This window comes from Lupinus angustifolius, chromosome LG15, assembly GCF_001865875.1.
Source record: "Lupinus angustifolius cultivar Tanjil chromosome LG15, LupAngTanjil_v1.0, whole genome shotgun sequence".
Classification (NCBI taxonomy): domain Eukaryota; kingdom Viridiplantae; phylum Streptophyta; class Magnoliopsida; order Fabales; family Fabaceae; genus Lupinus; species Lupinus angustifolius.
This window is the reverse complement of record NC_032023.1, coordinates 666,968-781,906: the sequence shown is the minus strand read 5'-3', so window position 1 is coordinate 781,906 and position 114,939 is coordinate 666,968. Positions and strand designations below refer to the sequence as shown.

The 114,939-nt window shown below is 31.1% G+C and overlaps 17 protein-coding genes and 2 long non-coding RNA genes across 24 annotated transcripts in view; 9 read left to right on the top strand and 10 right to left on the bottom strand.

Annotated features, from left to right (window-relative positions):
• On the top strand, positions 9,131 to 20,089 carry LOC109328046 (clathrin heavy chain 1). The gene is made up of 30 exons (XM_019561295.1): positions 9,131 to 9,362; positions 9,591 to 9,795; positions 10,329 to 10,417; positions 10,507 to 10,585; positions 10,717 to 10,844; positions 11,127 to 11,225; positions 11,340 to 11,448; positions 12,239 to 12,318; positions 12,391 to 12,618; positions 12,705 to 12,770; positions 13,088 to 13,204; positions 13,391 to 13,588; positions 13,717 to 13,833; positions 13,992 to 14,051; positions 14,269 to 14,355; positions 14,536 to 14,619; positions 14,710 to 14,844; positions 14,936 to 14,998; positions 15,090 to 15,194; positions 15,275 to 15,387; positions 15,500 to 15,752; positions 15,851 to 15,987; positions 16,072 to 16,350; positions 16,430 to 17,432; positions 17,716 to 18,201; positions 18,294 to 18,464; positions 18,549 to 18,734; positions 19,167 to 19,289; positions 19,404 to 19,514; positions 19,650 to 20,089. The coding sequence occupies exons 1-30, from the start codon at positions 9,318 to 9,320 to the stop codon at positions 19,800 to 19,802; spliced, it is 5,109 nt and encodes a 1,702-aa protein (XP_019416840.1). The 5' UTR covers positions 9,131 to 9,317; the 3' UTR covers positions 19,803 to 20,089.
• On the top strand, positions 21,138 to 23,465 carry LOC109328617. Of its 2 annotated transcripts, none has more exons than XM_019562167.1 (2): positions 21,138 to 21,283; positions 22,569 to 23,465. In XM_019562167.1, the coding sequence occupies exons 1-2, from the start codon at positions 21,239 to 21,241 to the stop codon at positions 23,271 to 23,273; spliced, it is 750 nt and encodes a 249-aa protein (XP_019417712.1). In that variant the 5' UTR covers positions 21,138 to 21,238; the 3' UTR covers positions 23,274 to 23,465. The 2 variants fall into 2 exon arrangements, with proteins under 2 accessions (XP_019417712.1, XP_019417713.1); XM_019562168.1 differs by having other exon boundaries at positions 21,149 to 21,283; positions 22,572 to 23,465.
• Positions 29,944 to 31,074, top strand: LOC109327838 (transcription factor bHLH51-like). The gene is made up of 2 exons (XM_019561010.1): positions 29,944 to 30,278; positions 30,532 to 31,074. Exons 1-2 carry the CDS (start codon positions 30,042 to 30,044, stop codon positions 31,012 to 31,014), a joined length of 720 nt encoding a protein of 239 aa, XP_019416555.1. The 5' UTR covers positions 29,944 to 30,041; the 3' UTR covers positions 31,015 to 31,074.
• LOC109327823 lies at positions 33,533 to 33,976 on the bottom strand. The gene is made up of 2 exons (XR_002105351.1): positions 33,845 to 33,976; positions 33,533 to 33,752 (listed from the first exon to the last, which is right to left on the bottom strand). It is a non-coding gene; the product is annotated as an uncharacterized LOC109327823 (long non-coding RNA).
• LOC109327509 (RING-H2 finger protein ATL66-like) lies at positions 37,021 to 37,828 on the bottom strand. Its single transcript, XM_019560684.1, has one exon. The coding sequence runs from the start codon at positions 37,622 to 37,624 to the stop codon at positions 37,088 to 37,090; it is 537 nt and encodes a 178-aa protein (XP_019416229.1). The 5' UTR covers positions 37,625 to 37,828; the 3' UTR covers positions 37,021 to 37,087.
• Positions 46,343 to 48,406, top strand: LOC109327627 (probable pectate lyase 4). Its single transcript, XM_019560802.1, has 4 exons — positions 46,343 to 46,911; positions 47,208 to 47,563; positions 47,825 to 47,960; positions 48,185 to 48,406. The coding sequence occupies exons 1-4, from the start codon at positions 46,438 to 46,440 to the stop codon at positions 48,404 to 48,406; spliced, it is 1,188 nt and encodes a 395-aa protein (XP_019416347.1). The 5' UTR covers positions 46,343 to 46,437.
• LOC109327626 (GDSL esterase/lipase At2g40250-like) lies at positions 49,583 to 51,447 on the top strand. Its single transcript, XM_019560801.1, has 2 exons — positions 49,583 to 50,197; positions 51,124 to 51,447. The coding sequence occupies exons 1-2, from the start codon at positions 49,586 to 49,588 to the stop codon at positions 51,445 to 51,447; spliced, it is 936 nt and encodes a 311-aa protein (XP_019416346.1). The 5' UTR covers positions 49,583 to 49,585.
• Positions 52,193 to 53,302, top strand: LOC109328514 (GDSL esterase/lipase At2g40250-like). The gene is made up of 2 exons (XM_019562013.1): positions 52,193 to 52,473; positions 52,947 to 53,302. The coding sequence occupies exons 1-2, from the start codon at positions 52,230 to 52,232 to the stop codon at positions 53,138 to 53,140; spliced, it is 438 nt and encodes a 145-aa protein (XP_019417558.1). The 5' UTR covers positions 52,193 to 52,229; the 3' UTR covers positions 53,141 to 53,302.
• Positions 53,402 to 58,309, bottom strand: LOC109328512 (sorting and assembly machinery component 50 homolog). Of its 3 annotated transcripts, none has more exons than XM_019562011.1 (5): positions 58,179 to 58,306; positions 57,735 to 58,148; positions 56,004 to 56,489; positions 54,648 to 55,160; positions 53,402 to 53,853 (listed from the first exon to the last, which is right to left on the bottom strand). In XM_019562011.1, the coding sequence occupies exons 1-5, from the start codon at positions 58,248 to 58,250 to the stop codon at positions 53,770 to 53,772; spliced, it is 1,569 nt and encodes a 522-aa protein (XP_019417556.1). In that variant the 5' UTR covers positions 58,251 to 58,306; the 3' UTR covers positions 53,402 to 53,769. The 3 variants fall into 3 exon arrangements, with proteins under 3 accessions (XP_019417556.1, XP_019417557.1, XP_019417555.1); XM_019562012.1 differs by having other exon boundaries at positions 57,735 to 58,145; XM_019562010.1 differs by having other exon boundaries at positions 57,735 to 58,309.
• Positions 58,964 to 59,683, bottom strand: LOC109327848 (non-classical arabinogalactan protein 30-like). Its single transcript, XM_019561023.1, has one exon. It carries the CDS (start codon positions 59,638 to 59,640, stop codon positions 59,122 to 59,124), a length of 519 nt encoding a protein of 172 aa, XP_019416568.1. The 5' UTR covers positions 59,641 to 59,683; the 3' UTR covers positions 58,964 to 59,121.
• Positions 60,874 to 61,264, bottom strand: LOC109327885. The gene is made up of 2 exons (XR_002105360.1): positions 61,093 to 61,264; positions 60,874 to 61,013 (listed from the first exon to the last, which is right to left on the bottom strand). It is a non-coding gene; the product is annotated as an uncharacterized LOC109327885 (long non-coding RNA).
• On the bottom strand, positions 64,175 to 64,933 carry LOC109327625 (uncharacterized protein At5g39865-like). Its single transcript, XM_019560800.1, has one exon. The coding sequence runs from the start codon at positions 64,931 to 64,933 to the stop codon at positions 64,175 to 64,177; it is 759 nt and encodes a 252-aa protein (XP_019416345.1).
• Positions 71,413 to 92,395, bottom strand: LOC109328033 (eukaryotic translation initiation factor 2 subunit alpha homolog). 3 transcript variants are annotated; one of them, XM_019561276.1, is made up of 7 exons: positions 92,371 to 92,395; positions 73,799 to 74,247; positions 73,334 to 73,420; positions 73,100 to 73,246; positions 72,831 to 72,935; positions 71,862 to 71,960; positions 71,413 to 71,781 (listed from the first exon to the last, which is right to left on the bottom strand). In XM_019561276.1, the coding sequence occupies exons 2-7, from the start codon at positions 74,228 to 74,230 to the stop codon at positions 71,629 to 71,631; spliced, it is 1,023 nt and encodes a 340-aa protein (XP_019416821.1). In that variant the 5' UTR covers positions 74,231 to 74,247; positions 92,371 to 92,395; the 3' UTR covers positions 71,413 to 71,628. The 3 variants fall into 3 exon arrangements, with proteins under 3 accessions (XP_019416821.1, XP_019416822.1, XP_019416823.1); XM_019561277.1 differs by lacking the exon at positions 92,371 to 92,395 and adding an exon at positions 91,019 to 91,024; XM_019561278.1 differs by lacking the exon at positions 92,371 to 92,395 and adding an exon at positions 75,764 to 75,768.
• On the bottom strand, positions 75,953 to 82,133 carry LOC109328031 (multiple inositol polyphosphate phosphatase 1-like). The gene is made up of 11 exons (XM_019561274.1): positions 81,934 to 82,133; positions 81,697 to 81,784; positions 80,531 to 80,824; positions 80,140 to 80,298; positions 79,504 to 79,644; positions 79,319 to 79,375; positions 78,290 to 78,428; positions 77,163 to 77,267; positions 76,864 to 77,060; positions 76,462 to 76,503; positions 75,953 to 76,389 (listed from the first exon to the last, which is right to left on the bottom strand). The coding sequence occupies exons 1-11, from the start codon at positions 82,059 to 82,061 to the stop codon at positions 76,237 to 76,239; spliced, it is 1,503 nt and encodes a 500-aa protein (XP_019416819.1). The 5' UTR covers positions 82,062 to 82,133; the 3' UTR covers positions 75,953 to 76,236.
• LOC109328034 (LOB domain-containing protein 12-like) lies at positions 84,923 to 86,199 on the bottom strand. The gene is made up of 2 exons (XM_019561279.1): positions 85,953 to 86,199; positions 84,923 to 85,225 (listed from the first exon to the last, which is right to left on the bottom strand). The coding sequence occupies exons 1-2, from the start codon at positions 86,106 to 86,108 to the stop codon at positions 84,923 to 84,925; spliced, it is 459 nt and encodes a 152-aa protein (XP_019416824.1). The 5' UTR covers positions 86,109 to 86,199.
• LOC109328030 (cytosolic endo-beta-N-acetylglucosaminidase 1-like) lies at positions 92,613 to 99,766 on the bottom strand. The gene is made up of 11 exons (XM_019561273.1): positions 99,247 to 99,766; positions 97,576 to 97,713; positions 96,952 to 97,061; positions 96,753 to 96,864; positions 96,553 to 96,660; positions 95,593 to 95,705; positions 95,269 to 95,350; positions 94,952 to 95,032; positions 94,131 to 94,180; positions 93,610 to 93,745; positions 92,613 to 93,385 (listed from the first exon to the last, which is right to left on the bottom strand). Exons 1-11 carry the CDS (start codon positions 99,745 to 99,747, stop codon positions 92,684 to 92,686), a joined length of 2,133 nt encoding a protein of 710 aa, XP_019416818.1. The 5' UTR covers positions 99,748 to 99,766; the 3' UTR covers positions 92,613 to 92,683.
• On the top strand, positions 101,878 to 105,416 carry LOC109328032 (protein trichome birefringence-like 33). Its single transcript, XM_019561275.1, has 6 exons — positions 101,878 to 102,098; positions 102,730 to 102,949; positions 103,129 to 103,300; positions 103,478 to 103,677; positions 104,146 to 104,304; positions 105,045 to 105,416. Exons 1-6 carry the CDS (start codon positions 101,912 to 101,914, stop codon positions 105,382 to 105,384), a joined length of 1,278 nt encoding a protein of 425 aa, XP_019416820.1. The 5' UTR covers positions 101,878 to 101,911; the 3' UTR covers positions 105,385 to 105,416.
• On the top strand, positions 106,854 to 110,554 carry LOC109327624 (cation/H(+) antiporter 15-like). The gene is made up of 3 exons (XM_019560799.1): positions 106,854 to 106,994; positions 107,736 to 108,182; positions 109,325 to 110,554. Exons 1-3 carry the CDS (start codon positions 106,854 to 106,856, stop codon positions 110,552 to 110,554), a joined length of 1,818 nt encoding a protein of 605 aa, XP_019416344.1.
• LOC109327623 (cation/H(+) antiporter 15-like) overlaps positions 114,299 to 114,939 on the top strand; it is a 4,195-nt gene continuing 3,554 nt past the window's right edge. The window contains exon 1 of the mRNA XM_019560798.1: positions 114,299 to 114,523. Within this exon, the coding sequence (XP_019416343.1) occupies positions 114,299 to 114,523 (225 nt within the window). The remainder of the gene's footprint in view (positions 114,524 to 114,939) is intronic.

The following is a 114,939-nucleotide window of genomic DNA, read 5'->3' as shown; positions in this document are numbered from 1 at the left end:
TGCTATAATGAATATATGTATTTATATGTGAATATAAATAAATATATTTTTGATTAAGGTTATATTGAATCAAACTCAACTAAATGGTTTTTCTTTTAGAAAATAAAATTGTTTGACATTTTAAGTGAATCTATTAAATATGAAGCTGCCAAAGTGACATCTTTTCTATAAATTGTTCATAATAAATGTCAAATGCTAATGCGTATATGTATCTATGCGAGTATTAATCGGCCTAAAGGAAGATTAATATTTAGCCGAATTATATACACACATGTGATGGTAAACATGTGATTATTATAAAGTTGCATATGTGAATGATAATTCAGTCCAAAGAAAAGTTTATTATTTGACATGCATTATGATCAATGTATGACCATTACAAACAATAGTATCATTAGTGATTGATATGAAATATCAAGCCAATTATATGTTTGTGTTTTATGCGAATAGTGGTCGACCCAAAGGAAGGTTACTATTTGGCCCAAATTACAAACATACTTGTAGTAATAAATATGTTATAATCATATGGCTTTTTATGTGAATAATAAGTCGGTCCAAAGAAATGCTTATTGTTTGACATGACTAATTGTCAATGTTTGATTACTACATTGAGTATACCACTTATAGGTTAATAGTTTTGTCCAAACACTACATATTAATGTTGTGCTAAGTAACTCGTGATGTGCCCCATCATCATTTGAATTGAAGTATTAAAGTTGAATGTGAGTTTAATTGCAATAAAGATTGCAATTTATTTTGTTATTTTACTAGTGCTGCAAATATTTCTGCTCAAATTAAGAACATATCATTGTTGAATGGAACAAACTTTAAGGTCTATAAGGAAGCCATAGAAATTATTCTCGGCTATATGGATTTAGATCTGACACTTCAGGTGGAGAAATCCTTTTCTACTCCAGAAATCCTGGATGGAGTTAAAATTGAGAAGTGGCAATGTTCTAACTGAATGTGTCTGATGATCACGAAATGCTCTATTTTAGATGTGTTTTGAGACTTTATTTCTGATAGTCAAAGTGCAAGGAAGTTCCTTGAAGAAATATAACAATTCTTTGCCAAAAAAATGAAAAGTCAGAGACGAGTAGCCTTTTGGCTAAACTCATATCCATGAAGTTTAAAGGCAAATGGAACATGATGGAGTACATTATGGAAATGTATAATCTCGCATCAAAACTCGAGCCACTTAAGTTAGAACTTGGTGATGACTTGCTCGTGCACTTGGTTTTGATCTCGCTTCCTGCATACTTTGGACAATTGAAAGTGAGTTATAACACTCAGATGGACTATGTGCAAGAGGAAGAGAGATTGCAGAGAAATAAGAATGAAAGTGCTTACTTAGCTATGACCTCTCAGAATAAGATAAAAAAGAACAATAAGAATGTTGTGAAAGGGTCACTTGTGTTTTTTCTCAGAGAATGTGAAATTGTTCTGTAATACACTATGTCAAGCAAACCTAGCAGGAATAGTGTTGTTGAGCGATTAAACCGAACTCTTAAGGATATGGTGAAAAGTATGATTAGTCATTCTTCCTTGCCAAAGTCTCTTTGGTAGGAAGTTTTAAAGACCACAACTTTCATCCTTAATAGGGTGTCAAGTAAAGCAGTTAACAAAACTCATACGAGCTTTGGAGTAATAAAAAAACCAAGCTTAAAATACTTGCACATTTGGGGTTATCGAGCTAAAGCGCGACCTTATAGACTGCATGAAAGAAAACTAGACTCAAGAACAGTTAGTTGTTATTTTGTTGGCTATGTTAAACGTTCTCGGGGCTATAAATTTTATGATCCCACTTAAAGACTCTTTTTTTAGACGAGAAATGCAAGATTTCTTGAGGAAGTTGATTTTGGGGAAGGAATAGAACATAAGAAATGTTATCTTTGAGGAAGAATGTGTCACTAATAGTGAACAAGTTCTTGTGCCTATTACCTAGGGCTGGCAATAAACCGAACCAACTCGGTATTTGTTCAAAATTCGATTCGTTATTTAGCTCGATAAACTTGGCTCATGAACCAAATGAGTTGAACTTGAGCTAGAAATTGAGCTCGTTAAATAAACGAGCTGAACTTGAGCTGAACGTAGTTCGACTCGTTTGGTTCGATATATATATATATATATAAATATATCAAACTTTTTTGTAGTATTTTTTTCAAAATTTAATTAATTATTTGAGTTATCCAAATGAACTATTCAAACTGAACCGAATAGTTCGCGAACTTTAACCGAGCTGAATTCGAGCTAAAATAATAATTCGAATCGAACTCGAGTCGAGTTTCGAGCCGAATGAATCCTTATCGAGCTGAACCGAGCTAAGCTCTAGTTCGACTCGTTTCCAGCCCTACTATTACCATTCAAGGAATAAATTCGGTAATAGAAGACAATGTTCAGAATATTGTCCGTGACAATATTTCATAACAAGATAACAATTAGGTTCTCCCTCAAGTACCTATGAAACAAATTCAACAACCTCAAAAAGTAGAAGTGTCATTAAGGAGATCCACTAGAGAGAGGAGAAGTGTAATTCCTAGTGCTTGTATTGTATTTCTTCAAGAACATGAGGATGACATCAGGTTAACAGAAGATGATCCATTGAAATTCTATCAAGTCACGAAAAGTTCTAACTCTCAAAAGTGGATCGATGTCATGAAGGATGGGATGAAGTCTATGCATGATAATGACGTTTGAGACCGTGTTGAATTACCTGAAGGTGCGAAACCTATTGATTGAAAATGGTTATTTAAAACCAAGAGAGATTTACAAGGTAATATTGACAGATATAAAGCTCGTTTATTTGCTAAAAGCTTCACTCAAAAAGAATACATTGATTATAAAGAAAACTTCTCTTCAGTATCTTCGAATGATTCTTCTAGAATAATATTGACACTAGTAACTCATTTTGATTTGGAGCTACAACAGATGGATGTTAAGACTGTGTTTCTAAATGGTGATATTAAAGAAACGATCTATATGGCGCAACCAGAAAACTTTGTGTCAATTGGCTCAAAGTCTATGATATGCAAATTAAAGAAATTCATCTATGGCCTTAAACAAACTTCCCATCAATGGAATCGCAAATTTCATCAAGCTATTACCTTGTATTGTTTTGAGGCAAATAAAGTTGATGATTGCATGTACCATAGGTTCAGTGGGAGTAAATTTATATTCCTGGTATTATATATCGATGATATACTACTTGCTAGCAGTGATATGTGACTATTGCATGAGACCAAGAGATTTATATCGAATAATTTCGAAATGAAAGATCTTGCGAAAGCTTCTTTTGTATTAGGTATTCATATACTAAGAGATCGCTCTCAAGGTATCCTAAGGTTGTCACAAGAGAGCAATATAGATAAAGTCCTAGATAGATTTGGCATGAAAGACAGTAAACCATGGGATACCTCTATAGCAAAGGGAGACAAGTTTAATATTGAACAGTGTCCCAAAAACGACCTTGAAAAATCCGAGATGCAAAAGAATTCTTATGCATCTGTAGTAGGAAATATAATGTATGCTCAAGTTTGTATATGTCCCGACATAGCATTTGTTGAGGGAGTTTTGAAAAGGTATTTGAGCAATTTTGTAACGCATCACTGGAAGACAATCAAACATGTTATGTGTTACTTAAAAAGAACAAATGATTACATGTTCACTTATCGGATGTCTGAGAATTTAGAGATCATTTGGTACTCTGATTCCGATTTTCGGTGTCTAGACAACAAACTCCGCTTTTGGATATGTGTTTATCTTGGCTGAATGTGCTATATCTTGGACTAAACAGATGCTCATAGCTCCTTCATTCATGGTTGCAGATTTTATGGTTTGTTTTGAAACATCAGACCACTGCATATGGTTGCGGAAATTTTGTCACTAGTTTACGTGTGGTTGATGGTACTAAAAGACCACCGAGAATTTATTATGATAGTAAGTCCATAGTTTTTTTTAGTTCTATAAAGTCAAAATTTATTGACATCAAGTTTCTGGGTATTAAAGAAAGTGTTCAAAATAGACAAATTTCTATAGAACATATAAGACAAATTTTACGCTAGTTGATTCACTAACTAATGGTTTGATACCTAAAGTCTTTAATGAGCATATTTCTCGTATGAGTATTGCTCCTTAGGATACCTTAGTTCAATGGGAGTCTATATGTTTGGACGTCATATATAATTTTATGCATTATAAAGTTGATGGTTTATTGTTCTATTTTGAACGTGTGTATTGTAACTATTGTGTTGCAATTAAAGATTTGGATTGATCTCACTAAAAAATAAAGAATGAGCACTTGGAAATAGACATGTTTGAGATCACATTGCATGAAATTTTCATGTCACTCATCCATATTTAATCTCTGTCATTTAGTATATTGGTATGGTAATCATCGTGGTCAAGTCACGTTTGAATGTGATGAAGGTCGCGGTGGTTCCACTGTTGATATATGAGATGGACCAGATTGTATTAAAGAGAAGTCTAAATATAAATAACATACGGATGCGCGTATAAAGAATATGAGATATAATTGTTTCAGGAAAAATATGAAGCTCAAATGGGAGATTGTTAGAAATTCATGATTTCTAATTAAGGTGAGCATCAAATATTTAATACAATTATATCGACTATTTATTTTGGGTTACAAAACAAGTGATCTAATTATTGATAACCTATAAGACTTCTGAAACTGATAACGAATATGGGCTTAATGAGTGGATACTCAAACGGTTGACCTATAGGGGATAATGGGAACCCTATAAGCTAACACATAAGGAACGATTATGTTCCCCAAGACACCAAATCATCACAAATAATTTTCACCTCTCCCTATCAGAGAGAAAATGAAGGTCCCAAAAGGAATTAAGGATTTGGTTGAGGAAGACCATTATACCAAAACTCTCTCAAAAGGTATATCAAAGGAGTAGCTCAGAGAACATGAATTCAGGGATTCAGGTATGACTTTGTATCCTTGTTTTGTATTATGTGTAATAATCATGAGATTCAAGATTCTATGATTGATATTTCACCAATCATCAGGAAATATCTAACACACAGAACTAACCAACCTTGTGATGAATTTAGGAAAGAGAGAAAAGAGAAATAATGTATAAAGATGAAAAAACTTCATCTCTCATCTTTAGTTGACAAGAGAGAAAGAAAAAATAGTAAATAATATATATATATATAATTTATAAAAAATGAGATAATATTATGTAGTGTTAGTCTAAATTTTTTTATACAGACAATATATAATTTACCATCTATTAACATTAGTTATATTAAAAGTTAATAATAATTAAATATAAATTATGGATCAACCTTAAAAAAATTCTTACACGTATATGCATTTTTTCCTTTAAAAAGAACTAGCGTGTCGACAAACACTTCGTGTCTGCCAACCCGTATTCTTATTTTATGATAATAAGTATTAAATTTTTATTTTTTATTTTAGAGAATTAGAATGTTTTTTATTGTACTCCATATTATATTTTTTGTACTTATTATAATATCCAACTTAAAGTGAGATGTATATAGTAATCTAGGATTATATGGTTTTACTTTAGAAATAAAAAATATTAATGGCAAAATAGGAAAATAGAATCATGGTAGTAGTTATTTCCAATTTTGGCTTTATAAATTGTATAGATATAGATATAGATGAAGTTGAGAAATTAGTGGGGCACTTGCACCCACACTCAACCATGTGGCTCAGTACTGGACTGGCAATACACTCACACTACTCTTTTTCTCGAATGAAAAAGAAATATAAGTATAAATTTCCATACTAAAATAAGAAAATTCATTACAACTTCTAACTACAAATTTCAAACTTCTTCTTAAAGTATTGACTATATCTATATCACTTAATAATAAAGGGAAAACACAAAAAAACTTTCATGACGTAGTTTATGTTTCCCTATTTCATATTTTATAACTTCTAATTTTATTTCATATCTTCTAACTTCATCTTTATATATACTTATATACTAATTAACATTAAATAACTATCCATTAAATATTTTATATAAATTTCTACACTAATACTAATAGAAATTAGAAAAACATAAAATAACTACTCATGAAATATTTTATGTTTCCATACTTTATCTTTTATCATTTATATCTTCTTTTATACTAATGGATAAAGAGAAAACATAAAATAACTACAAATGAAGTATTTTATGTTTCTCTATTTTATAACTTCTAATTTCATGTTTATCTATACTAATACTAATAAACATATGTGTATTTTGTGTTAATTTAATATGTGTATTTTATGTTAATTTAGTTTCCACCAACATTTGGGTATAGATAAAAATAATAAAATTTAATTTGTTCATAAAATTAACTTTTTTGCTTTATGATTTGTACTTACATTCGCCAACTTTGCTATACCTATTATTTCATATCCTTATGTTAATTTAACACCCCTTTTTCAAGATAATATTTATACTCAATTGTATGAAGTTGTTTCTAAGCCATGTTGTATCTCAATTTAAACAATATCCATACTCTGACAAAAATTCTATCTTTTAGGTGTTATTCAACAACAATATGTACATTCGAAAATTTAGACTATAATGTCTTATTTTATAGTGTTAATAAATGTATATTATATTAATTTAAAAAAAAGTTGGAGGTTAAGTTGTACATAATGTTTAGTCAAAAAATAAGTAACTGTCCACCAACATAAAATCATAACAATTGCCACTCACTTTCCCAACATTTCCCAATTCTATTAACTTACACTAAAACCTATAGAAAACTAACAAATTTCTCACTTGGTATGTGAAATTCTTTTCCCCTAACTCACATCATTTTCAATGATGAAAAGTAACTGTTTACTTAAGTACTTAACCATGACCTCTTGGTTTTTGTGTATTTTAATTTATCCAAAATCTTTTATATAATCTTTGTAATAGTATTTTAATTTATCATTGTTACTCTAGATGATGTTGTGACAAGGAGGACATTCTAAAACAAAGCAAATGTTATGGGTTTTGCTTTTTGTTTTCATAAAGTATTGGACTTTATTATTTATTGAATTATTTTGTTTTATTTCTTCTTCCACTAATTAATCACATAGAATATATGTCCTTTAGCTAACCTTTTATATATAAAATATTGATATCGTATGTAATTATTCTTTTAAGTGTTTCATGTATTATAAGAAGATTTTCATGTGTTGATTTTTATATGTCCCGATTATCTGTTTTTACCTATAAAACTAATTGCAAGTTATTGAGTTATTTGAATGGACATTTTTTACATTTTATAAGCATACCAATTAGTCAATTTTATTATATTCAATTACAAATATAGTAGTGAAGATTTATAAGATGCAATGGAAAATAAAAAAATAGGAATGCATGAAAATCTATTGCATTTGTCACAATGTATGCAATCGAGTAAAGAGTATTGAATATTTGACATTTAAAATATGTAGACTACACGTTACAAATAATAGGAAAGCGGGTTGATAGACATGGTAGTGTTTGTCAACACACTAGAAAATAAAATTAAGTGAAGATATGAAGACTCTATTATTGATGAACACAATTGTATATGCATCACTTCTTTAAGATTGAACAATAACCTCAATCGAATATATATTCAACTGCAAATTACAATATATAATACAACTTAATATGTAGTATACACATTACAAACGATAAGAAAGCGGGTTGATAGACACAGCTAAGCCGCTTGTGTCAACACACTAGTATAAAATAAAATAAATAGTATGATTAACAACTTTACCTTTATCCTTTGTAGATGTAAAAGCATTTCCCAAATGTGAAAATTGCAATTACACAACTACATTATGTTATATATATAAATAAACAGATATTAAACTTTTTTCAAATAAAAAAAGAAAGTAAGTAGTTAAGTAACCAAAATAAGAAGAGTCATTAATACTCCCATCGTCTTAAATTTTTTATCACCATCTTAAGTCGTATTTATAATAATAGCATTATCATTCCCTCATGTTTTAACTCGTGACATGAATCTAATCCCCATCTAGAATTTGGTAATAACAACTTTGCTATCCATATCAAACTGTTCAAGGAAAAAAAATATATAATGTCGCCTATGTAACATTTATTATTCATATATAATTTTAATTAACTCTTAAAAAATTCAAATAAATAATGAATTATTTAATAATTATATATAAATCTTTACTTGACAATGCATCGATATTATACTTTTATTTTATTTATAAATTTACAACAAAATAATTAATAATTAATGATGGAATATAAAATAAATAAAAAAATATTATATGTTGTTACAAAATAACCTATTGTGATTATAGCATAAAATTTTACATTGTAAACTCATAATTATATTATCTTATATTCATCTATTAATTATTATTGTTTCTTCAATAAAAATAATACACATCTAACATATATATTTAATCGTTCTTAAATTTTAAATAAAAAATAAAAGTAATGAACCTATTTTTTTCCTAGGTATCTTCGCACTGGAGGCAATCATGTTCAAACCGGGAACATCCACAGATACGTGGGGCTAACTCTCCCAGCAAATATTTTTTTCATCCACAAGACTCGAACCCGAGACCTTGCTTAAGAGGAATCAAACATGTGGTGAATCTATTTATATTAGGGGGAAGTTATAATACATAATGTATGAATTTTAAACACTATTATTGATGTTTTCCAATTCATATTGAAAAAAAATATATATACTAACACTATAAGAATTTTTTACACTTTTACTATATATTATACTAAAATGACAGATATACTGATTGTATATATATTTTTACACTGTCAGATCATAAATTTATCGTAAATTTATAACACTCATTCGTATTACTCATCAAGTAAAGTAATGCATCTTTGTATTGAATTATATAAGAGAAAAAATATGTATACACCGACACTGTAAGAGTTTTTTACATTGTCAATGCATCATACATCATTCATCGTTAATAATTATTGACTTTTAAAAAATAATATAAATAAATGGTGTATAATGCATTGATTTTGTGCCCTACTATCAATGTAGAGATATTACACTAATTTTATAAACATTATTACATCATATATTAAACAATTTTGTTTTAACTAAGATGAGTGTATTTAGCGTGTAAAATAAGATGAGAAGCGAGATCTATGCTTTTCTGTCATTGAATTTCGTTAGACAACTCACTTTCCTTTTTTCTTCTCTCTTCCTTTTTGCTTTTGAAGAGGGTCCAAGTTTCTTCCAGATCTCTTCTTAATTTGGATCCTCACACTTTTCACTCTTCATTCAACCGCCACCGTTCCTCCCTCTCCGCCACCATGGCCGCCGCCAACGCTCCCATCTCCATGCGCGAAACTCTCACCGTAACTACTTTCTTCTTCTTCTTCTTCTTCTTCTTCTTCTTCTTCTTCTTACTTCAATTCTTAACTCAACAAACATCACTTAATTTCAATTTATAACTATCATTTGCTTAATTCTGATGTTATATACCTTAACGTAGTAGCTTACTTTACTCAGATCTGATTGATCTGAACTGTAGTGTGAGAATTTGAATTGCGAAATTGAGTGATAGTGATTTTTTGTTGTTGCAGTTACCAAGCGTTGGGATAAATCCACAGTTTATGACATTCACGCACGTGACGATGGAATCGGATAAGTATATATGCGTTCGTGAAACTTCTCCGCAGAATAGCGTTGTGATTATAGATATGAGCATGCCGATGCAACCATTGAGGAGGCCTATTACTGCAGATTCTGCTCTTATGAATCCTAATTCTAGAATCCTTGCTTTGAAAGGTTGCTAGTTAAACTTGTGATTTGTGTTTTGTAGCTATTAGTGTTGTTGTGGATAGTTAACTACTTAAATAGATAACAATTCGGTGTTGATATGAAATTGAACTCGTGATGATTTATCTAGATTTGGTAAGTTTTTTGCCAACTTTTTTTGTATTTTTATTATTGATGCAACTTATATTGAGTCTGAAGCTTTGTTTGAATTTGGTTGACTAGGATCTTATTAACATATATACATATATCCACTTCCTGCATTCCGAATTTCATTTAAGGCCTATTAAATGTTATCATGATATATATTATTCATTACCATAGTTTGACAAGCTTGACCGTGGTTTTATTGTAAGAGGATAAATTCCCCTAGCAAAAAGAGAATCGTGAGTATTAAAATGGCTGCTATTCATATTGTTGACTCCAAACCTTGAGAGAAAATTCAATGTTTTAGTCGATTATGCTATGTGCTTATGTTTTTGCTGCACCTTATTATTTCTTCTTTTGGATTATATTCACTTATAAACTATGTCCACTTCTTGAAGCCCAACTCCAAGGAACAACACAAGATCACCTACAAATATTTAATATTGAGATGAAAGCAAAGGTGAAATCATATCAGATGCCTGAGCAGGTAACTTTTATCTACAAGTATACATGTCTGTGAATGGATGATAAGACAACTGTTTTAATCCTTGTGGAATGCCCTTATTTCATGTGCAGGTAGTCTTTTGGAAGTGGATTAGTCCTAAATTGTTGGGTCTTGTGACACAGACCTCTGTATACCATTGGTCAATTGAAGGTAAGCTAAGGATATTTTGTAATGTTAATATCAGTCTGGTTTTTTGTGTTATGTTTTCCGGTTTATGCATTCTTTTTCAGTGTGCTTGTAGCGTATCTTCAAATTATTAACGTCATACATGTGACTTGTAGGTGAATCTGAACCTGTAAAGGTGTTTGAGAGAACAGCAAATTTGGCAAACAATCAAATAATTAACTATCGATGTGACCCTACGGAGAAGTGGTTGGTCTTAATTGGTATTGCTCCTGGTTCCCCCGAGGTATATCCCTGGTTCCTGTAGTAAGTAGGCCATCACAGTGAAATACATTTTTACTATTCTTTGGCATTCCATTTAGCTCATATTCTTTGAACTTTATTTATATAAGTTTTTATGTGCATAATCGTATGACAATTGTTAGGTATAAAACCCGAACAACTTAAGCTATTTGGATTTGGGATAGTTGGTTTTGACATTGTATCATAGCCTCTTGGCTAAGTAGTCAGCAGTTCAATCCTTGACTAAGTTATCCTTCACTCATTTCTTTACACCGTTGTGTTATAGAGGCCACAATTGGTTAAAGGAAACATGCAACTCTTCTCCGTGGATCAACAGCGCAGTCAGGCTCTTGAAGCACATGCTGCAGCATTTGCACAATTTAAGGCATGTGTCTTTACAACTGTGTTTATTCTCCTTTATTTCATTGTTCAATAATGCTTACATGGATAATTTTATGCACTATATCATGTTACTATGCTGAGCTGTTTTTTTTTACAGGTTCCTGGAAATGAGAATCCTTCCGTTTTGATTTCTTTTGCCACAAAGACACTTAATGCTGGTCAAATTATATCCAAGTTGCATGTTATTGAGCTGGGTGCACAACCAGGTCTGCATGCTTATATATCACATTTACTTCTTCTGTAGCAATCTAGATGCAATATGGCTGTAACAAGACAGGTTTATCAGAAATTTAAATTTAATTTGGTCATAACTTGTATCGATATCCATTTATGATGCCTCTATTTATAGATAGTGGCGGGGAGGATGTTCATCCTAAAATGGCACCTTTCTCATGCAATCTAGAATTCGTTAACACATGTAACTATTTCATAAATATCAAATTGTAGATGGATGAATTAAACATAGCAGTATGGAGAAGGTTACCCATCACTTTTAAATGTTAATTGTGTCACTTAAAGAAATATATTACTAATCACCTTTTCATGTTTGACCATGCTCCCAGGATTTCTTTGCGTTTTAATTATTGAAAATGTTGAATAATGTGATAGTAACAAACATCTAGTTAGGTTTTCAATTTAGTGATAGACTTTTTAGGGTCCGTTTGCGAGTTGAGCTTTGGAGGGGAAGGAGAAGAAATAGGAGGCTTTAGAGACATCTCATAAGTGTATGTAATGGCTCTCAAGCCTTCCCTTTCCCTTCTTTCCCCTCCAAAATTCAACTCGCAAACAGAGCCTTAAGGTGCAGTCAATATATAGGCTAGGTCTGAGTGGTGTTTGGTAGTTAATTTGACAAAGGCAGGAAGCATTATATTGGATTGATCAGGGAATTTGAAGATGAATAAGGATATTGTATTATAATTAAATCATTTGTATAATTTTATCACCTATGATTCAGTTGATCATCCTCCTATTTAATTTTCAATTTTTTTTGTGCAGGGAAGCCATCATTTACAAAGAAACAAGCAGATCTTTTCTTTCCCCCAGATTTTGCTGATGACTTTCCAGTTGCCATGCAGGTAAATTGTTGGCATTTGTTGCTTATTTTATAAACTGTGCATATATTTGATTCATTGTTTGGTTTTTGGCAGATATCCCACAAATACAGTTTGATATATGTGATTACCAAACTTGGTCTCCTATTCGTCTATGATTTGGAGACAGCTACAGCAGTATATAGGAATAGAATTAGTCCAGATCCTATATTTTTGACATCAGAAGCTACATCTGCAGGGGGCTTTTATGCAATCAACAGGAGAGGCCAGGTGTTATTGGCTACTGTTAATGAACAAACCATCGTGAATTTTGTCAGTGGTCAAGTATGTTTCTGATCTTGTTATCACTTTTATGATGTAAAGTGGGAAACAAAGTGGCATTTTCTCAATATTCATTTGGTTATTCACAGTTAAACAATTTGGAGCTAGCTGTTAATCTTGCCAAGAGAGGAAATCTTCCTGGTGCTGAGCAGCTGGTATGTAACCTTTTATTTAGAACTTAAATGCTTCTTCATTAGGATGTGGTCTGGAAGGTCTCAAGAAGTTGGACGTTGCATCTATCAATTTCGTGGGGTTTCCATTAATTGATAAATACTAACTTGTGTGAAGCTTGATTTATTTACCTTTTTCTTGTAATGAAATCAACATGATTCGATAATTTTTTTTGGTATTCTTTCAAATTTGTGGAATTTATTTCTTGTTTCGAATTTGTGTTGGCCTTTTTAAAATGGTTTCTACTGTAATTGCATTTTTATTTTATTTATAGAGATTAACCATCTTGTTGGCATTACAGGTAGTGGAACGTTTCCATGAACTGTTTGCCCAAACGAAGTATAAAGAAGCAGCAGAGCTTGCTGCTGAGTCTCCACAGGGAATCCTTCGTACGCCCGATACAGTTGCCAAATTCCAGGTTTATTAATAAGATGTAGCTATTGAAGATTTTGTTCATTCTCTTTCCGCAAAAAAATTTACTTACAGGGTCATCTTTGCTTGTTTTGAGGGATAAAGGCAATTGAAATGCTTTTAGGTCTGTCCTTTGGTTTTGGGTCAATTAGGTTGTAATGTTTAACGTGTCATATCCTGTTGTATATGGCAGAGCGTTCCTGTGCAAGCTGGGCAAACTCCTCCACTGTTGCAGTACTTTGGAACACTTTTAACAAGAGGAAAGCTGAATGCCTTTGAGTCATTGGAATTGTCACGACTGGTTGTGAACCAGAACAAGAAAAATCTTTTGGAGAATTGGTTGGCAGAGGACAAGCTTGAATGCAGTGAGGAGCTAGGAGATCTTGTAAAGGTTGGGTTGCAGTTGGGAGCTATGTTTTTTTTTTGCTTTTGTTTCTTTCTAATTAATTTCCTAATGTATACTAATTTTTAGTTAAATGGATTGGTTGTGTTAATTTTTATTGGTGTGCTCCTTTGTAGACTGTGGACAATGATCTTGCTTTAAAAATATATATCAAAGCCAGAGCTACCCCAAAAGTTGTTGCTGCTTTTGCAGAGAGAAGGGAATTTGACAAAATCCTGATATACTCTAAGCAGGTACAGGGCTTGTATTTTAATCATAGAATATTGAAGTATGACTCAAGATTCTTTTGTTCTTGTTAAACTCTTCAATGCTACATTGCATATATTTCCTTTTCATTTTACTTGAACTAGTTGGGCCGCTGAACATTTTCATTACTCATTTGTTGCTATAGGTTGGGTACACACCCGACTATCTCTTCCTTTTGCAAACAATTCTTCGGGCAGATCCTCAGGTATGTGAGAAACATCTGTATTTATGCAGTTTATATTGAGTAATTATTTAAATTGAGCCATTTCTTGATATTTCCCCATTGTCTGTCACCTTTTTGGATGCATGGTAACCAATTATTTTCAAACAAAGACCATACAAGTTTAATTTTAGAATTTTGGTTTACAGAAATTAATACATGTATAAATTAACTCAAAATCTACTTTCATTTTGATTTGCAGGGTGCTGTTAATTTTGCCTTAATGATGTCTCAAATGGAGGGAGGTTGCCCAATTGACTACAACACCATAACTGATCTGTTTCTTCAGGTTTGATTATCTACTGTAATTAAGCCATTATGATTAGTAATTTAATATTCTTTCTTTAGGTGGAATTATCTTGATTACAATATATAAGCACCTTCCATGTCATTTCCCTTTCCTGTTTTAGCAATGTATTGCTGGACAGTCCATTAATTAACATCTGGTTAATGTTTTTGTCATGCTCAGAGAAACTTGATCCGTGAGGCTACTGCCTTTCTCCTAGATGTTTTGAAGCCAAACCTTCCTGAACATGGGTTCCTACAAACAAAGGTTTCAGTTTACTTTCTCATTTTGTTATAGGCATTTTACTCCTGTAGTTACTTTCTTTGAAGTGATTCAATCTTGTGAATTGTTGTTCAGGTGTTGGAGATAAATCTGGTGACTTTCCCCAATGTTGCTGACGCAATTTTAGCTAATGGAATGTTCAGCCATTATGACCGTCCACGTATTGCCCAACTTTGTGAAAAAGCTGGTCTTTATGTCCGAGCTTTACAAGTAATTACACGCCAAATATTTTTTTTCCTTACCCTTTTATAGTTCAAGATGAATGTCATCCCTTTTGTTGATTGCATTATTCTTGGTGCAGCATTACACAGAGTTGCCAGATATAAAGCGTGTGATTGTAAATACCCATGCAATTGAACCACAGGTTTATATGCCCCATTTTTTTTATAATTATGATTTATTTATTTTAACTTTATATTAATTTAAATTACTTACTCATTATGTGATTTTTGCAGTCACTTGTAGAGTTTTTTGGTACTCTGTCTCGGGAATGGGCATTAGAGTGCATGAAAGACTTATTGTTGGTCAATCTTCGAGGAAACCTACAGATAATTGTACAAGTATGGAAGTATCATTGTTTTCTGTTACTCAGAGTTAACACTAATTAATTGATAACTGAAGCTTACTTATGTTTTTCCAGGTTGCTAAAGAATATGTTGAACAATTGGGTGTTGATGGTTGCATAAAGCTTTTTGAGCAGTTCAGGTCATATGAAGGACTGTATTTTTTCCTTGGGTCATATTTGAGCTCCAGGTAATTTTTCCATTTGGAAAATACTGTTTTGACTAAAATGGTCCCACTTTTATAGGAGATATCATCCAATGTGTATCTTCTAATATACGTTTCTCTAAATAATACGGAACAGTGAGGATCCTGACATTCACTTTAAGTACATTGAGGCAGCAGCAAAGACTGGCCAAATCAAAGAGGTCGAGCGTGTGACTAGAGAATCAAGTTTCTATGATCCCGAGAAAACAAAGAACTTTCTAATGGAAGCTAAGCTTCCAGATGCGCGGCCTCTGATTAATGTTTGTGACCGTTTTGGATATGTTCCAGATCTAACACACTATCTATACACAAGCAACATGCTTCGCTACATTGAAGGTTATGTCCAGAAGGTATCATAGTTTGCATTTCTATTGTTCCCTTATTTCAGACGGTATCACAGTGTTCTCTTAGCACCTCTCCCTACTTGTTGTGCATTGCTGCTTTATAGGTGAACCCAGGGAATGCTCCTTTAGTTGTTGGGCAGCTGCTAGATGATGAGTGTCCAGAAGATTTTATCAAAGGCTTGATTCTTTCTGTTCGTTCATTACTGCCAGTGGAGCCCCTTGTGGAGGAATGTGAGAAGAGGTGGTATCTGTTCTCTAATACTACATATTACTATTTTGCGTTCTTATTTCTGACTTTCTTTGTGGTTCTATTTTTGGTATTCAGGAATCGCCTTCGCTTGCTCACGCAGTTCTTGGAACATCTTGTATCTGAGGGAAGCCAGGATGTACATGTTCACAATGCGCTGGGTAAAATCATCATTGATAGCAACAATAACCCAGAGCATTTTCTGACTACCAACCCATACTATGATTCTCGAGTTGTGGGCAAATATTGTGAGAAACGTGATCCGACCTTGGCAGTTGTAGCTTATAGGCGAGGGCAATGTGATGATGAGCTTATCAATGTCACAAACAAAAATTCTTTGTTCAAACTACAAGCAAGGTTTGTAGTGTATATGAATCTCTCTTTCAGTATAATTGTCCCTGACTTCAGTGCTTACATGCATATATTGTGATTACAGATATGTTGTCGAGAGGATGGATGGTGATCTTTGGGAGAAAGTTCTTATCCCTGATAATGTCTACAGAAGGCAACTTATTGATCAGGTTGTATCAACTGCTCTTCCGGAAAGCAAGAGCCCTGAACAAGTTTCTGCAGCTGTTAAGGCTTTCATGACTGCTGATCTACCTCATGAATTGATTGAGCTTCTTGAGAAGATTGTGCTTCAGAATTCTGCATTCAGTGGGAACTTTAATTTGCAGAATCTGCTTATTTTGACTGCGATAAAGGCTGATCCATCCAGAGTTATGGATTATATTAATAGACTGGAAAATTTTGATGGACCTGCAGTTGGAGACATGGCTGTTGAAGCTCAGTTATATGAGGAAGCATTTGCAATATTCAAGAAGTTCAACTTAAATGTTCAAGCAGTCAATGTCTTGCTAGATAATATTCACAGCATTGATAGAGCTGTGGAGTTTGCTTTCCGAGTTGAAGAAGATGCTGTTTGGAGTCAGGTGGCCAAGGCTCAACTCAGGGACGGGCTAGTAAGTGATGCAATTGAGTCATTTATACGAGCAGATGATGCCACCCAATTCTTGGATGTTATCCGTGCTGCTGAAGGTGCCGATGTTTACCATGACTTGGTGAGATACTTGCTGATGGTAAGGCAGAAGTCCAAAGAACCCAAGGTGGACAGTGAGCTTATTTATGCATATGCAAAGATTGACAGGCTTAGTGACATTGAGGAGTTTATTCTTATGCCGAATGTGGCCAATCTGCAAAATGTTGGTGACCGACTGTATGATGAAGAACTATATGAGGCTGCAAAAATTATATATGCTTTTATTTCTAACTGGGCCAAGTTAGCAGTCACACTTGTGAAGTTGAAACAGTTCCAAGGTGCCGTTGATGCGGCAAGGAAAGCTAACAGTGCAAAAACATGGAAGGAAGTTTGCTTTGCATGTGTTGATGCAGAGGAGTTCCGGTTGGCCCAAATATGTGGACTCAACATTATTGTTCAGGTAATTTTTTTATTTTTTATTAAAATTTTAAAACTATAGTTTGCAATAAGATATAATGTTTTTCTTTCTTCAGCTTTCATCTGCTTTAAATTTTTATAGTTTGATTAATTTTGGCTTTCAGAATATGTAATGGAGAAACAATATTCATAATAGTTTAATGTGAGCTTGTGAAGATTGGAAAGTTTTGTGCTTGTTATATATGAGCATTAGTTGGTTTGCAGTTATCGAGAACATTATTGTCTTTCCAATGCTTAATTTATCAACCTTTATTGCTTATTTGTAGGTGGACGACTTGGAAGAGGTCAGTGAATATTACCAAAATAGAGGTTGCTTCAATGAGCTAATATCGCTCATGGAGAGTGGTTTAGGATTAGAACGAGCACATATGGGCATCTTCACCGAGTTGGGAGTTCTGTATGCTAGATACCGTCCTGAGAAGCTTATGGAGCATATCAAACTATTTGCCACCCGACTCAATATTCCGAAACTCATAAGAGCTTGTGATGAACAACAGCATTGGAGGGAACTGACCTATTTGTATATCCAATATGACGAATTTGATAATGCTGCAACAACCATCATGAACCATTCACCTGAAGCATGGGATCACATGCAATTCAAAGATGTTATTGCCAAAGTTGCTAATGTGGAGTTGTATTACAAGGCCGTTCACTTCTATTTGCAAGAGCATCCAGATCTTATCAATGATGTTCTGAATGTCCTTGCCCTTCGTGTTGATCATGCACGTGTTGTTGACATCATGCGAAAGGTAGCATTAGTACTGGAAATTCTTCATTAAATCTTAGTTTATGACCTGTTTTGTGTATCGCTCATGAATGTTTTCCCTGTGATGCACTGTAGGCTGGTCACCTTCGCCTGGTCAAGCCATACATGGTCGCAGTTCAAAGCAACAATGTGTCTGCTGTTAATGAAGCCTTGAATGAGATATATGTTGAGGAGGAAGACTATGATAGATTGCGTGAGTCAATTGATTTGCATGATAACTTTGATCAAATTGGCCTTGCACAGAAGGTGAGATGCGTTTATTCTTTATAATGACTTGTTTCAATTCAATTGTAGAAACCAGATAGATTATTCATATTATCTGTAATGCAGATTGAAAAGCATGAGCTTCTTGAGATGAGGCGTGTTGCTGCTTATATTTACAAGAAGGCTGGTAGATGGAAGCAGTCCATTGCCTTGTCAAAGAAGGATAATCTTTACAAAGATGCCATGGAGACAGCATCTCAATCTGGTGAACGGGAACTTGCGGAGGAGTTGCTCGTTTATTTTATTGATCAGGTACCGTTCTAACTGTGTATAATTCTTTTTTTGTTTTTATTTTTGCAATATGGACCCAGACTATTTGATTTGGTGTTGATTCTTTTTGTTGTTTAACACATTTTATTTAAAGACTGTATATGATGCTGAATCATCTTGTTATGTTATGATGCATATTGTTGCTTGTGGTATCATTCAAAGCGTGTGTAGTTCTATGTCAGGCAGAGAAATCATTGGCAAATAGCATTATTAGCATTTTATTTGTGAAAAGTCAAGACTACAGTGACAATTTATTCTACTGGTTTTGTGTCAAGAGTCTTACTGTCAACACTACTGCTTGATGGATTGTAATTTAATTTTGTTACCTTACAATTCAAAGTTTTTACCATTGGGATGCTGATATTTTTTTATTAATTTGACACATTCTTATATTTCTTTCGCATGCTAATGCAGGGAAAGAAGGAATGCTTTGCCTCATGTCTCTTTGTTTGCTATGATCTGATCCGGGCAGATGTTGTTCTTGAACTGTCTTGGACGCACAATATGATTGACTTTGCTGTCCCATATCTCTTACAGGTTTGTTTTTCTTCTATGATGCTTACTTGTTTCACATAAATACATAAATATTAGTTTTGCATGCATCCCTTTTTCATCATCTTATGTAGTACTATCTTCTCCTTGCTGTTGTAGTTTATCCGTGAGTATACTGGCAAAATTGATGAACTGGTGAAGGACAAAATTGAAGCACGGATCGAAGAGAAGGCTAAAGAAAAAGAAGAAAAGGATGTAATTGCACAACAGGTAATTTAGTTTGGCCATTTCACGGTATCCGATAATTTGATAATTTCTATCTCCCTCTCATGTCTCACCCATCATCCTTTAACAGATTGGGCATTTATAAAATACTGATTGAATGAAATGTGTGTTGTGTTGCAGAATATGTATGCTCAATTGTTGCCTCTTGCATTGCCTGCACCACCAATGCCTGGAATGGGAGGAGGTTATGCCCCTCCCCCGCCAATGGGTGGTGGATTTGGGATGCCACCAATGCCTCCTTATGGCATGCCACCCATGGGAAGCGGCTACTGAGATGCGAGCAACGGTGCTATGTTCAGCGTAGCAGCGTCGGAGTTTTCTTCTATTTTCTTGTGGGATTTAATGCAGTATTCTTTCCTTGCTTCTGATGGAGGTAAAGGTTCAAGTTAAGATAATTTTGTCATCAGCATATTGTTTTGATTTCCAATGGTACCTTTTAACGATGTAAAATATTATAACGGTGTAATCGAGTGGTCCTACCCGTACATTTGTCATGTTGTTTGTTGTGTACATCTTGTTTTAAGTACATGGTTTATTGTGAATTAGTTTCATGTTTAATAATTTTTTGTTGTGAATTTTGCACATTTCTGACACTGAAGAAGCGATTGCTTTGCCATTATTGCTTTGATTTCGAGATTTTAGGCTGCATGATTTAGATCTTGACTCTAGCTGAATCTGACATATGTGGTGAACTCACTAATATGAGTTTAATTGATTAACTAAATGTAAGAATAAATACACATTGAGCTGTATAATTGATGATAATCACAATCCAAGTGCTTTGCGTTTGTAAAAAACAAAAAGGAGAAGAAAAAAAATATATGCACGGATTGTATGAGTTTTATATACTATCATTGTATCATTCATTCATATTTAATGATCATTGACTCTTCAAAAAATTAATTTAAATGAATGGTGGATTGTGTATAAATTTATACTGACAGTGTATAAATAGTACACTTTTTTATTTTAGTTATTTGTCTGTTACTATTTTTCTAATATGATTTTCCTCACAAAGTATCCTCCCTCTGGATGAGTTTTTTTAATATTTTTTCTTCAAATATGTGATTTGAAGATAATAACTATGACCAAATGTTAAAGGGATTTACCCTATCCAATTCATCAACTTACATTCATCTTTTTATAAATTATTATTGTGTCCCTTAGATTAAACAATTTGGATACTCTCCATTCATCTTCTATCTATGACCACTCAAATTCTTTTATCCTAGCAAGTGTAACTTTTAATTACTTTACTAAATTGATAGTGTGTGATTAATATTTGGATAGAGACATAAGGGGAAATGTTGGAGAAGATCTGAATCCACAATCACTTAATTACTCCATGTGGCACTTTGATTCACCCTTGTAAGACATTCTGAGTCTACTTTTGTGACAACATAATTTCTTCCAAAAAAATATCTTCATGAGTTAATTACCCATATTTTGGTATAATTCTCATTAACATTTTCATAATAAAATAGTGAAATTGACAAACATTAAAAATATAAATGACCATTTAATATCTTATTTTATTATTAGATGATGAAATTAAAACCTATAAAAAAAGTAGAAATGGAAAAGGAGCAATACGTGTGGTCACGCGCGCTTAAAAGCAAATCCAGTATATAGTGGGAAGTGGAAGACCACTCTTTGTTTCTATCATAATCCATGGACATGGTTGGGTCTTGAAACTCAAAAACACAACTATGGCTTCTTCATTAAGCTCTCTCATCTACAACTTCACCTCTTTTGTATGTACTTTTTCACCATTCTTTCTTTTATGTTTCTCCCTCTCTCTACTCTTCATCTAAAACTCACTTTCACTTTCACTTTCATTGCACTGTTCCTTCTTTTCTCCACACATATTTGTCACAACTTTTTTTTACTATGATACCAAAGGTTAAGTATAAGTAGAAGAATTCAGAGAGATAATCTATAAAGTGATTGTGGTTAGGGGGAGGATATAAAGATAATAAGTTTGTGGTATTAAGTGATTGTAATAAGATTGTGTTTATGGTTTGGAGATTGATTGGAAAACATGGCTGTTATAGGTTCATGAAAAATCTGAAATTTATGTATTGGTTGCTACAGATTCTAGTTTTCAGGCACTAAAACCATACTATTGCTATAGTTAACTGTTTTGTCAACATGCATCAAACCAATGCTTCTGTCAGATTTATTCTAGTATGTAATACTATGAAGACTTATTTGTCAATTTTAGCTCTGTAGTTATGTTATGATCTGTTCTTATTTCATATTTTGGTTGAGAGAGGTTTTTGAGATTAAAAATGAGGGGTTAGCTATTTATAAGAATCCTTTATATGTTCTTGATTTTAGATTATTCTGAGAAGACAAAGCACCAATTTATATGCAATGAATTATCAATTAATTTATTCTCTTTATTTTTAATCACTTGAATGTGATTCAACTATATTATTATTGAGTTGGACCCAAATTCCTAATTTGAAGATTGTGATAAATAGTCTCTTATTTATTAGAAAACTTGTATTTTGAATTGTAATTGACAATATGATGAGGAAGAGATAGGTGGAGTTTTATTGCTAATAGGAAACTTGTAATGTCTTATTGATAAAGATAGATAGTATGGGTTGTTGATTGTCATGTAAGTAGTTATGGTTATAAATATTTGTGTTGGACCATACTGCAATCGAGTAGCCTCCAACCACCGGGGAGTTCCATTGTTACCGGGGTATGGGAAGAGTGAAGAGCCACAAGTGAGACACCACATCTTGAACCAAAACCTTAAGGCATTAGTTCCATGGAATACGTATAGGAAGCTGTGGGATAGAGGAGATTAAAAGTGCTCCCACACACTGTCCAGCAATCCCATTTTGATTGTAGATTTGATTATTCTCGTGTGTCGATATTGGTGTGGTTATAGACATGTTAGGTTAAACCATGTTAAATTATGCATGTTTTGTTTCCAATGCTTCCCCTAATTGCTTGAGGTATTCCCCATCAACTATTGGCTGTCATTTTCCGGTTACTTACACTAAAGTTTTGATTCTCCATTAGAAGTTGCAAGCGAAGTATTTGAACGCATCGGGTTATTCTGTTGGAACCTCTTTACCGAAGACCACTCAGTTTACGCCCTTCTTGGTTACATCTGGATCAAGTGTGCTTGCCAAGCAAAAAAGATTCAGCCCTTGCTTTTCAGTCGCGGATAGTGATCAGCTTTCAGCAGACTCAAGTGGCAAGGATTTTGACAGTGCTGAAATTTCACTAGTCAATGATCAGTTAGCATCCATCGGTCCGAATGAAAATTCTCAACTAGAAACTAAAGTTAATACCGAGTCAGGATCTCAGACATTAAAGAGTTCCAATGGGTCAATTGACCAAAAGCGAGAGTCTGTAGCATCTCCGAACTCACAATCTACAATCAAACGATCTTCCCTGACAGTAAGAGAGAGGGTAAGGGCGGCACGAGCCCTCAACCGGTACACAGAACCAAGATCATCAAAACCAGACATCGGCAAGAAAGTGTTGGATGCTTTAAAAGCAAGCGATCAAGGGAAGAAAAGATCTAGACTTCCAGAAGCCCCTACTAACTTGTTTGATGACAGCAAGCGAGGGATGCCAAAGAAGGGCTTGACTTTCGATTTTCCCGGGGGTGCTGATCTGTTTTTCATTGCCTTTTCATTTGTTTTTATCAGTACAGTGATGTTTGCAACAACTTACCTTGTATGGAAAGTTGGTGCAATCCATTTTAATGAGAACTGAGATAGGAGTTAAGAATTCATGAGAGAGATATAGATAGTTGATTTATATATATATTTGGACTAGTTTCAGCTTCTTCAAACTTCATCAAGTGATGTTAAAGATCAGTAGATCACATTTTAGGAGCTCATATTCTGTTTTTATGTATTCACAACATTCTTGTTATTATTATTTTCAATGTGCCCTTATTCTGATATGATCATAAATGTTCATGCATTATTCTGCTTTAGTGCAGCTAATTCAGAATTCATATTATAGAGAATAATTGTGTGTACAATATGTTCTGTATTGATCTGAGATAGTAAAATTATTACATATGGGGGTGGTTATTAAATAGGAAGAGAAGCACAAATTCTGTTACAACAGAAACACTAAGGTTGCAGATAGATTACATGTAATATTTGAAAATGTTAAGGAAGTGTTATGTGTTAGAAATATGAATGATTATTTTAAGAATTTTGGAGAAAATCATAGATTGGTTTTGGAAACATCTCTTAGTTCTTCACCTTATGTTAGCTCCTCTTGTGATAGATTTAGAGAGAGCATGGTACTAAGCAATAAGCACCCACTTTAGTATTTCTTTCATCTTATTTGAGAATAAAATATTTCCTCATTTTAGAAGACAAGTTACTTTCTTCCGCTACTAAAATTATGACATGTTATTTTTTTCACTTTTTAAAAATATTTTTATAAAAAATGATTAAATAAGATATATATCATGATTTTAGTATCTAAATGAGATAACTTCTCTTTTAGTATGAGAAAATACTTTATTCTCTAAATAATATCATTACTTTCAACACTATAACTTATTGAGTGATTCAATTCCTTTACATGCAGGGAAGATGGTGTTTCAATTTGCAACATATATCTAGGACATAATGTCATCAACTGTGTAACACCCTAATCCTCACATGCGATTTCCATACTTTTAAATATAATAAATGTGTTACCTACAATTTTAAATATATCCTAGAGTATCTTATTCCTCTAGGGAACCTCCCATGCGATCGAACTTATGATCTCGTGTGCTCAGAAAATTGTGAAATCTATATATTTCATTATTTAACTTGTAATAAACTTTTTATTATAATTATATACTATATAGCAAGTTAGCAACAGTGGAAAATAAAATTATTACATTTGTTTAAATAGTGTAACTAAATTATAATTCCTTATCAATACCAATTCCTCTTAATTGTGATTCCTTATTATCTGAGGTTATAATTCGAACTTCTAATATTTTGTTACAATAATGATTTTGGAGAATTTGGATGAATTAGTAATTAATGCATCATTTAATGAATTTCTCATAGCAGCAAAATGATAAAGCCTAGTCGATTTTGCATGAAGAATGGTAGTAGAGATGTAGTTGATATTATACTAAAAAAGATTATTGATCTCAATAACAATCAAATAATCTTAAAAGTGAAATTATTATAATTGGAATGTATATGATTGTTATGATAATCACAACCACAATATTGTGACTATATTATATAATACGGTCCATAATTTAAAACAATGGTATATTAAAGGAGGGACTGGGTTTTAAAATATAGAAAGAAAGGTGATGGGATCAATTATACTGTTTGTTCATTAGATTTGAAGCTTATAATCCACAATATAAATTTGGATGCAATTATGGTTACGATCATTTATTGAAATTGTAATAATAATAATCATAATACAAATACACAAAAGATATTAACAATAACGTGGTCACAATTTTATTTGTGTACTAAATTCGTTCAATTAATCAAGGAAAAAGGGATAACTATGATTGACATAAAAATAAAAGTTAATGCAGTGTCGGTGAGAAATTTAAAATATAAAAAAAATATTTCCTTTCTTTTCACTCACATTTTTTATGTAAGAGATAAAAGGGGAAGCTAGTTTTTCTTCCTTCCTCATAGAAAATTGAAGAAAAAATGAATATTAACATTTGACCATTACTCTTTTTTCCAGTTTAGCTAGTTTGTTTTTTCCCTTAATTTTGTAACGAAAATTATTTCTATTTTGTAATAGCTAAAATATTAGTTCTAAATTAACCCTTCGCCAAAAAATGAAAAATCACAAGCAACTTAACTATCTTTTTTTTTAGTTTCCTACATGTATCCTCGTACCAGATATAACCTTGTCTGAGTTGAGAACATCTACATGTATGTGAGGCTAACTCTCCCAACGAATATTTTTTCCATTCACAAGACTTGAATCCAAGACCTTACTTAAGGGGAATCAAACATATATCACTTGAACCAATAAATTCATCATAGAAACATCATAACCCTAATTGACAAATTATTATTTGACTATTTAAACTTTATTAGGATTATGATCACAAATTATTCTAATGAAATCACAACCCTAATTGCTTGATGGTGGATTACCACAATAATAATGACAATAACATACATCATAGAAACAATAACCTTTACCATCAGGATGCAATCTTTTACAAAATACATCACATTCTATCTTAAATTGATTGCAAAGTCCCAAAGAAACTGAACATTCTGGGTATGGTTGATTAATTGATGCTCCCAACACTATTGATACCATACTCCCAACTACAATTAAAAATGAAGAAATAATCATAAGAATGAAAATATTTTTTATCATAAGACAAAGTCTTAGAATCAATGTGTTAAGCAACAAGATACATATAATATATATATATATACCTGCTACAAGTAGAACTAAGATGACAAACAAAGGACAATGGTTAAACACAACTTTAGCCATTTGGACAATGTTGGAGACAGAAAAAGGAAAGTTCAATAAGGATATATGTTTATGTATTTCTTATATCTTAGAGAATAAAAATTTCTCCATATATAGGCCAACATCTTAACAAAATGTCACAATTAATGCTTAAAATTGCATTTAAGGAACTGCATTTATGGTGACCATTTATAATATATTGCCCTAAGGATTTGTTTGAGAGCTGATTTTCAGAGGAAACTAAAAAAAGTAGGTGTTGTATCTCGATTTCGATTGAACATCGATTATACGACTTATTGGAATTGTCATTACATTTTTTGTAGTCAAAATATAGAAAACTCTTTTTTTTTGCTCATTTTTGGAATGCATTGATCTATGATTTAGAAATATAGGCTCAAGAGTTGATTATGAACCTAAGAAAGTATTATCATTATATCCTCTCGTATTAGACGATATCCACATTAATTGTATGAACTAATTTAAGGCTCAGAGTTATTTGATTATTTATTTATAGAGGAAAAGTTTATATTTTATATATTTATGTCTAACTAAATCTTACTCCTACGTATCTACATTATGAACATGTAATCTAGATTACATAGTAGAAAATTATTTTTTGTTGGTTGTATTTAATTTTACGAAACAGGCATAGCGCCACCATTTAGATAACAAGTAAAGAAAAAGAAGTGAATTCTCACAACATTTCCTTCATCCTCAATGTGATTATAACTTTTTATTTTATTTTTTTGAAGAAAAAATATTCATATTTACTTTATTTTGTACTCATTATTTATTAAACAAAAGAAATATTTACTCCTCTATTTATAGAAACAAGTTTCAAAAAGTTGTCATTATCTATTTATGCAAAAAAAAATATATGTTATTGTCACTTATAAAAATTATTTATTAATTATATAATAACAAAACCAAAAATTTTTATTATTATAAACAAAATTATAATAAATAATTCAAATAAATGAAAATAGAATATGAGAGAAAGTGTATAAGTGCAGGACTGAATGGTCTATTTATCAAGACCTGAAAGTTTTAATGATAAAGAATATACTATTCTGATAAACTTGTTCTCAGAAAAAATATTTTATCTGATTACTCACTTATCTCTAATAATTATCTTTAGATTTTTATTTTTCAAATAGATAAATATGAATAATATTTTTAGCCAACAATGTCATTACCTAAAACAATTTTATTTTATTATTATAATTATTAATTTTCTTTTTTGATTTTTTAATGTAACAAACATGTAGCTTTTCTGTCACTAAATCAAAAGAGGTTATCCCATCAATTATTTATTACAGCTTTTATTTATTAATCTAAAAAGTTATTTTGAAAAAAATATATATTTTGGAATTTTTTTGAGTTTGTTGGGCCGGATAAAATTAGGTGATCATAGAAGGTTTCAGAGTCATCTCTTACTTCCTCTTTAAAACTTAATTCGCAGCCTGAGTTTGATGATTTTAGAATAAAAGTTAGTTTGATTGTTTAACAAGTTAATTAAAAAAATTATAATAAGCATCTTAACTTCAAATGTTAAAATGTCATATTTCATGTATGTACTAGTAATGGTGTTTTGTACTAGTATCCATGCAACATAGCTTAAGGGAAGTGTTTAAACGGATGGGGATCACCTGTTCCAACTTGGTGTCCCCATTCCTGTCTCATTCCATTCATATATTGACATATGGAATTAACACATTATTTTAATAAAATAAATATAAATTGAGATGTTATTTTAGACTTGTTGGCAAACACTGATTGGTGTGGGACATGAGACATGAGACAGGAGCTTTTCTGGGACAGTGGATCGTGTTTAAACAAGCCTTAAAGAGTTGTGCATGTTCTCTATCGAGATATTGCTACATAATTGTTTGGTTTCATGTTACTTTGGATAAAATTCTTAACACCTCTTTCATTCTTGATGTTTACTATTACGCTTCATTAATTTATAGAAAGTTAAGAGACTCAAATTAATGAAATAATATTAGAACATAACATGATTTGAGTATCTCAACTTTCTCTAATTAAAGATACAAGGAAAGGGACATTAACATCCAACCTTAACTACTCAAATACTTCATTTCATGTTGTCTATGGTTACTTCTATCCTTTTGTTTTACCACATTTTTATCATGACATTTCTTTTGCCGAAGATGTGAATAATATATGAAATATATATTATTATTATAGATATGTTCTTAGATTGTAGGACCCAAAAAGCCTTTGGTGAGACACATAAAAATGATGTAAAAGAAATGGAAGAAGAAAATATGGAAACATAAGAAACCACACAATTTGTAAAGATAGATAGAAGCCTACAAAGTGAGTAATTGCATTATGAAGGGATTATATATGTTGTCTTGTATTATGTATGAATCATTTTAAATTGCATTATATAACATTGTAGTTTCGAGAGTCTTTATATATCGTGATCGTAATTATATCAGTCACATTTTTCTACAATTTTTTGTAATTGTAATAAATGTAAGATAATTGTGATTTAAAACATTGATAATAAGAACACTTAATTCTATATTCTAATTCATCAATAAACATGAATTCTCATTTTTAGTTGTTAAATATTTCAATTTAATTGATTGATCAAAATGTATGAAGATGATTTTGACATGCATTTAAACTTGTAGAGAGACCTCTTTTTAGTAAGTGTCATGTTTTGAACTTTCACCTTTCAATCAAGATAGATGAATGATGGAAACCAAACTTCTTTTTGTAATGATACACAATTGGACCGGTCCACTTTACTTGCAGAGAGAAATATCTTCAACAAATATTCTTATATTACATAAGAACAAATATTCTTTACACTTATAAGCTGAAGGGTTTAAATAATAAAATAATAAGTAGGTTCATGATTCGAATTTCATCCATTATAAATATTAATATTTGTTATAAATAGTTGTGAATAGTGAAATGGATGAAGAGTATGAGAAGTGATTGTTTTATATAATTGCCCCTTCTCACATGGCATTAGAAAATCTTGCCGTTTTTCTTGACTTTGTATGTATGTTTTACTTTGATAGGAAAATATATATATTGATGGTGTAATTATCATTACTCTTCAAAAAATAAAGGATGAATGATATATTCATCATGTATAAATATTTATGCACACATATACAAATATTACACTCTTATAATTTTGTTTTTAGTCTTTTGTAATTGTTTTACCCATATAAAATATATGAGCCGATTCATATTTTACTTACAATCTTTTTCAACAATCATGATATTAGACTAAATTTTGGAGGGAATATAAATATACATGCAACAACAAATGGAATTTTGGTGTTGACTATTGAGCTTAAGAAAATAAGAGCTATAATTTTTAGTATGGTGGTAAGTGTTTGATGGAAAAATATAAACTATATTTTGTATTTTTTTTACTATACAGTTTCATTGCTACATTACTTGAAAAGCAATGAAACTAAAATTATAGTCCATGATGCAAAAATTCAAGAATAAATAAAATGATTCAAAGAGTTCTGATAAGGATATGGACTTATACCAAGAGAGAAACTACTTGTAATTACTTCATAATAGATAACATGGTTACACAAGACACATCCACTAAATTCATTATCATGAGATTACAGGTTCAAATCCTAAAAATAGCATCTTCATTTATAGAAGTAAGCTTGTGTACATCTACTCGAAATATCTCGTGTGTTGAAGTACAATAAATGTATCATGTGCGGATGTGAGAAAGGTGTCAAATCTAGTTGTACAGTTGTTTTACTCTTCCATTTTCTCCAAAACTTTAGATACATTAATAAGTCTAAGTTCATTAGATTGATTGGAGGGAAAAAGACTTTGTTGGTGAAGTGACAGAAAGGTACAGCCAAAATCAATTTCCATCTAGACCAACCAAAGTTCATTGCACATTACTCCAATCACAATCAATATAGAGGAAAAGATCACTGATTAATTATTAGTGCAGCAAATAGTAGTTGCCAATAAAAAGCTCAGAAAGCATGGAAAAAAGTTTAGTATAGTTTCCATTTTCTGACTATGGAAAACTACTATGATTCTGGCTTCCATATAGGGACTAACTTAGATGAATGCAGTGATCATTCTCCATTTTTAGTCCCTACACAAATACTACCTCATGTCTCTAACTATGAAGGTGCTGCAAAAAATAAAATTACAAGTGCATCAAAGAGCCATAGTCAAGCAGAAAAAAGGCGAAGAGACCGGATTAATACACAGCTTGCAAGTCTCAGAAAATTGATTCCTAAGTCTGATAAGGTGAAAATTTTCAATGAATCTTTTCTTGGGTAGCATAGTTAATATTCCAAAAAGTAATTTTTTCATCTGATTAGGACAACTTTTCACAACAGCTTATAGTTTTGCATACAACATTGTGTAGTAGTATTATATGTAGAATGAATCACAACAACTTCTTTAGTACTTTGTGCTATAAAAATTGAAGTTGTCTGAAAGTTAGAGATAGATTTCCATGGAACAATTTCCTATAACAATTGTTTGAATAACATTTCAGATGGACAAAGCAGCTTTACTAGGAAGTGTTATAGACCATGTCAAAGATCTAAAGCGAAAAGCAAATGATATTGTAAGTAGTAGAGACTATATAGTTCCAACTGAATTTGATGAAATAACAATTGACTATGACCATGTTCAAGATGAAAAATCCACCACTAAAGTAAACAAATTCAAGGACAACTTCAACATAAAAGCTTCGGTTTGCTGCGATGATCGACCGGAACTGTTCGCCGAACTCATTCAAGTCCTCAAAGGCTGGAGACTCACAGCAGTTAAAGCTGATATAGTTAGTGTTGGTGGAAGAATTAAAAGCATACTAGTGCTTTGTTCTAAGGATAGTGAAGAGAGTGTTTGCATTAGTACTCTAAAACAGTCTCTTAAATCAGCACTCACCAAAATTGTATCAAACTTTTCCATGGCATCAAATTATAGCACTAGAAGTAAGAGGCAAAGGTCTTTCTTTCCTTCTCATTGCCTATAGTAAAATTTTACTGGAATGAAAATCATTTTCTCTTCCCATTTTTTCTTAGGAAGGTCATGTTAGTGGACGGGGATCACCTGTCCTAAATGGTGTCTCGTTCCTTGTCTCAAGTCAATCATATATTAATACGTGGATAAAATAAAAAACTTAAAAGCAAAACGTAATAAAATTGAACACTCTGATTGGCTTGGGACATGTGGGACACCGTTTGAGACAAGTGATCTCCATCCTATGTCAGTGGGTGCAATAATTTGCTTTAGTTTTCATATATGTGTTTTGTCCACAACCTGAAATGTTGGTTTTGTAGTACCAATTAAGGCAAATTTAAAGGGTAGGAAATTAAAAGGAAGTAAAAAAGGTAAATAAAGAAATCATGTCTGACAAAATTGATGCTTCCAAAATAGAGATCCTGGATCCTATATAAAGGGTGAGATTTTATGGGTATAACAAATGTTAGAGATAAGTATGGGTCAGGTTAGATCAAGTAAGGCTTGTCCTTTCCCTGACCTTAAATGCTGGTAGGAGTCATTTTTTTTAATTTGGACTCGACTCTAAACGTGATAAGTAAGTGACTATAGGTCAGGTTGGGTCATGTTTGTCCCTTACCCGGTCCTAAATATTGTATAAATCTAATTTTTGAACTTGAAAATGATTCTGTATTTGATGAGACCTGACTCTATCTAGGTCCAATCATGATCGGGCCTATGGCTAGCAATGAATCGAATCAATTAGGTATTTGTTCGAAACTCGACTATTTATTTAGTTCGACAAACTTGATTCATGAACCAAATGAACCGAACTTAAGTTGTAAATTGAGCTCATTAAACAAACGAGTCGAACTTGAGCTTGATAAAATTTAACTTATTAGATTCATGAATTGACTCTGTATATATATTACTAATGCATTATTTTGTACGTTTATTGTTTTATACCATGACTTATACATTTATATGTATACAACATTTTGTAGTATTTAAAAATGAATTAATTATTTAAGTTATCTAAATTAAACTGAGTCAAACTTCTTTCAAAGTATATGATTACATCTCCTAACCAATATAGCTCGTAGAAAACAAATCTTTAACTTTTTTATCCATCTAGAGATTCAATTAAACTTTACAAAAACAGACCAACATAATTGACAAAACTACCTTGTCATCAAGATCCACTAATTCTGATCACTTTGGATACATTTTTACTTTACAGATTATAAATACTTTAATAGTTTGCATACATGAGTTACATTATTGCCACTCACAATGTTTATTCATACTCCTGAATAAACAATTATAAAATTTAAAAAAAAAATATGACTAGTTTAGTTAGTAGAGAGTGCGTGTACGCTATTTCAAGCATCAGTAGGTCCTCCGTGAATGCATATATAAAGGATAAATAGTGAAGAAACTAATAATATGATAAATCTTGAGAGTTCAAGAATCTAATACGGTTAAGAAATAAAATGAAAATTAATAATAATAATATCTCCAAAACGGTTTTGCATATACTAACACAATAAAGTTTATTCATATACATTGCGAATGTTTTGCTTAAAAATTGTTACAGTTGTGGGCTTTACCATGATCATGGTAAGTCTCATAACCAGTAATTACAAAGGTACTTATAAAATACATTTCCTTACAAATGAGAACAATTTTCTTTTGCATTATCTAATTTGGGGACAAAACCATTTAATGTATGCATTAAAACCACAGGCTATTATGAACATTTACACCAATACCACAAATATTACAGTAAATTATTATATGATTGGTAAGATATAAAAAGGTTGACACTACCTCAAATCATATAAACAATAAACTTCATACGAGATAAAAGTGATTTTGAGGGGAGGTAGTTAACCCTTAGGTTACTCAATGATACCTTAACAATTTCACGTCATCGATTAAATCATTACAAGTCTTTTCATACAAATCTTTTTTTCTATTTGATATTCTACATGACTAGGAAGTAAAATTGCTAGAACATGTTATCAATGTTCATTAATCAAAGCCTAGAGCATTATGAGATTTCAGTTTGTTAGAAAACAGAAATTTTTTAGCATCAATTCCTATTTAGATAATCTCTTAACATTCAAGAGATTGGCACACAGTTTAACACACAAAAACGTGTAAACTGAAATTTCAAAATATAACTGTAAAACAATGCTACTAACACAAAATCAGTGATATGTCATTTCATATCTAATTGTTAAATTTAGATCATTATCCACTTCATTTAGCCATTTTTAAACATTGCAACAGCATCAGCATCAGCATCAGCTACAATGCTCTATCACAATCAAAATACATGCACCTAACCACAATAACAATTTGTATATAACAGAATTCCATATCAACACTAGATTACTACCTCATTTATAGTTATACAATTCTAGAACATTAGAATTCAGGATCATGTGACCTAAAAGTAATTAAGCATGCAGTAGGTTTGATACATAACCTCAAAAAATAATAAATTATAATAAACAAAATTAAAAAATACTCAGATATTAACGAAATTTAATCTGGAGCAGAAACAACATTTATAACTTTAGGCAAGTTCCAAAAGATACAAATAAAATGTATCATAACATCAAACATAAAAAAACAACGCAATACGAAAAAACAAAACTAGGATAGATTGTTATTGTTGGTAAGGAAAACACACAAAAACTACTTGGATCTCTGTCTCATCTTTCGGCGCTTCCTCTTAAGCCTCCTCATACGCTTCTTCTTCCACTGTAAATACAAAACCACACTCTCAATCACAGAAACAACGAAACAAAATCGAAAACGGAAAATAGAAAACGATATAGAAGGAGAATTATTACCTTGGCCCTCATGATTCTCTAGCACGAAACTGAATCTCAGAACGAACCCTAGTTGTTGTAGTAACAATCAAAAGAAGGGTTTCAGCGTTTTATATAGCGAACAGGGAAGTAACCCTAACATGCTTCGGGCTTCAATTTTGAATTAGTGGGCCTGGCCCGTTGGGTTTTTCTTCTTAGCCCAATATTTGGTTGTGGTGGTTTTTTTTATTGTCTACAATTTTTTTTGTTTTTTTACATTTTGAGATTTTTTAAATATAATTAAGAGTATCTTTCACCTTATTGGTAATGAATTAATCTTTCTTAGATATGTAACTGTCACAATAATTAACATTTAACATAATACATGATCATTGATTTTAATTTGAAATAAATTTATCCTATTTATTTGTGAGTATTTGAATAATATATTTTCAATATGATATATATATATATATATATTTTCCTTTATTCAAGACTCAAATTCAAGTATTGCCTATGAAGAAAATCTTTATTGACAGAATTAGTCATACTATATTGTAGATGTTCTTTAATCAAATAAAATCGCTTCCAAGAAAACATTTGATTAGAGCAAAAAAAAAAATAGATTTCAAAACTATACATACATGATGCATGAGACATAAATTGAATTTAGATAGATTAATCAATCATTCATTTCGATGGGATTTTGACTACTATGTTGATAATAAAAAAATTGATTAATTATTTTGTTTTATCTAAAATTTTATTATCATGATTTATCTTCGGAATATTAAAATTTATAAAATATTTATTTGTTTCAGTTAAGAGTGGGCCTATATAACATATAGGAATACGTGCATAACTCGTTAATCTATTTAAAGATTTATTATACTATATAATCTTAAAATGAGTCATTATATATACATTTAAACAGGCTAATAGATTGGTAAGAAATTTGTTGTTCATAATTTTTCCACATGAATAGAATATGGTTGCCTCTATGCTAGGCTTAGGACGTAGTTTTTGTTTAAAGTTTAAACCATAGAGACAATCATGTTTGAACCAGTATCACTATAGATCGTAAAACTCTCCTACGATATGTAATTGGATTTAAGAGAGAGAAAAATACCTATCATTGTTTTATTAAAAGGGAAAAAGGGAGAAAAGAAAGAAAGAAACTACTTATCCTTTGGATTTTGGCCCCCTTATCCTCGAACACAATTCACACAGCATACACTTGATTTTCACATTGAATGCAATTGATGCTGATCGAAGAAAGAACATACCAAGTCGGCAAGTTCATTTTAGAGCAGAACATTATCCATATATACATGGCTACGTTCAATTGCTTCTCAACAATTGTAAGAAAGCAACTTCAAACTTAGCATATAAGAAAGCATAACTCCAATATTCGTAATATCTCCATCACTATAATAGATGCGCAAAAGTTCAAAATAATAAAGGATTTAACATGTGTTTCGGCACATCATAATTGTCATTATTATTGGTAATTTGGGCCATACTTATGGGCCACCTGCCTGCAAATTTCCGACTGGCGGGGTATGAAAAATATGTTCATCCGTCCTAAAATGTTCGTCCAATATTCTTTTTTGCACATAGGCATTTTAAATGGGTGGGCAAGGCAGCCCACGTGTGTCAATGAATAATACAATAAGAAATTTGATATGTCAAGTTTAACAAGAGTAATTCATGTTCTCACTACTTGAATACAACATAGCAATTTTGCGAAATAAATATCTTAGCAATTAACTGCATGTCCGATTTATGCAAAAGAATATGTTATGTTTTGTGTTTTGAATCTCAGTGTCACACTGTGCATCCATGTAATCCATGTAATATCAAGTACGATAACATAAATATTGCAATGTCTTAATAGTAAAAATAAAAAATAATAGACAATGTATAATGTCTTGCAATGTTTCATGTAAGAGATAATTTTTAGTTTTTATTTTTAATAGAGCACTCTGCAAGCTCGCCTTGCCCATATTTAGGGCGGGCGGAGCATGAAATATCATACCCTATTTAAAAACAGACATGTCCATGTTCGCCCTAATTTTGGTCGGCATTGTGAGGGCATAAGCAAAACGCCTTAATGGCTAATACTAATTATCATTGACCTTTTAATAAAAGTAACATTAATATATGATGTGTACTATTCATTGTGCAAAAAAAATATTAAACTCATGAAAAATATTATTTTCACACGCCAATTTGACACTCAATGAAGGGGATAAAAATGTGAAACAAAATTTTTAGAGCAACTTAATTAGGAAGCTAGTTATAAAACATGTAGGTCCTTAAAAAAGAACATCATAGCAACATCTTAATTCAATTTTCAATTTTGAATAACATAAGAAGCAGGACCACGTATCCTATAGTAGGGTAGCCATAGGTGACTCGGAAGAGCAATATCTTGAAGACTTTTATTAATAAATAATTGGTATTGCAAGAAAATTATATGACCTTTTTGTACCCTAGTCTTCCATCATCCAACGTTGGAACTCAACTAAAACCTATTTTTATCAAAGTGATTGAAACATTACTTTATTTTGACAACTAAATATTGTGAAACATCCACTTTCTTGCCCCTATGTCCCATGTGCAATTGTCTAACTAACGTTTATATTTTCAAAACACTTCAAAAAAGACAAAGTGATCAGAAAATTGTAAATAACTTCGGTTTGTTTAACAGATAAAAACAGATTAAGTTTATCGAGATTCACATTACCAATTAATTTAATCCTTAATATTATAAAAATATCAATTTGACACTATCTATTAATTTTTTTCATTACTTTTAATGATATTTTTTACTTTATGGATAATGAACTAATTTCTTTCAGAATGATTGTCCCTCCCGATAAATGTCACTCACATAAATCGAATTCTTAACATTATCTAACGAATTACACCACTAAACTAACGTCTTGTTGATCATTATCTATTAATTTTGTTTCACAAAATTGATGTCAATTGAGTTATAAAAATAAAAATGAAGAACTAAATTAGAATTTATATCATAATATTAAATAGGATTGACAATGAAAGGAATTAAATTGACATTTGTTCAAATTCTATTTGTTATTTAAAGTTTATGAATAACATGAGTTGAAGTTGAACTATAAATTGAACTTTCTTTAAATATTACAGTCCAATTTCATTTTATAGAGTTATATGTACATGACACTAAATAAATGATGAAAAGTGATGATTTTATTGATATTTATAAGATAAAATTCATAGCCCATAACAAAAATGAAGGGCTTAGAATTGGATATGAATTCTAATTGGTGGTTCTTGAATCAAAATGTTAGGAAAAGAAGATTCAACCTTAAGAGAAGATCTACACAATGGACAACTTGAATGATGAATAAGCCATTCATCAACACATTCACAATGAAAACAGTGTTCACACTTTGGCAAAACCTTAACTTTCTCCCCTTCTCTAAACTCTCCCAAACATATACAACACTCGCTTTCCTCCCACGCGCCGCCGTCATCATCCAACGCCGCCTGGTACAACATGATGGGCAGTTTTTTAATCAACTTCGGGTCAAGTCCCTGTGGCGGAGGTGGAGGCGGCGCGTGGCTGGATTGGGCGGCGCGTGTGGTGGAGAAGGTGAGTGGGAGGTGGCCGTAGTAGCGGCAGACCCAGCGCGTGTAGAAGAAGAGAACGGTGATGAAAAGGGAAATGGAGAAGATGAGGATTATGAAGAAAAGGGATTTTCCTCTAATTTGATGATCAATGTCATCTAACTCTGTGTAGTGCCAGTTTAGTAAACGATAATTGTGGCTTGACATGGTGGTTAGAAAAAGGTTGTGATTTAATATTTGCGGCGGTGACGGTGGTTAATGGCGGAGGAAGAGAGATACAACCGCGGTGGTGCATCAGAAAAAGCTAAACTATTTGAGTGGATAATGGAACGAATAAGTGAGAAGTGGATAATCGGGGGCAACTTATTTATAGAAATTTGGGGGTTAGGTCTACTCGCGAATTCGGCGCGTGATTATAAAATAGATTCTTTTTTCCTTTTCATATTTGTTTTAGATTTTAGAAGAAAAAAGCTCAAAAAAAGTGATTGTTAATCTGTTAATTGTAGACAGTAGATCAGCTTTTTTATTTATTATTAATCACCACTTTCCCACTACTATTTAGATTAGATCACAAGAGATTAAAAATCAGAGAAGACACAGACACTATGCAATGGAGAACCGGAGATTAGAGTTTTAGGAATTTTGGAGAAATTAGGGATTGAAGTGTTAGAGATAATGAGAATATTTGTTTTATGACAATTTTACCTATGAATATCGATGAGTTTGAGTTTTTTTGTCATCCCTGATCTATACAAAACTTTCTATTTCGAACAATTTAGTATGATAGTAAAACAATTAGTGAGATAAAATATTAACTTTTAGAGGAATTTTTTAATAAGAGTTTATGCATTTATTTATATATACGAATTACATCTGTTGTCTCACTTTTTATACTACTCTATGTATCATCAACTCTTATTGATTGAAAAAAATTATTTAAATTAAATTGTAATTATTAAAGATTTTTTTGGCCAATTACACCTCTTGATATATAGAGTAGCACAAAGCTGTGGGACAACAGATATACTGAGTTATATATATTATATTGTGGTTTAATTTGAGAGTGCCATTATTTAATATGATTATGGAGCATAGAATATATGCTTGATTATATTTTTGGACCTTCATTTTTTTATAATTGTATGACTTTCATCTATTAGTTAAAATACAAACTTACTTATGTGGTTAATAATATGTTCATTAGCATAATAGCATCCAAGTAACTTGTTGACAAAACTCCTAATATTAGTGTTGAGTACTAACTAGTGCAAAATTTCTCTCCGTCCATTATTTTCAAGAATTCATCAACTTATTGTTATTGACCCTATTAGTTTATTACTTTAATACTTCCTTGATATTAGTTATAAGCACACAAAAATTACCAACATTTTTTCTCAAAAATATAAGAAGATTTAATTATCTTTACAACTCTTGAAAGTAATTTGTGGATTTATTTAAATGTGAAGTCTTATATTAAATACAAGGGATGAATAGAAGAACTTATAAGTAGAAAATGGTCATAAAACTTATGACTTAAGGTTTTACTTCAAATTATGATATCTCTTACTTATGATTCTTCAGTCTTCTCATATTGAGTAACAAGTAACAATAGAACTTCCAGATTGTTAGAGACTCATCGGTCATGGTATGGTCCAACGGGGTTAGGATCCTCTTCAGTACCAGAATGTGAGGCCCAGATTTGATGTCTCTTACTTATTACTTTTCACCCTTCTTATATTCGGTAACAATATAACTCCTCGATCGTTGGAGACTCATCGGTCATGGTATGGTCCAACAGGATTAGAATCCTCTTCAATACTAGAATGTGAGGCTCAGATTTGATTTCACCATTTATAATAATATTTTCTCTAAAAATATTTTAAAATCTATAAAATCACATGTCACAATATTATATGGTACTGGATCCTCCAATAATTAACCGGATCTATTTTCTTCCAACAGATATATTAGACATATATTAGACAGCAGATTTAGCTTGGATGCATAAATGCATTGTACACAAGCAGTTCAATATAATGAAAGAACTGTTTGGTTATGACTATTATATTTTGCATAAATTATGTGAATGATAACACGCAATAAATTCTATTTACCAAATCATTCATAATGGGTCAATATTGTTACATATAGAAAATTATTTTATTTAGAATTTAGTTAGTGGTATTTTATTTTGAGTTTATCTATAGTTTATATTTATATTGTTACTAGAGTTTATCTTTAATTTAAGTTTATAGTTAGTTGTTTCTTACGTTTATCTATATACCCTCTTATTTATTATGGGAGCATATTTAGTGTTCTATTTTTATATCATTTCATGTACCATTAATTCTAATAAGTTGAGAACAAATTATTTAAGTTAAAATGATATTATTAAAATATTTTTCTGGTCAATCATACCTCCTGGCCATGGAGTGACACAAAATAGTGAGACAACATACGTATTTTCATTTACTATTGGAGTTTAACATCATATCGTCTATAGTAATTTCTGATTATGTAATAAATTATTTGGACTAAGTCATACTTGAGTTTGACCAGTTCTTACCATACTAAACTTTATACATGGTATTAGAGCGGTTTCATCATTCGTGCCTGTTTGGTCACTATTCTACTGTCCATATGCCAGAAATTTGGAACTCTGATTAGTCATCTCCGTTTGTTTCGTCACCTTATTGTTAGTATTAATTTTTTCTTCAACCTAATAATTCCAAATTTCATGCAAAAGTCATCCAAATAAACAAATACCAACATGCTCCATACAAAAATATATTTTCTTCGTTTTATATATAGTGGTTTCTTGTCCAACTGATGATCATTTAGATAATATTTTATCTCCAAATTATAAATAATATGAGCACTAACTTCTTTTCTCATCGACAGTCATTTCAATCCTGATTATTTTACCAAGTTCTCTTTCCATCAATGACCATTTCGGTGATATTCTTTCTCTCATTGACGAATTATGTTAATGATGATTTCATTTTTCATCGACAATTATTCTAATGGTGATTATTGTAGTGATTTCTCTTTCCATTAACAATCATTTTAGTGCTTCACTTTTTCTCAACGATAAATTTTGTCACCAATAAATTCTTTTCTCATTGGTGACCATCATTCCATGATAGGTATACGAATAGATTTCGCAATTACAATACATCTCGTCCATATATAATTAGTTTGATATTTTCATTTTGAAAGGAATTCTTATGACAAGCTTACTAATTTTTAACTTAATGGGTATGTTAGATATATTTGAATTGATACAGCATGAACTTATTTCTCAAATACAAGAGATAATTCTTTTATTAGGTTATCTACAATCATAAATGCTTACATTGACCTAAGAGTGACAAATGAGTGGATTTGGATGCTAATGGATGAATTTGGATTTGGATGTTAATGGATGGATGAAAAATTATCCATCAATCCATATAAATTTATTTAAACTATATTTTAAGTAATCTAATTCGTCCATATCCAAATTTAATGGATAAATTCCAATTCATCTATGACTTCATGTTCATGAATTCGATGAATGAATATTCAATCCATTTGATTGTTTTTATTTGAATTAAAAACACTATTAAAGAAAATCATTATTATAAAAACTAATGTCTCAATAAAACATTTTTAAAATTAGTTTTAATAAAAAATGTGACTTTTTGAATTTTAAAAAGTTAATATTGTGCCAACATGCAATGTCTAAGGTTCTATCGGTAAAGTGTTTAATAAATACTTATAAAGTGTAATATTTATGCATTGTTATTGTAAAAATTTATATATAATCATTACACCATCTACTATTCATTTAGATTATTTTTTGAAAGAGTCAATGATAAATAAGTATAAATGGATGTATCAAACTCATACGCTATTAGTTCAAATATTGTTTCTCATACTTATATATGTTTTTTATTTCATAATAAACTTTTAATATTAACTATATTCACATATTCTATAATTAATATCATTTTAATAAAATATTAAAAGCAATAGTGAAAATGATTGATGAATTTGTTTGAATTTAATTTTTCATTGGAATGCATCTATTTAAATTCATTAACTCTAATAAATGAATTCAAATAATTTTTCTTTTTTAGATAAATTATAGATTGTGAATATTTTTATCACCTCTACTTTGACATTGTTAATGTCTTGTACTATATATAAGAATAAATTCTTAGAGTTAATGATGTAAACCTATGAAACAAATGTGAAAGCATTATGGGGTCAGAGACTAAGACACTATTGGCATGAAGCTTCATGCCTCTTAGGTTTGTCCCATTCTCCAACTCCAAGATATGGGTATAGATATGAATAATAGTCAAAGCGTTTTCCTTTTTGGCTGGTTTCTTATTTTTAGTGTAAGGATTTAATTTTAAACCCCACAATACACATTTTGAACCTCAAATTTTATTCATAACTTTGTTTATATATATTTTTTTGATAAGGAATCAATTCATTTCGTGTTATGTATCTGTCTTTCATCTCAATAAGTATCGTTCACATGAATTAAACATTTGACTTAGTATGATATTTGTGGATCCATTAAACCTTATACAACTAGATTTATACATCAATCCTAATATTTTATAGGTCTAATGTGAGAAGAAATTTGTGTATGTAATTTAAATATATGAAATTTGAATATCAAAGTTCAAATATATTGGGGACTCAAAAAACAAATTGTGATAACAAAAAGTAAAAATGAATACTCATTTGTATATCAAATAATTTAATTATGTAATATTTTTAAGATAAGATATATCAAATGATGAGAACATAATATACTCTTTCTTTTCAGGTTCGACTATTGTTACTTATTAGGGATTTGAGTCCAATATATTTTTTATAGGACAATATTCTTGATGAATATTAAATAATCTCATACTTTTCTCACTCGAGAAAAATCAAAATATCAAAGGTTCGATTCATGACAGTGACATTTGTTGAGAGATGCAACCATACATCCTGAATGAGATTAATTCATTACCCATAAAGTAATGAGATACCTATTGTAGTACTAAAAACATCAACTATATAATAATATAAAACAAAGATCATTTTAATAAATAAAATATTGAACAAATTTATGAATATAATAATAATTGATAGCATAATACATCTTAAATAAAAATAATAAAAATAATAATATACTTATCATACGAAAGATAAAATTAGTTATATATGTAAAATATTTGGTGCCCAACGCATTTGCTACACACTCACACTGACTAACATAATGTTGATTTAGTAGCGTAAGATTTTACTAGATCCCCAAGATAATAAAAAAAGTTGAATTCCTGACACGGTACTTGTTGGGATGGACAACACGCATCCCGAAAGAAATAATTCTTTATCAAAAAAGGTGAGAGAATACTCGGACTATCCACCCTTGCCTAATTGGTTATGCATGGGTAAGGTTATATAGTTACATATGTTTTTTTAAATAACATAGACATAATTATAGCAAGGTTACGTATATGTTATGAGGTTCAAAATGTATGTTGTCGGATTAAAAAGGAAGCTCCCTCTCATAGAAGTTGAAGGGTGGCAAAGGAACCACCGCGTGTCTAACTTTCCAACACAGAAATGGGTCCAATTTCATGACAAGATACTCTGTCCCAAACAAACTCTATTTTCGTGTCCCTAACCAAACATATTTCTTAAAATAATATAAAATATTAATTTATGTTTTTTATAAAAACAAATTTCAATAAAATAATTTATTTTGATTGGTTTGGTACACCATTGGAGACATCAATAGATACATATCCTCTTCCCCAATTTCAATGAAAGTTAGGCTTAATTACCTTTCCTCCTAAAACTAGATAGGGACATAGATATTAAAAAATGGTCATATATACAACTGACTTTGGAGAAACGTTACTATTAATTGTACATATGGCACTGACTCAAAAGTAAGTAACTTATTACCCAAAAGAAATACTACACCAAAATATGCTAAGGCCCACAATATCCACTATAGATTTTGGCATGAATACTTTCTTCTTTCTTTCTCATGGGTACAAAGAGAGAATACTTAAAATACAATAATATTTTATTTATATATATATATAATATATATATATATATATATATATGAGAAAAATGTATGCACATATCGTGTATGAGTTTTATATATTATCATTATATTATCTATTATTTATGTTTAAATATCATTTACTCTTCAAAAAATAATACAAATGAATGATGAATTATATATTGGCCGTGTATACATCTTTACACTGAAAATACATTCTTTATATATTTCATCAGAAAAAGATGTATATACCGATAGTGTAATTGTTTTTTACACTGTCACTACATCATCCAACGTTCATTTCTAATTATCACTGACTATTAAATAAAAATAATACAAATATATGATGAGTAATACATTAACTATATAATTATATTTACCATTTCAATATATAGATATTACATTCACATTCGGTCTATATACACCACCAAGATACAATTATGTTTATATTGAGTGGTGTTCTATACAACCGTTATTGATCTTACTATAAGAAGGAATTAGGTCCTTTGAGCAATTTTTTTAATTTAAGTATCAGTTTTATGAGAAAATTAAATTCTGGAATAACTTTGCCACTTTGATTTTCTTAACTTGACTTTTGATTTAGTTGAAATTAAATGTGAATACTTAGGACCCAGACCAAAAATAGGTGTCCCATTAATTCGAGATCATATTTCATTAGGCACGGCTCCTCACAAAAGTGATATTATCTTTTATCAAATTCTCGTTACTTTATTGTGAGCTTGATATAACAAGAGAACCAATTACTTAGCTGAATTTTCTTTGGCCTATTAATACTCATATATATTTACTACTGATACTGACGTTGGTTCAAGTGGTACATGTTTGATTCTCCTTAAGCAAGAACCCGAATTCGAGTCTTGTGGATAAAAAATGTTCGTTGGGAAAGTTAGCCCCACATACTGTGGATGTTCCTGTCCTCGGACATGATTGCTTCCAGTGCGATGATACATGTGGAAAACAAAAAAAATACTCATATATATTTAATATATATTTAAAGCATTAATACTTTTAATTAACAACGTCAAAATTTGTTTGTGATATTTATTATACTAAGAGCAGTTTTTATTTAGAAAAAATACAAATTTTCTAAGAACTACATGGATAAACATACAAAAATATATGAGCCATTAGTAATTTTAGTCTTTCGATATTTGGAGAACATGACATGACTGTATTTCACTTGAATATGAATATTTTGTATAATAATATCCACTTTATTGAATATTGCACTTTAGAAAATATATACAACAAAAAATAATACGACCCAACAAATAACCAATGGTGTACCACTTAAAAGCATATAATCGAAGAATCAATGACCTCGATTTATTCAAACCATCATTAATTTTGAATATAGTTTGATGCTTTGATCAATAATTTTGGATATGTTTAAATCCAATGGTATGACACTATGCAATAGTTTATCGGTGAGTGAGTATTTTAAACTTTTTATGTAGATGTGGTGGGTCATAGTTAGAATGGTTGAATATTAATTTAAAGATTATTAAGCATGCAATATAATAAAGTTGGGTGTTAAAGTACACAAGATTAATGAACATGTCTCTTTGGAATATAATCCACATTTTTCCTTGGATCACGGATGCTCCATACCTCAATGTGTCAGGTTACGATTACGAAGTTATCACTAAAATCGATAATTTGCAATGGATGAGACCCTCACCAATGTTATTTGTTATCTTTTTTGCATAACCCTTAGAGCATGTATCACGTTGTGACCAATATTTCCTACCTTCAAGATCTGATTTCCACTACTTATCAATTACTTTCACTTTTAAGCCAATTATTTAGGATTTTTTGGCAGAAGTGTAGTTTAATGTGTAGAATTCAAATTGCAAAGAAGATAGATAAGACATAAAATGTTTGTTAGTGTATATTGGAGAATTATTAGAACTATAAGGAAGTGTGTCTTTTAAGTTGTATCCCACAATCGTAATTATAATATTATTATGATTTAGAAAGTGTGTGTATTTTAACTATAATATTATTATATATTGTAATTACAATATTCCAACTATATTGACAATATTTTCCCTAAATTACAGTAAATACATTATAATTACAAGTGTTAGTGCAATTTAAAACATTCAAGAGATTGTATACATTATAATATTTGTGAAGCTTTCGCCATGCAAGTGTGACATGCAAGAGAGGAGTTATGAATATAAATAGGATGGTTTAACTTGTACCTAAATTTTTTAATAAATATAGAGGTTTTGCTAGTTTAGAATATTAACCTCAAGCTGTGGTATTTGTTAAGTTTGTGCAATAACTATTGAAGAGAAAGAGGTAAAGAAAATGTTTTTGTGAATGGGCATATCCATTAAATTTATTTTTAAAGAATATCTTTATATATCATTTATAATTTATTTAATCTTTGGTTCAATTAATATATTAATATTATTAAATATTATTTTCAATCCCATGCAAAGCACATGTAGTTTACACTATTTAATATCTAAAAAATGATATTGTTTATCGTGTTAATAAGAAGTATTAATATTGCATATTCTCTAAATTATATATATATATGATAAATCTTGTCCTTACAAATATAAAAAGAATTGTTATTGCTCAAACAAACCTTTATCTCTTTGCCTTTTTCTCTTGAACAATTATTGCTCAAATTTAGTAATTGTTCATAGCTTGATGTGGTTAAGATTCTAAACTACCCAAACCTCCCTAATTAACTTTTTAGGTACAAGCTAAACCATTTTATTTCTATTCATAACTTGTCTCTTGAATGGCACAATTTCTTGGCCATAGCTTCACAAAACAACTTAAACAAACTCCAAGGATATCTTAACCACTTCACCCTATATAACCACTTCCTTGAGCTTCTACTTCTCCATTATACACTAGCAAACATTTTGTTAACTATCTTTCTTCTCTCTAATTAATTTGAACTCATTTAAGAATGGTATCATACATCATGGCTTCTAAACATAACAATTCCATCCTTGGACGCATTGTTTTGGCTATTCTTATTGCAAGCTTTTTCACTCCAAACTTAACATATGCCGAAAAATCCAAGATAATGGGCTTTGAAATGAATGCAATTGATAAATGTTGGAGATCAGATCCAGAATGGAGGAAAAATCGGCCACAACTTGCTACATGCTCTGTGGGTTATGCCGGAAAGATGACAAATAACATTGGTGAAGGCCTCATTCATTATAAAGTTATTGATCCTAGCGATGACGCTATAAACCCTAAACCTGGCACCTTGAGGTATGGAGCATCTGTGATTCAAGGGAAAGTCTGGATTACATTCGAAAGAGACATGCTAATTCAGCTGGTGAAACCACTTCTCATTAGTAGTTTCACAACCATTGATGGTAGAGGATTTGACGTCCAAATTGCTAATAATGCATGCTTAATGATCTTTAAGGTAATAATCATCAATTCTTAATATTGCAAATCAAGCATTAAATATTTTCTACAAGTACTAAAATCAAAATGACCATATTTTATATGGATTAAAAATTTAGTATAGTTATTTTTTAACCTTCTTTATATACACGTATGTAAATAAATATCTAATGAATTATGTCCTCGTCTCGATATAAAAAAACAAAAATCACCCATCTAGCTACAACTTAACTTGCATGATTTGCATTATAAATTATGTTTTTTTCCTACATTAATTACCACTTTACAAATCACAATTAATATCTTTGCTTATAGGCTACGAACATAATAATCCATAGCATTGGGATTCATCATTGTAAATCTCAAGCTCCTGGGATAGTGATTGGTCCTAATGGAAAGGTTATGCCCTTGGGTCAAGTAGATGGGGATGCGATTCGTTTGGTTAGTGCTTCAAAGATTTGGATTGATCATAACACACTTTCTAATTGCGAAGATGGTCTTCTTGATGTCACACGGGGTTCCACTGATGTAACTATCTCTAATAACTGGTTCAAATTTCAAGACAAGGTTATGCTTCTTGGACATGATGATGGATATGTTAGAGACCAAAACATGAAGGTTACTGTTCTATACAACCATTTTGGACCTAATTGCAACCAACGTATGCCAAGGTAATTCATTGTTTAATTGAGAAACTAAAAATTCATATGAAAATTTAGTGATTTAAGTTACACCTCACAATTGCAATTAATTAATCATAAATAAAATAATTTGGTTTTGGAAGTCTCGATAACAATATTGTGATTACAATTATGACTATATTTCCCACAATTACAATGTAACCATAACAACGACCACAATCATAATTTAAAATATTGCATAAATGTATCATATGATATTAATTTGAACTAATTAAATTAAAAAACTTGTAGGATTCGTCATGGATATGCACATGTAGCAAATAATTTTTACTTGGGATGGTTGCAATATGCCATTGGTGGAAGCACAGAACCTAGCCTCAAAAGTGAAGCAAACCTATTTGTAGCACCAACATCAGGGAGAAAGGAGGTAATCCATTTTAGTAATTCGAGTTCAACTAGTTAATGAGTAGTGTAAATGTGCAAAAGCCACAATTGTGGTTGATGTTGTTGCAATTTTGGTCATGATATGATTGCGGAAACTCCAAAACTGTAATATTAAAGTCACAATTGTGATTGCGAAGTATAATTTAAAATATATGTGTATATATAAAATGATTAACTATTATTTTCCTAATAATATAATGTATGTAGATCACATGGAGAAAAGACAATAATCAAAATAGGAATGGAGGGGAATTTCATTCAATAAATGATATTTTCGAGAATGGAGCATCTTTCATAGCTACAAAAGGTGGAAAGGTGCGAAAGCCGAATTATACCAAAGAACAAGTTTTTATAGTTGCTGATGCCAAATCTGTGAGATCATTGACACGAGCATCAGGTGTATTACGATGTGGAAAAACTATATGCTAAATTTATATATAGATTAGTGATCGATCTTGAAGCAAAATTGGCATCATCAATATATGATTTTAAGACACTAAATGATGAGGACTTTTCCTCCTGATGTATTGTATCTCCATTGAATTCTAAATTAAATTTGATTTACAATCCTTGTATCATGAAAAATATAAGTTTTTGTTTGTTATGATTTTCAATTTTTCATAGTGTTTCTATGTTTTGTGGTACACAATACATCATTATAGCTAAGATTTCTAACGTCCTATTGAGGGTGCATATGGTGTGAAGGATTGAGTTAAGGGTTTGTTAAGAATTGTGACTATACCCCATCTATAATATACTTTTTTGCTCTCATGTATTTATCATTCTCTGTAAATATTCAGTAATTACTATGGTTTTATTTCTGTGATATTTAGTTATATAGCTTCCATTATTACAACATGTTTTGTTGAAAGATTCATGAAGTTGTGAGCACGCATGTTTAAACTCTGGAAGCAACACATTTTTCCTACTCCTCTCATCAATTGTTTTATTTTGGTTAGGGATCAAATGTGAATTAGTTAAATTCACACATGAAACTAAATGAGTAAAGTGAGAAACATATCTAACACCCCCACCCAGATCGGACCTCGGGCCCATGAATATATTGAGCATGTTATTGGTAACACCACAATCTTGATATGCGACCTTTACGACCGATGAATACATTGAGTGTGTCATCTACCAACTTAAATATCTTATACAATATTTTATTCCCCACAAAGAAAAGTCTCACACGACTTGAACTCATGACCTTAGGGGTAAATAATCACTTTAGAAATGAATCACTAACTTTAAGTTTGAAATGGTAAAGACATAAATTGATAATGTATCAAATGTAATGCATGAGAAAATGTGATAATATCATGAAGATAAATTTATCTATTTTCCTATTGTTTCTTCCTTTTCCATTCTATATCATAGATGATGTGTATGTCTTCTCTTTCTTATACTTATTGCTTCTCATCTTAAAAATGTGTGTAAATAAATTACTATCAGTGATAGAGACAAAAATATACACATCGAATATATGAGTTTTATACATTATCCTATATCATTAAGCGTTTATATTTAAAGCATGCATATCCTTTTCTAACTATATATATAAAGCACAAAAGTATACCATTCATGCAAAAACTACACCACATAGCAATGTCTTCCATGACAACCATCTCCATCATCTCTTTCACTTTCTTCCTTTCTCTTCCACCATTAACTTACTCCTCTTACAACATCACCGCTCTCTTCGCCTTCGGCGATTCCACCATGGACGCCGGTAACAACAACCACTTCAACACACCCTTACGTAGTGACCACCTACCCTACGGTCGTGACCTACCACAACATGTCCCAAAAGGGAGATTCTCAAATGGAAAGTTATCAACTGATTATCTTGTCAACATTCTAGGTCTTAAGGAACTATTGCCTGCTTTTCTAAACCCTAATGTCACTGACAATGATTTACTCACCGGTGTTACTTTTGGTTCCGGTGGTTCTGGCTTGGACAACCTCACTACGGCGGTGACCGGAGTTTTGGACTTGGCTAAACAATTTGAGTTGTTTGAAGAAGTTTTGAAGAGGTTAAGGAAAGTAATGGGGAAAGAGAAAGCAGAAAATGTGATCAATAATGCATTGTTTGTGATTAGTAGTGGAACTAATGATATGATGTATAATGCATATGGTTTACCAACTAGGGTTCTTCAGTTTGGTAGTGTTCAACGTTACCAAGATTTTCTGCTCCAAAATCTCTTGTCTTTCATTCAGGTTTGTGTTATGTATTATTACATATAATGGGGATGGACTAAGATTTTCTGCTCCAAATCTTTTCTCCAACTCAACATATGAACCTTGGCTACTAGAATCGGGATCACATGTCTCAAATGGTGCCTTACTCTATGTCCCAAACCAATTAGAATGCTTATTTTATTACTTTTTGCTTTTAAATTTTTTATTTTATCCACGTGTTAATATATGATTGACTTGAAAAGGGAATGAAACATGTTGAAGACAGATGGCCCTATCCGATTATTTAAGTCATATATGGTTTCAATTATCTTTACTGAGACACATTTCCATATTCATCAACTCAAATTTCTATTATTTGGGATTAAGTATACAATCTTTACATATATCGATGAAAAATATGTGTAACATAACGTCACTTACAAATTCTATATGAATGTAATATAACTTCTCTATTGGTATAAATAAATTGTTATGAATAAATTTAGAATATAAAAATTATATCTATTTAATTATTTGAATATCTTTTAAATATGTTTTATTTTTATATATAATAGTATATGAGAAAATTTGGAATATAGAAATTATATTTGTTCATGTGAATGCCCTTTAAACATATGTTTTGCTCTTTGTATAGTAATATGGATTAAAAAATAAACTAACCAATATGAATGACATATTACAATGATTAGATAAATGATAGTATTTTATTGGTTAGTATAATGATTAAACTAACACATAGAACATTAATTTTTTATTCTAATTTGGAATTTATAATTTTTATATATTGGCTTTTAATCATATGATATCCAATTTGTAGAATTTGTAGTTTGCATGTTACCAAGTTGGTATGCATGGTTTCTAGATTCCAACTGAATTGATCAAAATATTAGTGACAAACTCATTTTAAACATGACATGTGATTGTTGTAGAAGTTTGGATTGCAGAAACTCTACGGTGGCGGAGCACGGCGGATTATGGTGGCAGGTCTTCCTCCTATAGGTTGCCTGCCACTGCTTGTAACAGTAAATAGCATCTTACCTAGCCAACATTGGTTCCAACGTGTGTGTAATGTCCAACAAAACAAAGATTCTCAAGACTATAACATGAAGCTTCAATCTCATATTCACTCACTAAATCACAATCTCAAGGATGCCAAGGTTGGCTATTTTGACAATTATACACCCATTTTGGATATGGCCCAAAATCCACACAAATATGGTAATCAAATTTTACTGAATCTTAAGTACATAACAAAATATATGCATTGACAGTATACTAATTTTATACACTTTCACGCCATTCACCATTCATTTTAAAGGGAATGAAACATGTTGAAGACAGATGGCCCTATCCGATTATTTAAGTCATATATGGTTTCAATTATCTTTACTGAGACACATTTCCATATTCATCAACTCAAATTTCTATTATTTGGGATTAAGTATACAATCTTTACATATATCGATGAAAAATATGTGTAACATAACGTCACTTACAAATTCTATATGAATGTAATATAACTTCTCTATTGGTATAAATAAATTGTTATGAATAAATTTAGAATATAAAAATTATATCTATTTAATTATTTGAATATCTTTTAAATATGTTTTATTTTTATATATAATAGTATATGAGAAAATTTGGAATATAGAAATTATATTTGTTCATGTGAATGCCCTTTAAACATATGTTTTGCTCTTTGTATAGTAATATGGATTAAAAAATAAACTAACCAATATGAATGACATATTACAATGATTAGATAAATGATAGTATTTTATTGGTTAGTATAATGATTAAACTAACACATAGAACATTAATTTTTTATTCTAATTTGGAATTTATAATTTTTATATATTGGCTTTTAATCATATGATATCCAATTTGTAGAATTTGTAGTTTGCATGTTACCAAGTTGGTATGCATGGTTTCTAGATTCCAACTGAATTGATCAAAATATTAGTGACAAACTCATTTTAAACATGACATGTGATTGTTGTAGAAGTTTGGATTGCAGAAACTCTACGGTGGCGGAGCACGGCGGATTATGGTGGCAGGTCTTCCTCCTATAGGTTGCCTGCCACTGCTTGTAACAGTAAATAGCATCTTACCTAGCCAACATTGGTTCCAACGTGTGTGTAATGTCCAACAAAACAAAGATTCTCAAGACTATAACATGAAGCTTCAATCTCATATTCACTCACTAAATCACAATCTCAAGGATGCCAAGGTTGGCTATTTTGACAATTATACACCCATTTTGGATATGGCCCAAAATCCACACAAATATGGTAATCAAATTTTACTGAATCTTAAGTACATAACAAAATATATGCATTGACAGTATACTAATTTTATACACTTTCACGCCATTCACCATTCATTTTCAATCTTCACTGACTCTTCAAAAAAGTAGTACAAATAAACGATGAATGATATATTGATTGTGTATAAATCTTACCACTAATACTGCATAAATATTACATTTTTTAAAGAATCAAATTATGCCATGAAAGATATAGTGATCAATTTCATATCATAGAGATTCCACAAATTTTTAAATTGGTTGTCGATTGCCTAATACAACATTCACCTTTTATCCAAAGGATTTGAAAACACTAAAAAAACATATCTACTTAAAATATCAATTGTCAATTGTACTACATAATATTTAGGTTATTATCTCATTTCACAAATATTTTTTTTTATACTTTCCTTCATAATAATATAACAATTTACTGATTTTGATTATAAATTTATGAAGGTTTTAAAGAAACACTTAAAGGATGCTGTGGGACAGGGCTGTTGGAGATTGGTCCTGGGTGCAATAAGCTTGACATAACTTGTGTGGATGCATCTAAGTATCTGTTTTGGGATGCAGTGCACCCTACTCAATCAGGATATTGCTTTCTTGCCCATAATGCTCGCCAAACTGTGCTTCCATATGTCACAACTTAAATCATTATCATACTACATCACTAATAATAAATGTTTCCCTAATGTCAATAAGCTAAATAACTAGCAGATTCAGTTATATATGTTGTCACTTGTCACCATTTTTCTTTTTGCTTTGAAGTTTTCTGGCCATCATAGATCTAAGACCCTTGTGAAATGCATTTGTCGTTCATAGATCTAAGGAACCACACATCAAAGTTACAAGTGCAAAATCACAATTCACAAAGTCAATTAGTTGTTTTACCATATGGAAGATAATAGGAGGAAATATAAGGGAGTTATTTGTAATTTAAACTGAACAAACAATGTTTCAAAATTCTCTATGCCAATCAAGGCCATCTCTATAGTAGCAGTACACTAGTGCATGAATTTCAAGTTTCATGCACCTTGACCATGCAATGAGCATTGGTTTATCTATTATGACTCCCAAGGAGTAATGTCTAACCAGAAAATTGATCCCGAAAACTTTCCCAATGCAGAAAGCCAAAAGAGTGTCCTCTCGTGATTCAGATTGGATTTAAAACCACAAGGAAGTGAAAATACATACTGTCCATCCAATGATTGATGGTAAAAATGTTTAATGCTTGAGAACTACATAAAAAGAAAAGGAATCTCGGTTGTGAAGTTGGTCTCTACGAAGGAGCTGAGAAGCTGAACCTAAATCCAGTTTTCCCACGATCATGTTCATCTTGCTTGAGTATGTAGTAGAAGTTACCCTGAAACAATGAGAAGTGTGTCAATGAAGAAATCATACAAAGTCTTGATACATAACAAGTAAACACCAAATTAGGACTCAGGAGGGAGATTGGGGGAGAGGCACATCAGAAACAAGGTTAATACTTCATGTTCCATCCCTAAATTGCATTGCTACATACTTCAAAAAGATATATATACAAAGATCGGGAGGTTGCATTACATACAAAGGCGAGGATGTTGCACAAGACAAGATACCATTGAGAATTAAAGCATAAGAAAGAAAGTCGGGCTAACATCTATTTTGGAAATGATGGTAGAATCTCACCTTAGGTGGTTTGGCCATGTGAGGAAAAAACTACTAGAAGTCACCATAAGAATTAAGAAGAGTAGAAGAGGTTGAAGATTAGCCCAATGGTTAGAGGTAGAGAAAGACTAGGAAAAACTATAGGTGGAACCATTAAAAAATTTAGATTTACATGTCATCTAGACATGGTTTATGATAGAAGACAATTGCATCAATGGTTAGAGGTAGAGAAAGACCAGGAAAAACTATAGGTGGAACCATTAAAAAACTTAAATTTACATGTCATTTCCACAGACATGGTTTATGATAGAAGACAATGGCATCATTTTATCAATTTAGCTGATCCGGTCTATGTATCCTTTCCTTTATTTCATACTATGACTAGTTAATATCCGACTAGACTACCCCAAACTACATGATTCATCTAACTTCATTTAACCCCACCTTGAAGTTTGGGCTAGTTTGACCTACTGCTTAATTACGTAAAAAGAAATTGAGTCAGAAGCTAACCTCAAGGCGGAGAAGTCTAGTAGGAATAACAAATCCACATCCCACTGATGTTCGAAAGGAATCTAAGAACTTCCGAGGAGAGAAGTGCTTGTATTCATTCTGAGTTAATTTAGCAGTATTTCCAGCGCCAGCAAAAACATGCCCATGGATTCCATGTTCTCTCAACCACCTAATTGGAAGATCAAAAGAGAGGTCGGCAAAAGCAGTCACAGCAAGATCTCCTCCAACATAGTCCCGTCTAGAGGAATCATCTTGCTCATCTAAAGTTCCATCTCTGCTTTGCCTTCGTGGTTCAGTAGGACCTAATCCCCTAGTTTTAAATCCCCACAATGTCATCGGTCCTCCTAGGGTGCAAACTGGAGAGAAATCGCCACCTAAATAAAACCTTTCGGGAAGGGGAGATGTTTTGTCCATAAAACCATGCCCCCATGGAAAAACAGCACCAGCAGAAATCCCAAGGTTCAGTGCTGTATTAAAAAACCCAAATGGGACAGCATAGCGAATATCAAACTCCTGCATTCAAAGAGTTAAAAGAGTTGGTCGAGAGAAAATATATTTAAAAAGATCAAAGAGTATAAAAGAAATATTAAGATGCATAAGGGTTTGTAACAGTAACAATTAGTTATACATATATGTTACTGAACATACCTTGAAGGCAGCATGGCCCCATCCCCAACCTTTACTTTAATCTATATAAAGCCCCCATCCCAACCGTTAGAAGGAAAAAAAACATTTACAGACCAAGTTGTGACAGAACTTTTTATTTGATAAAAAAAGAATCAAGTTCATAAAATATGAATTATTAATTACCCAAGATAAATGCATTAAAGAAGTATCAGGCCATAAGCAACATATCATGTTTTAGTGCCAAGGATTTTTGGACAGTTAGAATCGCCAAATAGATGGTTCAACACATGAGAATCCTCCTAGGCCAAAGAAATGGTGCCTTTTCATAACATAGAATGGCCACAGCCCTTTCAAAACAAGTGCATCCTACTCCTTGTACGACTGAAAAAATTAAAACTGAGTGATGACAGCATGCACAGAAAAAGAAGAGTATTACTACAGATTCTCATCTATGGAACTAATTTCTGAACATTTTATCTCAATCCAAGGACATGGACTTTGCCTGTGCACAAAAATATGATGTTCTAACTTCTAACCTAAATTTCTTATCCTTACTTAACTAGTTCAATATTATCTTTCCAGTTTCAATGAATTTGGAAATTATAGACAATTATTTCAATAACTTTTACAATGGTATCACTTAACAGAAGAGTTATTATATTTTACTAATGACATAGAACTGCTTTGCTTAAGATAACTCAAAAGGATGATAAAAACATGACATTGCACCTGCCGCAGAAACCGCAAGCTCCGGTGATCTGGTGTAAGGCCGCCAAATTGAGTGGTAGAAAGAAAAGCGTATCCTTTTGTAGGCCTAATTGGTGAGTTTCTCCTGTCAACTTTATATGTATACTTCAAAGACGACAGCAAACCATGCCCAAGCTGCCTCCTAATAGACATAGATGACATTTGTGATGGATCTGTTAAGGTACGCCATCCAAGAGTGTAAGCTAAGTCATGGTGCTTTGTTGAGATTAAGCCAAGAGACAAGCCCAACATTCGCTCTTTGTATGAAGAAAACTCTTGCCAGTCTTGGGAAAGCATGGATAGTCTTGCCACAAGAGGAGTTAAAGATCCCTTAAGTCGAGGGGCATACACCCCTACACTCAACTCTGTCGCTTGGTTGGCACCATAGGCTACAGAAGCATCCCATAGATCACCATAACCTAAAAAGTTTTTGTACTTAAGAGTACCTTCAGCAGTCCAAGAACTAGTCTACAAAACCATTGCGAAATTTCCAAAATGAAAAAAATAGATATTAGCATATTGCGAGCAATAAATACTAAGCATATAAATGCACACTTCCAACGAAAAAGGAAATAAAAATTTAGTAACATGCCACAAGGAAAAGTTTAGAGCCGCTGAAAATTCATATCTTATTGTAAAATACAGTTAAGCAAATCATCATTTTAATCCCTAAAGTTATAGGCAGTGAATATTAGTCCCTGACTTTAGGAAATTAACATATTAGTCCCTAAAAATGTCATGTCCGTCAAATTGGTCCCCGCAACAACAGGAGACATGGTAATTAATATGACTGATGCTCACAACTTTGAGGTCTAATATGATAATTTCCAAAAGTCGGGAACTAATTAAACCAATGCTTACAATTGCAAGGACAGATATGAGTGTCCGCTCAATACAGTCACGCATATGATATCGTATCATAGCTTATCATTTGATCAATGGGCAACAAGTCACATCTTGTCTCAAAGTAACAACAGGTTTCACTTTAATTAATGATTACAGATTTTCTCATTTGATGTTTGCACCACGATGAGCAGCACCAAATGAAAAGCTCATGCCTAACAAGAATTCTCATATAAAGTATTACCAAGTGCAAGTAGAATGTTTTAAATTACGATCATGGTCACTTATTACTGGAAGATATTTGCAGAAAAATGGTTGATGTGACCACAATTACGGTTGAGATACAGTTATAAACACTAATAAAACCACATCATTGCAGCCCCAATTGCACTTACGGAGCACAATTTTAACCCCCATAACAACAATGCAACAAGTTCAAACATTGCATAAATATCATTATATTCATCCTTAAAATATCTGCAACATCACTGATTTTTTTTACAATATCTCATGAATTAACACTAACATCTCTACCTCTAAACAAATCTAAGATCCATTCTGATTCTGAATACACATATGAATAAGAATTATAACAAGTAGAACAATTTTCAGAAAATGAAACGGATAATCCAGAGACTACTAAAACCACAATATTACATCCGCAATTATAGTCGAGTATCCTAATTTCAAACCATGCTAAGTAACAACAACATTACAACAAGTTCTAACATTGCATACATATAATTTCACTCATCCCTAAAACATGTACAGCATAAATGATTTTCTTTACAATGCCTCAAACAACACAAAAACCTCTTACTCCTAACAAAACCTAGAATATCATAATAAGAATATCGAACAAGATTTTACCCCGGGTTTCGTGAAAACGCCGAATTCACCAGAGACACTGTTCAAAGCCTCGACAACATCGACAATGACATTAGTAGTGTTCGGCAACTCCGGCGGTCCAGGCTCGAGTCGAACCTTAGTGGATTCAAAAATTCCGAGACTCTGAAGCCTGGCGAGTGCGATTTCAGAAGCGTGAAGCAATTCCTGAACAGTGGTTACGTTTTCGATTCCTTTGAGTTCAGCTTCGATGATCCAATCCTTGGTTTTGGTGTTTCCGTTAATCAAAACATCGTGGACTCGGATTGGAACGAGTTCTGATGATAATCGCCGTGAAAGCGTTTCGAGGTTGAAACGCTGTTGGCGTAACTTTGAGAGTGGAGAGTTTGAAACGACGTCGTCGTCATCGTCGTCTATGTCTTCTTCTTCTTCTTCTTCAACGTCGTCGTTTTCTTCTTCTTCTTCTTTGGTTTCGGTGTTGGTTGCATTGTTAGGGTTTGGAGGGAATGGAAGTTGGTTTTGTTCATCTGAGTTTTCCATTGATCGGAATCAGTTACTGCTTTGCTTCCACGGTAGCGAGTAAAAGCAACGCATCAAATCAAGGGTTTTCTTCTATTCCTTTTGTTATTATTATTTTTTACTTTAAAAAGAGAATCTTTATGTTGGTTTGAAACTCGACTTACTATTTAGCTCAAAAAAAATTGATTTATAACTTAAATAAACTAAAGAAATAATATTAGAGGTAAAATTAAACTCCTTAAATAAACGAGTTCAACCTATATAGAAAATATTTAATTTCATATGAATTAAATAATCATAACTTAATCTTATGAATCGAACGAATTAAGTTAATTTAACCTGACCGAGTCAAATAGCTTGGGAATTTGAGTGATTCTTTTGTTTGTGTTGGTTTTAGGAGCTGTGGTGCATTAAACAAATGAAATGGTTAGTGATTTTGTTTTTTGCATATTTGATTTGTAGATGGATTATGTGGATTATCCAATATCACAAGTGTATTTCATGGCTCCTAAGTCTTCTCTTCTAAAATCTAACTCTCAAACTAACCATTAATGTGATTAAATCAGCTTCTCTTGGTTTGACTGTTGTGTTAAGTGGGAATGTTCATCTCACCACTTTTTTTTATCAATATAATATCACATTTTATACCTGAACCCCAATCATTTATCCTTGATCTATTGTTGTTTCCAAAGCAAGTCTTTTACTCAATAGTTAGGAGTAAAAATAGGTATGGAGAAAAGAGTGAGAATATCATTACTTTTTATCACAGATAAGTACCAAAAAAGAAAGAAATAAAGATTGGACAGTAGACAAAAATCAAATACAAGAGTAATAATAACAGAGTTATGAATGCTTAGTCACTAAAGAGTGATTGCTTGAGACACAAGTAAACTTAATAGTGACTCTTTGAGCAATTAGATGGACGGAAAGCCAAGGGACCAGCAGCATATATGATAGCTTCATATCTGCTTCCTATCAATCTCTTGTCCTCGTATCGAATCGGCGCGCCATTGAGGCCGTAATTGATGTTCGAGAGAAGGCTGCAACTTTCAACAGGAGACCAAACAGGTTTCACAAAACAAGATTGTAGTGGATGATCAAGTATATAATGCTTAATCTTGAACCCTTCTAGTGGTGCATATAAGTAACCATTTTTGTCTGTCTCAAAGACCTTGTAGTAGCTAACTTGACCTTTGTGGGTTTTGCAAGTTACACTTACTTTGGCTGAAGGAATTGGTTTGGCTCCAATCATAGACCAGGTTCCAAAGTGTTCACAGCTCTGGCAATACACCGTAGCTTCCACCACAACCTCGAGTTTCTTCTCCGTCGCGTGCGCAACATGTTCGTCGGCTTCTGCATAAGTGAAGGCCACTATGAGAAGAGAAAGGATACTGAAGTGCATCATAGCCATTTCCTAGAAGGGTGTATGGACTAGAAAGAGTTCAGAAACAAGAGTTATTGCTTATTTTTCATTTGAATATGCTATATATACTTACACATACATACATACATACATATATATATATATATATGCATATCAACGTGCCATCCACTATGGTGTACAAATATATTTCATACTTTATACGTGAAGGCCACTTTCTGGTATGTACACTGTCTACTGTTATATGGAAAAGGGATTGGTATAGAATATTTAGGGCCGGGTAGGGACCAAACCTGACTTGACTCGTCTCATGATTACTCACTCATTATATTTATATGTGTTTCTACTCAAATATGTATAAAGTAATAATATTTTTTTGGTCCAAAATATTATTAATTATCTAAATTTTTATCATATATATCTCATTAAATATATATGTATACATATATCATTTTATATATCAAATTACAAATTCATAATAATAAATAATATTAAGAAAATTTTATCTAAAATGAGCATGTATGATATTTAGGGGTCAGATTAGCTTCGAGTCTAGGCCCGAATCCGGATTCAAAAAATGACCCGACCAACATTTAGGGTTAGGTAAGGACAAGCCTTAACCTATCCAAACCCGGCTCATGCTCACCCCTAATTAATACAATCATATAATATGATAAACACTAATATTCAATTAGTAGCTGTTGTAGGGCATAAGCAATACAATCATATCATATATCTTAGTGTTTATATACATGCCAAATAAAAGACCCATGCTTTCCAACAATTTTGATCAATTAACGTGACCACATATGATTTTTAAACTATCTCATTGGATCATTTTTTGGTATATAATGAAAGAATAAAATTGGGACAATAATAATACAAACATTTTTTTTTTAATTTTCAGTGTTTGTTGAGAGACTAATCTCCCATTGCATTGGCATGATCAAGGACCTAAGTAGGACCCTTTGAATAATACATTTTTTATCACATATATACATGGATCAAACTCGAAATCATATGCTTAACTCGCATTTAATCTCTTACAAAAATACTATGGTTAACATTATGATGCTGTCATCTCATAATCTGGGACGAGGATCCTCTCAATACTAGAGAGTCCAACATTAGAGAGGAATTATACTCCACAATCTGAGTTGCTGATTTAGAGAACCTTCGTATTTATCTCTTTCCATGAACCAAATTGGATTACCTGTTGTGCAAATAAAATTAAAAATATATTCAATTTACCAAATAAAATGATTGAACAAATGAAATTAACTGATATATGATACCTTTTTTCTTGTTAAGGCCATTCCATAAACAAAAGAAGCACTCCAGAAACCAAAAAAGTCATAATTTCTTAATCTCTCCTTTATCATGTACATGTTATTTGTCACTCTCTACTACAACAGAATACAAAATTTATCAGTCTTTATGAGAATGTAAGAAGGATGAAAATGGTAAAATCTCCATACTTACAATTCTTTCGCCGATTTCAGCAGCTTCAGGTGTTATGTTTGTTATCTCTCTCAACCTCATACTAACTTCTTTCATTGTTGGTCTCTTCTCTGGATCATGGTTGACACAAGATTCAATCAAAGCCGTAACTTGTTCGAGCTCATGTTCATCGGACGAAGCTAATGTTCGATCCACCAATAAAATCCTGACAACAAATTAATATTTTAATTCTAATTAAATTTAATCTTAAATGATAGCATCAAAACTCATAAAATATATTTGTTTTTCATACAAGTTTTTTTCTTTTGCATAAACCATTTGTCATCATTCAATGAAAATAATGTAACCCATCATTCAAATATATCTATTCATTATGAGTAAAAGATCCGGTAAGGAACACTTCTTATACTTCCCCGCCCCACACACACTCACTCCCACTGCCCATGACAAAAAAACTATCTAACATTAAATTAAAAAAACTATTTATAAAAATTTACACACTAATAATGTAAGAATTATTTAGACTATTGATGAATCATTGATCATTATATTCAATCATTAACAATAAATTATACGTTGATTGTGTATAAAATTATATATTCACATTGCATAGATATTACACATCATTTTTGTTTTATTATGAGAGTCATAACTTCATTTTATTTTGTGTGTGATATGTGAGAATTGACATGTAGTTGCAGGTACTATTAAATTGTTATGAATGTCTCATGAGCACAAAGAAACAAGCAAGGTACATGTATATTCAAGGTCCCCATAATAATTATCTCATAGGCCAAATATGTCAAAGAGGTAACAACACATAATTTGTTAATGGTAAAATTTTGTATACACCAATCATGTATCAAAATTATGATATAAAACAGAATTATATTTTTTTAATTAACAAAAGGAAAATTTTCCATCATTCATACAATATAGTTATTTGGTGTGTAGGGGAGCATAAAGAAGCACATAGGGTTCCATCACAAACACCACACACAATAAATTTCATTCCTCCACATAAATCAAACCCATTAGTCTTTGGTTTCATGGCCAAAGCAAAATGAATTTTTTTTAAGAGTTTCACAATTTATAATTTTTTTAGAGAAATTGTTGCTCCTTCTTTCACTTTCTCTCCATGTTTTTGTTGTTGTTTTAGTTATGAATTTTGTAACATCTCAATTTATTTATTTTTAGAACTAGTGAATTAATTAAAATAAAATTTGTAGTAACCAAAAGTTTTATAACTACTAATTAGGAATTTAATTGTTGAAGATGATAAAACTGACTTTTTTTTGTACTATTAATGATATTTTTTTATTTTTTTGGGTAAGAAACTAATCTTTTTCAGGGTTCGTGATTGCCCCTCCCAACAAGTGTTGCTCACAGGAATTGAACCCTCGACCTTAGGAATCCATTAGAGTCTTACACTATTATATCAATGCCCTTCTTAGTTGACAAAACTTACTAGGTAACATATAAATTAAAGCTGTTCGATGTTATAATTGAATTTCTTGGATGGTTGTGTCAAACTGTCAATTATGTTAGACCAAAATCCCTTTTGACAATTCCTCTAATATTTGTAAGAGATTTTATATTGGTAATTAGTTTGATAATCCTTTTATATAGTTCATTTTTTATGAGTTAATTGTTACTGACTAGTATATATACATGAATAATGAGTGAAACATTATTACATTATAGTATATAGATATTAAACTCATATTATATTATCTTAAAAATTATAAGACAAGGTAATGCAAAAAGATTTAGTGACTAATTCTTTCATGTTTCCTTGCAGGGTACAATGAGGCTAATAACTTAATTAGTTAAGAAATTAAATGTGTCAATCATTTTATAATAATATTTAAAAATTACCTATTGAACTTATGTATTTAATTCATCCCCTTAAATGATTCATTGAATTCAAATGTATTTCCATTTTAGAATTTTTTTTGGGTACAAATATCCATTTTAGAATTTGGTAATATACAATAGTGGTTAATATATTTTATGAAAAATGTAGAATTACCAATACTTTAAACATCAAACCAATAGTTGAATATATATATTATATACTAGCGTCTCGACAAACATTTTGTGTCTGCCGACCTGCATTCTTATTTTATGATATTAAGTATTAAATTTGTATTTTTATTTTAGAGAATTATAATGTTTTTTATTGGATGTATTTCATGTTATAATTTTTGTGTTTATTATAATATCCAACTTAAAGTGAGATGTATTAATTATAGTTATCTATGATTATATGGTTTTACTTTAGAAATAAAAAATATTAAGGGCAAAATAGAAAAATATAATCATGAAGTAGTTATTTCAAGTTTTGGCTTTATACATAGTATATATAGATGAGAGATACGTTTATACCCAAGTTAAGTTACACAAGTTGCACTTCATCTCATCAATTCATTTTCTTAAATCCAACAGATCAGATAAGTGAGTGACATAAGGAAATTTTATTTTATTCATTTTGACATCTTCCTGAAATGTCTATTTGGATTTTGGATGAATTGCTATTATTAATATTTATAGGTCGGATAAGGGACAAATCCCTTATACATCTCACCTTGACCTAGGTTCATCTCCACTACTTATGACAAAATAATTTATCTAACATTAAATTAAAATTTGTATTTGAAAAAAGGTATGCATCAGTGGTGTAAAAATTTATTATTTTACCGGTACATCATCCATTATTTATATTCAATCATCATTAATTCTTAAATATAAGTAATGCATGTTAATAATAAGTGATATGTTGAATTTGCATAAAACTTTATGATATATTGCATTTTTTATTTTCTTAGTAGAGTCACAACTTTACTTTATTTTGTTGTGAGAATTGACATGTAGTTGCAGGTACTATTAAATTGTTATGTATGTTAGCATAACACAAAGAAACAAGCAAGGTACATGTATATTCAATGCCAAATATGTCAAAGATGCAGCAACACAAAAATTGTTAATGGTGAAAATTTGTATACACTAATAATGCATCAAAATTAAGCTATAAAACATACTAACATTATTTTTTGTAAAATTAACAAATGGAATTTTTCCATTATTTATGTAATAGATATAGTTATTTTGTGTGTGGCTGATGCATAAAGAAACACATAGGGCACCTTATTAAACCATTGGCATTGCATGTTCCACATTTCATTGTGATTCCACTCTTCTCTATGAACACTTTATGGCTTCCATCACAAATATCACACACAACAAATCTCAATCCTCCACATATATCACACCCATTAGGCTTTGATCTTGGTAAATTTTCAATCAAATTTTGTAAATCGCCATTATCGTATAATCTCTTTACATCATCAACACCACCAACATATTTTCCACCGATGAATACACATGGTAGCGTTATATTCCAACGACCAAGAATATCTCTTAATTCATCTCGAAACCTATCATCAATAGAGACATCACGTTCATCGACATTGATGCCAAGACCTTGAAGTATAGAACGTACAACACGACAATCTTCATAGGTTCGACGAATGACACGAAGTGTTGTAAAGTAAAAGACAATAGTATTATGGTCGGAATGGGGAGGATGTATGATTGAGTATGATGGTGTTGGTACGGTTCGAGAGTTTGTGTTGTTAAAAGAGTGGATAAGAGAGGGAGAGATGTGCAATTTACGGAATAAGGAGGGAGATTTGGGAGAATCAAGTTGATGTTCAAAAAGGGTATTGATGTCTTTGAATGAAGAGTAAGAGAATCTGCTTGAGTGAGAACGAGATCGACGTTCTGATGATTGTGGTGGTGATGATGGTAGTGACGACGTAGTGGTTAGGTTACGCCTTGGTCTTGATAAATCCCACCACATTGACATCATAAATGGTGTGAAGGTGCAAAAATATGATTGTGATTATGAGACTTATTGAAAGAATGAAGAGAGGTTTTTGATAAGAGAGAGGTGAGTGATAGTAATACAATATATTAGGTGAGTCAGAATTATATTTATAGCATCAATTTTTATAATCTTGTATATTATATTTCTTTGTCATTTTTACTGTAAATATGATACTAAATTTATTAGATTTTTATCCATTCAATACTTTATTTATTTAGTATTTAGAATGATTTTCTATAACCCTCCAAAAAAAATATTTGTTGTACTTAGAAATCTGTTGGAGCCAGTGGATTATTTTTTCATGCTCCTTACAATACTTTTGTGAAATTTTTTTGGATTGAAATTTATTCATCATTTTCCATTATTATAATGTATTCAAACAACTTTATAGACCAAAATTAACTTATGTCAATCTGTGGTAGCATAGTACTTCAACCAAGTGCAAAAGAGATAGTTTAGGAAATAATTAATAATTTCTAAAAAAAATTTGTATGTATACTTCATTATGAGTTGTGTTAATCTATCTATACTTACTTACTAATACTAAAGAGAATTACTAGTTAAGTATGTAATATCATATCTTCTTATTTTATCATTATTAATAATTGATATTTCCAACTTATATGATAGTATTCATCTCAAATAAAATATATCATTATCTATAAGTCTAACTTATTTTTATGAAAATATTAAACTTTGCCTGTCAAAATATTAGTTGTTAATAGTAGATATTATTTTTAAACATTGGGTGATTAATAAAATGCACTTATAATTTTAATATTTAATTTTAAATTCTCGATGAATAATTAATTAAAATAATTATTTAAAAAAGATAGATTAGTAAAACATTTCCTTTTATAACAACATGCCTTATTTTCTTTTAATAATATGTCAACACTTCAATTGATGCATGATATTGAATGTATGCGTAAAAATAAATTAAAGATATTTTACATTTTCAGTAACAAAAATCAAAAGAAAACCTTTAAATAGGCAAAAAATGTATATAGTTTACTTCCTTACCTTTTTTATGAAATTCCTTTAAAAATATTTTATTTCATTTTCATCTATTTAAAATATATATTTTTCGATTAATGTAAATTCACTGATAAAAATCGGGTAAACCATTTAACTTTTTCGTTACATCTTTTAGAGAAATGGTCTCTTAAAATTGAGTTTTCGTGCCATGCCAAATCTCAAATTCATAAAAAAAAAATGGTATTTATCTACATCTTGTAGTTTAACGTAAATTACTGATTATTTATCTTTGCAAGAGTAGCATTAGGACCAATTTAACATTTGTTTAAAATTGAACTTCTTGTTTAGTTTCATAAATTTGGTCAATAAGTTAAATAACTTTGAACTTAAGTTAAAAATTCATCTCATTAAATAAATAAATTAAACTTAAGTCAAATATAGTTTAACTCATTAGATTTAACTAATTTGATTATATATATATATAAATGACTTAAGAGAAAATAATTTTTATATAAAAATTATGATATCAACAAATAAGTGTCATGCAAAGATAGGTAAATGATTAAAATTAAATTTTAGCTAACAATTGCATAATTACTTAACGCTTATCTTTTAATCTTCACAAATCAAATAATATTTAATGATATATATTAATTGTTCTAAGTCTCAAATTAACAATCATTTTCAATTAAGTTACTTTATATATATACAATTTTTACTAGATGAACTTTAATTGATAATTACATTTATTATTAAATATATACAATTTACCAACATCTTGTAGATCTTTAAATTTATGCTGAAGAATGACATAAATTTGAGTTCATTGATCCTCTTGAAAAGTTCATAAACTTTAATAAAATTAATCTTAAATTAAAAAAATAGTTTGACATTGATCTCGACCCGAACTAATCTTTACAAAATCAAGCTAAACTGAATCCAATTCAACTCAACTCATTTTCATGTTTGGTATTGTAAGGACACTAATTGTATCTGTGTAGCAACCTCAATAGACTAGATAATTATTTATTATTATTATTACATTGTAAGTAATTTATTATGAAGGTCAAGTTCATGCTATTTTGTAAAATATACATTGAATTTATATTAGAGTCAACCAAAAGTCTAAAGCTATAATTGTCCTCTTTAATTCTTTCCTCATTTATATCCTCACATAACAGCTCACCATTTTCAGTGAAAATGAGTTTTGATTTTGGGCTTCTTCTTAGATTTTGGATCTTTTCTTTCTATTTTTTCCCTTCAAAATCTATATTTTAAAAGTAATTTTGTATTGTAGCATTGTTGACAAAAAAATCTATAATTTGGGAATTACATAATCTCATTGAGTGGATGGTTAGATGAGTAGATCAATAATGATTAAATCGATTTACATAAAAAATTCTAAAAAATTATAATACTAACTAATATTGTTTAATAATTTTATTATTTCAAGTTTAAAAAAAACATTATCATATTTAATTTAACGGTATATGCTTTATGTTTTAATTACAACAAAAATACATAAATAATTTTAAAATTTAATTAATCAACTAAAGTTTTGCTACAAAATAATTTAACATATGAAATCATAACTACAAATGAATTGAAAGTATTCGATTTGTTTCATCTCAAAATGACATCATTTTAGTTGTTTTTAAAAGAAATATTGTTTGATTAACTCGATCCAACTTGATCAGTTTAAATATAAAATTGGTGATTTGATAGTCAAATAAATTTAAAGTTTAATTAAACAATTAATGCTTTGCTAGAACATAAACTAAAAAATAACAAATAAATTGAAAACAATTGATTTACTTCATCTTAAAACAATGTTATTTTGGTTGTTTTTTAAAAAAATATTTTGTGATCGCCTCGGCCGATTCGACAACATAATCATCAATTTTATACTTAAACGGACCAAGTTGGATTAAGTTATCTAATTTTAATGCAAAAGTGATTAAATGAGAAATCTAGATTGATTATATATTCGATTCACGGCTGAACTGGTTGGACCAACCGATCCAAGCATGTGAGAAGGCAGTGTTTCAAATCCCGAGAAACAACATTTTGTGCAAACATTCTCCCGTATGAAGGAAATCACTCATTTCTTGTGATTTGGAAACATTGTTATCCTTTTTTCAGCCCAGTAAGTTTATTTTGTCAATACAAAATACTAGCTGTAATAGTTATTCCAGGTGAAAGGTAGACTTCCAATGAGAATGATAGTGTATGAGTTTTATATATTGTCATTACATTATTCATCATTCATATTTAATAATCATTATTGACTCTTCAAAAATAATATAAATGAATGATAAATGATAGTAGATATTATATTTGATTTCTAATAACCTCTTCAATAATATGTTCCAAATTTAAAATGAGTGATTTTACTCAAATTTGGGAGTCAAGTCTTAAATTCCTGCTCCAAAATATTATGTATATTCAATAGACACATTGATATAAAGATTTGTTCAAAACATATTTCTTGTTAGATGTAACAATATTAACCCCACAGATCCTAAATTTGTTGAGCAACATACTATAAAAATATATGCACTTTATCTACACTAAAAGTCACTAACATTTATTTTTTATTGTTATAATAGTATAAAGATATTATAATCTACAAAGTTATTATCATCTCAACAAAGATATCATTGAAAAAAGTGCATTATTCATTAGTTCAAATTATTGATGTGTTAAGAAGAGTTAACAACACAACATAGAGAATCAAAACTACTTTGAATAATAACAAATGAATTTAAATACTAGCTTGTAATAGCCAAATAATAACAACCATATAACAAAAAGGAATAACAATAATAACCTTTTTATATAATTAAGTATAGTCAAAGATATCATTTACATAATTCATGTTGAAACTGGATTGGCATTGGAGTCTATAACTTGTAGATGTGAAAATAACTAGAAGTTTATAGATAGCTTATTAAATTAGAGTTGTTAGAAAAACTTAACTTTGAAATTCGGTGAAATTTATTGAATGACTAAAAAAGAATTATAATATTTATTTATTCATTATTTGTTTACTTTTTATTAATTAAATTATAATTATTAATTGGAATATATTAGTAAATTGGTAAGAACTATAATTAATTTTATAATTAAATAAATACTGAAATTTGATAAAGTTATTAGTAATTTTATAATTATTATACATAATTTGTAAATATCAGTGATTTTTTCTAATAATCATTAAAGAGTAAAAAAAATACATTGATAGTGTGTACAAGTTTTATACAATGTCATTGTATTATCTATTATTTGTGTGTTTATCATTATTTACTCTTCAAAGAGTAATGTAAATTGATGATAGATTATGTACTAACTATATATAAATATTTATGTTGATAATGTATATGCATTATATTCAATCATTAATTTTTAACTATTTATATTTAGTTATTATAATTAATTTATAATTAATATTTAGTATGTAAAGTTATAGTAAATTATCCTCACACTCCTTGATTTTGTTGCTAAATTATACAAATCACCCTTCATTTTTTGTCCTTACACAAACCACCCCTAATTTTGTACATACATTATACAGATTATCCCAGTATGAGGTAGAAGTGTAATCTTTTAAACAAAAACATTAGTGAATGTCATTAAGTTAAATAAAATATTGTATATTGTATAAACAAGACAATAATCTTTATTATTTACTACTTTATTACAAAATACATTAATAATTCTAAGGAGATGTTTAAATAACTCTTAAATTTTATGTAATGAACCAAAGATAACTAAGACGTGTTGCTTTTTATACTATTTGGACATTTTTACACAATATACAATATTTTGTTTAACACACTTTTTTTTTTGTTTAAAAAATTCAGTTACATCCATACAGGGATAGTAAATGCAATCTATGACCAAAATTAAGGTTGGTTTTTGTAATGACAAAAAATGAATGAAAGATTTATATAATTTTATTAAAAAGTGTGAGTTATTTACTCTAAAATTTAAAAGGGTAAAAGTGATTAATAAATTATTGAAAGTACTTGTCATGAAAACTAATTTTAAAAATCTACCAACTTTATTTTTAAATGTTTGAAGCCCCTACCAATTTTATTTATTAAACAACTCTAATAATATATCGACTAATTTAAAAAGATATAAACTATATGAAAAACTACACTCTCTTATGTTACCAAATAAATGAATAGTACTAGAAAGAGAAATATTAAATCCCTGTTACCCTGTCATCTAACAAGAATTGATACAACATTGGCACATGCATGTAAGTTGTCCCATGTATCCAAAATATAAAATGTTATACCACACATATATGATATTAAATATTAATATAGAAAAAAATTTAAATTGAGATTCAATTTATATATTTCCATAGAATATAATATTTACATACTATTAACATAAAAATTTATTTATAATCAATAAATTAATTATCTAACATTCATGTTATATGTATTTAACAATTAGTAATAATTAAATATCAACAATGAATAATACAATCACAATATAAAAATCGTTATACCTTCGATATATACATTTAAAATCGTAAAATAACAACTATTTTTCATTTTTAATTCGCACAAAATCTTTCTTCACCTTCTTAACCATCATTAGAAACATCTAGTTAAGGTTCTCCAAGTTAGCAACTTCATAATAGTGATTCAAACTCATTGTTATATATCTCACATTTTAGTTTCCTCTTTATCCAAACTTGTCACCTATTTACTATTTTTGTATAAAAATATTTATAAAAAAGTTGAGACAAATCTCAAGTAAACTTATGTTAATAAGGTTGTCCTACACGTGTTTCCAATTCCAATAGCACCCTCTGCTTAGGACATAATACTATGGTTTCATACTTCCCTCACACAGGCTGAAGCAACCGGAATCACTAATCGATATCAATTGGCGCGTTTGGTGCCGGGGTTTTGTTATCGGGTCAGGAGGAGACCGCAATGGGTAGGGCCAAAACCTCTAACCACCCCGGAGTAGTCAAACAAATTCGCCGGACTGTACTATTTGCAAGGCTTAAACAATAATACATTCACTGGTTCACCTATGGAAACCTGTTAGGAGTCCCACAATGAGTAGAACTGCAAACTCATCACGACCTTATGCAACACTTTTCTAAGACGGTTTACACATGAAAAATATAAAAGCTAACTATGGCATTATCATATAGAAAATCCAAAAGGAACTCAAATTTTTGGCTGAATCTTAGGGAACTGAGACAATTAAAGTACTAAAATACTTTCATTAGCACCTAAGGTATTATAAGAAGGGACCTTGACATAAATATATTATATGTGAATAAAATAAGATTCATTAATAACTTATTCATACATGTATACCATTTTAGTAATTATTGTATAAAAAATGTTAGTAAATAAAGAGGAGTGTGTTCAATGCCACTAGCCAAATAGGATTTAGGCAGACCAAAAAATAGCATATTAGATAGAGACATGGTGGCATATTTTGAAGCATCTGTAAACTATGTAGTTTGGGTTGAACACCCTATTACAGAATATCGGAAATCTGGCAAATTACGAAGCATCTCAGCGGAGTTATAATTCAAACATGTATAATACGCCCGCATTTTGAAACAGTTTGAAAACAATCAAATTAAAAACCAAAGTTAATAAAGTTTTGCTGTGCTATTTATGCCTTACTCTACCAAAAGTGCTCTTTCACTCGGTTATAGCAGGACCGTTGTCCACATCAATCTCACCCATTCCGGTATCTTCTTCCTCCTCGCTATCCTCGTCACCGCTAATCTCCTCATTATCTTGACGTAGCTTAGCCATGTGCTCAGCAAGCAGATTATCATCACGTTCACTCACCTATATCATACAATGCAGTGTCAAATTTCAGAAGCTAGTAGAAGATAAAAGGAACAAATATAGAGGGTATTGACACTCACAGCTCTTGGTGCCTCCTTCACTATAAGTTTACCCTTGTGTTTTTCTATTGACTCGGTGCAAGAAACAATGGCATTGCTGAGAACCTGTATTCCTTGCTCCTGTTCATACAAATAGCAAAATACACAATTAACTTCCAATATTTTCAGTGCAAATCTTCATCAAAACATGGCTGTCATTGTCTAACTATTTTTAACTTTTAACATTCATAAAGTACATTGACATAAAGTACATGATTAATAAATTGAGTTACAATCTCAGAAAATTTAAATATCAAAACACAGTATACCCATTAGACATGAATGAAGTATGAATTGTTTATAACAGCAAAGCAGCAAATGTAATGCTTTCTCAACCAATCACAACTAGGTTCATTAACATAGGACATGTATGCTGTTTTAAAAAACGGTATTGTACCCAAAAAATGATCCTTGTTAGGTGACAGGAGTTACCATAACAGACACCATATATACAATAGTCAGTAATTGTGAGAGATAGTAAAGAGGTGAAGGGATAAATTTGGTAAGAAAAGCATAAATTTTCAAGTAACTTCGAAAGGAATACTGATAGAAATGTGTTCGAAACAAAAACTCCATTGTGTTTTTTATTCCCCTCGCCTTTAAAAACCAATAGACAACAAAGCAACACAGTTTCACACTACATTGGCTTTGAAGTTTGAACTAAATAGGAACAAAGGGAATGTGTTCAAAAGTGAATCCTTTATGTCAGCCACTAGATGAATGGCTTGTATGGCGATCATAATAGGTAGAAAAAACTAATAACCAAAAATTAGTAGCAAACTTCTATCCAAAAATCCCCCATACACAATCTAAACTGCAAACATTAGTAGCAAATTCATACTTCCAAAAATTATAGAATGTATATTGAAGCTAAATCTTCAAAGGCAGAACATGCACTAAATTCAGGTAAAAAACAAATTATAATATCGATTTTGTGAAGATTGTGATAACCTTGTCAAGAGTCTGAGTAGTAAGAACATAGAGTGGGGGAGCAACAAGTTTAATTTTCACAGGGCAGTCATCATTTCCAGCAGCTTCAGCTTTGCGCATAGCTTCCTGCATACTCAAACAATTATAAAATCTGAGAAAACATTACAAGATCAGATACTGGCAATGACCTACTAACACGACAAAATAACAAAGTAGGCATCGGGAATAGAAAAGGGCAAGCTTTTCATAAAAAAATAGAATAAAAAACAGTGAAAAGAAACCGTTAAGACCTTGATGTGAACAACTCCATCAAATTGAAAACATTTCATTTCAATATCTGCTCTAATTTTCAATGGTTGAGGGGTCATTCTTCTTCTAATATTCTTCACTAAAGCATCCTTCACTTCTTCCGAGACTGCCGGAACCACCTTTGTTACCTATGACAGACAATAAAAAAACATCGTTTACACTATTCATCAACTAATACCCATATGGGGCATGTATTCTACAATAACAATACCAACCTCTTCCCCATCAGGTCCAACTTCTTTCACTTCACGGGTCAGAGTACTCAAAACTGTATCAGGATCAGTCACAACTATCTTAAATGCCTGCATATAAACAAAATTTATATAGTAATCACAAAACTCATAAAACCCTCAGGCAATATTTCAAATTGCGGAGGCCTCAATACTGCAGTCGCAGTGACCGCTACAACCGCATCGCAATCGCAGTGTGACACCGAATCACAATGACACGAACGCACCACAGCTGCATCAGACCACATTTGTGCCGCAACGGGCACATCAGACCACATCCATATCAAAAATATTTTTTTCTCACAAATAATTCACACCGCAACAGCCGCAATTGCAGTAACCGCACTGGCGACCGCAATTTAAAACACTGCCCTCGGGTAATGAAATCTGAAGCCGAAACTCAAATCGCAAACAGACCCTAAGAAATAAAAAAAATTAAAAGCATAGTACCTCAAAAGCATGACCATATTTGCGATACAAAGGCCAAGCAATATGAACATAAAGGTCTTCCAAATCAATGTTAAGGGTTTCAGCAACATGACGCATGATAGAATGAACAAGCTTGCTCTTATTATATCTCTCTTCACAAGTTTGAATATCTTCTTCAGAAACTCTTCTTTTGCTAAGATCAATGTAACCTTTTTCTTTATCAACTCTAAGAACCATAACAGGTTCGATTCTACCAACCTTGATGAGACTGCTAACACTACGAATACGACGTCGTGAGAGTTCAGAGAAAAGGATCATACCTTCGATGTTGTTGTATTCGAGAAGTGAAACGTACGCGCCCATGTCTGCGATGTTTTTGACTTGGATCATAACAGCCATGTCCACTTCTGGGTAACGTGTTTCGTACATGCGGCATTCTAGGTTTGGAGCCATAATGTTATGTTCTTTTTCTTTTCTTTTGTGATGTTTTGTGTTGATTTGGGAATAAGGGTTTTATTTTATATGCGGCTGCTTCAGGAGAGTGGAAGAGGATGAAGAGATTTAGATGGGGTTAGCTTTACCATGTTTCATTCTAAATAGCCATTTTATATTATTTTTTTTTATTTTTATTTTTGTTATAAAAATGTTTTTTTATATGGTTTCATTCAATTAAAAAATAGTCTAAAATCTATACACCATATTATCATTCATACGTTTTGATTATTTTTTTGTGAAAAAATCAAATATTATTAAATACTAATGACAGATGATATAGTGACAGTATATAAAACTCATACACTATGAATGTATATATCTTTTTCTCAATGAAAAAAATGGTTTGATTCATTCAAGTTGGTATCATATTAATAAATTGATATTTTAGGAGGGAAAATTATATTCATTGGTAGTGTAAGATTTTTTTACGCTATTATTATATCATATACTCTTTATTTTTAATTATTATCGACTCTTATAATAAAGTAATTCAAATAAATAACGGATGATAAAGAGACTGTGTATATATTTTTTATACTGTCAATACTTAAATATTACTTATAGTAGAATTTGAATCCCACTTTATCATGTACTTCTACGGATTGAGCTATATGTGTTAAGATAATATTTTAATGAATTTAATCGAGGTAAATATAGAATAAGTTGTATAAGATTTGTCCTTTATTCAATCCTAAATATTGATTGATTGATATTTTTGGAACTCAAATATGATGGCTAACCTGGTCCCAAACATTATCTGAGTCAGCTTTTGAATTCGAACCCGAACAATTAAACATAATGCATATTCTTTTATATATAAAGTTTTCTCAATATTACTTATTATTATAAATATCTACTTTTACATATGAAATGATATATATGAATATATTTTGTTCAACGTTTACATAAATGTATACACAATAAAAAAATTAGACAATCATGACACTTTGAACTAAAGAGATATCATTATTTTGTATGTATACAATTGAATAGACACATACAAACATGACGAATAAGTGACTATGAGACAAGTCAGACCAAATCATGTTTATCCATTACTTGATTAAAACATTAATTATGTTTAAATTTTGAAACCTAACTTAACCCTTCACCAAGTAAAATCTGACCATATTTGTGCCAAACCAAATGAGCCAATGAGTTATTAAACTAAACCTCCCTTATGACTAGTATCTTATTAAGCATTCAACATTAATTAATTTGGTTTTCTTATCATTAGTCATTAGATAAAAAATGATTTTATCCTAGATAACCAATTCGAGTTAACTCACCAACAATGACTAAAAATTCTTGTCTTATGAAGCAACCGAATTATATTATTCCACTAATTTACTATTCAAAAGTTAATGATAATAGCACCAAAAAGCAAAATTTATTATGGTAATTCTTGAATGACAAAGCTTGGTCATTTGTTGTTGGAGCCTCTGTCCCTTAAATTAATAGAAACAGGAATGACCTGCTTCATAAACCTACTGTTTCTAATTACTGTGACACATAACATTGTTGTAAGAAAAAGAAGTGAAAAAAACAATTTTTAGGACAACAACCAAACGTTTATCCCATTAGGTGAAGTTAGCTACATAGATCGAGCGATACCATAACTTTTATCATAAAACATATTCATTGACAAAACATCTACACTACTCTACAAGAAAAAAACTAGAGTTCAACAAAACAGATTAAATGATGAGTACTGAGCAAATATGATACATCAAGCTACACAATATGTAAAATCAGTGACATAAAGGTACTAACAAAAATGCTCCAAATTCATCTGTGTTAGAAGCTATGTGAGGGTTAAAGCAACAAGCTTAACACACTGGCAGCACAATCTAAGATTGGTTCTCTACTAATAGGTGTTCATGTCTGAATTTGTTACAGAGTGGTACAAGAAGGAAAAAGAGCATTAAGCACTGAGGAATGATGATCTTTTCCCAGGAAACAAACTAGAATTCATCTTTGGGGAACTTATTACCTTTCCCCGATGGCAAAAGCCACTGGAATATTTGAGAAAACTTGCCGCCGGACGGTTTTGGCTCTTGCTTTGCATTACAGACTGTACTATAGTCATGCTTCTGATGAGGTGCTACAATTTTTTCCTGTGGAGAAACTCAGAAATCAGAATTGTAGAATAATAAACATCATTCCATATGCAACAATCATCTTAATACCTTGAATACTTCAAATGGACATAAATCAGAACCACCACAACCCTGTGATCAAAAGCACAAAGAAACTATGTTATTGATGTGCAACAACAAACATATAAGATTCAGTTGTGAAACCCTACAAGTCCAAAAGCATATTTAGCTATTCAAGTCGGTAAATTAAGAAGAAAAAAATAATTTAGATAATCTTCACATCAACGGCAAAAGCTGAACTCGGGAGTGGTTGGTCTAATTAGAAGTGGACTGCAACCCCAGGAGAACTTTACCACGTGTTAGGGGTTCGAGTGCTAGAGTCGTCACTTTAGGGAGTGTCTTACCTAACAACCACCCCTGGTCCGAGAGTTAATTTCACAACTATGTCTATGTGGATACCTGGTCAAAGACCAAAGAATGGCATAAGCTTACCAGCATTGGAATGGGGTGTTCATTGTGCAACACTTGCACAAAATGCTTGCTTTTAGATTTGTCACGAGCAGGACAACTATACAAGACCAGTATGTTGTTACCAGCAAATGGGGCCACGGTGCTACCCCGCCATTTTCTTTTCTGTGGAGGTTTTGGAGGGAGCTGCAAAGGTTGCTCCTTTTGAATTTTTTCAAACTCTGCAAATTGTCAAAAGATAATAACTATAAGCAACTCAGTCACTAGTAGTAAAATCAAAATTCTGTTCATGTTTATTCATCCAAACATTATACAAGCCTCACCAGATTTTTCGAGAAATAAACCAAGCAGACATGAGAATGGAACTACAGTTTCAGCATGTGCAAAGCGAAGTCTCGCCTTTTCAAAGCTACCAGGACGACTTTTTTCTACAGAAGCAATCAGGAAAGTCGAAATGAGCCAAAGAAAAGGTTTCACATATTCAAGAGAGCTTCCAAAAGGAGAAGCAACCATTTCTAAAGAAATAATAATTTTGCTTACTAATTTTGCATTAACTATAATTTCAACCAATAAACATTAAGAAAGCTAAAAAAATAATATCTCAAAATCAGCAATGTGATTAGAGTCCAACCCAGTTTATTAATACACGAGACAGAAAAATAAACTGAAAATGTGAGAAACAGACTGTATAACTGAAATATTAATAACCGAATTTACTGAATGCAGTCCTGGGCCAACATAAAAATCCATAGAATTTGATCAAGATTAATTAAGCTGAAGAGTAATCTGATGTTATGAATGTGTCAAGAAATTATAGACATCAACCAATTTTATTAGGAAAAGTGTTGACAGTGAAATAAAATAGGTCAGTCGGAAACTAGCACAACAAAGCACAGTTTTTCGGTTAATGTCCAGTATGAAAAGAAGTATAAAATTGATGTGGGTTATTTTCTGATAGGTACTAATTTATAATAGACCAACAAGGCGTTGGTGTAGTGGTGTAAGGCCTCACTGGATCCCCAAGGTCGAGGGTTTGATTCCTGGGAGCGACACTTGTTGGGAGGGGCAGCCACGAATCCCGAAAGGGATTAGTTCCTTACCCAAAAAAGGTGAGGGGATACATTGGTAGTAGAAAAAAAAATTATAGTAGAAATTAATATGAGGACAAAACTCAGAATCAAGCTCTTATTCCAATTGATTATATTAGAAGAAGCATAACATGTTCAGTAAGACAACAAAAGAAACAACAGAAAGGAAAAAGAGAGAATATCAGAGGGATAGAATCCTCTCTGCCCTGTGAAGATGACTCCCCAACTACCCGATACGAGTTGGACATGTGATTTAACTGAAAGGCTAATTCATATATAAATATTACAGGTTTCATTAATAGAATAAGGCAAGCAAGACAATAATATATAGCATACACTTACAAGTACAAATTCTAAAATACCTTCTTCAGCCTTAATAGCTTGTTCCATGGATTGAAGAACATCTTCAAGTAATGGTATTCCCATTCTATAGTTTATTGAATTACCATAACCCTTCAGAATAAACACCTCCAAGTCATCTGTCCACTCCAACAATGTAACCTATATACACTTAGGAATTAGCATTTTAATAAGCATACAGAAAGCAAACCAATGAGAAAACAATGCAGTGTAACTTCAACATGGTTCTTGGTTATAAGTAGGACTAGTTTCTGTCACCAAAGATTCAAAACATGCTTTCTTCGACCATAAGGTCAAAATAAATAATTTAGTGTGTGTTTGGATTAGCTTGGACAAATAAATAATTTTGATAATCGATTGTAAATTTGTAATAAAATCAATTTTATATTTGGATTTGTATTTGTATGCTGAAAAGTGATTAAAGAATAATCTGTTTTGTTTGAACTGTAAAAACAGAACCACTTAAATTTAGTAATTTACACACAAAAATAGATGAAAAATTATTTATGATAGACACGGTGTCTATAGTTTTTTTCCTTACAATGGCCATGGTTGTATCATGTATGAACACTATCGTGTCCTTTTTTTTTTGCTAATGGACATGCTCGTGTCTTTTTTTTTTCTCGGCGCAACGGTAAGGTTGCTTGCCTTGTGAAGTCAAGGGTTTAGATTTTGGAAACCACCTCTTCGCTTGCGACAATAAAGTTGCGCACATCTACCCTCCCCACAGGCCACTTGGTGGGAGCCTCGTGCACTAGGTCACCATTTTTTCTTTCATTTTTGCTTCAAACACAGACACTATGTCATACTTTTTTTCTTGTTGCTCTCTCTTCTTACAAATGGTAGTTGGTTTTGCAAGGGTGAAAATCAAATTATCTCAAATAAGGAAGTTTCAACTTCATGACAAACCTATTTAATTCACCAATAAGTCTTTTTTCCCCAATTAGGTTCCGCAAACATGTCAGATTAAACCCCAAACATGGAAAGAGAAAAAAAGTTGACCATCAGGCCACACATTGATGCAATTGTACCTCAGAAGGGCTGAAAAGACTACATGCTTGATTAGTTATATCCAATACGGTCGCTTCCTGTCAAAATATACACAATTGGAAAATTGAAAAGAAAATAATCAGTCTCCATTGCATCATTAACTGATAATATCTGAACCCAAAAAACAAACCAAGACAATGGTGAAAACCAAAAGGGATGTAATAACCTGTTTACACAAAAACCAGAGAGAAGATGTATCCTGCCTTGTAAAATTCAGCCCATAGCGCCTAACTAATGTAGCTGTAATCTCATCCAAGATAGGTTCCTTAAGTTTATCAACTGCAGGTTCCTTCCTTTTCCTAAAATCCTGCACCCATAGCTCAAAAGAATCTATATACAGACACAAATAATGTAGGAAAAATAGAGAGTTGACACTTGTAAACATTGGAGATAAAAGAATGCCCCAAACAACCATTATCGACAAATAAAAGTCATATAGAACTAATCCATTTTCATGAATTTATTGTCCAAGTAACCATACACTTATCATTGTTACATGGACACCAGGGGAAATATCAATTCATTTAAAACAAGTTCCACCATAACGGTACCAAAGGACAAAACTAGAAGCAAAAAGTATCTTTCAGAAATATAGGATCAAACTTGGCCATCGTTATTGTTTTGAGCAAGAAGAGTGACACATGCAGTTTTGTTGATTATTATCATATTCGTGATAGACATTAAAATGTATGATACTGGCTAACTATGAAGCATATGGTTACATGTAATTCTGTCAGATACAAATATAAGGGTTTGTGTTTAAACAAAGTCCCCACGAGAATCAATGAAGGCTACAACATACCTTGTAGTTATGACAACAATCATGAAATCTCAGCACAATGTCGCTAGCACGGCTTTCACTTGTAACAGCAAAAGCTCGATGACGCCCAGGTCCAAGACTTCCATTGTTGCTGAAAAGACCCATTCCAAATGCCACCGCACTAGCCGATGCTCGTGGAACCTATTTTCCACAGAAGAGAGATGCATAAGTGATATATGTTTGAAGCTTCCAAATATAAACAAGAAAACCCATGTCTTAAATTGCAGTTAATGATCCAAAAGCACTGCAACTTATCATCACCACCTCTTAGAATCGGTTCATTAAACCAAAGCGAAAATAAGATTTTTTATTTTTATCTTTGGGCCTGGGACGTACCTTAATAAACAAAAGAAAACTGAGAAGATAAACTAACCTGAGTCGCCTTTATAGGATATATGTCTGGATGGTATTCTTCATCAAACAAATTTGGAAACATTTCTCTGACCCTGATCCCGAGCTGATATAATTCCTCCTCTCCTTTAATAATTAACTCACCGCCCGTAAGCCTTCCTTGCCAAGGAGATTTCCATCCATGTATCCAGGAAGGAACTCTCTCCATGGGCAAACTTCGCTCTTTAGCATCCCTTATAAGAACTTCTAGACGAGCTGAAAAATTATCCAATGCCTTTATCCGTTTCTTTGTAGGAGAACGAGTTCCATGCCTTGCCTGGGAAAAATTATAGTGTCATCCTTTTTCAGTAGGTTGAGAAGTGTAGCAAGACAGCTCAAAACTATCAATAATAACATGCATGACATTCCACAAAAGATAGCCATTTACTCAACATTTCTTGTGCAAAGTGAAAACTGCGTAACAAACGCGAATAGGAGTTACAAGGTGGTCTGATGGTAAAGAAGGTGGTCGTAAGGAATGGAATGCAGGAGGTTGTGGGTTTGAGTCCCACCATCAACGAAAATGGGAGTTATAAGGTGGTTAGATGGTAGGGTGTAGGAGGTTGAGGGTGGAGTCTCACACACAACAAAATACTAACATACTAACAACTAACAATTGCCGATAAAAAAAACAAGAATAGAATTGTTGCAAGAATTAAAGGTTGGGGTTAGGTTTGCAGAAAAAGTTCAGTTTTCAACCTCTATTTCCACTCTCAAAATCATTCACATTTCCAGTTTTTAATGAAATTGGAAACATGCATGTTATTATTAGTATTAAATAAGAAAGAAAAGTTGAGATGTGTTTAAAATTGCAAAAAGGCTACACTGCATGTCTAAAACAACAGAAACATTCTTTTGTTATCAGATTTAATCTCATCTCAAAAAACATAAAAAAGCTGCAGTGCACGAGGTTCCACCCGGAAATGTAGATCTATGCCGTCTTAATCTCGCAAACAGAGACCGCTTCAAGAATAAAATGTTTTCAAAAATAGGACCAAACATGTTTTCAAGTCTATTATCAGTATTTTATTAAAATGAAAATAAAACAGACATCAATGTTCAACAAATCAGAAATCTATATATGAACACATCATTACTCACAATAAAATAAAATAAATCACAATCAATGACACTGTTTGAGAAAATTACCACAAGATTTAAATGGATTGGGACACATCCTTCAGGAACATTAGAAGGTATAAAGTCATTATCAGCAATGTCTTTAACAGCACCATATCTACAGAAAAAAATTAGCAAAGACAAATTAATCAATCATAACAAAATTACACTAATTGTTCAACAAAATTAATGACAAAAATTCAAAATAAAAATGATTATTAATATTAATATTATTATTATTATTAGAATTATAGTGATGATAACTACCTGGAAACAGTAGAGAGATGTTGACGAACATCGAAAGGTTTTTCTTCTTCTTCTTCGGCGATTGAGAGAGAGAAGAAGAAGAATATTATTAGCGTAACGAAAAAAGACATAACCTTCTTCTTCTTCATTCTTTTCCCTTTTGTGATTACACTGCAAAATTCTGAACTCACTTACTCGTTTTTCACTCCATCTCCGAATTTTATAAAATAAATTTAAAATTAAAAAGATGATTGTGACGTCATTTTACCAATAAGCAGAGGCACCGCTCCAGCACTTTTATTCTAGCAGTAAACTGTAAAGTACACGTGTCCTATAATTAAACAAATTTTTTTAGAATAGAAACAATAAAACATTGAACTAGTAGGGTAAGACTCGACTAAATTTTAGAAAAGTCAAAAAGTTTATGATTTGATTCGTATGAGTAACACATGTTGAGAAGATCAGTTACACATTCTGAATAAAATTAATTTTTATCTATAAATTAAGAGAATATGTATGATGATACTAAAAAATAGAAAGAACTAATAATCAAATCATTATTTTTACTTTTTTAATATTAATGATTACAATTTTATCTTCATTAATTAATTGTCTAGCAATAACAACTAAGCAAACATATTTCAAACTTTTAATAGAGATAATAACAAATTTTATATAAAAATATAAAATGTCATTAAATTATTTTAAAGAATATAGGAGGGTCAAGAGCGACCATACTGGGTGTTTTTTGTTATTGTTCATTATTATTTTCTGTTATTTTTGTTCTTAAATAAGAACAATTCTTAGCTAATGGAAAGTGAGGAGAGAGGCATATGTTATGCGAAAAAGTAGATGTTATGTGAAAAAATAGATGTTATGCGACTCAAAATAAGAATGATGGTTGTCATTGTGAGAAAAAAATATATGTTATTCTTATTTTATGTAGAATTATAATAAATTATAAAATAATATGCGGATATTATTCATAGGTGATGCTTAGAGCTCTCTAAAGTACTAACCTATTTCTATATCTAGGAATCGAGACCTTTCTAGAGGGACAGAATGGAAGAAGTTATCTTAAATGGATTGCTTAATCCTTGACATAAAAGTTCACCAACCTATTAGTAAACAACAACATAATGTTCTTCTTTACATGAAAAAGTGAAAAACAAAACATGTTAGCAACCAAGAAAGAGCAAGATAAGACTAAATATAAGATCATAAACTATACCCAATAATTCAATGACTTAATAACTATAGTTTTACTCACACCAACACTAGTATTTATAATTATATCCAATACCTTATTAACACCCATGAAGGTAATTATAGTTTAAGATAATATTAGTATACCTTAGAAGATTCAATCAACACAATGTATTTGCTACACCGTTGAAGATAAACAGAATAGCAGCAGCAGCATCATACACATTTATAAGCTTTTGTTCTGCATTATGCAGGAAACACGACTAATTTTTTTTGCATCATCGTTGGTTCCATGTAGGAAACATCATGGCACAAAAAGTGTAGTGATTTAATATTACTAAGCAAATATGCATTCAGGGACATGTAATAGTGAACCCAAAATGCATAGAAGAGTTAGAACATGTTCATATTAATCAGGAAGGAGCACAACAAGAACAAGTGCATATGAAGTTAGTCCCACATCGGAAACAGTTAGTAAAAGACAAGTCTTTATATACATTAACTTAGAAGCAATAGTTCACGACCTTACTTGAACAGGATCTGTTCTATAGGCTCGTACCATTGTGTCCTTGAGTTCTAAGGAGACAAGAACCAAAGTCTGGTTGATGAACCATGACCATGTGATCAGAGCGTGATTAATGGCCTGATGGCTCCTTCTATTGAGGATGTTATCTTGGGCAGTGGAGGATCGTTCTCAATCAGTGTGTTCCATCTGGTTGGGTTGATCACATGGTTGTCTGACAGACCAAAAATCTTTTTTTTAACAATTTCGTAAATTTATTTGAAAACATACCCAGAAAAAAATTAAAAGAACGAAACTGAAGTTGATTTTTTCTGTTAAAACAAAATGGTTACCGTAGTTTGCAAGGCCAAAAATATATTCATTCAATGACATGAAGCTGGGTTAGCACATTTGTTTGCGTTACCCTTGAACTTTGCTGTTTGTGTTGAAAAGATCCAAACTCAATACAGCATAAATGATAGAAAAGAAGTGATTTTTCTGTTGAGTTAAGTTGAATTCATGCGTAACAAAGTGGTTAGGGATGAACTACAATCTATGACAATTTAGATACTTGGGTTATTTACACTAGGGATAGCAATGGTATCCGGATCTGTGGGTACTCACAACGATCAGGTTTGGATCTGTGTTTTTAGAACCACGGATCATGAGACTCTTTAATCCGCAAATAATATATATATATATTTTCACCTTAAAAGTTTTTTTTCTCTTTCATAAAAGTGTAATTTAAATAGGAATACATTTGTCATTCTTTATTGTGGCTTTCCAATTTTGGCTTAGTTTTTAGAATTTTAAAAACATGTAGCAATATATATTTCTTCATATAAAAGGAAAATAAATTATGATAGACTTAATTACATAATTTCAAGTAGAATATCTTAATTACATTAAAAGGATGAAACCAAAAACAAATAGAACATACTATTATAATTTGTCTGTCTTATTTTATTGTCACCCTAACCTTACTTTCATGTTTGCCACATTTAAGAAACATTAGTTTCTAATGAGCATAACTTAATTAAAATGATAAAATCCTTTTTAATTTGACTATTGTTATTTAATACTTTTTTAACTATAATACACACAGTCTTAAATGTCAATTATTTAACAAAATGAAATTTTTGAATTCACAATATTATTACTAAACTTAAATTTCTTATTTAATACTTAATGTGTGGTCTTTTGTAAGATAAACTTTTAAAAAAAGTAAGATTAATTACTAGCATTAAGAAAAGTGGGTTAAGAACTCAAAGCATGTTACAAATTTGTATTAAAGAAACAATGTCATGTCCAAATATCCTCTCTCTTGAGAGAAGAATCATGAATTACATTGCTAGAAGAAGCATAGTTATTAAGGTACTGTGGAATCATTGGTTCAATTTCTGTGTTTGGCATCATTGGTTCATGTTGCATTTGGACACATAGTATCTCAGTTTGAGCCACAGCAAGTTGCATTTGAAGCTCAGAAACCATGTTTTGCAAGTAAGATATGGCTCCAACACAACCATAAACTGGGTCTCTCACTCTTGCATTTGCTTCATAAACTAAACTGCTTACTGCATCTGCTCTCTGTTGAATAGGAAGTTCCTGAACCATTATTGTGCACCAAGTCATGAACCATTTTGAGCCAAAAGATCAAAACTCAAAAAAAATAAAAGCTAATATGTAATGTTTGGTTTTTTTGTTGTTGCCATGTTTCTTATACAAAGGTTATCTACTACTACATTTTTAGTGTGTTAATAAATAGTGCATAGGGTTAGAGTTTGTTTGGAAAAAAATATTTAAATAACTTTCTATTATAAATCGTCTTAAATATGAATAGATATTTCTGTCCTAAAAAGATATTATGTCCTATCGCTAGCTAATAAAATTTTAGTAAATAATATAAAAATAATAACTTTTAAGTGATAATTTTTATTGGATAGAGATACAAAGGACATAAATGAGATAATTAATCCTCATTCTTAGAATACATATTCTAGTAAAGTATGTTTTGAATATAAAAATAAGAAAAGTTGAACACAAAAATAAAATACATATTATTAACCGAAAACATTGTGCATGTTAACAAAAATGAAAAATTGTAAATTTTTTTATCTGTGCAAAGTATTTTTCCTATAGGAAGCCCTTTTTTCCACCATTCATCATCAAAGCAAACGATCTATAAAACTCATCTAAAGGTCTACATGATAAGTAAGAAGGTGAAAATAAATCGAAATCTCAACTTATAAAATGGTCTAGTAATGAATACATTATATATTTTTATTATATATAAAAGGTCACATTAAATGAGTATTTTTTGAGTATGAAATACCTGTAACATTTTGCTAACGTTGCTAGCACCAAACACTTTGTGAACCATGGCAAACTTTTGAGGGTCATTAGAGGGAAAATAAGGAGCAAAGATGCAATCTTGGGTGCATCTACGTCTTAGTAGTTTGCATGAAGCACATGGGGAATGTCCACCCATTTTGATTATCAAGAAAATAGAGGAAAATAAACAAAGAAAGTTAGTTAATGAAACACAAAGCAACAAGGCTTGGCAAAATGAGGTATAGGGAACATGTGTATTTATAATGGCCTACAATGAGGGTACCCATTTTTTTTTTGTATAATCAAAAGTATTATCTTATTATAAGTAAAGAATTAATAATATTCAAAATGATTGTCCCTACCAAAAAATACCACTCACATGAATTAATATTTAGCATTTTAATCTATATTAGATTTAGTATAATTTATATTATTAGACTAATATTTTGTTTGTTGTAGTGCTATAGTTACTAATTGTTGATTAAATTAATGGTTTGGCTTATTTAATTTTGATTTTTGTTAGCATTTCCTTCTTGCTTTTTTTATCGGTAAAAGATAAATTTTATTAAAAAATAATAAAAGTTACATATTATACAAAAAAGGAGCAGAAGATGATGGGAATTAAGAAAAGTTACATGTCGAAGTGCCTTCGTAACCATTGATCCAAAGTCATGATTTAATCCTTGCACATTCAAGAACATGTTGAGGAGAAGACTTAATTAAGTTAAAGATGAGATCATTCCTAGAAAACCGGATAGCCCAAATTGTAGCTAACCAGATAATACTCCACATTTTCTTTATATTTCAAACAAGCTGGCCTAGTGATAATGGTGATTGATGATTAATTTTTGTAGGAGAAATTTTGCATCACATCTATGTGAGTCGGTTATTATAGCATGAATTCCAGAAGGTTTAAAAGAGCTGAAGTGTCCTGATTAATTGTTCATAGAAAAATGGTGGAAACCAATGTTTTCTTAATCTTACTCGATTTAGGTAGAACTATTATCAAATATTTAATGCACCTACGTTTTCAGTGATTGAATAATTGTCCATCCTATATTACTTAAAGAATGTATTTTTAGGATTATTGGGTAAGGATTTTATAAAGTGCAACTTGTGCTTTAATTAAAGACTAAAACACACAACTACCAATTCCTAATATAGATTCTGATATAATAACGTCGATAATTCATTATATTTAATGACTTTGATTTAGGATGAGTAGAACTCAACGTTATCCGTTCATCTGATTTGATCCACCATAATCAGATATGCATGTGATCGGGTGTCATTAGGTTTAGGGTCGAGTTTGAGTTCAAAAAATAAACACGTCAATATTTATGACCGGGTAAGAAAACAAATAAGACATGTTCCAGGGTCGCTTATTCGTCATGCTTGTATTTGTCTATTCAATTAGGCTTATAGTAGTAACATTTATTTGTCGAAAAGTAACACCGATTCTCTATTTTTATCACATATACATATATAAATGAAAAATATATTTACATATATATCATGTCATATCTCAAATTAGATAGTCATAATAATAATTAAGTAATAGTGAGAATAGTTTTTTCTGAAAGTGGTAGGATTTTGGGTTCAAAAATTGACTTGATCAATATTTGAGGTCAAATTAGCCTTTAATCTAAAATCGAGTTTGAGTTCAAAAAATAATTCGACTAACATATAGAGTTAGATAAGGGACAAAACTTATCTAATCCAATCCGATTCATGCTTACCGCATGATTGTATTGTTGCATTTTAACCTTTAATTGAGAGACGCATGCACCCTAGTTTTAATATAAAGTTTTTAGTTATGGATCAATCTCACATCACCATTTGTGTGGTTTTTAAAGGTGATTATTATAAAAGTTTTAAGCACTGAGAACTATAAGAGTGTGGTATGATCTCCACCTTGTTTGGTTCTTTACATAAAAGAGTGTGGTATCTACATATGTCCTAAAAATTCATGCTTCAAACTAATCACATTACAATAAATAATATAAAAAATTTATTTTTAGATTTTATGATTTTTTTTCTTAATTAAATAGCACTTTTTGATAAAATTAGTATATAATGGGATACCAAATTTTGGGATAGATGATCTCGATTTTTTTAGTTGTGCTTAGTTAAATATACATGACTAGGACTTCTAATTAAGAACTAGGTCATTGCTAAGAAATGAAGTTCGGCGTGGATGTTTGTTAAAAAACCAAACATTCACATGGATGCACACACTATCAGTAATCTCATTCATTGTCTATAGTTTGAAGCAACGCATTTATTAGCTTAATAAAATATAATGATACTCTAAATCTTACTACTTTGTCATGACACTATTCCCTATCTTCAGTTATAAGTATTGTTTCCTCAGAAAAAATATTATTCATATTTAACAGTCGTTTTAAAAATCCAAGAAAAAAATTACGTATGTATCCATTATACTCATATTCTCATTATTATAGAGGAATAAGAAATAATAGTTTATTAAAGTGGTTAGAGAAATTGAGAATGATATAACAGAAAAAATGATATTAAATTCATTAAAAACAAAATTTTAATAATTTTTTGTTTGTTTATATAAAACAAGATAGGATGTTATTTATAAAGAAAATAGTTGTTGATGTTGATAAACAAAGAAAAACTAGTGTTAACCAAGATATTGATGAGATTCCTGACATGCAATTAAGTTGTAGGGATTATTATAAATGAAGCTCAATTCAATGGAGTTGTGTGTTAGAAACCCTAAGCTTCATTGCATTAATTGCTTCACATGATACAAAGCTTCATTTTCATTTCATGTCTTTCAAATAAAACAGCTCTAGTTTTCATGCCATGACAGTCTCCTATGCAGTATGCACGCATCTTTGTTTTCAAACTATACACTACTAAGTTTTTCTTATTAGGGTTTTGCCAACCTTAGTTTAGGGTTTGAGACTTCAGAGTAAGGGTGAGCATGGATTGGATGGGGTTGAGTAAGGTTTGTCCTTTCCTCAACCCTAAATGTTGGTCGAATCATTTTTTTTTAAATCTAGACTCGGCCTTAGACCCGATGCTAATCTGACCCTTAATGTTGATCGGGTTAGCATTTGAACCCGGAACTTACCCTAAACCCAATTAAATACAACACATACATCAGTCAGATAAAATCTTCTTAATATTATTTATTATTATAGATATATCTAATTTGATATATCAAGTGTTATATGTATATATTTTTTAATCATGTATATGATTAAAAAGCTAGAGAATTAATAATACTTTCGACCAAATAGATGTCATTACTTTTTACATATTTGAATAAATACACATACAAACATGATGAGTAAGTAACCATAGGATATAACCGGATCAGGTCCTACTTGTCCCCACTCAATCCCTAAATATTATTTGGGTTTAATTTTTAAACTCGAACTTGAATTCCAAACCTGATGAGATCTGACCCTATTCGAGTTTAATTATAATTGGACCAAGTTAGGTGAGCACATTGAGTACATCATGCTCAGCCCTTCTTAGGAGTTAAAAAAGACCAAAATTTAATAGAATTTTTAGTTTCATTAATCTGTGTGAAAGTATCTTTCCTAAATAGGAGAAAAGAAAATAAATAATGACATATCCTCTAAAATCCTTTAATATAAAGAAAGTGACATGAGTTAATTATTAATAAATAAAATACTCACTCTTGTAACATGTATCACTAGATTTTTAGGAGACTATCACTAGATTTTTGGAACAAAGGGAAATGAATCAGATTAAGATGGGATACATTTAGAACATGAACCCATTGGAAAGTGAGACAATGGAAGGTGGTGAGACTTGGAAAGTTGTGGTTATGTTTCTTAGAAATGTGAAATGTTGAAGACAATAGAATATGTTTTTGGTTTCCCACATGTATCATCGCACCAAAGACAATTAAGTATGTATCACTTGAATCAACGCCCGTTGGTCGAAGACAATAGAATATGTGAAGAGAAACAAACATCTCATAACTTAGGAAGGAAAACCATGAGACATTAAATGAACATCGTGGTTATCAAGATTCATTTTCGAGATGCATGTTGTTTTCTTCCATTGTCAGGGGTTAACGCTTTTCAATACTAATCTCCCATATTCGCATAAAACACACATATTATTAAACTAATCATTAAAACTATTAATTATTAATGTAAAAAATATATTTTCACTAAATTATTAAACTAATCATTAAAACTATTACTCATACCCAATTTTATTTGAAACCAGATCCTCTCTTTACGGAGATCATGACACCTGTTCTTAAAACAAATTTAATGATATAAATTTTATTTTTTAAATAAAAAAAGCTTATAAATCATCAAACCCATTTAAAAATGTTAAGTAACAATTGAAATGGGACATAAGGAGTGTAATCAATCCAACCATAATTACAAATCATTATATTATGTAAATTAGGTATATTTTGACTAAAATATTTCATTTGAATTGCCCTAAACTTCTCATAATCAAGAGAGTATGAATAAGCTAAGATGAGGGAAAATAATAAGTAAATATATAATTGAAAAAATATCTCACATTTAACTTCTTAAATATAATAAGAAAATGTCAAAATATCATTCACTTGAATTTTTTTGTTTTCGTAATTATAAGTATTAATAGATGAGTTTAATATTCGTATAATGTAAGTATAAAGTTTTTCTATATAGTCAATATATAATTTATCATTCATTTAATCACTTTTATTTAAGAGTCAATAATAATTAATATATAAATAATAAATAATGTACTGAGAATATAAAAAATTCTTATATAATTAGTACATATATTATTTTCTCTTTAACACCTCCTTTAAGAATTCATTAATTTGGTTACTATGTTATATTTTATTGACTAAAATATCTTTATTAACTAATTCTTTTTTCATCGGTGTTAATTGGGATGTATGTGATTTAATTAGTGCTCTCCATCTTTTATATATTTTGTTGTGTTAACTATTTTATGATTTTCAAATCTTTTGATGTTTGAGAACTCTAATATATATTTATACTATATATCTAAACCAAACCCTTATTTATTATTAATCTTTTTCACTTCTGATTTCTGCATTTCTGTTTAGTGTATTTTCCTTATTGTCTTTTTCACTTTAATATCCTCTTGTGTTCTATTTTATCCTTTTAGAAGTTAAAGATAAGATTAACAACTTGTTTGTAAGTATTGACGATAACTACTTTTATATGGGTTATAATCCTCTCCAAATGCATGAAAAACAAAATGAAAAAATAACACAATGTAATACTTTTACTTTTTAGATGTCCTTAAATACAAGAGTAAAATAAAAAGCTTTATCCTCTTCTAATAGAGAGAATTCTAGTCCATTTTACAGTACAATAAAAATAAGATATTTATTGAAATGGTGATAAAAATGTAATATGAAAAAGACAATCAAATTTTATATATGGTTAACCTTTCTCACAAGTGTCCATTCAAAGAATTGAAACTTTAATAAAGAGAAAAAAATATATACACAAATAATATATAAATTTTATACATTATTATTATATTATTTAATATTTATGTTTAATTATTATCAACTTTTCAAAAAATAATATAAATAAATAATGAATAATATATGGATGGTGTATAAATATTTATATCGATAATATTCAACTATTGTAGTCTAAGATTAATATTATCTTAAATGTTGAAAGAGAAAATAAAAAAGGCAAAAGCAAACAACCGACTTAGCATTAAATAATAGTAGTAGGTTAGATTACTCCTCAACGTTCTACGTCAAACTTGAAAAGCTTATTAACCTCTTTCATCCCTATCCTATCCTCATTCATTTGGACGAGAATCTACTATCTCGAAAAATGTCTCAAATCATCTCCAAAACTAATGATATTAAAAGAAAAAATAATAAATATTTAATTTTTTAATTGATATGACATGTTTTCATTAGTTCGAGACATGATTTGAGACAATATATCATTATCCCATTGTTTTACCCATGTTCTTGTCTTTAATGACATGTACCCTATGCTAACAATCTACAACCATAAACTAATGTTTAAAAGTTGTTACTTTCACATCAATATAAGAAAATCACAACTTAAACCAATAAAAAACAAGTTGCTACTACAGAGGTTAAAAAAACAAATGTTATGATCTTTCAAATCACTATGATATATAATAATCACATGTGGTCACAAGATAGAATCATATATGTAAAATATTATAAGCAAATGTTACAATCATATACATATAAGGTAATGTATGTGTAAGTATATGCTTAGAAGTATATGAAATAATGTTAGTCATGTATGACACTTTTCTTAATCAGAAACTAATTAATTTTCTTTACCAATGGATTACTATTAAAATGTGATAGATGTCCCTCTCAACAAATGTCGTTTTTTTTATAACCAAGAGTATTCCCTCCCAACGATTGTCGATTTTTTATATGATTAATTTATGTCACTTTTTTGTCCCTGCAGCATAAATGTGATCTTCATAAAACAAACATGTTACACAAGTAAATGTCATAAATGTTTACATGTTAAACTTACAATGAGTCAAGCTAGTTTTAATGCTATGAGAAGCATCAATTTATTAAGCATAACCTGCTATGTGATGTTTTAATGTTCACTGCAGCATAAGCTGCATAAGTAGCTGTTACATCCAAATCTAAAATACAACCTTCAAATATTATAGGTGAAATAATTTATAAGAGAAAAATGTTACAATCTAATAATAAATTTATGAACCTTCAACCTCTAATTGATAATATGGAGACTCATCAAATTCCTGAATTGTTCCATCATCATTGCAGGCTTGTATTATAAATTTGAGACAAGAAATTCCAGAAGGAACTTCAATGTCTGAAACATAAAAACATGTTACATGTGCTACTCCAAGGTACTCTTTCACATGTTCTATTGTAGTACCTTGATTACTATATTCTTCTTCTTTTGATAGTTTCACCAAATACAAGTTGTAGCTTGGAAATATATAGTAATCATTTCCATCTTCCAATTTCCATGAAAGTTTAACATTAAGGATCTTTGAACCTTGAGGACCTGATGTCCATTTGATGTATTCACCATCAACTAGCCACGATTTAGATGCTGGAAAATCGGGCTTATAGCCTAATGGTTTGATTGTGATATGACCAAGAACAGCCGAATAATCTGATGGAGAAGCTACGGTGCTATCATTGTGATCTGATCTATAGCAAACTGCATGGATTTCTTTTAGTGTGTAACCGTTCCTTGCAACTATACTTTCGTTAAGAACCCATCCGGGGGAAATATTCTTCTGTTCACGCACCGTGATTATTTTGCTGAATTTGTTAGAGAATTTATTTGCTGCTTCGGAAGCCAGAAGTATAGACATGTTTTTGTTGTTGGAGGAAGTGAACTCAAGCTTAAGTCCCAGTGAAGAGTTGCCATTAGATTTCACCTACATTTGTCATGGACAAAGTTGTGAAGTAGATATCAAACACAATTTCCGCAATTATATGCAGTTGCGGTAAATGCAGCATGACCGAAACTGCAATTTAGAACCACGGTTAACCACCTACTTTGGCAGCTCTTGAAAGCTATGAATATGATGGAATTCTTTAAACTCAAGAATAATTGATCGATGTGATTTAAAGCAATTATGATAAATAAGTTATAGCTTACGGAATAAACGAAGTGGATAGGCAACTCGCTTAAAAGGAACTCTCCTTGAAAGATTTTTCTTTCAAAGTAAGCATGCTCTTCAAGCGACCCTACGAATGTAAGGTTCCCCCCTCCAAAATATGATGATTCCTTCAAGCTGCACATTGCAAGGAAGACAATAGACACTTTAGATCTTGTAAGAACTCGATTCGAAATGTGGTAATTCAATATATCATTTTTAAATGAATAATAGAGGAGGCATTCGATATTCAGATAATTCACCCTGGCCACATAATTGAGGCAAAATGTATAGTAATAAATCACATTTTATCAAGATAAGTCTCCCTAATTCAATTACGAAAAAGAAAGTATACGAATCTTCTTCAAGACCCTCTCCCACACATGAAAGTAATGAAACCGAGTTTAGCCGTATGCTGTTATGAATACTTGCTTTCAACAGACGAAATATGTGATATGTGCATTATGTCATACTTTCAAGTTAAAAGGAAACACTAAAATATTGAATGCATGCTATCACTTACTCTACTAGAACTTGAATCGAATCTGTTGGATCAGCAAGCTGAAGGAGTGGCTGCACACAAATACGAGAATTTGAATGCAATAAAACTCTTAAATCTGTATCACTGCAACTGGTAGTTGAAACTCTAGAAAGAGGGTGGAAAAAAGAAGAAAAAGGAAGTACTATTAACATAATACTGATAATAGTACATGTTGTGATATAAAACACTAACCTAATACACTTATTTATACTAATTATCTAGATAGATTATTAATATAGTACGGCCAGCCGGCTAGTACAATTCGGTACCAGGAACACTCCAAAGTTAACAAATACTGCAGAAATAATAAGACTCGTAAGATTCTAAAACATCAACGACGGGATCACAGACTAAAAGGCAACTCCAGTATATTGTGTAGTTTTGATTAAGGAAAACAAGTTTGTAATCTGAAAAACAATATCAAAATGGACTTGAAGATCTCAGATCATATTATGAATGTTTTTCCAATGATAAAAATTCATCTTATTTAACTGAACTGAGTTTTCTCTTCTTTAATTTTTTTAGGTGCTGTCCAAGAGGGTATCCTCCACACACTATGAGTAAGGGACTAGTCCCTTTTGGGGCGCGTGACTGCCCCTCTCAGCAAGTGTCTCTCCCAAGGATCGAACCTTGGTCTTTAGCCTTATACGATACCTGGAGATCCAGTAAGACCATACACCACTAGACCAGCTCCTTGTTGGTTTGAACTTAGTTTTCTAGTTATTAAAGTGATGTCACTTAAACTTAGCCCGTAATCTTAGAAATTATTAACAAAGAATTCAAAAGGGGGGCATATACATTACCTGAAAGCCTTGGCAAGAAATGTTGCACCAAGTAGCATCTGATATATTGTCTCCATCAACTGAAATATGATAACCACGGCCCTAAAAGTAACAAAGAATGCTCAACATTTGAAATCTAGGATATCTAAGTATTTGATCTAAAGTGAGATTGCTCGGAAGCTTGTTATTGTTGGGGTCATTATTTAGGCTTTTAAGCTACCATGCAGCAGAGTGTAGATTTTATGTTGTTCAATGTTCATCTCTTCCTTGGCATCTCAATGTGCACTGAGCTAAAGTTGGAAACAAGAAATTCTAGTACAATAACTACAATTGTTAACCTGGTCAAAATTTGTGTAGAACGGTAGCACTCCAGGATAATTTCGCAGTAGTCCCCATGATTTTTCCACAAGACCCCACCAACTGCAATATAAAAAGAAATTCATAGTACGATATTCACAGTTTCAACTCCATCATTAATATAAAAAGAAACTTTAACCACGCAATTGAAACTCACTACCATAAACCACACAAAAACGAGACACAAATCCAAATACTCAATAAAAAGTCTATTCAACCAATTTCATCTTGTGATATTATATCAACTTTTTAAAGGAAAAATTGCAATAATTCTTTGGGAACTGTAACACAGATAGCTACTTTACCTATTCTGAGCAGTCTCGAAATTTGGTGGCTGCTTTGTCTCATAAACCCATCCAGGAGCAAATATTGCAGCAGAGACATCATCCTTTCTTATTACATCAAGAGCAACATTTGCCTAAGACATCATAACATGGAGTAAAGGAAACACTTTAAATGATACCGAGATAATTACAAAAAATAAGGGAAATAACTCTTGACATATCCTATTCACTTAACAAGTCGTATACTACATTTGTCGAAAACTATTTGGTATCTCAAAGTTAGCAAGTTCATGTCCCACAAAACTCCAATAGCAAGTTCTTTCATAAGTAATTAAAAAAAAATACAACAACAACAACAAACATATCATAGAGACTCGACAAATTTTACGTTGATTGTCGACTGCCTAACACAACCTTCACCATTTATCAGGACTTAGGACCTGCTATGTATAGCATCAAGCACACATGCAGGTTTTTGATAAATAATCTTTTAAGGAATCTGTTCACCGGAGTCAAGAGTCTGACAGAACAAAAAGTGCAATTTCGATGCAACACAAGTACTCCTGTGCAATACTAGCAGATCATTGCCTATTTATTGCTAAGAAGTCACATTAAATAATTAAATCATGTCCCAAGTCTATGAAAGCAAAGAACCAACAACTTCCACCGAAAAAGGTTGACCGCTTCACAACAGGAAAGGGTGCCATGTGTTATAAGAAACTTTTGTGAAATCAGTTATAATATTCAAATAACTTCCACAACAAAGTCTGCAGGCTGTCTTCTATGTCAATTAAATATCACATAAGCACTTCACTAAGTAATATACAAACAACTCGAGTTGACCAAGTTCAGTTCCCGGTCTATGTTCCACTCCGGAGTTCGGAAGCTAAAACTTGATTTCCAAACAAGTCCAAATTGGAATAGCTGACATACAATGCATTGCTATATATAAAAAATACGTGTATATCACATATCACGCACATTCCACTGTCCACCACCATATGTGTTCCTTCCAAATACATCAATTCCCATGTACACATCAAACTTCCGATCACCGGCAACAACAGCAGAGAGCCTTGGATAATCTTCCTACATGGTACATAATAAAATTAACTACGGAAAACAGAGATTGATTACACATCAACATTAGATAAAGCATTCCAAGGGAAGATAAGCAATACCTTCCATGTATAATTTACAAATATTCCATCACATATATCAAAGAACGCCTTATTATGTTCATTGAGTTGATCTTGCCAATCCAGCTTACCGTCAATTGTAACACTGTCATACCTACATGACCAAGAAATAACAGTCAAATTTTGGTACCATGCATGCACTGCAACAAAGAATTGCTGGAACATTTTTTTTTGTACTCACCAAAGGACTAATGATCCAGGTACTGCAGAATGCATTGTTATCGATAAATGATTTACAAACTCTTTCAAATTAGAAATTTGCCCTTTGTCCAAATTTACCTCCATATTGATCTGCAATTAAATGTTACTATTTGAACCACTGACATGAATAGAGCAAATAGGTTTTTCTTCAAAATTTCGATTCATTGACAATGCATGGCACACATCTAAATATTCTTTTTAGAAAGACCACTCAGAAATTCCAATGATATATTTCTCTTTTGAAAAAAATAGATATTACAAACTTTAGTTAAAAATCAAACCCTACTTACTCTTCTAGTAAAATCTTCACAATTTTCTTGAGAATTTTTGTTGTTTCAATTTGAGTAGTATTTAGACAAAACACCATGCACCTTCAACGTGCGAACCAATTTCGTGGAACCTAAACTCAGGTCATTCTAGTTGAACGAGTTTGGAACTATATGTACATGTGGAGCATCTGATGCGATGCTCGTGCAGTCCAACAGTTCATTTATTGCTCATAAATAAACTTCATGAATGTGATGAGAAATCTACTTAGATAATATAAATTGAGATAAAAATGTATGTAACTCCAATAAGCACAGAGAAGTAACGGGTTATTTACTAGCCACCCATCGAAGCCTAAAGCAGAAGCAAGCTCTACGAGACGTTCTGCATACATTTGTGCAGACTCCTTTGTTGAAAGCAGTGTATCACAGGCAGCCCTTCCCTCATCCCATTCGGTGATGAAAGTCCCCAACACCTAAAACATAAAAGGAAAGAGTAAAGCCGAAGAAGTTCAAATAGGTGTTTCTACAGTTATTTAATTCGAAATTAGTTATGATATTAATGATGTAATATTTATGAGATTAATGATGCAATGGAACAAAATATTTATTTTGATTGAAGCATGAACAACAAATAATGTCAGAAACATCTGCAAAAGAGTAACAAACACAAATACCTTAAATCCTTAGCTGCCTAAAAGATACAGAAAAGAAGTTTACATTTACGATACAATCTCAAATAAACTAAACCAAACCAACGTTGTAAGCATAGAATTGACCTTAGCAACTGATTCATAGTCAAGCACAAAAGAAAAAGCATGTTAAAATTTGTGAGTTCATATGTGTGGTTTAATTATCAGCCAAACTTTCATGTAGCTACAAACTTAATAGTTAATAATAATGCCAAAACATTTAGTGTTGGACTGTGACTTTTCACAGAAAATCTACCTAAAATATAAAGAAACCAATTCAGAAACGCAGTGTTAGTCCATTAACCAAACGATAAACCTTGTTAACCAAAACTAACTCAGTTTTAACCAAGTCTAGGCCAGGTGTAGAAGAAACACTTCCTAATGAAAAAAATATGTCCTATTTCTGCGGCACAAGGACAACAATTATGGCTACAAAACCATTAGCTCATCCATAATAATCATCTAAAATGTGTACTTTAACAAAAACAACGACTTTAAGCAAAGTAAACAACTATAGCTTATGCAAAGTCATTCAAGTTAAAATAGTTAAAGATTATCATCAGCATCCCAAAAAAGCAGAAAAAAGAGAGAGTAAATGGTAAAAATAGTTCTTGAATGATACAACTCAGTTATATTATATTAGTCCATGGATGATGGAAATCACTCATGAGGTCCTAAATGTTCATTTCATCATTTAAATTAGTCCCAAATATCGACACGTGAACACGCTGCATCAGGGTCAGGTTTTCAATAATAAAAATGCACATTTAGGGACCACATGAGTTTTCAAATTTTCATCATTCAGAAGCTAATGATACTCCATGGATGATGGAAATCACTCATGACATGAAATCCTGAACAAACATTCCATCATTTGAAGTAGTCTCAAATCATCTACATGCTAACCAGCTTCAGGAATAATATAAATAACAATAAGAACTACATTAAGGGGGCGTTTGGAACATCTTGTAGATAGCTTATTTTTTGGTACTGTCAAGGGTATCCCTTTAGCCCAACTAATCTCATTCGGGTGCGTGTCTGTCATTCCCAACCAGAGTCACTCCTGTGAATCTAACAGAGCCTTACACCACTATAACAATGCTTTGTTGGTTTGTAGATAGGTTATTTGGGCTCGAGTAAATAGCTTACAAAAATAAACTCTTTTAGCTTATTTCAACAAGTTTGTCAAATAAGCTCATGACAAAAAAAAGTTATTTTTAGCTTAATCCAATAACCTATCAAATAAGATCAAAAATAAAGTCTTTTTAAGCTTATTTGATAAATAAAAAGTTAATAACTAAGCACTTAAAAGGGTACCTTAACACCATGATGATGAGCAGTGTTAATCCAAGTAGGAGGAGGAAGAGTAACCAAAGAATGAGAAAAATAAACAAAAACATCAATCAAATTCCAATGCCAAATTGCATAAGCATCAGAATTGGTTCCACCTTGGACCCACTTATCATCCAAATAACCCCCTCCCATATCATGACACACCAACATTCTTCTCCTATTAGGAAGCCCAAAAGAACCATTTTGAATAGGAAAAGTGGCTTTGTTAAATGGGTAGTGAAAAGAATCAAAGTAGGAACGAGATTCAAGTTGTTGAAGAGTTTTTATTGGGTAAGAAATTGGGAGTGAAGGTTTTGTAGGATCAAAAGGTGGTGGTGGTGGTGGTGGTGAAGGTTCTGGTTTTGGGTTTGACATAGTCGTGAGTAAACGTTGGATTGTTTGAAGCAGAAAATGGAAGATGTTACGAACATGGATCAAGAGTTGTCGATTTATATAGCGTTTCAGAATTTCAGATATTACAATCATTCCACTCAAACATTGTACATGAAATCTTGTCTCTATATTGACTAGGATTGTTTTTAGGAATTTAAATTGTGTCTCAAATAATGTTTCATTTCTATTTAATAAAATTAAGTTGTTAAAAAATATATTATAATTTTATTAGATGAGATATGATTTGTAAGGTATTGTTATGACATGTGATTTTTAGATCTAGGTAACATGTTTAAGTATTATGGTCTTATACATTTGGTTAGATATTTTGAGGGAGGATACTTGTAGATCTAAGAAGATAATTTCAAATGTTACATGATATCTGAAAAGTTGAGTATAGAAGTTTTAACTTCAATTTATTGTAAATAACAATTGTTATGTGTTTTTGAAATTTACTTTTTTTTAGCAAAGGAGTTCACTTATTTCACGAGAAAAACTTGTTTCATATTTGAGCCATTAATTTTAAGAAAATTTAAAAATCAAATTTACCAAAAATTGATTACTAAGATATGAAATAAGTTTTTCAAAAATACTCACACTAGCCACAGACATTTTCATAATTTTGTTACGATACATGTTCACAATAAAAAGTTTACCTTTTCATACTCTACTAGATGGATTTTGTTACAATATTTCTATGGGTGGAATCTGAAGAAAATGTTGAATTAGCATGACTATTGACCAAGAAATCTTACATCTATCTATTATTAATAATATAATAAAAATTATTAACAATATAATAAAAAGAAATCTTTCACGCCACATGTCACTTTCTCCTCACATATTATGTTATTACTATGTACCTTATCACATCATCATTACTTTTTATATATTTTATACGTTAATAGTTTATACTAATTAGGGTTTGTTTTTGTTATGTTAAAATGCAATAGACACTGAACATTAGATGAGATTGAAATCATTTTTCACATCTAAACTATTTCTTTACATTAATCTATGTATATTATTTAATGTCTACCATTAATCTAAGAATAATTGTATTTTTCACCTCATCAAATTTTTGTGACACTTTTACCACTAAATTTTAATATTTCAGATTCTTTTAATTTCAATTTTTCTTTATTATAATTAAAAAAAATCAAATTTCAAATTCAAGTTTTTTATAACTTTTAAATATATTCATAATAAAAAACTCATATAGTGTAATGATTTCATTTCCATTTTTCATTAAAAATCGTATTTTTTCATTTTCTATAAATTTTAAAATATTTATTTTAATAAAAATAATATGATATCGTATTTCAGACTTTCAGTTTGTTATTTCCATTAGAAAATTCAAATTAAAAATTGTCATTTATTTTCTTTATGTGTTTGAACATGCAAATATACAGGTAAAATGTGTATTCTTAATAATGTAAATGTATGAGTAATACGTGTGTTTTAACTATGTGAATGCATGAGTAACATGTGTTTTCTTAGTAATGCGAATGTACAGATAACATGTGTGTTCTTTACAATACGAATACACGAATGACATATGTTTCTTAACCATATAAATATATAGGTAATATGTGTTATTAATCTTACAGCAAAGAATTGCCATGTACTGATGCACGTGTAACTTGCTAGTTCACACATAAAATGAATAAATGTGGGGAGCCCAAATAAAATAAAAGAATCGATTTGATTTAATATTTCTGAAATTATAACTCGACCCATGTTAACTCATATTAAAAGAAGTCCAACATCTCATAATCAAAAGGTGGAAACTTATATATCTTGTTAACTATTTTTAGAAAGAGAGAAATAATACAAGAGGTGGAAACTGTGACACCCCATTTTCTTTTCTCAAAAAGATTCTTTTTTTTTTGTTAGTCAACTCTTAGATGCATTTTTATACAAATAACAACATATAAAAGGATGTATAAAGTAAAAGATTTTACATTTTCACTATATCATCCACCATTCATTTTTAATTATTATTAATTTTTAAATAAAAACAACACAACTAAATAATAGATGATACACTCAATTATATACAAATTTTTACATTATCAAAGCATAAATATTAGACTTAATAACAAATATGGTAAATTTATATGATGTTTGTGAATCTTACCAAAAATTTAATTAACAATAAATGCTATGCTAGCTGTTCTCATAAATCATAACATAATAGTCTGCTACATGAAAAAAGTAATATAAACCAAAAACTTCATAGCTAAGGTTGGGGTCCATGCAAATAATGAACCTGTCTCCACATTCTCTCTTCAGAACCAAACCTCTCTTTTCTTCCTATCTCTTCACCACCCTCTTGGTTTTCATTCTCTTCACTGCAATTCTCTATGTTCACCACTTCTTCATCTTTTCTCAATTCACACCCTTTTCCACATTCCATAACTTGACTCAGTTTTCTAGTCAAGGTGTTTTTTTTTACCATTTCTTTACATAAAAGTTAATTATTTATCAATCTACTATAATACTAGTCTTTCTATAAGTTATTGTTTTAGTGTATGTAATTTTATTTTGCCATGCATTTTTAATTTTAATGAAGGTTTTGGATTTAGATAAAAATTTGTACTAATTGACCCTTTTGATAAATAATTGGATTTACACATTTCTAAGTCTTTTTGAATAGGTTTTAGTGATTTTGAAAAGTTCTTAAGCAATTATATTTTGATTTGAATAATTTATTATTGGATCCAACCTGAATTACAAAAATAGAATGTTATAAAACATTATGGTATGGTTTATAGTTCTATGAATTTAGCCTACTAATCTTGGTTATTGTAAATGAAATTTTTTCTTTAGATTTGTTGGATTTATTCAAGTTGTGAAGTCCCACATTGGATATGCGGGAAGGAGTGAAAAAGTTTATAAGAAGAAAAGACCCATGAAACTAAGCCTTGAGGTTTTGGTTCAAGACATGGTGTCTCACTTGTGACTCTTCACTTGAGTTTATTCAAGTGTGAAGTCTGGTTCAACAAGATAGTTTGTTACCTTTGCTGAATTTGTTGTTGTTCTGTTTTGTGGGGTAATGACAATTGTGATCAGAGAATAGCAATGTGCATAAGGTAGCATTTGCATTAGAGGATACAAAGGAAGGGTGTGATGTGTTTAAAGGAAGGTGGGTTAAGGATGAGTTGGCTCGACCGCTATACGAGGAATCGGAGTGTCCGTACATACAACCACAGTTAACTTGTGAACATCATGGGAGGCCGGATGAGGATTACCGGCATTGGCGGTGGCAGCCTCGTGGTTGTGATCTTCCCAAGTAAGAAGTGTTCACTTTCCTTTTGTTTCATTGCTTTTTCTCTTTCGAGTTGTCCGTGGTTTGGACTGGTCGTACTGGAGAGGATCCTTACTCGTGCGTTGATATAATAAATCGACAATTGTCAGTTTAAGATGAAATAATGATAGATTCAACCAAATAATTTATGACCAATGCTGCAGATTCAATGCCAGTTTGATGCTGGAAACGCTTCGCGGGAAGAGATTGATGTTTGTCGGAGACTCCCTTAACCGGGGTCAGTATGTCTCTTTGGTATGTCTTCTCCATAAGTTAATTCCTGAAGATTCCAAATCAGAAGAAACCTTTGATTCACTCACTGTCTTCACAGCCAAGGTACTAAGCATCTTTTGCTACTCTTAGCTTATGCACATTTCACAACTACTTAATCGATTAACACTTACCCAGTTAATCATTTAACTATACAGTTAATCGATTAACTGTTATTGCCGCTGTCTTGATTTAACTATGCCTAGCTATTTTCTGTTTGTTCATGTTGCTACATTTACTTAGGAATACAATGCTACAATTGAGTACTATTGGGCACCTTTTCTTCTTGAATCAAACTCCGATAATGCTGTCATCCATAGGGTAACTGATAGGATTGTGAGAAAAGGTTCAATCAATAAGCACGGCCATTATTGGAAAGGTGCTGACATTGTGGTTTTCAATACCTATCTTTGGTGGATAACTGGCTCCAAAATGAAAGTCTTGTATGTTCCTCCACTCTATTCAACTCATTGATATTTACTTAGCCACCAATGTTTTAAATTGCGATTGTAGTCAATCATTGCAGACATTGTGATACGGATTGTAGGCATTGCGGTGTGAATTATTTTTTGAGTAAAACATTATTTTTGAAATCAATGTGGTCTGATGTGGCTGATGTGGTTGTGTTGTAGCCTGATGTGGCCCAAATGCAGTCTGATGCGGTTACGTTGTGGCCCAATGCGACCCAAATGCAGTCTGATGCAGTTGCATTGTGGCCCAACGCGGCCGCATCATAGTGATTTGGTGTAACAACGTAATTGCGGTCTGATGTAGTTGTGGTGGTCATTGCAACCGCAATGTTGTGGCCGCATCACTGTATGATGTGGTCCACAATTTGAATAACTTAGCCTTGTCTCATTTCTTTGGTGAATGTGATCATTTCAATGATTAATTTCTACTTAAATTTCCAGGCATGGATCTTTTGATGATAAAGAAAAAGTGATTGTTGAGATGCCAACAGAGGATGCTTATAGAATGGCTATGAAAAGTATGGTTAGATGGGTAAGGCTGAATATGAACACAAACAAGACAAGAGTCTTCTTCACTAGCATGTCACCTTCTCATACAAAGTGAGTACCATTTACATAATATACACTAATGTTATAATTTAGAACAATGCTATTTGTTAAGAGTAAAATATAAAATTATCCTGCACTAGTCTAATCAGTATTATGCTGAAAATTATGGTGATTAAAAGTTAAAACAGAGAGGTCATACTCTGCTTGATGTTGTAGTATCCCTGCTTTGTTTCTTGGGCATAACCCCTAGTCATAAAAAATCACAATAGAAACATAAGAGGTGACAACACGAGCTATCCGGTCAAACTCGACCTGTCATAGTTTATGGCTCATTTAGTTCAGGTCCTCTCAGACCAGGCTTAAAAACATACCAAATGGGGGCTAGGCTAATTTTAGTAACCCAAGCACTATATTTTATCATGTATCCAGGCCAACTCTTTCTGTAGACTTTAAGCGTCCGCTTGCGAGTTATGTTTTGGAGGGGAAGAGAGGGAAAATAAAGGCTTTAAAGTTATTTCATAAGTATATTTCATGACTCAGAACTTTTCCTTTTCCTTCATTCCCCTCCGAAACTCAACTTGGAAATAGACCCTAATAAAAAACCAGTCTCATTAGTACTCAAACTATAGTAGCAGGAATCAGATTTCATAACTACTCTACTATATTATTGAATGTATTACATTAACTTTGACTCTTACTTACTATTTTCTCCTACCTTAACTACCTAGTTAATATTTAAATGATTTGTGACACATTAAACAAACCATATATACTAACCAAAATATTGGTAGGAGCAAAGAGTGGGGTGGTAAAGAAGGAGGAAATTGCTACAATGAAACAACACCAATTGATGATCCTACATATTGGGGTTCAGATTCTGAGAAAAGCATAATGCAAGTGATTGAACAAGTGTTCAGAAAATCCAAAGTTCCAATTACATTTCTCAACATTACTCAACTTTCTAGCTATAGAAAAGATGCACATACTTCAATATACAAGAAGCAATGGAATCCATTGAGTACAGAACAATTAGCTAACCCTGCTAGCTATGCTGATTGTATACATTGGTGTTTACCTGGACTTCAAGATACTTGGAATGAGCTTCTCTTTGCTAAGTTATTTTATCCCTAAAAGTGTCTCAAAATTGTAGGGGTCCTTCTTCTCATAGGGTCTATGTATGGCAACTAGAAAATTGTGTTGCTGTTGGACTTTGAACTCAAGTGTTCATACTTTATGTCTCACAAATTTATGTGAATGCTAACTAAATATATGCATTTTTGTTAAGGCACCTTTTAGTATTTATATACATTTACATGTCATTTTAGTCTATGTATGCAATATGCATTAGTTTGGTAAGAGTACATCTACTAGCATTATCAAAGCATCCACTTTTCATTTAGAGGAAACCCTAGGTCTATCTCGAGGTGGTGGAATTTTCAAAAACAAATTAAAAGTCGAGCAACCCTAAGTTGTTTTGTTGATTACTATGACATCCATGACTCCTTTTACCAAGAGTTTTCCTTAGCAATAATCGTGATTGAGACAACTCATAAAAGAGGTCAGAAAAAACTTCAATTAGAATGTGATTCAGATTTAGTAGTGCAATTCATTTTGGGACATGTAAAATATGGAGACAGAAACTCATGTGTTAATAAAGTAGCTTTCTTTGAGATAGCTTCTCGAACTTAATTCTTGGTAGAACTTAATTCCCGAACTTCATTAGAGTAGTTTTTTAGGAAGAATTTTGGTTTACCAAACTATAGATTCAAATAATGTAATTTGGGATGTTGGCTTAATTCTCCCAACTCTGTATATTTCTCTTTTGCAATGGAATTTTGGTGTTCTTCTACACACCATACACTTATCTAAAAAAAACTTAAGCAATTTTGTAGACATTTTTCTATGATAATTATATAGGTTGTGGAGTCTAATTTTGAGAGGACTAATAATTATTCTTCACTTTGATGATCATGAAACTACTCAGTTACAAACATAAGTTACTATTTTTTTTAATAATTTTGGTATTAATTGTTAGTAATCGATATAGAATACTTTAATAAGATCAAATTCATATACTATACTCCGAAAACATGTCAAATTTAACATGGTTTGACAGTTGATTGTTACGCCATTAGATCAATTTTAGTGAAACTAATTTTAGAAAAATTTCAAAACCCACTTAAAGAAATTAGATACCAAATTAGCTCTCTAGAAGAAATAGATTAACTCAAAGAAACATGTTTTACAAATTAATAAATAATAGGTGTCTTTTACGTTCCTACATTATGGTATAGCATGTGTTACTATAATAGTTTAGTGTTCTCCGTTGTAATAATATAACTACAGCTCAAGCTATAACTAAAAATATCAAACGTGACTATTGTAGCATAGTGTCCTTAAATGTAACCCTACAAATCTCAAGCTTATATAAAAACCCTAACCACTTTCCTAACATATTTTCTTCATGAAACATTGATCATTTCATCACTACTTTTCACTCACCTTTTTTCGTTTTCTCTCCCTCTGTGTTTGTGTTTCTATATGCACAAAAAACACAAACACAAACACAAACACAGGTGTGGAATATTTTAGGTTTGAGAATGGCATATGAACCTGGTAATGGAACCATTACTATTTATCATGATTCCTTTGGTGTGTTACAAGTTTGTGTTGAAGATGATAAATCTGTTGGTTCTCATGGCATGTTTTATGGTGATAATCCACTTGATTATGTGCTTCCTGTAACGTTGTGCCAAATGTTCATTCATAGCATATTATCTCGGGTGCTTTACTTTCTTCTCAGGCCCATAAGAACACCCAAATTTATGTGTCATGTCATTGTAAGTTTCAATCAACCAAGTCTTTAATATAGTCGATTTCATTTTTATATATCATATACCTTCTTTTGTTTTTGTTATTGTTTCTCTTACTTTTCCTTTTATTAGAACCACTCTTCTTTTGTTGTTCTTCAAAAAAAATACAAAAACCCATTGATATGAAACTCAGAATGCATCCAAAAAGAGATATTTGTCCCAAAATATTATGTCGCTTTGTTTAAATTCCATCAAATAATATAATAATATTATGTTAACATATATTTTTATGATTTTTATTTTTAATTAAATAACATTTATAATTAGACGGAACACAAATGAAGATAAGAATGGTGACAGATGATCTCCTTTCCCATTGTGAAAAGCATAAGGACATAAATAGGAAATTGTAGATATAAATAGGTTCCAAACATCACAGGTGTCAACAAATGTGAAAACATATATAGCAAAAAATGTCATTTTGGATATACATTTTTTTACCGATAAATATTAGTATGTTTTTTTATTTATGTCAATAAGACTTGAATTCTTCACGCTAACTATTATACTACTTTATGACTCCGTTTTTTAGTATACATATAACAATGCTTTTTTTATTATCAAAACTCCATATATAGCTAAATTTAGATGCATTTTGAAAATATGCAGGCTGGTATTCTATTAGGGCCATCAGGTCTCGGTCGCAGCCCAAAATACTGGAATGTTCTATTTCCACCAAGACAAGCAGGGTTTCTACAATTATCTTCCTTAATTGGTGCTTTATATTATATCTTCATTGTTACACTGAAAATGGATATAGTAACAACTTTAAGGGCATCAAAAAACACATGGAGACTTGGAGTAATACCTTACCTATCATCTTTTATTGTTATAACAACACTCTTAGGTTTCTATTCTGCATATGAACACAACCCTCATATACAAAACCCAGGTGTTCGTACCTTCATTGGTGTTTCAATGTCATTCTCTTATTTTCCTGTTATTTCTGATGCCCTAATGGAGTTTAACCTAATAGCCACAGAAGTTGGACAAATTGCTTTGTGTTCAGCCATGCTCAATGACATATTGCAATGGCTTATTGTAGTAGCAAGGCGTGTAATAAATGCAGGAAGTATCAAAAGTTCAATCATGTTTTTCAACATTCAGTTGTTCTTCTTGTTCTTTTGCATTTTCATCATAAGACCATTGATGAAAATGATGATTAAAAGAACACCGGTTGGGAAACAAGTGAAAGAAATCTACATTATTTTGACTCTTCTTGGGGTTTTAGTTATGGCTTGTCTTACTGATATAATTGGTATATCAATTTTCATTGGACCTATTCTTTTTGGTTTGATTATACCAAGTGGTTCCGCATTGGGAACAACATTGATAGACAAGAGTGAACTTATTATACAAAGGTTGATACTACCTTTCTTCTACATAGATATTGGCATGAACACAAACTTGTCTATACTTCAAAATTGGAGTGAGATTATAACTTTGCAGTGTATTTTACTTGCTGGATACTTGGCAAAGATGCTTGCATGTGTGGTAGTTTCCATATCCTACAACATCAAGACTAAACATGGCTTTGTGCTTGGCTTAATCATGAACATCAAGGGCATCAATGAACTCTTATTTTTTTCTAAAATGAGGGAACATAAGGCAAGTTTCTTTTCTTCTTCTTCTTCTTCCCCCATCATAAATACATATATTATAGTGTGCAAGTGTCGAATAAGTTATATTAACAAATATTAGTATTGTGCAAGAGATAAAAGAAGAAACTTGGTATTGAAAATCTAAGTTCATCATTTCTCAATATGTTAAAACATCATTTTAAGACAAAACATTTAATGTATCTACCTTAAACTTGTTAATATTCTACTAATGATAATTAATTATTACATAATGATAATGGTTATCTATTGATAAATAATTTAGTTATAATTAGGGGTTGGCTGAATATAGGCGCTAATTTTTTTAATCGGTCAATTATCATGACCCGATTTACAATTGAAAAATCGGCTCTCTGATTCTAGAGAGATAAAAAAAAAAGTATTGTTTTAGAAACATAAAAAAAATTACCTTTAAGTTTTCAACAACAATGTTTTCACATATGAAAAAATGTTGGACTTAATTTTCCAAAATTAATTTTTTTGTTTAGTATTCTTCAAATAATGCATTAATTAGGGCATTTGTTAAAGAAACTTAAATCTCAACAAATAAAAAAACTAATTTTATGTTGTTAACTTCAGGTGTTGGATGAACAAACGTACACTCATTTGGTGATATGTGTGGTGGTGATGACTGTGATTATGTCACCCTTTATTAAACTACTTTACATGCATCGACCAAGAGTTCAACATGCTTCAGACATTGGTAACATGCGAGTAAGATCAATCCAAACCACTCCAAGAAACACAGAGATTCGAATTATCACATGTTTACATCATGAATCAAATGTAAGTGGAATGATTGCACTTCTAGAAGCTTGTAACCCAATCCTAGAAAGTCCTATATGTGCCTATGTTATTCAACTTGTTGAAATCATGGCTCAAACTGCACCTATTCTACTTTCTATAAATTACAAACAAAACAAAAAAAACATGAATCTCAATTACCCAAACACTGATCACATAATGCGTGCATTTGAGAATTACTCAAGCAATTGTAGTGGACCAGTCACTATTCTACCATATGTTAATGTAGCACAGTACAAATACATGCATGAAGCTGTTTGTAACCTAGCACAAGACAAGATGGTACCTTTTATTCTCATCCCTTTTCAAGAAAATGATCAAATTGACCTTGGTGGATATGTAGCAAGATCAATTCAAAAACTCAATGCTAGGTTTCAAGCTCGTGCATTATGCACAATTGGGATACTAGTGGATAGAAATTCAAGGCTTGGTTCTAATGATAATTCTAACTTGGTTTTCCATGTGGGTATCTTCTTTATTGGTGGAAAAGATGATAGAGAGGCTCTTGCATTGGGTATTCGAATGACCCAAAGAGAAAATGTGATGGTTACTTTATTCAGATTTGTAGTGACAAGTAATAATAACAATAAAACTAAGGAAGAAGAGGAAGAGGAGGAAGTAGAAGAAATGTTGTGTGAGAGTTTAATTGATGAATTCAAAAGCATGAAATTTGCTAGAGGAAATGTTACTTGGTATGAGATTATGGTAGTGGATGTAGTAGAGATAATGGACACAATTCGTAGTTTGGAAGGGAACTATGACCTTGTGATGGTGGGAAAGAGGCATAATATTGGAACATTGAATGATGAAGAAATGGCAATTTTTATAGAAAATGCTGAGACATTGGGAATGTTAGGGGATATGTTATCATCAACAGAATTTTGCATGGGAATGGTTCCTGTTTTAGTGACACAATGTGGTGGGGTTGGTGAATCAGTAGTACCTAAGCTTTGTAGAATAGCTTCAGCTACTGTCTCTCAAAAAAGTATGAATGTTATTAAATAGTATTTTCATCTTTCTACCTCTTGGTCTTGTACATAATTATAGAATGATCAAAGGAATTATGGTTAAGATTTCCAGCCTTTACAATTCGTTCTTACTTATAGTATTCAAGAATCTGTTGTCCCAAAACATGTTTCGGACTAATGATATTGAATAAAAAATTACGAATATTTATTTTTTTAATTAATATGACATGTTTTTATTGACTCATATACTTTATACTTAGAACTAAAAATAATAAAACATACTTCAAATGAAAATGCAAACATAGAGTTAAAAATGGGAATGTAGACTTTTAGGTGTGGAAATACTCAAAATTAAAAATGTTCCTCATAACTTCTTAAACCCAATTAAGCTTATATTTACTTCATGAAACTCTAACCAATGTGTCTTAATTATCCAAGTGAAAAGAGGCTTAATCACTTAAACACTATAAGGAGGAGTTTCATTTAGGCAACCAATTATACCTAAGAGATTAATCAATATATCTTGCATCTTTAGGTGAAAGTGGGAAACCAAAAAACCTCACAAGAGTCTTTTGGTATAAAAAACACTTTATTTTGCGAACTTAGGAGACACAATCAATTTTGTTAACCTAAATTTCTTATAAAACCCATGTAGTAATACATAATAGGCATAAAAACGAAAGACAAGCTGACAATCGCACTTGCTACTCGAAATAAAACGTTATATTCCAACATATAGAGTTAACAATGACTATGCTCATTGTGGCGAGTTGAATATGAACAAGAGATGAACTCGATTTTGACATTTCTCAAAAGATTTAAAATCGTTATTATGTTGTTTGTGGTTAAAATGTAGAAAACTATCTTTTTAGTCAAAATGGAAAACAATGCCTTTTAACCTGAGTTTTAGGCTTGAGAGTCGATTACGGATCATAGAATGTATTAGCAACTCATCTGCTCGTATTTTATTTAAAAATGAAAATAATCAAATAATTATATGAGCTTCCAAATAAATCGCCGAAATGTGTTGTGAAATACAAAATCTATAGATACAATCAACATGTGAATGATTTTTGATATCAAAAGAAGTCACTACTATTAAATTCACCATTGAGACAAGGAACCACAAGAATGATCGTCGATGGAAAAAGAAACCATTGGTGTAATAACCACCCGAATGATTATCGATGGAAAAATAAATAACACCTAACTTGTCTTGTCAATAAGAGAAAAACCACACCAAAATGAATGTTGATGGGAAAAGAACATAATGACATAATCACCTTCGGAATGGTCATCAATGAGAAAGAGGTTTGTATTAACATAATTTGTCAATGAGAGAAAAAACACAATTGAAATGACTATCGTTGTGAAAATTACCATATATAAATAAAAGAAGAAAGTGAATTGTTGTATTTGAACATGCTATTGTTTGCTTATTTAGAATAGTGTTGTTGCATGTATGCTAGCCATCAAATTGGTCTATGAAATACCTAATTGAGTGTCGCAAACAAGTAAAGGAGTTATCGAATCCACAATGACTTGGTGGATTCAATAACACTAATTTAGGGTTAAAATAATTGGGTAAAAATGTTGGGATCGAACTTCCTAATCACCATCAACACACACAAGATTCAACAACACAAATTTATTTAGCAATGATTTTTTACACAAATGACTTCAACGGTACTAAAAGCTAATATCTTAGTCAATTTAGTAGTTTATGCAATAAAACTCTATGTATAATAACTTTACCCACAAGATTAAGATTTATGATTCATAAAGTCAAATCTTCATGCCTAGTAGTCTATACATATGGAGTTCAGTTAAATGCAACACCTTAAATATACTAATCGCCAATGTCTTGGCCATATTAGTAGCTCATCAAAATAGCTCCATGTCTAACAACTAAGTTAACAAAATTAAGATATATGAACCATTAAATATACCTCTACGTTAGTAGTCTATATTAATAATGTTATTTAGTTATTGAATTAGTTCTATGTTTAGCAACCAAAACAATAATATGCATGAACTGACAAGTTGATACAAAATCTATGTCTAGTAGTTATATCAAATTGATGGTTTGAATAAAAATCAGAAATTACAATGATTTCTTCAATATTTTCATTCACAATTTATAAACAAGTTGATCAAACTTAAAGTATGCATCAAATACATACACAACTCATAAGAATCAAAGCATAACAAATTAGTATAAAATTAAATCAATGCACATAAATCAAGCTCATATTACATTCAATCCCAACAACAAGGAAATTAGCTAATCATACTCATAATAACTAAATACAAGTAGAACCAAGAGAAAATACAACTCATGGATGAAAATTTACTACTCCAATGAGCATGAATTAACTCATTTATCACTTACAACTTGCTTCTACACCTCCAATGGAGTTGCACTCGCCTAAAAACTAAGAATTTATGGAATTACAAGTATATTGCTTGAAGTCCCTATTACAAACTTAAGTTAAACCCTTTTTATAGTGCTTGAAATCTGCGTTCCGCACTCAACACACCGCCTTACGCTGAGCGCATCACTTCATATAGTCAGACTCGACCTTTCAGTGCACCTCTATACATTGGGCGTACCTCTATGCGCTAAGCACACCTCCTTATTTCGCTTGGCGTGGATGAGCTGCTTAGCATATCTGAGGTAATGACTAATTGTATTTCATAATTGATTATGTTGGGCACATGATGCCGCTTGGCGTAGGTTGCCACTTCCACTGAGTGTGGAATTTGCGATTGGCAAAATAGCATGTTTTAATCATTTATGAGCATATAACTAACAATTTGGGTTAAATAAAGAGTCAAAGTATCATAAAATTAATAGTAAATTTATGATAATTTGGCACTTAAAATGTAACATAGAACTCTGAGGTTAAGAAAAAATTGATAAATATTAAAGAGAATGTGACACCTTAAAGGAAGATGACTAATAAGATTTTCTAATTTTTTGCACCTCTTGGTAACATAATAGTAACTGAGCAAGTCACGAAAGATGAAATTGCTTTGATATCATGTAGAAGATTAATCAAAGTCAGTGTAAGTGAGTCCAAATAATTTATTATATAGGCAAAAATTATTACAAATGATAATGTAATGACCCAAATAATAATTAACAAAATAAACATAAGTTAGAAATAAATTCAAATAAAATATAACCAACTAAATCCTAAATAGGATAATATTATCTCAATCCATATATCATCTAACAATATTAATTATATAAAAATAACTTAGGTTTTTTTTTATTTTTTAGTTTATAAAATATGGTGGATATGGTGGACGTTCTAGTTTTATTCAATTATGTTTTATATAATTTTAAATTTTCAAGTTAAATTGTTAAAGAAACATTAATAACTAAATATGAATACTTTTCTCTCAAGAAATCAGAAATGAGTATTTGACATTTGCTTAGCAAAAAAAAAACTAGTTAGAACAGACGTGGCTTCTTTCTTTCCTAACCATAATAACTAACAAAAACTCCAACTCATTCATTGAGGAAAACAATTATAAATAATTTTGTAACCCCATTTTTGTATGTTGTTTGTAACTACTAACTAACATCACATCTACAACTCATTCTTTGAAAACAATTTCAGGAGCCAGAACATAAATATAAGTTTATAACCATCTTATGTAACAACTTTAAAGCCTATGAGAAACACATATAGATATGTTTATTACTCTCCACTTCTACCCACATGTTTGATTTAATTTGTTTATCAATTAATCAAACATATACATAGTCATAATGGAGAGACAATCTGAATTATATGACTTAGAGGGTCATCCTAAGAAAGTATGTTTAAGGAATGATAGAAATGTTGGTTCTTTAGGTGTTTGGGTTGGTGATAGTCCATTTGAATTTTTAGTTCCTGTCACATTGTGTCAAATTATTGTTCAAGTTATAATCTCTCAAGGGCTTTCCTATGCTCTAAGGCCTCTGAAAACACCCAGATTCATATGTAGTATTCTGGTAAGTTTTCACCAAATTCAAGTCATTAATTTCTTATCATCTATTATATATTACAATTATGTTATTTGCATATCAATTTCATTACATTGTTCTTTTGAAATAAAAGTAAAACAATAAAATTTATGTGTTTCTGAATACACGTATATGTGAACAAGAAAGGTTCAAAAGTTGGTGAAAATTTGTGTGTAACTAATTAATCCAAAAAATTGAATGATATTTGTGCATAAAAATTCTTACATTGTTTGAAGAAAGAGAGAAGCTTTAAAGGAAAATGGTTCCATATAATTAGCATATTTCGTAAGAATAAAGATCCTCTCCAATATTCGAGAAGAAACTTTCTAAAACCATGAGCCTAAAGTTCATTATTATTGCTCTAATGTGATACTAATTGCTTAATGTCCTCCAAAAGAAACATA

What these genes read in the sequence shown, in the direction of transcription:
- LOC109328046 (XM_019561295.1), top strand. Translation starts at nt 9,318, where the DNA reads ATGGCCGCCGCCAACGCTCCCATCTCCATGCGCGAAACTCTCACC. An exon ending in ATGGGTTCCTACAAACAAAG is followed by an intron (nt 14,620 to 14,709) that starts GTTTCAGTTTAC and finishes ATTGTTGTTCAG; the next exon opens with GTGTTGGAGATAAATCTGGT. An exon ending in TTTATGTCCGAGCTTTACAA is followed by an intron (nt 14,845 to 14,935) that starts GTAATTACACGC and finishes TTCTTGGTGCAG; the next exon opens with CATTACACAGAGTTGCCAGA.
- LOC109328617 (XM_019562167.1), top strand. Translation starts at nt 21,239, where the DNA reads ATGGCTTCTTCATTAAGCTCTCTCATCTACAACTTCACCTCTTTT. An exon ending in TCTACAACTTCACCTCTTTT is followed by an intron (nt 21,284 to 22,568) that starts GTATGTACTTTT and finishes ATTCTCCATTAG; the next exon opens with AAGTTGCAAGCGAAGTATTT.
- LOC109327838 (XM_019561010.1), top strand. Translation starts at nt 30,042, where the DNA reads ATGGAAAACTACTATGATTCTGGCTTCCATATAGGGACTAACTTAGAT. An exon ending in TGATTCCTAAGTCTGATAAG is followed by an intron (nt 30,279 to 30,531) that starts GTGAAAATTTTC and finishes ATAACATTTCAG; the next exon opens with ATGGACAAAGCAGCTTTACT.
- LOC109327509 (XM_019560684.1), bottom strand. Translation starts at nt 37,624, where the DNA reads ATGTCAAGCCACAATTATCGTTTACTAAACTGGCACTACACAGAGTTA.
- LOC109327627 (XM_019560802.1), top strand. Translation starts at nt 46,438, where the DNA reads ATGGTATCATACATCATGGCTTCTAAACATAACAATTCCATCCTTGGA. An exon ending in TGCAACCAACGTATGCCAAG is followed by an intron (nt 47,564 to 47,824) that starts GTAATTCATTGT and finishes AAAAACTTGTAG; the next exon opens with GATTCGTCATGGATATGCAC. An exon ending in CAACATCAGGGAGAAAGGAG is followed by an intron (nt 47,961 to 48,184) that starts GTAATCCATTTT and finishes TAATGTATGTAG; the next exon opens with ATCACATGGAGAAAAGACAA.
- LOC109327626 (XM_019560801.1), top strand. Translation starts at nt 49,586, where the DNA reads ATGTCTTCCATGACAACCATCTCCATCATCTCTTTCACTTTCTTCCTT. An exon ending in ATCTCTTGTCTTTCATTCAG is followed by an intron (nt 50,198 to 51,123) that starts GTTTGTGTTATG and finishes TTTGGATTGCAG; the next exon opens with AAACTCTACGGTGGCGGAGC.
- LOC109328514 (XM_019562013.1), top strand. Translation starts at nt 52,230, where the DNA reads ATGGTGGCAGGTCTTCCTCCTATAGGTTGCCTGCCACTGCTTGTAACA. An exon ending in CCAAAATCCACACAAATATG is followed by an intron (nt 52,474 to 52,946) that starts GTAATCAAATTT and finishes AAATTTATGAAG; the next exon opens with GTTTTAAAGAAACACTTAAA.
- LOC109328512 (XM_019562010.1), bottom strand. Translation starts at nt 58,250, where the DNA reads ATGGAAAACTCAGATGAACAAAACCAACTTCCATTCCCTCCAAACCCT. An exon ending in GCGTTTTCACGAAACCCGGG is followed by an intron (nt 56,490 to 57,734) that starts GTAAAATCTTGT and finishes ATGGTTTTGTAG; the next exon opens with ACTAGTTCTTGGACTGCTGA. An exon ending in CTAGACTTCTCCGCCTTGAG is followed by an intron (nt 53,854 to 54,647) that starts GTTAGCTTCTGA and finishes TCATTGTTTCAG; the next exon opens with GGTAACTTCTACTACATACT.
- LOC109327848 (XM_019561023.1), bottom strand. Translation starts at nt 59,640, where the DNA reads ATGGCTATGATGCACTTCAGTATCCTTTCTCTTCTCATAGTGGCCTTC.
- LOC109327625 (XM_019560800.1), bottom strand. Translation starts at nt 64,933, where the DNA reads ATGTGGTGGGATTTATCAAGACCAAGGCGTAACCTAACCACTACGTCG.
- LOC109328033 (XM_019561276.1), bottom strand. Translation starts at nt 74,230, where the DNA reads ATGGCTCCAAACCTAGAATGCCGCATGTACGAAACACGTTACCCAGAA. An exon ending in AATATGGTCATGCTTTTGAG is followed by an intron (nt 73,421 to 73,798) that starts GTACTATGCTTT and finishes GTTTATATGCAG; the next exon opens with GCATTTAAGATAGTTGTGAC. An exon ending in ATGGAGTTGTTCACATCAAG is followed by an intron (nt 72,936 to 73,099) that starts GTCTTAACGGTT and finishes TTGAGTATGCAG; the next exon opens with GAAGCTATGCGCAAAGCTGA.
- LOC109328031 (XM_019561274.1), bottom strand. Translation starts at nt 82,061, where the DNA reads ATGAAGAAGAAGAAGGTTATGTCTTTTTTCGTTACGCTAATAATATTC. An exon ending in ATTGTTGTCATAACTACAAG is followed by an intron (nt 79,645 to 80,139) that starts GTATGTTGTAGC and finishes CTATGGGTGCAG; the next exon opens with GATTTTAGGAAAAGGAAGGA. An exon ending in TCTGGTTTTTGTGTAAACAG is followed by an intron (nt 79,376 to 79,503) that starts GTTATTACATCC and finishes ATATTTTGACAG; the next exon opens with GAAGCGACCGTATTGGATAT.
- LOC109328034 (XM_019561279.1), bottom strand. Translation starts at nt 86,108, where the DNA reads ATGGGTGGACATTCCCCATGTGCTTCATGCAAACTACTAAGACGTAGA. An exon ending in ACGTTAGCAAAATGTTACAG is followed by an intron (nt 85,226 to 85,952) that starts GTATTTCATACT and finishes ATAATGGTTCAG; the next exon opens with GAACTTCCTATTCAACAGAG.
- LOC109328030 (XM_019561273.1), bottom strand. Translation starts at nt 99,747, where the DNA reads ATGATTGTAATATCTGAAATTCTGAAACGCTATATAAATCGACAACTC. An exon ending in TAGGCTTCGATGGGTGGCTA is followed by an intron (nt 97,062 to 97,575) that starts GTAAATAACCCG and finishes ATTTAATTGCAG; the next exon opens with ATCAATATGGAGGTAAATTT. An exon ending in CTATCCACTTCGTTTATTCC is followed by an intron (nt 93,386 to 93,609) that starts GTAAGCTATAAC and finishes TGACAAATGTAG; the next exon opens with GTGAAATCTAATGGCAACTC.
- LOC109328032 (XM_019561275.1), top strand. Translation starts at nt 101,912, where the DNA reads ATGCAAATAATGAACCTGTCTCCACATTCTCTCTTCAGAACCAAACCT. An exon ending in GACTCAGTTTTCTAGTCAAG is followed by an intron (nt 102,099 to 102,729) that starts GTGTTTTTTTTT and finishes AATTGTGATCAG; the next exon opens with AGAATAGCAATGTGCATAAG. An exon ending in CGTGGTTGTGATCTTCCCAA is followed by an intron (nt 102,950 to 103,128) that starts GTAAGAAGTGTT and finishes CCAATGCTGCAG; the next exon opens with ATTCAATGCCAGTTTGATGC.
- LOC109327624 (XM_019560799.1), top strand. Translation starts at nt 106,854, where the DNA reads ATGGCATATGAACCTGGTAATGGAACCATTACTATTTATCATGATTCC. An exon ending in CACTTGATTATGTGCTTCCT is followed by an intron (nt 106,995 to 107,735) that starts GTAACGTTGTGC and finishes GAAAATATGCAG; the next exon opens with GCTGGTATTCTATTAGGGCC. An exon ending in TTATTGTAGTAGCAAGGCGT is followed by an intron (nt 108,183 to 109,324) that starts GTAATAAATGCA and finishes TGTTAACTTCAG; the next exon opens with GTGTTGGATGAACAAACGTA.